General features: G+C 32.8%; 1 protein-coding gene across 1 annotated transcript; it reads left to right on the forward strand.

The window, feature by feature from the left end:
* Positions 1-56,792: 56,792 nt before the first annotated feature.
* On the forward strand, positions 56,793-111,535 carry LOC118191513 (uncharacterized). Its single transcript, XM_035362320.2, has 2 exons — positions 56,793-58,540; positions 77,121-111,535. Exons 1-2 carry the CDS (start codon positions 57,349-57,351, stop codon positions 78,734-78,736), a joined length of 2,808 nt encoding a protein of 935 aa, XP_035218211.1. The 5' UTR covers positions 56,793-57,348; the 3' UTR covers positions 78,737-111,535.
* Positions 111,536-144,179: the final 32,644 nt, after the last annotated feature.

Consider the following 144,179-nt stretch of genomic DNA (forward strand, 5'->3'; position numbering starts at 1 on the left):
AGTACGTGTTTCATTTTCTTTAAACAGAAATTACTATATAATAAAATGTTTCCTTCACAGTGTCTCTTTGGAAGATAATTATTTTCTTACTTGTATTTATCCTATGACTATCTACAAAACTGCTGCATGTCATCACAATTTAATAAGAGATTATATTTTATTGATTTACCGGGAGTGATTTCCTTCGGTAATAAATTTTTAGTCTTTGTGTTTTTTCTTCGTATTTCAACTGTTTTACTACGTATATGATGATTATTTCCTAGCTACCCTTAATGACGATTATTTTCGAATTTAATGATTGAGTGATCCTATACACTCAGAATTTTACCTTATTCCTTAAATCTTCTGTTCATAATACGAGTATCAGATATACTTTCCGTAATCTTAAATACATTACTCATTTTTATTATTAATTTTATTTTATCCAGAGTTTTTTCATACTTGTTAGCCATACTTTAAACTTAATTGTTATATTTTACGAGTGTAATTACTAAAACACGCGTTTTTGTGTGTTATATTATTCAATGTTAGATGTAATTTTTAACTTTTTTCGTTCTTTTTAACGTTAGTGATGTTCAACATAATCTGTATTTTAACTTATTTCATATATTTTCTGATCATATAGATGACCTGTATTTAATTTTAGATGTAACATTTCTTGCTTGTTTTGTACCTTTTAACCTTCCTTATATTTAATATACTCTAATTCTTAACCAATTTATATTTTCACACTATATGCATGACTTTTACTTGATTACTCTCATGCATTTTAAACTTCATAATTATACAATATAGTCTTAATTTTAACATAATTCCTATATTTTCACATCATATACCTGACTTTTATTTAATTTTAGGTGTAAATTTTAACTTCTTTTCTATATTTTAACGTTTTTACTTTCCAACATACTTTGAATTTTAACTAATTTTCTATATTTTCACACTATGTACATGACTTTAATTTAATTGATAGCTACTTTCATATGTTTTTACCTTCGTAATTTCAAATATACTTTTAATTTTAGTTTAATTCCTATATTTTCTGACCATATATATGAATTTTACTTAATTTTAGATGTAATTTTTAACTTGTTTCGTACATTTTAAACCTTCGTAATTTTTAAAGTACTCTTAATTTTCAACTTGTTATTACATTTTCCTACCATCCCCCATAACACAAGACATCCTCAAGATATCCTATTTAAGTCGAAATGTCCCGGGAAACAGTTAGGATATCCTGAGGATGTTGATTCTCAGATATCCTGAAAACTTCTTAAGTCAACATCGTGAGGATATCCTTTTCAAGTCTCAATGTTCCGGGATATACGAAGATCTCCTCAGGATGTTGATTTTCAGATATCCTGAGGACTTCGTAAATCAACATCTTAAGGATGTCCTGTTCAAGTTGTAATGTCCCGGAATATATGAAGATCTCCTGAGGATGTTGTTTCTCAGATATCTTCAGTACTTACTTTTAATGGAAGCTGATATTTGAAAATATTAAAGTAAAGTAACCTTGTACCACACGTAAGTCATATTATAAGAATCGAAATCTTACTCTATGAATTACTATTCTGCCATATGAAAATTTAATTGTTATGTTTACACTTATTTTTGTCTTGTATATGTTGGCTGTAAGTAATAATATTTTCAAATTTTTGTTGCTGTTTCACAGTGCCTAGTGATCAGAGCACTTTCTTACAAATTATAGGCACTTGTTTTCAGCCGTTTTGAGTTTTATATTGAAAGTGTGTTTAAGATTAAATTCTAATTGCTACATAATATATTTTTTAAACATTATTTTAGATATTTTGCTAATATCTTTGAACCCAAAATTATTTACATTATAGGTTCGCTCAAAAAATCTTTCACGAAGTCATTTATCCTGTGAACAGATGGACATGATATACTATGCTTTAAGTAAATAATCCTGCAGGCTGCAGAGAATGAAAACGCTAAACTCTGGTAGTTCGACAGGATTCAGATCCTGGGGAACGAACAGGCTGCATGAGATTTTTAATGTTTTTCCCATTTTTCATGTATAGCGCATAAACGAGCCAATCTCTCTTAAAAAAGCAAAGTCGTTAGTAAACACATTCCTTTCCTTTGTTAGACTGCGTCGAGTGCTTTGCCACAGATCCTTAAATCAGGCTAATAATTTTTTTTTAACTTTCCAATGGCCGTTAGAGGCAAAAAACACTACTAAGGCCGGAAGCGGTGGTCACTTTATTATGAGCGTAATAGATGGGCCATCGTTGCCTCCTATGAGGGTACAGACAATTTACATCCATGCCTTATCTGGCATTCGATACGGCCCTTCTATACGGCAATCAGTCATTAACCACTTACCCGTCTCTGCGGCACTAATCGGAAATAATGTAGCATTAAGTTGCTTGAGAATATGGCGCAAAGCGGAATATTAAGACATGGCTGAACCATGCACATACTAAATCAAGTTATAAAAGTATTCTATTAAATTCATCGAAGGTTTTAGAGTAGAACGTATTACTGAAAGGATTTAGATCCAAAAATAGTTCCATTAGCTAGTTCTTAGCATAGAAATAACTATACTAAAAAATACTTTTTGATCTCTTACACTATTATATTAATAATGAATGATGTTTAGTGCTGTGAAGTAATAAGTAACAATAATTTTTTTAACAAACGAAATTTTAGTTTACAGACGCAGTTAAAAACTACTCTGTACGAGGTTTACCTTGCTTTAATTTGAATTTATAAATAGAAGAATAATTTTATTGGGCTAAAAAATTCATTGCAGTTTCTTCGTTCATTTTCGAGTAAGTTCTTTAATAATGAGAATTAGTCTTTCAAAGCGGCTGAGGTAAGAAATAACTTATTTTTTACCTCTCTGTAATAGGAAAATGAGGTTTAAGAAGGGGAAGAAGTAACATTAAGTTCTTTCTCTTCTCAAACCTCACTTTGTTACCTTAGAGAGCTCTTTAACCATACAAATATCCGGTCTTTGCTAAACCAAGGCCAACTTATACTCAAGGCCTGCCAGTGTGAAAATATTCTTTTGTGTTTTCGGTTGCCTGAGTGATATTCCTACTGATCGCAAGATGGCGCTGCAATTCTGCTACACTTTGCGATGTTTACAAAGATCGGAAAAGTACCAAAAACGAATTCTGTCTTGTTATATGCAAAGTTTAAAAACGATTAATCCATACTAGTCAGAAATTGTTGATTTCTTATTAGTAAAAATATTTTAATTAGAAGGAAAGCATGGAATTTTAAGCTATCTCACCTTTTTTTTTTTTCACACATAAACACCAGCTATTTGATCTCGATTTTAATTCCTGCTTTGATCTAGACATGCGCTATTCTGAATTGTACGCATTACAACTACTTATTCTAATTTAAAGGTAATTCAGAGTATATACCTTTTTTTTAATTATGTATATAGTAAGAAGTTAACAGATAGCTTCAGATCATGTACTATTTCAGTGAAAAATTTTCAAAATATTTCTATCGGCTGTACTGGGCCAAAAAATAATTTAGTATCCCCTATCAAAGATGTAATTAACATATTAATACACCGTGATCTAAAATTTGTATATCTGTTTCCACAACATTGGAGTAAAAATATTACTTAAAGAGATTAAAGTAAGAATATTACTTAAAGAGATTAAATTTTACATACTGAAGAATTTTTTTTTAATTATTAAATACCTGTTTTTAGGAAATCTTAAACAATAAAAGTTTAAATAATGCAGATTTTGTTCTCTGTACAGTATTTGCATTGCAGATATTCAAAGACATTATAAAATTATTAGTCAAAAAAAAAAAAAAGGGGGGGGGTCTTACTGTGGCATAGATTTTGAATGAAACTCAAACTCAAAGTTGCTTTTTTGACTAATTTTAATATTACACAGGTGTGTTTCTCTTCACTTTCATTTGTATTCTAAATTTCATTGATGTTAACATTAAGAAACTAGTAACTGAATTAAGTGCACTGCATCAATTTACATTTTCAGTGTTAGAGAAACTTCAATTTTTCAAATGAAAATAATGACATTTTTGATAAAGCTATTTATCAAATCAATCTGTTTATTATAAATAAAAGAGACACAGGCATTATAAAATATATTTTAACAGCACATAAAAAAATAATAACTCTCATAATCACAATATATACTTAAGAAAAGTTCAGTTCTGTATATCAAGGATAAAATTTGAAAACTTGCAATGGCTGAATATAAATAATATATCCATCACACATGCCCACAATGCTAAGTAGAATGAGGTATATACACAATTTTAGATATATATGCATTTAAAGTTAGGCAGAAAAACAAGCTTATTAAATGCATCACTTAAATATACAGCAGGTAGACATTTTTACACACATACAACATTTATCAGAATGACATGTGTACAAAATTTTATTTACAAAATTTATTTATTTACACGCTGGCAGCGTGAGATACTGATATAGTTCATTATCAAGAATAATGTATACATGAAATAAAATTACTGAATTTCACAAAACAATATTATCACTATTAAGCACACATACACATGAGTGCCATCTTGATACATTACCTACATGACATAAATCCATGTGTAGCATTCCCATTCCAGATTAATCAGAAGATGATTAATAGTATAATAATAAGTTCCACACAAAGTTTTGAAAATAACAGCATTAGATGCAGAAAGATTTCAGAATTAAATAAGCAGAATAAGGAATTTCAGAACTGAGTTCGATGAGGTATATACACAATTTTAAACCTATATGCATATAAAGTTAGGCAAAAAAACAAGCTTATTAAGTATAGCCCTTAAATATACAGCAGCTAGACATTTTTTACACATATACAACATTAATCAGAATGACATGTGTACAATGTCATGTGTACAATGACATGTGTATTTTATGGCTGGCAGCGTGAGATACTGATATAGTTCATTATCAAGAATAATGTATACATGAAATAAAATGACAGGTATATACAAAATTTTAAACCTATATGCATATAAAGTTAAGCAAAATAAACAAGCATATTAAGTATAGCCCTTACATATACAGCAACTAGACATTTTTACACACATATAACATTAATCAGAATGACATGTGTACAAAATTTTATGGCTGGCAGCATGAGATACTGATATAGTTCATTATCAAGAAAAATGTATACATGAAATAAAATTACTGAATTTCACAAAACAATATTATCACTATTAAGCACACATATACATGAGTGCCATCTTGATACATTACCTACATGTAACTAGCTGACATAAATCCATGTGTATTATTCCCATTCCAGATTAATCAGAAGAAAGTTACAAACAAAGTTTTGAAAATAACAGCATTAGATGCACAAAGATTTCAGAATTAAATAAGCAGAATGAGGAATTTCAGAACTGAGTTCAATGATGTATATACACAATTTTAAACCTATATGCATATAAAGTTACGCAAAAAACCCAAGCTTGTTAAGTATAGCGATTAAATATACAGCAGCTAGCCATAAAATACATTTTTTGTTAATAACGAACCACGTTACAAATAGTGAGCGTATAGAAAAATTGTAGCAGAATACGAGCGCCACCTAGTGATTAATTTTGCGAAAGCCACTGAAAACTGGGAACCGGAATTTCGTTCAGTCTGGCAGGCCTTGAGTATAAGTTGGCCTTGGCTAAACAAAGCGCGAAAAAAATATATCCAGCGCTCTCCAATCTTATACGTTATGCCGGCAATGCTACATGACTCCTCATAATTTAACAATAATTACTGCTTTATTAATTTTTTGTAACATCCAGAAAATGCAGTAAATACGTTTCTTCAAGGTATATAACACAAAGTTAAATGTTGTTATAAAAACTAAAAATTAGATAACGGATTAAATAGATGTTCAAACTTTAAGTTAAAATGATTTAATTTTTAAATTAAACGCGTTCTTTAAACTCAGTTTTATTACTTTATTTGATACTATAAATAACAACTGAAGTTGAAAATCTTAAATCTTTGTTTCCATTATTATCATTGACGTAAAATTGCTTCTCAACTTTTCTTTGCTTTTAAGAAACCGAGCTCCGCTCAGAATGTAGCACCTCTAAGCACTTTTTCCGTAGCCGATGCCCCTAAGATTTCTCTTTTGTTAACGTGTCAGATTTATGTGGCAGATTTCTCTGCTTTGTATCCTCCTACAAGGAAAACATCCCTTCACAACAAGGGACGCAGAATGCCCCCAACGGTTTTAATTGCTCCGTAATACACTGTAAAAAAATCTGCAAGGTTACTAAGAAAACTCATGGAAAGTGGGATGCCATGGGTTATTTGAGTAGCAGTAACAGGTGTATTCTTTGTAACTTTACAAAAATTTTGCCTGTAATGGTTACAGATCTTTTTCTTGTAATATCACAGCATATAGTTATGTAGTAGAACATATTTTTCTCATGTAAAATCCCAAACGATATATCTGTAATGGTTACAGATTATTTGCGTGTAATATTACAGAAAATAATTATGTAAAAAGAACATGTTTTTCTCATGTAAACTCTCAACAGATATATCTGTAACCGTTACAGATTGTTTGCTTGTATTGCTATAGTTATTATGTGAGTAGAAGATACTTTTCTTACGTAAAATTCGAATGGTTGTATCTGTAAAGGTTTCAGATTATTTCCTTCTAATATCCCATTAAGTAATTATGTATGTAGAATGTATTTTTCATAGGTGAAATGCTAAAGTATATGTCTATAAAAGTAATACATGTTTTGTCTGAAATGATGCTTCTTATAATAAAATATATTGAAATCAATATATTTTGAGTAAAACATTGATATCTGTATATATATATATATACATACAGATATATGCAAATGAATCATAATAGTTTGGCTTTTTAAATTAGCCAATATGACCTCAGAATAGCATTAATTTAAAAGATGTGCTTTCAACAGCATTCAATGTTCTTTTTCAAAAGGTATATCATTATTCTGTTTCAGAGTATTTTTGTTTTATGAAGAGAAACTTATGTCTGATAATATTGAAAGACCTTTCATATTATCATTTTGATTAATTTAAAAGTTCAAATTGATATGCTACTCCTTACATTAAATCACATGTTATAACATACATAAAATAATACCTTTACATAAAATAATGGAAAGGCATCTGGAATTTTTATTTGCCCTGTAAAATAGCTGAAAACAAAAACAGTATGTTTTATTTGCATGTTTTAATGTAAATTAATAAGATATGTTCTAGAACTTCCTTTTTAGTAATTTTAGCTAAAATAGAAACATGTTAAGACACAATAACACGCCGAATAAATACTAATTCAGAAGTCAAACAACAAAAATCAGCGTTAATTTACAAAATTTTCACAGGACTAGTTTCGATGGTTTTACCGAACCATCATCTTCAGCTGCAAAACCGCAAATGAACAAGATAGGAAATAATGTTTAGATAAGATAAGAAAGCCTGGACAAGAATAAGCAAGTGGCGCCATCTGTTGGCGAAACCAGAACTAAAACATAATTTCTCTAAAAGCCGAAGACAAATTTGAATTGGAATTAGGATCGTTAACTAGAACAGAAAGATTTTTATGAATGTGAAATGCCTCTAGAAAATCCAGTTCTCCAATGGAAGATGTTTTTTTGAATAATTTTGGCAGCAGAAAAATTGAAAGTGTGATTTTCGGACCAACAATGTTGAGCAACAGAAGACTTCTGTGTTTCCTTTTTTCTAACATATGCCTCATGTTCTTTGACGCGAAATTTTAAGGCTCTCTTAGTTTGGCCAATGTAAATTAAACCGCACTGGCAAGGAATCCTATAAATACCCCAGGAATTCATATCCGGAATGGGGTCCTTGAGTATAGAAGTTGGAATTTTATTGATGGGAGAGTAAACAACCCGAAAGTTAAATTTCTGCAAAATATGTGCAACTTTATAGCTAATTGATGGAAAGAAGGGAATGACAACAGAATTTTTATAATCTCCTAAAATAAGAGTGTGGCTTTTAGTGTGTTGAGATGAGAATTTTTTAACTGCTTGATTAATAATGTTGGGTGAAAAGCCCCTGTCAATAGCTATTGCTTTTAAATAATTTAGTTCTTCATCAAGGGCTAGTTTGGAGGAGCAAACTTGAAGAGCACGGAAAACATAGGAATAAAATGAAGCTAACTTTTGTTTAGTCGGATGACATGATTTAAAGTGTGGTGGAAGGCAAACCGATGAAGGGTTACGGTAAACTGTAGTACTGAAGGTGGATGTGTTACGTGTGACCAGAATGTCGAGAAACGGAAGAGAATTGCAAGTCTCAAGTTCAAAAGTGAACTGAATAGCAGGATCAATAGAATTCATTGTTGAAAGAACTCTATTTAAATCATCTTTATTACCTTCAAACAGGGTAAAAGTATCGTCTACGTAGCGGAACCATGTCGGGAAGTTTAAAGTTTCAAACAATTTTGATTCATAATAATGCATGTAGATATCAGCCAGGATGGGACTGAGGGGGCTTCCCATGGCTAATCCCTCAGTTTGCTTGTAATATTTATTTTGGAAAACAAAATGTGTTTGTTTCAAACAGAGTTGAGTGAGAGAAATTAGCTCATCAATTTCGATGCAAGAGAAATGAAATTCGCGAATTCTGGTTTCTAGACATCTTAATGCACCCTCCACTGGGACATTGGTGAATAATGATTTTACATCAAAAGAAACCATGAGTAAATTACGAGGAGAAATGTTTTTAACCTTTTTTACAAACTCTATTGAATTTTTTATGGTCCTGTGAAAATTTTGTAAATTAACGCTGATTTTTGTTGTTTGACTTCTGAATTAGTATTTATTCGGCGTGTTATTGTGTCTTAATTATAGAAGCCCCAAACAGGCTTACATTTTGCTTTCTTTTTTGCACGTGGTGTGGCCGCCATTTTGTGATTGTAGGAGTTTCTGTGAGTACATTTTTGCAATTTTCAAGTTATGTTTATGTTTTGTACATTTGGATATTGTGCTTTGCTTGTCTGATTTCATGCATTTTGCTTACAAACATTTTGTTTTCTATTCATTTCAGTGAGGGATTTTTCTGCTATTTTGTGTGTACTTTATTATTGCTCAGTTAATTTAGTTTGATTTTCTGCATTGTTTATCATGCCTTCATCCGTTAATCGTTTCACTAAATTACGCCTGAAACGGCAAAAATTCCTGAATCATCTTGACTTTTTACTTAAATGTAAATGTAAAAAATTGATCCCCAATTTTATTCAAATCAAATCTAATCAAAACCTTCGAGTCGCGTTTCAAGAATTCTGTTAAATTGCAAACTTGCCTTACTTCGGTCCGTGATAAGGGATACACGTCAACAATTGTCCAAAATTGAACACGAACTCTATAAGCTTCATCTGGAACTCGCTAAAACATATCCAAAATTCACTGCCCTTGAACAAAAGTCTTGGTCTAGAACGGAGAATGCAGTTAACCGTCATAAAAACACCCTTGCAGTTAAATTCGAAAAACTTCTTTTACAGTCTTCCAGTTCAAGTAGTTCAAAAAATCTTCCCATTGTAAACATCAAGCCAATAGTTAATATTTCTAATGTTAGTCTTTCAGAAGAACAAGAGAGAATTCTAAAATATAATTTTAACTTCTCACAAACCTGTAAACCCTCGATTCCAAAGATTTTGGCTCCTATCGAAAAAGCTTTCAAGTTCAGTAAAGTTTCAGATTCACAGAAAGAAATGATTAGGCATCTTATCGCTCATAATGTGAAATTCAATAATAAACCTTTGAAACCAAATCTAACTGCGAGAGAAAGAGCTACAATGCGCGAGATTCATTCTAACCCGGATATTGTCATTTCAAAGGCCGACAAAGGTGGCCAGATAGTCGTCATGGATAAGAACACTTACATCGATGGTGTCACTAAACTCTTAAGCGAAGGACCATATAATCCGATCCCTAAAGATCCTTCACCTTCGGACTTATTCAAAATAAAAACTGCGATCAAATCTTCGCAAATCATTTCAAGCAACTTAAAACATTCGCTTATCCCATCTGTTGCGAATTGTGCCAGATTATATGCTCTTCCCAAAATTCATAAAAGTGGTATTCCTTTCCGCCCTATTGTATCAAATTTAGGTACTGCCTCGTATCCATTAGCTAAATATTTAGTTTCTAGATTTTCCACTCTATTAGACAATAACATTTACACCATAAAAAATTCAATAGAGTTTGTAAAAAAGGTTAAAAACATTTCTCCTCGTAATTTACTCATGGTTTCTTTTGATGTAAAATCATTATTCACCAATGTCCCAGTGGAGGGTGCATTAAGATGTCTAGAAACCAGACTTCGCGAATTTCATTTCTCTTGCATCGAAATTGATGAGCTAATTTCTCTCACTCAACTCTGTTTGAAACAAACACATTTTGTTTTCCAAAATAAATATTACAAGCAAACTGAGGGATTAGCCATGGGAAGCCCCCTCAATCCCATCCTGGCTGATATCTACATGCATTATTATGAATCAAAATTGTTTGAAACTTTAAACTTCCCGACATGGTTCCGCTACGTAGAAGATACTTTTACCCTGTTTGAAGGTAATAAAGATGATTTAAATAGAGTTCTTTCAACAATGAATTCTATTGATCCTGCTATTCAGTTCACTTTTGAACTTGAGACTTGCAATTCTCTTCCGTTTCTCGATATTCTGGTCACACGTAACACATCCAACTTCAGTACTACAGTTTACCGTAACCCTTCATCGGTTTGCCTTCCACCACGCTTTAAATCATGTCATCCGACTAAACAAAAGTTAGCTTCATTTTATTCCTATGTTTTCCGTGCTCTTCAAGTTTTTTCCTCCAAACTAGCCCTTGATGAAGAACTAAATTATTTAAAAGCAATAGCTATTGACAGGGGCTTTTCACCCAACATTATTAATCAAGCAGTTAAAAAATTCTCATCTCAACACACTAAAAGCCACACTCTTATTTTAGGAGATTATAAAAATTCTGTTGTCATTCCCTTCTTTCCATCAATTAGCTATAAAGTTGCACATATTTTGCAGAAATTTAACTTTCGGGTTGTTTACTCTCCCATCAATAAAATTCCAACTTCTATACTCAAGGACCCCATTCCGGATATGAATTCCTGGGGTATTTATAGGATTCCTTGCCAGTGCGGTTTAATTTACATAATTAATATTCTCACCTTCTAAAAAATGACATTTTCAGTAAATTAAAGAATTCAACATAGCAATGAACTCCTTTTGTTACTACAAGGAATTCAAAATTTTGTTCATACGCTTGAATTACAACGTCCAACTAATCTTTTTATTCTTATCTGCACTCAGTGTTTGTCAACAGTCTGCTATTGTTTGAAATAATAGATGGTAAGTGTATAACTTTTTCACCTTACCTTCAAATAATTTCCTTTGAATTAATAGATAGAAGTCTTTCATTAAAAACCTAATGTCATGCTTTTTGAATAAGCATAAAACTTCACCATCTAACCTTAATTTGTGAAGACTTGCTTCCATTAAAATTCTTAATACTTAATACAATTATGCCTTTAACAGATTTGTTTAAAAAATTAATACTTCAGTTTAGCATAAAATTTGATGCATTTTAATTTTACCTATATTTTTTTACAAACATGATATGTAATAAATGTAAGCTTAATATTGACCATTTAGTATAAAGTAAAAAAGTATTCCTAGTTTTTATAAATTTAGAGATTTGCATACAAAATTGTGAAATATACATGTGACAACAGAAAACAAACTTTATGCCCTATATATAAATTACAGCATGTTACTTAAGAAGGTTTATTGAATTCATAATTTTATTGTGAAACACTATGATGCAAATAATATGCTAATTAAAATACAGAAGTAAAAATAATTTATTACTTAATTCATAAACTTTACATAAAAACCTGAAAAAAGAATTATTTAAAAAATAACACAATATAACATTTCATAAAAATTCGTTTCGACTACTTGTTAAAAATGAATGGTTTTTTCCTCTTTGCACATGTAAACCATGTCTCCTAAATAAAGAAAAAACGTTTGTTTTAAAATCATAATCATGCTCTTAAAAAAGCTTATAAAAATAATACTAATAGATGTTTTAAACATGTACTTATAATCATATTTCTTTATAATATCTTAAGTAATTAAGAACAGCTTAAATTCTTTAAAAAATTGGATTACAATGATTACAATGATACATTACGACAAGCTACCTCAGTCAATCACTGTTTAAATTTAACCAGCATTCTTCATAAAATAACTAATTAGTAAACATAACATCTCTATGATGCCCACTATTATTGAAGATCAAAATCTTCAGGAATCACGTATAGCAAGCTTAGTTCATTGTACAAAAACAGCGAATATGCAAATCTTTTCATAAATGAAGCCATCATAGATATTAAATATAATATACAGTATACTTATATTCAGAATTCATAACTTGAATAAATTTTTCGAACTGTTCTAGCATTCGAAAAATATTATATTTATTACCTTAAATTTCTAAAACAATATTACATATTGGTCCAAATGAATCACTGGGACTCAGACAACATTATCCCTTAGCTTTCTTTTAGCATAGGATTCTGAAATTATTTTAATGATTTAGGTAATGTTTGTCTTCCTTAAGGCGCTCATAAAACGAGTTACCCTAAATTTTTCGTCCGCGTAGTGGTCGTTTTCATCTTACTAACTGATTTGCTAGTGGATTTTGGGTGTATGGCCTATCATTGATGAAACACTAATAGTCAACAGCTTCAAGAAAATGGGGATATCTAATGCTCTTGATGGCATATTCCCACTTATTTTTACTAATTTTATCTTCCGATAATTGAGAGGGATAATTGAAAAATTAGGCGAATAATTTAATTTCCAAAGGACACAGTCACAGTAAGAATATAACAAATGAAAAGTAATCATGAATAAACTACTACTATCACAATATTATTTCTTTAAAAGAAACCTATATTTCAAAAATAATACACATAATTGCAATATCTAATAAGTTATCTCTTTTCTACTTCTCTGTAATTTGAAATTCTCTCATTCTCATTGTTGTTCTTGCAACTCCTTAGGCCTCAAATCATACATAAATAATTAGAGAAGGTGAATATGCAGCTGATGTAGCAAAAATTGCACAGTGAATGGCAGTTGGTATTTGCTATCACTATCATAGATCATTTTTTGTATTAGGCTGACATAATATTCAACAATTAGAAGAGAAAGGTTCAACGAGGCCTTTAGTGTGCAAAAGTTTGCCTTTGTTAGTATGTCGAAAACAATCATTATGTCGATAAAATCTTGGGATTTTTAAATCTTGGGATGTTCCTTTTCTGAATGCATTAAAAAGGGGAAAATTATGCAAATATTTTTAAAATTTTCAGAATCTGGTTCTAAAGCTGGGTGGGGTGGAATATGCAACGCAATACGGTAATTATGAAGATCATTGCTCGTGGTAGTACAAACGGAACGGTTATAACTTGCATGCTGTATAAAACGACACAAATTGCAGTTCTAGATGCATTAAATGCTTTGAAGTCTAGGGAGTAGCAGTGGACAATAATAAGAGTGAAATTCAAGGTATAAAGAAGTAGGAATGAAAATTATTATTATCAGATACTGAAATGTTAATTATTACTAAGCATTCTTATTGGAATGTAGGTTTATGTCAAATAATAATATTATGATAGTCGCGAGTAGTTCATTCATAAATATTTTTGATTGGTTATGATTTTACTGTAATCATATCTCTCAAATTTAAATTGTGCTTAATTCCCCCCTCGATTTTCATACTATAATATTACTAAAAAGGAAGAAAAAAGTGTGCAAGTAAACATAACTCCTCTTTCTCCCTCTATATATAGGCATGCATCTTCGTGTGCAACAACTAAACAAAACAAATGTGACTTTTTCTTTCTTAAAAAAATTGTTTTAATAAATAGGATGAGAATTAAGTTCATTTTTAAAGACTTATGACGCATGAAATATACATGATCAAAATAAATTAGAAAATTAAGTTCAAATAAATTTTAAGCTAAATTACGTGTTTAAGTTGCAGTAATTCAGTTGTAATAATAATTACTAACATAATCAAACATCATATTCCCATTCTGCAAAGTATAAAAATTCTTGGTACTTTTCCGTTTTGCTGGCGCAAGCGATAAAATCGCCAATAGTACTACCGATGCCAAACGGAATATCCTCGCTGGTAACCTTTTACACCTCATTTTCAAAACAAGTCGCAGCTTTTTCTTATCAGATTGATTGTTTCTTTCAATACTGGCATATAATTACATAGAATTTTTATCAGATAGTTCAGTTTTATGTCTAAGGCCATTTTCGGTAATTAAGTCAATTAGGATGCAATCACAGCGCTTACCGGAAGCCGAAAATATAGAAAAGGTAAAGTCAAGGGTTAAATTCATCAATTCTAATGAGAATGCATTAGCGAAGTAAAGTACTGCAGTTTTACATAATTTCTGAGTAAGCTATTCGTACGAATTGAAATATTTCTTGCATTTAAACTTGTGTTCCAAATTAAGATTTAACTTGAAATTAATGTAGATAATTACTGAGAGCATTAGATTTTTGTAGAGTAGTTTACGTGAGATGAGATCGCTTGGGGTCACGTGATATGAACCGGCGAATCAGGATGTTGAACCATGAAAGCATAGTAAATTCTTAAATTAATGTTCTTTTTACAAATTTATTGTCTTTATTTATTGGACTTTTTATAAAATTTTAAGCGATATTAAAATGTTTCTGCCTGCAAAATAAAAAATTCTTAGAACTAACATTTTTTAAATATTTTTTATGGGTATACTGTATGTTGTCGCCAATAAAGTCTGCATGGCGAGATTTGCGCCGGCGAAACGGAAAAGTACCAAATTCTTCTGCAAAACTGCAAAAATTACCAACACTTTGGCTTATAACTTTCAAATTCACTCCTTTGTTTGCATTTAGAATTCATAACTTTAATTTTCCACAGAAATTTGTTTTTGATTTTAAAAAATTTCACTGGCATAATTTCATTCACTTCTGCATCTATTAATAGATGCAGAAGGTTTTTGTACCTTACATAATTTTAAACCTTACGTAATTAATAACAAAATCAAAACATAGATCAGAAACTGCATAAAATTTAATTAATAATTACTACTAGTGTCACACGAAATGCTATGAAATTAATCAATAAAATAAGAATGAGATAAAATATATAGAATTAATATTCCACACGTGTGAAGTTTGGAAATTTTACGTTAAGTACTTTTTTTTTATTAAATTAAGTATTTTTAAAAATGGCCCCTTAGAGCATGGGACCTTTCGTAATTAGAACTTGCAAATCCACTTCGCTAGTCTTTCATAACATTGCTTTTCTTTTATTAACAAGAAATATTGCATTCAGTTATTGAATTTAAAATTTCTAAAAATAATGCTACTGAAAGGCATGAATACTTACTTAAATTTGAAATTAATTTGGGTACTATTCCGTTTTGAGGACCGTAAAAAAATTGCAGCAAAAATGTATGGACAAAAGCGCCAAATCTAGGAAACGCGCCCATTTAACAGCGTGCCAAATCTAGCGTACGCCCTGATTTCAGGTTGCGTAAGTTTATATAGTTCTATATTTCTTATATATATTAAGATATTAAGTCTTTATTATATATTAAGACGCCATTGAAATACTAGTTTAATTTTTAAATCCTTTTTTGATATCCTATGGATTTAACAACTTGGGAATTGCCCATGACGAAAAGTCTGCAAGAGAATTTTGGGTAAAGTGTAGAATCATCCACTGCTTGACGCGTTTTTAAGATTTGCACATACTCGGTATCCATGTACACATCGACCTATTTTCACTTTAAAAAAAAAAAAAAAATCCCAGCTCCAAAAATGGCACTTAGCACACCCTTGACTTTATCTATGTACACATCGACCTATTTTCACTTAAAAAGTAAAAGAAAATTGACAAAAATCCAATTGTATTTACCCTTGTAAAAAGCGGCAAACAAATAAGTGGGCATTCTGCACTTTACCGAGAATTTTTTCAAAGAAAAGGCATCATTCATTATAGAAAATTATGTTTGAACAACCAACGAGATGAAATTATGCTTTAGCGATAACTCGGTAGCGAAACAGCGATGCAGGCATCCATTCAGTTATGTTTAGCAATTTTTATATAAATTATAATAATGATCTGAAATAGTTATTTACTCTTATGCTTTCATTCAGTCATGTTTAGCCTTTTTTTATATAAACTATAATAATAAAAATGTATGATATGAAATTAACCTTTCATCTAAATTAAAACATCAATCTTAAATAGTTATTTACTACTATACTTCCTTTCTTGCATTAGGGTTGCCGCAATTATTTTTGGCAGCACTGGCATCAACAATAGTTTGGCGATTTTTTACGGCCCTCAAAACCAAAAAGTATCTTAATTTGGTTAACTTAAAATAATATTAAAAAATAAATCTTCATATATATGTCTAAAAATAAGACCTTCATAAATTTCTTTTATTTGAAAGATATCTGAATTCTGCATTAGTTTGGAAGAGTAAATCATTTGGGCAATTTAAATGCCAAGCTATAAGTGAACTAATGTAGTTTACAAATGCACTGAATTTTATTTCCTGCATTAACTTTCAAAGAAAGTAAAATTTTTCGCATATTTGCATCATTTAGATTGATAGAATATGGCAAAGCATGCAAAGGCTATCAACCTAAAGGGAAGTATATATTCATGGACGGCATTGTAAGGAAAAGTAGCTTGCACTTCTTACGTTGTTAATGAGCCCACCAGCGGCTGAGAGGTAAAGGCGCTGAACACTGGTAGTTCGGTCCGAGGTTCGAATCTCGCGAACGGGCTGGCTGCATGGGTGTTTTCGTGGCTTTCCCCATGTGTAACGTGTATACGAGACAGTTTCCCTTAGAAAGTCCTCGACGAAGGCATCGCTCCCTTAGGCAGATAGCCCTAGTGAGCTTTGCCATAATTAAATACACACACACACACTACATTGTTAATGCTAAAATTAATGATTCATTAAAATTTATTATTATTCTATTTTTAATACTAACATACAGAACTGTTTTAAATTCCAACAAACAATCATAATTTATTTTTAAGAAAATTTATTTTATGATTTATATATTATGCTACATGAATAAGAGAAACATTTGTCAAGAAATGTATTAAACTTGTATTAGCAGATTTATGCTATCCTAGTAACAAGACTATCATACTTCAAAACTGTATTAAAACTGGGCAAAATAAAATAAATATAAATTCACATTAAAATGTATAAAAACTTATAAGTATGCAATGGTAGTTGTATATACAATATAATAAATTTTGTCATTTAATAAAATATTAATGAAATGATATTTTTGGAAATAATGTATAAAATTTTAGTTTTCATTTATAACTAGCTTAACAAATTTTTAGAACACTATTTTAGGTCATTTCCATCTTTCCCTGTTGATATTGGTATATTAAAATATATGAAATAATTATATAAGTTGCATCTAATTAGTAAAACAAAACACTACGAAAAGTATGATGCGACATATTTTTAATTAATATAATTACTTCATTTTGGAATTATAACATTATCGTAAGAAATTAATACCACTGAAAACATATTATTACACTAAAGAATAAACGAGATTCTCTCAAGACCGTGTTGTTAAGTTTTTGTAATTTTAATTCATAACACATCTCCTACATAAACATATCAGACTGAATTATAAACCAAGTATAATTAATCAGGTAATCCTAGAAAAAGAATAAACTAAACCTAGTAAGCACAAAATATATACATTACATTCAAAATTCTAAATGTTTACATAAACTTTTCTCGCAAAGCCTGCTGGGAAAAAGATGTCAAACGTTCTGTGGTCAGAGGATTGCAAACGAAGGCTAACATGATTAATTTTGTTTTCAACAACCACATTATTGTTTCAATTAAATACCACAATAGTGATTAAATTTTGGAATAATTGGTTATAAATAATACGGTCAATTTAAGGCGTAATTTATCGGATACACAATGACAAAATAATAGTATTAGATCTGCATTTGGAATAAATATTTTGTACTCTTTCAACTCATTAGACATTACGAACACTGATATTACTTAATAGCAAAGCTTAAACGTAAAAATACTTACTCAATACATACAACAGTGCAAAGTGCATAATAATCTGCATAAAATGAACAAAAAATATTTCAAACAGTAATTGTAACTTACTTACCTCCGTTATACAACCAACAGGCATTCAGCCATGTTTTTTTCTGCAACTAGCTTTCAAACACCTTTCTCCTGATTGGCTGATCTCCAGTCAGTCACGCGATTCTTCCGCGCGGCTTCTGAAACATTATCTGTAATGCTACACGCAAATCATCTGTACTCGCCACAGATCGCTTTCCAACTGTTCACATTACAGGAAATTCTTGTGTAACTTTTTGATTTCTGTAACTTTACAAAACTTTTGCCTGTAAAGAACGACCTTTTTTTTTTTTTTTTTTTTTTTTTTTTTTTTTTTTTTTACAGTGTAGTGATATCCTTGAAGAACCGCACAAAGTGAAAAGTACACGTACTTACTTTCTGATTTCCAGAATTCAGCTATTCTGCTAAACGTTAATTGCCTGTCGTTCCAAATTCTGTTTCAGTTAGGAACTGACTTGCTGACGCTTGCAAGCGTTACATTGAGTGAGTGTGAAGAGTAAGTTTCAAAATTTTTCCTTTATTCTACAAAAATGATCAGAACCAAAAAAAAAAAAAAAAAATCTCAGGTAGCTAAAAAACGGATTTATAGGAGAATAAATCAACGTATATTATCGGATTCGTCAGAAGATGAAGTAAGTAGCATTTAATTATAAAAAAAAACCTGTGCCGAATTTTCGAGCTAGCAAATATTAAGTTCCATTTCAAACTGTGATGCGAAATATGAATTTTTATGTCTCAAGAAGAACTAACTGATGACAATTACCACAAAGATTATCCTATTTTAAGGAATATTCCAAATATAGGACTAATAAATATTCCGTTAGACTTTATGCGCCTTAGTGCTTAGTGCTTTATGTGCTTAGGAGTAGTACGAAAAATTATTACTATTAGGATAGGCGGAGGCACCTTACAAGCACGATTACCACATAAAAATGTTGAACTAATTTTTAAAAAAAATTGACCGGTTTTTAAAGCCTTATGTATCAATTGAATTTGTAAGAAAACCAAGGACTCTAAAAGAACTGAAACACTAGCTACAGAATACCGTCAATTTTTACTGTACACTAGCCCACTTATTTTATTTATTTTTTTTTTTTTTTAATTTTAACAAAAAGCTATGTGATCATTTTTTACTACTTCATATTTCAATTAGACTCTTATGCAAAATACAGAATCAGACGGCAATTGATGAATACGCCTAGTCTCTATTGAATGAATCTCTTCGTAGTAAACTTTGGGCTTTATTATGGAAAACAATATATTTCTAATAATGTTCACGGCCTACTGCATATTTGCGAAAATGTAAAAGTGCTTGGGCCGTTAGATAATTACAGTGCATTTAAATTTGAAAGCTATATATCTTCTATAAAAAAAAATTGATTAGAAAATTTTTCCTCTCCATTACAGCAAATAGAAAGAGGAACTCATGAACTGTTCAATCATATTGTAGCTATCACTAATGATTCAATCAACGTAACCGACTTAAGTTCAGAATTTCGAAATTTACACACATCTGGTCCACTACTTAAAGGTTATTAAATGCTAAATTTTATTATTGAATTTTGATTACAAATTAAATGAAGTCAGAACTGAATTTGTAGAATATTTGGATCGTGAATATATTGAAGAATTCAGTTTTGGGTTATTGAATGGTTAAAAATGATCGAAAGATTTTTAATATTTTAAAGCAAAATTTACTCTTATAATATTTTGTATTAATAATTCATTTCAGTTTGCTTAGTTTTAGATATATTTACAAATTATTAAATAAATTGAAATTCAAATTAGAAAAATATATTGTATAAATATTCTTAACATTTATTATTTTTCCTTAGTAACCACAGATGGACCTGAGACTATCTGTGGAAAATAAGCAAGTTTTAGGTTACCCCAACACCTTCATACACTTTCACTGGAATATAAAGAAGATTCCTGGGGATATACTGGAATGTAACATTAAGCAGTTGAGAGTATGTATTTAAGAGGTTAAAGGGATATTGTAACTAGTATTTCAAATCCTGATAAGATCCCATATGCTGTCGGTGGGACCTAGATAGGATGTCCAAAGGATATACTGGGATGTGGCATTAAGCGCTCATGAGGATGAGTTTAGGAGGAAACTGGGATATTACGGGATGTCCTGAGGATGTAGTAAGTAGGACTTTAAATCCTAATAACATCCCACACGCTGTCGTTGGGACATAGATAGGATGTCCTTAGGATATAATGGGATGTGTTTAAGAGGTTAGTGGGATATCTCGGGATGTCTTGAGGATGTAGTGAGTAGGAGTTCAGATCCTAATAACATCCCGTACGCTGTCGATGGGATTTTGTTAGGATGTCCTGAGGATATACTGGGATGTGACATTAAGCACTTAAGAGGATGTGTTTAGGAGGTTCGCGGGATATCCCAAGGATGTTTTTGTGCTATGTGTGGGATATATCTGATTTATTTAATCTTATATGTAATTTTTAACCTGTTTCGTACATTTCAAACCTTCATATTTCTTAAAGTACCCTGATTTTGAACTTGTTTATTACATTTTCCTACCACATGCATGAACTTTAATTAATTTTAGATGTAATTTTTTATACTTTTTTGACGCCTTGTTTCTTTCTAGTTTCCAACATACTGTAAATTTTAACTCTTTTTTTTTATACTTTTCGATTGTAATCACGCTTTTGATTTTACTATTTCAACTAAATTTACATATTTAAATTTCTTAAACATAGAGATAGTCTTTAATTAAGCATTTTATTTTACAACCTTTAATTGTTGTTCACATCCAATTCGTTGAATAGCCCTTATAGTACTATTTTAATTTGCCAATTCTACAATTTATTATTCTGTAGTACTCTTACCAAGACTGAACTTACTATTTTACTCCATTCTTAACTTCATTCGCATTTTCAAACTTTAACATTTCCTGCATATTCTGGTATTTTCTTTTAATTCTTAATACCGTTTATATCTGAATATACGTTTTTATACTCTTCAATGTTACCAATGTTCAGTTTTGAATCTTGATTCTCATTAAGCTAGTTTGATAGATTCCGAATATTTAGAATGAAAGCTCAACTTTCATCCATAATTTTAGAACCATATTCATTATTTCATGTACTCATACAAAATTCATTCGTATTATTTTGAACGCTCAGTACCTTTTAATTCAGTAATTTGTACTAATTGAATGCATCCTACATCACTTTAAATGTCCCGACTATGCAAATTTTCATTTTATTACCTTTCCCTACACTTAAGTACGGATATTGCCCCCTTCACGAACAACTTTCATGTGAGACTGACGATTATTTACGTTACATGTACTAAGATAAACATTTCCAGTATTGAATCAGAGATAAACGACCATCGATTTTACCCATTGGTTACCATTTCATCTCTTGAAATTTTGTTTTATTGATATACGTTTATTTCTAACGCGTAATGTTAACACATTTTTTTTAACTTAGTCCAGTTCCAACGTAATTCACTAGACAGTTTCGCATATAGAACTATTTTTAATTTCTTAGATTAGGATGTTCTTTCACAAATGTCAGTTTGCATTAATTTGTTTACCAATTTATTTTCGTATGAACGAAATCTTGTGAAGCTCTGCCATACCTTTACGCACCATATATCATTACCAATATACCTATATTTACAGAAGGAACCAAAGAAAGGAAGAGTAAGAGAAAATTTACCCAATCCTCCTCTATAATTTCGAGTATTTTAACCTTCTTCATCACGAATACAGAAATTTCTTCGTAAAATACTCATCATATCAGTTAAATATTTCTTACTAATGCGGAGTCGGTTTCTAGTATATTCCTGTACAAATTGAGCTGTGTCCAAGAAAAAATGATGTCTTTTTAAATTTTTTTACAGCCAAATTTGTATTGGGATATACTGAAAACGGGCGTTAGAGTCGGTTTCTAGTATATTTCTATACAAATTCCACCGTATAAAAATGACGTCATTTTTTGTCATAGTCAACCCCGGACAATCTTTACAACCGAATTTGTATAGAAATATACTGAAAATGGGCTTGGGTGCCGGTTTCTAGTACATTCTTATACAAATTCAGCCGCATCCAGAAAAAAAATAATGTCTTTTTTGTTGACATGATATAGAAAGAGGATAAAGTTCTTTTTTTTCCCCCAAGATTGGAGGAGAGAGTGGCCCAAAAAAAAGGTCTCGGAAGCAATCGAATGCATCTTAAAATGCACTCATTCCTTCCAAGACCCATTTTTTGGTCTCCCGATTCAACTCTCCAGCCTATTGAATAGAGAAAGCGGAGAACCTTTCCCCTTCACCAATCGACTGGAGACCATAGCGCATCATCATTATCATCATCATACTTATCACCTAATGCTTGTTGCTTCCGGATGATTTCGGGGAGGTGATGGACTCCGAATTGAGTGAGGAAGAAGAGGGGGACTATTTTTTCTTTTTCGTTCGTCTTTCACAGTGTCTCTGAGGGTGATACAAGTTTCACCCTCCTCCACGATTTTCGTCAGAGGTCTCATAAAAATGTTACACATCCAAGGGAAGAGTTACTTTTTATGCAGGGATTTGGAGGGGACGTAGGCAGCTTCATTCGAAGTCAGGAGAATCTGGTTCGGATGACCCCATTCTTTGGAGTAGTTGTCCAAATCTCCTAGTCAAAGAAACTTGTCTCGATAGGGGGAAAAGACTTGAAGAACACTCGTTGTATGATGGACTTTCGTAGGCAAGAGGGTCAAGATATCTTTTGCATTCCAGTACAAGAATCCAAGATCCACATACACATGCACATAATAGTCATCATTATACTCCAGTTTGAGCAGCATGGTTTTCGTTCTCAAAGTGAAATCGTGTGATATGAACAAGAGCTCGCTGGTGATCCGTTTATATATACTCCTCAGAAATAGGGAGGAGAGTGGAATAGGGAAGGGAAGAACAAGGTTGATGAATCCTAGAATAATAATAAAAAATTAGCCTTTGTGAAGGTCGTAGGGAGGTGAATATAAAGTTGTTTTTATTTTTTTCTAAAAAAACAAAATGGTCATATTCCATACGACATAGCCTTTGAGAAGGTTACGAGGGTCATGTGTCTACAAAGTTGATAAAATCTAGAACAAAAACAGTCATCACGTAGCTTTCGAGAAGGTTACAGGGGTCACCTCTAGAACTCAGTAGTTATCACATGGCCTTTGAGAAGTTGACGGGGTTCTTTCAAAAAATAGAAGGTCATAGATAGAGATAGACAAGGTTGATAAAGTTTTTTCTAGAATCAAAGGGTCACGTCCCACATCACGTGGTCTTCTCGTATATATAGAGGCGAGTGGAAGGCAGAGCTTCATACTCTTTTCCCAGAGAGACTGCTGTGCGCATTACTCCATCCGTATTTCTATTATTATTCGAGAGGATGATCCGTATTTTATATAACGAGTTTGTGTCCGTTCGATGCTATGTGGATGACGGAAGACTGTTTTGGAGCGCTACGGACATTCTGCCTCTGATTTACACCTCCAGAAGAGAACGTGGGATATTCTGTCGTTGTTTTTCGACGAACGCCACGTCTTCAGGAAAGTGAAAGATCTTCAGAGTGTCGGGAGTTGTCATGAGGGGTATGTCCTCTCGAGGCAAGAAATGTTACATCTGGCCGAAAATAATCCCAAAAATAATCAGCTTCTGGCCTGGGTGTACAGTATTCTGACTCAGCCGCTGGTCCGTGTAGTACCCAACCAGCCTGTATATCGACTGCTCTATCCGGGGGGGAGAGGTTTCCATTCATCACCCTGTTTAATCTGGGAGTTCGCTATCATGGACTGTTCTTCTTACCCTAAACAATATGCAACCGTTCACTGCCAAACAGACCTCCGTGAAGAAAGGGTCGTTGACAACCAAACGGATCCCCTGGTGCTGTCTTTGAATTTCACGAAAGTCGTCACCTTCTAAAACAAAAAAATTTGTTCCTCCTCCAAATTTTTTTTCGGAAAACTTCAACCTCTTTCTTCGACCCCTCTTAAGAGAGAGAGGGGAGAAAAGAAAGAGAGTTCTGCGGAGGCAAAAAAAATGGGTCTGGAAGGAAACGGCTGCATCGAGAAAAAGATTGTCTTTTTCCAAATGCCTCTTTTTCTTCCAGACCATTTTTTTATCACTTTTTCAAGCAAATCTTGAAAGGTGGACACAATAAATTTTGCCTAAAGTCCATTACTATCAAGACTGGATTTAAGAAAAAATCATTGTATAACCGAATCTTAAAGAGACAAAATTTCCTACATAGAATCCTTTGGATGGACCCCATGGAGAGCGAAATGGTGGGGAAACTATTTGAGAAATGGATAACTTACCGACTTCTTCCACAACACAGAGTGATCTGAAGCGAAACTTAAATGGTTTAAATGGATAAGCGAAAGTCCATTCTAGAAGGAAGTGAATAATGTCTTGTCTTGTGAATCGAGTTTGCTGGGAAAAATTTCTGAGAGCTGAGAAGAAAATTCTCTAGCTCAAAAGAAATTTGTTAGACATTATAAAAATTAACTACCCCCTCCATTTTTGTTCGAATCATGTCTCAACATGTTTCAACATGTTTCTAAAAATAAATTTCCAAGAAAGGCATGACTCATTCTTTTTTTAGTAATCTATTTTTAGAAAGGGTGAGACATCATTCACAGAGTAAAAGGGTGGGTAGATAATTTTTATAATGTCTTTAGATATTATAAAAATTAACAAAAAGTGTTTTTTTTTTTTTTGTTGTTGTTGTTTTTTTATCTGAGCCAAAGAAATTTTTTTCCCGGCTCTCAGAAATTTTTCCCAGCCGACTCTTTGGACAAGACATCACCATTTTTTAAGAATTGGCTCACAGTTATCTATTTAAGCATTCCGCATTTCGCGTCAGATGACTGCGAGCTGGTCAAGAATGCAAATCCATATACTAGATTCTCTTCAGACAGGCTTGAATTGTTTAGAGTGGATGACTTTTTCAAATCTTTTTTCCCACGATTTTGGACCGTCAAGAGATGAGTTATCTTTTTAAAATTTATTTATATTTCTATGGATATAGAGAAAAAATATGGCAAAGTTCTTTTACAAGATTGGATGAGAGAGTGACCCCCAAAAAATGGGTTTCGGAAGGAATTGAAAGCATTTGCACTCATTCCTTCCAAGAGAATTTTTTTTGTCCTCCTGATTCTTCTCTCTAGTCCATTCCATAAATAGGGAAAGCAGAGAACCTTTCCCTACTTATTTTAAAATTTTCTCTGAGTTTATGAATTCAAATATTTTTTAGAACGGTCATCCTAATTCTCCGTCGTCTTTTCGGTTTCATCATCCCAACACTGACAGACTCTCAGTGGATGTCGGACCTTTGGGCTTGGTAGACAGTTCATCATCCCAACACTCTGACATAGTCTCAGTGGATATCGGAGCATTGGTAGACAGTTCATCATCCCAACACTCTGACATATTCTCAGTGGATATCGGAGCATTCGTAGACAGTTCGTCATCCCAACACTCTGACGTAATCTCATTGGATGTCGGACCCTTGGCTTTGGTAGAACATTCTATCTTTGGATCCTCTGAAGATATTTTGAGGGTCTCAGAAGATTCTTTTGGTGGTTCGTCATCCCAACAGGCTGCTGGATCGTAATGGGGTATATTTTCAGGTAGGTCACCCCCAACCCTCCGTTTTGGCAGAGCTACTGGAAGAAGAAGAACACGAACTGCATAAATGAGAGCCCATCAAGTGAAAAGGCGTATGCTCATCCGGATTTTCGATCCCTTGGAAGCACGTCAGATTTCTGGAGGATCTCGTCGTACGTTTTCGGAGACGGATCCTTCTCTAATTGATTGTAGGCCTTATCGAAAGCTTGCAGAGCATTTTTGTCCTCTGGCTCCTCTATCTCTTCCGTTCCGTCTGGATAGATCTTATGGGTATAAAAGTCCTCTTCCATAATGTGCCACCGATAGTTTCGCACTTTGGTTTCGGTACAATGGAACGATTTCCTCATTTGATGATGTCAGGCACATTTTCCCCGATACCTCCGAATGACTCCACCTGGCACATAAATTTCCGTCACGGGTTGTTGATAGTCCAAGACTTTAGCGAAGAATTTGGCTTTCTCGCATCCCACCACATAAATCGTGGAGAAGTTGTGAGTTAACGATTTGAGAATCGGCGCTAAATGGTTGTAGGGAATATGGCCCTCGTTCCAACAAAGACCGTGTCGGTTTCTCGTCAGCCAGGCATTCGTCTTTTGGTTTTTGGCACTCTGTTGGCTGAAGGGTTGAGGAGGTCCAAACGTCAACGATCCCACTGTCAGAAGATCTCTAGTCGCATAACCCAATTCTTTTAAAAGGTAGGTATATTCACCCTTCTTGCGGTTGTAGGATTGGAAACCCTCTAGATCGAGCACTATAAAGTTATCTGGACACTCCATGGCGATGGAATAATACGGTTATTTCTCCCACAAGCAGGAAAAGAATTGAAAATAACAGGGAAGATCTAGAAAGAAAAAAAAAATTTTTTTTTAATCCGATTTTTTTTAATCATATTCTTGAAAGAGACATTTTCTTTTCAAAGAATAAAATGTCTAAGAAGAGAGTTCCTTAAATGAATTTATATTATATTATTCAAAAATAGAATTGATTTTATACATATTCATATGACAAAAGGGACTTACCAGCTCAGTTCACGTCTTCTTCTGTTCTGAAGAAATCTCGCGCAGGATACACTCTTTTATACTCGCGCGACATCTATCCTTATCACGACCGCATGTCAAATGTCAGGGTCATTCCAACCTTTTTTAAAAGGATCGTGATGAACGAAACACTTTCATAAAGATATGTTTATATGAAATGATATGAGAGAGTCGTGAGAACGTTTTGCTTTACCCCCTCCCTCATGACCCCCTATTCAAAAAAAATCTTTCTTCGATCGCGTCAAGGTCAAAAAACAACTTATGCGACTTGTTTATCCTGATCTCGTCAAGATCACCGTTTCACATAAGAGCACTTGTTGACCCTGAAGGGAGTGTCCTGTAAACGTCACCTCGAAAAAGCTAATCTTGTTGGACTTTTCGAAAAGAGAACTGGTCGGCTTGGAACGCTTCCAAAATGAGAGAGATATAGAAAAGGACTATTTCGTTTCCCCCTTTTTTATATACTTATTCGAAATTCTTTCTAGCAGAGCTATGCATTACTATATAGCTTTTTGGGATGGTCATGGATTTGAAGTCACCCTTTCCAATTTCCATATTTTTTTACTTTAATACTTTCTCTCTCTGGCCATCCTGACAAGAAATGACGGGCAGTGCCTTTACGCCGAAAAATTTCTAACCAATCTTGGACTCTCATCTATATTGTACTTTCATCCTGTAGCCTAAAAACGAAATAATGATTAGAAGAGGTGGCATCACGCGGTCTACAAAAGGGATGGTATTTTAAACGATATCTATACGGGATCTCCTCCTATTGGGTTTTCTCCATTTTTTTATCCCGTCTGTCAGGGAGGAGGCGAAAAAAAACGGGTTGAGTGAAGGAAATAGTGCATCGGAAAAGAAAAAAATGGTGTTATCCAATGTGCGTTTTCCTTTACACAACCCAGTTTTTTTCGATAACTTCTTGAATCCAATCTTGGCTATGGAAGGGTGGTCATTGGAAGCAAATGTATACATATTTTTTATGAAGAGCGAAAGAGAAATTGGAAGGATGAAACAGTGTGATCTGCAGCGAAAACTTGAAAAGCTTCAATAATTAATAGAAAATCCATTCTTAAAAAATAGGGGTTGATCGACTGAATCTGTTTCCATGCACAATATAGTAGCTTGTATTCTGGCTACAGCATAGACTGAACTGAAGCGAAACTCGGAATACTTAAACAGAGAAAGGAAAGTCCATTCTTAAAAAAAAACTGGTGATGTCTCGTCCATCGAGTCGGCAGGAAAAAATTTCTGAGAGCTGACAAAAAAATTCTGTCAGCTCTCAGAAATAACAAGATGAAGAATCGAGAATTCTTCATCTTGTTCTCGGCACAATGTATAAGGTGCTGTTTGCGGAAAAATTGGTGTCGTGTGCATTTCGTCTTGTATCGCCACTCGGTTTTCCCCGGTACATAAAACTCATAAACGGGCCGCTGACAGAGCTTGCTGAAGAATGCGGCTTTATCGTATCCATTCACGTAGATCGTCTCCACATTTTCCGTCAGCATTTTCAGGATCGTAAGAAGACGCTCGTAGGAAAGACGATCCTCGGTCCAATGCAGGCCGTGTCGGTTACGAATGGTCTGGTTGACCGACGCTCGATTGCGGGACGATAAGTCATCGTAATCGACAGGAGGGAGAAAAATCTTGTTCTTTCAAGATGAAACACATTTCACCATTCTTCTGATCATGGCAGACAAAGGACTCCATGTCCAGAAAAATGTAGAAACCTTTGAGAGTCTTGGAACTTATGATGTCAACGTTCATTGAAAAATTCTCTCTCTCTCTGTGTGTGTGTCCTGAGGGAAAAAAAAGGATAGGGCTCTCTCTGCGATCTCCTCTTTTATATAGTGGATAGGCAGGGAAGCACGTGACAGGTTGTTTGAATCTTGGGGGAAAGTCACATTCTTTTTTGATATCGCGCGCATCTAAATAAATAAATAAATAATAAAGGTCACCTTGGAAAGAAAGAAAGCATGGACTTCTAAACGTGCTCGACTTTGAAGGTTTCTACGATTCTCAAGGATCCATTATTGTGAAAGAATTGGCTTACGTCACGTTTAGTGATGAGTCGGTATTACCGAACCGGGTATTTTGTAACGGGTACTGAAAATCGGTACATCCAAGTACCCGTTACTTCAGTACCGAAATCGGTACTTTTCGGTATTCGTTACTTCTCTACCGAAACGGGTACTTTTCGGTTTTCGTTACTTCTGTACCGAAACGGGCACTTTTCGGTATTCGTTACTTCTGTACCGAAACGGGTACTTTTCGGTATTCGTTACTTCTGTACCAAAACGGGTACTTTTCGGTATTCGTTACTTCTGTACCGAAACGGGAGCTTTTCAGTATTCGCTACTTTGTAACAAAAATATGCATCTCTTCTCGGTATTCGTTACTGGAGGATCGATGAGGGTTCAGTTCACTTCGGGTTTGGTACGAGGACAGTAGTATCTGGTTGTATTTGCGAAATGGTGATATTCGCTCCTTGTGTCCATGAATGACCTTGAAATAGGGCATGGAATGGCAAACGTGAAAGGGGGGAACTTCCGTTCCGTTCGTCACGGAGACTAGAGTTTGAGGTAGTATAATTAATTGCCCTTGTGTGCGCGGGAGAACGAGTGTGAAATAGTGGAAATTTTTCGAAAGGCCGTTCGTTGTGTGGTTGGGGGGGGGAATAGTGGCAGCTGGAGTCACTGTCGCCGGCATTGCTCGCTTGTGATTGGAGTCGGGGAACTACTCTGATATGCGCCCTGAAGGCGCCAAATTCCTCGCCAAACATTTTTGGCAAGAAACTCCACGCTGCCATATTACTATCTAAATTTTTTGTCTACATTTCGAACTTTAAGCCTAAAATGTCTCCAAAAACATGGTTTTCGCGAATGCAAAAACCACGTTTTGAACACACAATTTAAGCCAAAAATCCGAAACAAAAACAAAAAAAATTAGACAGCAAAACCGTGAAGTTTCTAACCAAAATTATTTGACAAGAGTCCATGTACACAGCGATATGTTTTAACTTAAAAAAAATCTACGAATGGCACCATCTAGGCAACGAACGAATTTACGAACTACGCACACCTTGCTTTAAAAAATTAACATAACAACAATAAATTTCAAAGAATACCATGTACACAGCGTTCTGTTTCAACTTTAAAAAACATCTACGAATTGCACAATTTAGACGGTACGCACTAATCAACAAAATAACTAAAATAAATTTCAAATAATTCAAAAAAACAACAATAACGACAGAAATTCAGACAAAAAAAAAACAATGAACATAACATTCTACAAAATAAGAACAAGAATAAAATAAAATGCACTTACCATTCATGCTTTTTCGAACAGCAGAAATACCAATTTCATACCGCCTTTAACATGCCGCCACGTAATCACTATCGTATTTATAGGACAGCCAGACACACTATTCAGAAAATTCATACTATGGTTCACAAATAAATAAAATAACAAATAATCACAAATCCCTACTTCTATCACGCACAGCCACTAAAATAATCTTTCATACCTTCTTTCCACACATCCAAATACCCATTGGCCCTCAACAGGATGGCCACGACGATATTTCCTTATGCCGAACTTCAATTCAACAACTTTCACCATTAAATCTTTTCCCCCTAGCTTCTCAGGTACAAAGCATGGCGGGAAGCGTATTTCCAAACCCTACCCCACTTTTCGAATTTTTGACGTCATGAACAAATCGACTAGTTTCGCCTGGATGGTAATTCTTGAGCATGCGCTGAAGGGCGAGAAGTAACATAAACAGAACTTTGGCTTGCACTTGTAAACAGTATTAAATATATTGTCTGAAAGTGTATTCGTTTCTGTAATTGCATAATTTTACTGTTTCTGTAATAAGAAAACTTCATTCAGATAAAATTTATTTTAATATTATTATTATTGTTATCTGGTTATAGGATTATACGAAATGCTGAATACTCTAGGTACTGTCGTAATCTTCGCATAACCTTTCACATTGGATTTTGCCTTATCATTTTAAAATATATTGTATTATAAAGATTAAATCAAAGCAAATTACTTTGTTAGAGATGTGAATGTTCTAACTGCATTTTCTTTTTATCACTTATTATTTAGTTCCTCTTTGAAAACACATTAATATTTGACACATAATTATCTCCGCTGAAAATTTTTTGATTGTTTAAAAACTATATTTGTCAATAATGTAATAAAAACTCACTAATCTAGTGCTTCATAGATCAATATGACAACGAATTCAAAATGTTTTAAAAACAGTTCTTTAATTTTTATTTTGTAGTAGATGCAACTAATGTCACAGAGAAAAAATATTTCAATAAAAAAGTTCTCCATGTTAATTCAATAGCAAAATTATTTCTATTTCAGTGAGATATCCACTTTCAATGCTTATATAACAGAAAAATGTAACATAAGCATGTTAGAAGTTTTAAATAGAAGCTAAAGGTTTACTGTGCAATTTTATGTAAGAAACGTAATAATTTACTTTCATTCCTTTTAAATCGGCATATTAGTTTCCAATCAACTAAAATTTTTGGCAAGTTAGAGACTTAACACACAGTATTCCGTCACTTAAAATATCAATTAATTGTTCTTTTTCATTTAGAGATACATTGGAATTGAAAATACCAAAGGCAAAATGAGTCATAGATCCAACCTAATTCCGTTATTTGGAAATTTTTCAAAAAAATTTCTGTCAATTTTATCATATGTCGTTTTAAACAAGAAATCTGTATTATTTTCTTTAGTAAATTGTGAAAAAGCATGTTTCTGGTTTTTTTTTTTTTTTTTTTTTTTTTTTTTTTTTTTTTGATTCAATTCTCCTTTCCAAAGTATTGGCTTAGTTTTAAAAGCTTACATTAGTACAAACTGTGACACAGTGTGTCTAGGTAAGATTGTTTCAAAATGTCTGATAATAATTTCAAATATTTTCTCTCCAGTTGCTTTTCCTTCCCAAATATTACAACATAAAAAATATTCTACTGCGTCGTTTTCAAAAACATATCTCACATAAACGATAAATTGAAACATTTTAGTACTGTCGGTAGTTTCATCAAGTTTTATAGTAAAGACTGGATTTTGTATTCTATAGTGTCTGATATGACAAAAATTTGGTGAGAAACAGTATCTTTTTTTAATGCTATTGTTTTTAAATCGTTACTATATTTTTCTGCATGCATAAATGATGTCATTTTAATTGCTGAAGGAAGAATGAGCGATTCTCCAATTGTATGAGGTTTTAAATTTTTTGCAATTAAATATGAAACTTTTAAGGATGCCTGTAAATCCTTCTCAGGAACTGTTGTATATTTTTCAAAAACACATTTTAATTTTAAATGCTCTCAGCTCATTCTTTAAAAAATTTCTTCAGATTTATTTACTTAATCTTTATGTTTAGTTTCTGAGGTACTTTTCAGTTTCACTGGCGCAAATCTCGCCAAGCAGACTTTGTTGACGACAACATACAATATACAAATAAAAAATGTTAACAGACGTTAGTTCTAAGAATTTTTTATTTTGAAGGCACAAACATTTTAATATCTTTTAAAATTTTGTAAAAAGCCAATAAATAGAGATAATAAATTTGTTAAAAGACATTAAGAATTTACTATGTTTTCATGGTTCAACATCCTGATTCGCCGGTTCGTATCACGTAACACCACGCGATCTCCTCTCGCATAAACTACGCTACAAAAATCTAATTCTCTCAGTAATTATCTACATTAATTTCAAGTTAAATCTTAATTTGGAATACAAGTTTAAATGCAAGAATTATTTCAATTTGTACAAATAGCTTACTCAGAAATTATGTAAAACCGCAGTGCTTTACTTCGCTACTGCATTCTCATTAGAATTGATGAATTTAACCCTTGATTTTGCCTTCGGGTGGGTGGAGGGATTTCAGTCTAATTGTCTTAATTACCGCGAATGGTCTTGGGGCATAAATTTTAATTATCTTGTAAAAATTCTATGTAGTTGTATTCCAGTATTAAAAGAAACAATCTGATAAGAAATGGCTGCGACTTGTTTCGAAAGTGAGGTTGTTTTCGAAAAAAAATTACAATACCCTTGTATAATACTTACAAGGAATGAGTTAGGTTATTTAACTAAAGTGCAGTCAATTTTATTTCTTATTTACATGAATGATGTACCACACAATGCTGTGTAGGCTAGTGACCTAGCGATGATGACTCAAAATGCATCTTTGCATTCAGGCATACACTCTTTATAAGAATATAACCATGCACTGGAGTCCTAGCTTCAGCAGGTACATTTTGTTATGCTATGCAATCTCTGTGAGTCCTAAATTCTAAAAACTTTTCCACTCCTAAATTCCAAAAATTTTGCTACTTGATATTACTGTAAATTCCAAAATTTGCACACCTGCCATAACTGCACTGGCTGTGGCCTCAGTTATCGAATGTTCCAACAAAATCAAATATTGTAACGTTATTTTAGACCAGACTTTCTTAAACTGTAGATCGCAACCCCCATCTACAACTGGGGGTCGCAAAAAATTTTATAGTTTTGGTATTTCTTAAACTTAATATAATAATTTTACAATTACCCAATATTTTTACACAATGTATCTGAAAATAGATAAAGGTAAGACAATACAGACAAAGAGAAAAACAAAAATGTTTCAACGCATTCTGTTTATAATATAAATGTTCACTTTACTTGCTTTGCACATAACGCTGTCATTTCATCTGTTAATTAATTAAAATTTTAACATTGTTTTGTGTCTTAAAATGAGAAATTAATGATATGACCTAAAACTGCAATACTATCTTACAATACAAGTGAAAAAATTGACAGTTTCACTCGCGCGTGTGTCAGATTTTCGCAATGCTTATGGGGTCCCACAAAATTTTCATAAATATTTTGGGGTCGTGAAAAAAATCTATGATAAAAAAGGTTCACGAGTGAAAAAAAGTTTAAGAAGCACTGTTTTAGAACAATCAGTTTCCTGACACCAACCCATTTTTTTTTGCCTGTTTTGTTTCTAAGCCGAATTATGTTTCTGTGGGAATTTTTCTATATTTTTACTGTTTCAGCTGAATGGAAAAACACGCTAAAATGTTTCAAATGACTATTAGGGGAAGAAAATCGAATATCCCACATTATTATTATCTCTATTTATCTCCTGTTTTGATTTTGAGTTATGTTTTTTGATAGAATTTTTCCATATTACATATTTCAGTTCAACAAAAAATCAACTTTGAAAATATTGAGGAAAAGCATGTACTAAAATGTTTCAAAATGAAAATTTGGGATAAATAAATATATAAATTAGTTTTTTCTAGGAGTGTAGGGGTTCTTATACATAGTATATAAAGAAATTTAGAAACAACTTTTCACAAAGACTAAAAAATTGAAGTTCAAATGATCTTCATAAAATCCTATAAATGTGGAACAAGAATAATTTAAAATGTAAAAATTAACACGTTGACTGCCGCGTGCATTTTACGTGATTTGCGCAGGACGGCAACTTGAAATTTTTATTGTGCGATATATATTATGTTGAAATATTATCTACAGAACATAATGTTATATAATTGTGCTTCATGCTGGGGGTCGCCAGCGACCTCCAAACATCTGTAGACCATTTTTGTGATTTATAATTTAAATTCTTGCGATTTATTATTCTTCAAACCATTATAGTAACAATGGTACTATTTAAAAATTTATTAGTATCAATATTTATTCTAATTATGTATTTTACTATTGGTCGCGTTGCCAGTGGCACCCACGGCGCTGTAGCCAAGTCGAGTGCAGGTCACTGGTGACCCCCACGGCAGTCAACATGTTAAAATAAACCATCACAAGAAAAACCAAAAAAGTAGTATAAAAGAACAAGAAAGGTGAGGAATAAAACCAATTTTAACATAATATCGTCAAGAGGAGGTATGTCGAATTTAATTACATTTCCCCTTCTAAAACAAAATCCTTGCTTCTCTGTATCCAGAATCAGCTGATGAACCATTTCAATATATTTTTTATCTTAATAGTTCACCAAAAAATTCTAGTCCTCCTCAAAGCGAAGGAAAATCATTGAAAATATCTTCCGATTTAAAAATATTTTTCTAATCTAAAAAAAAAAAAAAAAAGAAAAAAAGAAAGAAAGAAAACATGCCCTCCTGCATTGGAAAATCTTTGAAAGTTCAAAATACTTTTAACACAAAACTTTACTAGAACCTCTTATCAAACAGCAGTAGCAAAGGAAAATGGGGGGAGGGAAGTAAAATCATTTAAAATATCTTCCAATTTAAAAAGATTTTACAGTCAAAAGTCTTTAATCCGGACTCGTCGGGACTTCGGTGATTCCGGATTATAGATCATCAGTTTAAATCTGGTAAGATGGCATGCAGTAATTATAAAATTAAAAATATGAAACCGTTATATATAAAATAATGAGTAATTATGATCTAAAGGGTATCAAAATTTACAAAAAAAAAGCTTAATATTTATTTATTATTTATTTATTTACTTTATTAAACATTTCTTTCAACGCGCGCATGCGTAAAGAATACATTATGCATAGCCGAAATTAGAAAATTGCAACCAGAAAACTATTTGATTTGTATTCGTGATATTTATAATGACAAGGAATTTGATTTAAATCATATCAAAGACGAAGTACATCGAGATGAAATACTACATTTAATAAGGAATTATAAGCCGAATAAAATAAAAACATCTGCCCTGAAGATAACGATAGTGTTGACAGATCAACTTCCAGTTCATTGCGCGCCGCCACGTTCCCCCCTCCCCGCGCAGAGCAGCGTGAAATTGATAAACAGATTTCGGAACGGTTAGATAAACAAAGGATATGCCTTTATCCATTTTTTTAGCAATTCCACTTTTTGTTTGTTGGACATCGAACATACTTTCGTTTTCGTAGATCCTTTGGGAGCTCCAGCATCGGAAATTCTATTTGACGTAATCGAAAGTTCAAGCTTACTTTTATAAAATTGCTCTTACAGTTTGCAAAAAATAATAAGCCGGATCCAATTCGAAGATTAAGGAACAACGCAATCATCAACATTAACTGAAATAGACAATTAGATAATTTTAGCTTATACCGTCCGTTATACATTAAACGTGCAGCGAAAACGTATTCTGCGCTTGTGCGCACGCAAATGCGCAGTCGTAAAGGTCTTACGCGCACGCTTAAACGCCTATGCGCATGCGTCAAAGCGGCGCATGCGCAGAAAGTTTTTAGCTTTGAGGTCCGGATTATAGATCATTCCGGATTATGGGTGTCCGAATTAACGACTTTTGACTGTACTAGTCTAAACAGGATTTTATCAAGTTAATTTGAATTTCAATTTTTATTCTTTCTGAAAAATTGGTTCTAAATTTCTTTCTTTATATATTTACTGATCCATTTTTAGCAGCATAATGCACAAAATTTTTGGAAAGATTCTAAATTTTCCTTTTAAAAAATTATTTGTATATACATAGTCCAAACACATCTGTATACAGTGGAATACGTTTAACGCGAAATATCGGTTAACACGAAATAATGCAACGGTCCCGACAAACTACAGTCAAAAGTCGTTAATCCGGACTCGTCGGGACTTCGGCGATTTTGGATATTAGATCAACAGTTTAAATCTCGTAAGATGGCATGCAAAAATTCTAAAATTAAAAATATGGAACCGTAATTTATGAAATAAAGAACAATTATGATCTAAAGGGTATCAAAATTTACAAAAAAAAAGCTTAATATTTATTTGTTTACTTTATTAAACATTTCTTTCAATGTAAGTTGTTTAAGTTGCTTCGTTTTATGTGATAATACTTTCTCTTTAATTCTATAAACAGACATAATTTCTTGTTCAGTTACAAAGTTACAAGTCCTATAATTGCTGTGCCGAGAATACCGACTAATTTGTCAATCAAAATTTTTTCGTTTTCACTAACCTCTCTGTCACCTTCATGTCTTTATCCATATTTTGCAGCAATTCCACTTTTTGTTTGATGGACATCGAAACATACTTTCGTTTTGTACGATCCTTTGGGAGCTCCAGAATCGGAAATTCTATTTGACATAATCGAAAGTTCAAGTTTACTTTTATAAAATTGCTCTTACAGTCTGCAAAAAATAATAAGCCGGATCCAATTCGAAGATTAAGGAACAACGCAATCATCACCATTAACTGAAATAGATAATTAGATAGTTTTAGCTTATACCGTCCGTTATACGTAAAACGCGCACGCGAAAATGTATTCTGCGCTTGCGCAGTCATAAAAGGTCTTACGCGCATGTGTCAATGCGGCGCATGCGCAGAAAGTTTTTAGCGTTGAGGTTCGGATTATAGATCATTCCGGATTATGGGTGTCCGAATTAACGACTTTTGACAGTACTATGTAATTTCATGCATTTTGTTTCTCTTAACACGAAACAAAAATCGCTTAACACGAAAAGATATCCTTTCTGGAAATGAACAAAATACAGAAAACACTGGCATCGCTGGCGAGATTTAAGCGGGGTGTGAAATGAAAGAGAGGTGGTTTCACATGTTTCGTAGAAAAGAGGCTAATATGACTTTGAAATACCCTCGGAATAGCCTGTGACACGAGCCTGTTTTGTTTATCTACGGACTTTCGCCTTCCACGTCTACAAACGCCACACAAATATCTCATCTCTCATCAGTTAGCTTTGGAATTCAGTGATGAGTGTATGGCAGTGTGAGTAAAAATTAGTGAGTTTGGCTCATATGTTGCACTGCATAGAATTCAGCAACTCCAAGGTTGAATGAAAATTATTTTCATTACACACGATTCTCAAAAGTATCAGATTCTTTGGCTCCGAAAGAAATGGAGAAGTAGGATATTGAAACTGAGCTGACACTTAATGAAATGTTTGAGAAAGTTTCTGTATTAATGAACTGTCTTACTGTACTATCGAAGAATTCGTTGCAGTAGTTTATGATAATGTGTGTACAGCCCCAATTTTGGCAGACAAAGTTATTTTGGAGTTTGTTCAAAGCTAAAAAGATATCATTGATGCAGAGACGAAAATAAAATGAATGCAGTTCCTGTTCCCATGTCATCCGAAATGAGGAATATCATAAAAAGTATGGACAGTTATTTAGACGCACATTTCCAATGGTAAAATGAATAACAAAATGTTTGACATTGAACAATTTGATGCTAAAAAAGACAATGCAAAGAAAAATATCAGATTATTTTCCCAAAACTCAATAAATGTTTTGTTTTTCAAAAACTTAAAAATTTTGTATTAAATTCCATTAAGTTCTTGTGGATGTTTTTGTTTCATTGGTTTTTATTAAATACATGCATATATACATATCTATGTAAATAAAATGTACTCTAGTAAGCTTAATTTTGTTGAATATATGCTTTTTTTTTTCTTTTAAATATTCTTTAACACGAAAAAATATTTCAGTCCCCTCAGTTTTGTGTTAAATGATTTTCACTGTATATCTGTTGCACATAAATCCCTTTCTTACAAAAAATATAAATGTATGTATAGAATAACTAAATAAATTGTAAAGGAAGTTTAATTAGCAACTATGAAATCTTAAAAAAGTACATAGTATGAAATTTATAATGGCAAACATTAAAAATAGATGAAAGTAAATAAAATTTAAATTAAAGAATGTACTTTATAAAATTAATAATAAGTGGTTAAAAATATATTTTTTAATTACTTAAAACATGGAAGTTATTTGGCAGAGATTGTTGGATATAAAATTACTACTTCAAATTTTCAGATTACTATTGTTCATATTTAAAGTCTCAACTTGCAATCTTAATCCACATAACAACCATTGTAAAAATCACCCATTATCATATTCCAAAGATCAGCAGCATACATTTTTTTTTTCAAAATCGTGCATAATATTAAATATTGGCTTTTGATAGTCACGTTGATACAAATAAGATGAACTGTTTTTATGATTTTAGACTAGTAGTTTATTCTTCCATTCACTTATTACAATATTTCATTTTTTATATGCTCGGCTATCCAAAATTTCAAGAGCTTTCTGGATATTTTTTTTTGTCGAGTTTTTACTATACATACATTTCAGCATTTACATTGTCAAAATTGCATATACACATACTTGAAGTGAATTTACTTTTACAGCTAAACACAGGAACTGGAAAACAAAAAAGTACTTATTCGGAGATTGTATTCCTTTTTCGTTCATGAAACTCAAAGTTCAATACACAAACATGCATTCACACTGCACAAGCATGTATGGAAATTCTTAATACATTTAGTAAATAAGTCAGAAAATATTTTAATGTATAACAAATGAATAGTAAGTAGCTAAGCTTTTAGTTAGTAGTTAGCTTTTAGAAGTAGTTAAGCTTTTATAAAACAGAGCATAATAACACAGTTACAAAGATATTTAATGTTATAAAGTTAGGTAATTTAGTAAATTTCAGTTGTTCAACAAAGCAATGAATTATGAAGTTCCTTGTATATCTTTATAAATGAACTTTATTGCTGTTTTAAGCAATTAAACAATTATTTTAATAATTTTGAAATATATACACTAAAAGAAACAATAAAATGTATTAATCTATTTGTCAAACTTGATTTTGGCACGAAAGTCTGCAGAATGCTTCGTAGTTTTTAAGCACATAGAGGCACTGCAATTCTTATTCCTTGATCTGAAGTTTTCTGCGATTTTTTTTTTTTTAATTTAAATTGCTGTATAGGCACACATAAAATTTTTGTATAGTGGCTTCAGATGTGGATAAGTTTTTCGAACACTTTCGTTTATTTTACTGGCGTCGCTGAATTTTGCGATGAAATGCAGCACATTTATTGCCGAGTATCACCTTCCAGATTTTTCATACTGTTAATGTATACATCAGCAGTGAATTCTTCTCCTCTTTCCTCAAATACACTACGGCGTTAAACAATAACCATTCACTAAAGATTTTGCGTAAATTCCCACTCATAATAATTTAAATTGCGAAAATCTCACAATTAGCACCTAAACACATTATTCAGCAGCACATTACTAATCAATGTCTTACAGTATTGTAATGATTCGCAGGATTTTTCATAATGTGATGTTGCATATATGTTTTGATCTTCTTTTTTATCAAATAAATATAAAGAATGTATTCCTAATGAGATATTTCTTCTTACGTAAGACTATTATTTATCATGATGTGATGCTTAGGATTTGTTTTTAGAAGCCAAAACATTATTTTTTGAGATGCTAATAAAAGCAATGTATTTTATTTATTTACTTACTGCTTTAAAACAGGTTTTGAATTAAGGCTTTCCCCCTCCTTACAGTATGCACATAAAACTCACTTAAGCTATATTTTTAACATATTAATGAGATATAAGTAAATAAAATATGTCTCTTAGGGTAGCTCCTTTAATAGGGGGCGGGGACTGAACTAAAATGGTATACCTTAAAAACTTTTTATTAAAAACAAAAATACTATCATAACAGTGTTGGCTAAGATTTATTCAGATGTTTTTTTTATGCATTTATTCTGCCATTTCCCCATAAATTCATATAAATAAAAATTCAGGTAAAGTAGGTCTAGCATTATATCATTCTATATAAACCTGTTGACTTTATATATATATTCTATATAAAGCTGTTGACTTTAATGGAAAAAAATCCAGTTACTGTGTTTTAATAAAATTTGAATATAATGGAATGACTTGCACTGTGTTAGAAAAAAAGAATGAAAAATAACAATTTTTGTTTTATTTTCAACATAAGTACAAGTATTTTGCATATGTTTGTTATCAAAAGATGTAGATCTAAAGCTAAATAATACTTTTGTTTTTACTTATGCAAATTAATTAATAAGGACATTAACTAATTATAGTATTATTGGTACTCTTCTGTTATCGGGACCGGATTCAGAAATCTCTATATGGATGTATATTGAATGTATGTATATATGAACCATGCATATGTATGTGTGTGTATACATACATTTTTGATTCCCATCCCGATAACAGAAGAGTACTGAATTATTAAATATTCAGATATGTATAATAATATATTAACATTGTTTCACGAGAAAATAGTAAAATTAAATTAAATTTTAATAATTTTCTTGCGCCATTGCTTCAAGGAATGAAATTTGAATTTAACAAATATTCTCTATTTGTATAAAGCAAATATAAAATTCTCTACTCGTATAAAGCAAATATAAAATTAAAATTTAAAATTTTATGTATGTTTTTTCCCTTGTTTAATTCATAAATTTACCAGTTTTTCTATGTATTGTATAAAGTATTTTCTCAATAATAAATGTATCGGTAAATAGTGTCTGTAAATTTTGTGTGGAAAGGTATTCTTTTTATTTTTTATTTATTTATGTGTGTATTTATTAATTTTTAAAATTTTCTTTTTAGCTGAATAAAGAACAAAAATAGTATTTTTGATATGGAATTTTTACATTGCTAAATTTATATAAAAATATTTTTTTTAAATATAGATTCCCACAGCCATTAGAGCATTGAAATAGTTTTTATAGCATTCTGCTAAAACATCAAAATTTAAAGGTGTATATCTCAAATCAGTATTTAAAATCATAAAGCTTTTAGCTACCTTTTTCTGGATATGCACACAAAATAACATTTTTAACCAAATTGTTGGAATAATAGACATTCGATTCCATGTGAGCAAACTTCAAACTGAAGTTGACAAGAAAGTTTTTGTAACTTATATATGAATTTGAAATATATGTGAAAATGTTTTAAAAACGTATCATGAATCATATGAGAAATTCGTCATTTTAAAAAACTACGAGTCACACATCTTTATATGAATGCGAAAAATCGGAACTTAAAAGATTCTCTAAAAGGTCCTCTAAAATGTTAAATAATTAAAGTTTTAACTAATACCGCTAAAGAGCCAAAGATTGGCCCCCCAACCGAAATTGCTACCCTAAAGCGTCGCAACAACATGGCTGACGACTTCCCCATATCAGTCGTCACGCATCGTGACGTATCATGGCTTCATTTTCATTGCATGGGAACATACGGGGAAGGCCTACTCCATCTATTCTAACCTCCTTGGCGGGAACCAATGAACTCCAGCCAAAGATATTTCAACGTCAACAGGGTTGTCATACAACACGCAATCGCGCCAAAAACCAGCGCAGAACACATATCGCTACATTTGGTGGAGTTGTACCGAAGTCGGTATAGTCAGGAGGGAAAGGGAGGGGAGCGCTAGATGATTTGCAATCCGATTTGTGCATGTTTAAATTTTTCATCGTTTGTAGGAGAAAAAGTGCGTGGATCTGAAATGATTGATTTGGTAAGTTGCTGTTGTTGGATTCGTGAATGGAATCAACTACCAACTAGATTACTTCCTTTTCCTCATTATATTTTTAGCATAAATCATGAAAAATATTTTTCGTTTCCTTGCTTAATAGGGCAACGTAAATAATATTATCCTTTTTAAATGAATATGATCCTTTTTTATCCCTCTGTACCTACTTCAGAAAATATCACAGCATCTAGTGGATCACTAAGCCAATCAACATAAATTACAGACGCAATTTTTAAACTTTTCTAATGAAAGAACAAAGAAAATTGACCCACTTATGATAATTCTTCCCCCTTCTAAAAACAGATTTTCATCTCGCCAAAAATTAAACCCAGGTCACGTGCCTAACGCAGGATTGTCAACGCCTGCTTTACCCCCTGGGAAGTGACGACGCTCCTCCGATAGGAAGAGAGGTGAACTTTGACCTGGCAGTCCGAATCTTTTTTTTTTTTACTCCCTCTGTAGCTTATTTGAGGAGGGGGAAAAACTATTGAATGGAACACCGGAAATTATTGATAAAATTAAACCTGACAAGGCCCCCGGCATAGATTCAATTTCGAATCGCATGATCAAAAACTTCCCCGTAATGTTTATTGTCTGGATTACGGTCCTTATTAATTTAATGCTCAGGAGAAGCTATTTTCCCGACTGTTGGAAAACTGCAGCCGTCGTGCCCATTCCAAAACCGGGACAAAATTTAAACTTACCCGTCAATTACAGACCAATTAGTCTGCTCTCGTCTCTCTCAAAAATCTACGAGTATGTCTTGCTTAATCGCCTGAATGAATTCTGTCGAGATCAAAATTTGATCATCCCGGAACAATTCGGCTTCCGACCTAAACACTCCACTGTACACCAGTTATTACGTGTAGTGGAATTCATTCATGAAGGCTTTCGCAAGCGAGAGAAAACTGGTATCGTCTATCTTGACGTAGCCAAAGCCTTTGATAGGGTTTGGCATGACGGACTTATCTACAAGCTCATGCGGCTTTGTTTCTCGGCTCATTTCATTAAAATTATTAACTCGTACTTGACCGGACGAAGTTTCCGTTAGCGAGTTAACCACGAATTCTCCACTCCCCGCCCAACCTATGCCGGCTGTCCACAGGGCAGTCTCGTCGCGCCTTCAGTTTTCAACCTCTACGTAAATGACATTCCTAAGGCCCCCTAGTATCGATCTTGCTTTATATGCGGACGATACAGCCATCATCGCACAACATTCCAACACCTTCACGGTAATCTCTACACTACAGAGTTACCTTTCAGCCTTAGAACTCTGGCTCGGTTTGTATAAAATCAAAATCAATGTCGCAAAATGTGCTGCTACTCTATTCATCCGAAGAAATATCCCCCGTTTAGATAACTTAATTCTCTTCGGTGAACCTATTCCCTGGGTTTCTTCATATAAATATCTTGGTGTATTACTTGATTCAAAATTAACTTGGCAACCTCACATTCAAAAAATCATTGCGAATGCGACGGCTGTCAAATCCAATCTGCGCCCCTTCTTCGCTTTAAATAGCGACCTGTCAATTGACAACAAGATTTTGCTCTACAGGTCTATCATAAGGCCTGTTCTGACTTATGCATGCCCCATTTGGGGCCCATCAGCACTGACTAACAGAAAACATGTCCAAACTTTTCAATCTAAATTGCTTCGGCAAATACTCAAAGCTCCGTGGTATATAAGGAACGAAGAGATTCATAACGATCTCAAAATTATGCCCATTAATCGCTTTATACAACGACTTTCGGAAAACTTTTTCAAAAATATTCAACATGTTGCAAATCCTGTGCTGCATATGCTACCTGTATATGATCCTGCAGTCGCCTCATCTAGGAAGAGACCGAGATCGGTTCTCAACCCGGACTATGCTGCAAACCCATTTAAACGGGCAAGGTATGCTCACACTGACATGCGTGTGAATAATTACTTCTCGTTCCTTCCCCTTCCCGCCTCTCGAGTCTTGAATGCTTAAGTCATTGACCGGAGGAACCCCTCCTGCTTCTTTAAGAAGAAGCTTTACAGTCGCAGGCGACTGAACCTAATTTTTAAATCTAAAGTCAATTGACTATTTCTCTACTTCAAAATAGCTCTTTCAGCCCTTCTAAAAGGGTTTTTACTTGCTTTTAGCACCCCTTAAGAGGTGTCAATCATTTGGCCTTAAAGACCGCACTGAATAGCGGGCGGAAACGAAACTGCTCCCTCCGTCAGCTGACCAACTGACACAGCAACTTTTTTCGACGCGTAAGAGCGTTCCCCCCCGTCCTTTCCCCTCCGCGAAGTTGACGTTCGCAAAGAAAGATCAAGTATCAAGGAAACACCTGCTTTTATTTTCTAGTCTTTAGCAAAAATTTTGTTTAAGATGACTGCTCCTATCTAATTTATTCTGGCTCTTATTTTGGCGCAAAATTAGACCTTCTGAGTTTTATATTTGTTTTCAGTGTGAAGGCACTTATTCTTAAAAGCTTTTTTCGGCTTAACAAAATTTTTACCTTATTAGAAAATTCCCTCTTTTGATGATGACATTTTATTCTTCAGATGATGTGGAGGTAAAGGCGTTTATGCCTAAGAACTCCGTAACACGAACTTCCTTGATCCTTGATCCTTGACCGGAAATTATCCAGACATGTTTATGTAAACATACATGTCCCTCCCTTTTTTTCCTTTGCATTTTTTGCTCTTTTATGCCTGATTAATAGAATCATTAGGCGATATTGCACTTACCCTTTTCACAGCGTAGTGCTGATTTTAGAATTTGCAGCTAGAGTGAACAGCGGAAGTCGTTAATAGAATTTTTTTATGCTTATCTGACGATGCTGATGACCATCTCCCAACTTCGTCACTTTTCCCATAAGATTCATTCTTGTCTCGTACTGTTGAGTATCGGTACATTATAGAATTGCTTAGTCTCTAACAGTTTCTTACGTCTAAAAAAATCGAATTACAAAATGTCTAGTAAGAAAAGGAAATTCAACTTGGTTTGGCTGCACTTTTCCTATACTAATGAAGACGAAAAATTTATGTGTGACATTTGTAAAGACCTTTTATCCATCAAAGGTGGTTCAACAGGAAATTTTAAAAAACGTTTGCAAAGGAAGCATCCTTGTGTAAATCTGCACGAGAAACGCGCTTTGCCGAATCAAGATGTTGATGATATTGATGCCGCTCCAACCCGTTTTGTCGTCACTAGCCCTGCAGATGGTGGGCAACCATGCACATCCCAGCAGACTACACAACTTACGGTAGACAACAGTGCTTGTGATGTTGTTGGTGTATTTTCACAAAAATCCCAGTCCAGCATAATGCAGTTTGTCCAGAGAAATACGATGGATGTACATAAAAAAAAGTAATCGATCGCGTACTGATCAAAATGGTATATAAGGATTTACAACCAATAAGTATCGTAGAAAATGAGGGATTCCTAGAATATTCAAAGGCTTTGAATCCAACCTATTCCTTACCTTCACGGAAAACGGTTTCTAAATCCTTGCTTCCTGCTGCTTATGAAGAAAAAAAGAATGGTTTAAAAAACGTTCTTAGTGCTGTACAAAATATCTGTTTGACTGTAGACTGTTGGAGCAACCAAAAGGCTGAAAGTTACATGGCCGTGACAGGCCATTTTATTGACGAACACATGCAAAGGAAAACGGTACTGATTGACTGCTCAATTTTGATGAACGTCATTCAGCCAAAAATATTGCAGAAAATATCATACACATTTGCCAACCATGTTTTCCGATGGAAAAAGTGTCTTTAATAGTGACTGACAATGCCAAAAATATGATTAACGCTGTCGACAGCCAACTAAAGTTAAAACATTTAGGATGCATTGCACACACTCTCGATTTGGCTGTCACAAATTCTCTGAACGAAGTTAACGACCTTCTAACGAAAATTAGGGATATTGTGATAGTTTACAGGAGAAGTAATATCACTGCAAAAAATCTGCGAAAATATCTGTGCTCTAGCGAGGAGAGAAAAGACTTAAAAGTCATCTTAGATGTCAAGACTTGTTGGAACAACACGTTTTATATGGTAAAACGTTTCCTTGAACTAAAGACACTATTCGTTCTACAATGGGTTTGATGAACGACCCTCCAGAGGCTCTTGATGTGCCAGAATGGGAAAGTGTCCAACATCTTTGTGACGTTTTGAAACCTTTTGAAAAGGTGACTTACGAGCTGAGTTCGGAAAAATACTTGTCAGCATCTATGGCGCCTGTGTTAATCGGCGGACTTCAAAAAATCTGTGAAAATCTGCTTAGTAAAAGTGTTAATGAACAAGTAAAAAATGTGGTACTAGTACTACAACGTGAATTAGGTAATAAATTTACAACTATTGATTCAAGAGAAGACATTGCTCAAGCCGCTTTCCTTGACCCCCGAATAAAAAAATTGGGGCTCAAATGTGATGTCGCCAAAAAAATTGAAAATGATATTATCTGTGAGTTATCGGTAGTTGCACAAACTACCCATAATCTTGTTGAGGATGTGGAAGGGGATGATGAAGAGATAGACGAATCATCAGTTTGGTTCGAGTTTGAGAGTAAAGTTAAAGACTCTCGAACTTCATCAGCTCCCGCAGCAGACGCGGCGATCGACAAAGCTGCGGCAGAAGTGAAAAGATACGTGCAAGAGCCCATTCTTTTCAGAAAATCTGATCTACTGGAGTGGTGGTAAAAGAATAAAAATGTATTTCCTAATTTGTATGAATTATCACGGAAAAAATTAGGCCTTGTGGCTACTTCAGTGTCATGCGAAAGGGTGTTCTCTAAAGCTGGATTAATACTGAATGATCGGCGACACCGTTTGAGTGGACAAAAGTTGAAACAACTAATTTTCTTACATTACAATTATAATATTTAATCATTTGTTGACCTTCTTAAAATTCCAACCTAAGTTCAGCTTAAAATGTTTATTTCTATGTTTATCTTCGCTGCATTATTTTCAAAACTGTTTCTCGGAGTCAATTTTGTTATGCTTAATTTTTCGTTACATATTTTAAGTGTTCTTTATAAAGAAAATAGAAGGAATTAAATGCCTAAAATTTCCATAAAGTTAAAAAAATTTGATACTTTTATAACGTTTTGCACAGCCTATCAAAGTTTTATTTGTTTTAATTAAATGAAATATTACTTCATTCAAATGTCATTTTCTTAAAAAAAATATTATTTTGAAATTGTATTTAGATTATTAATATAATATAAAGTTCTACAGTTCTATTATTTACTTAACTGTATTCACTTACGTTAAGTTCTCATATAGTTGAAAGCATGCTATCTTATTTTCTAGTGTTTAAATCATCTTTAATTTAAATTTTTATATCGAATGTACTTATTGAATTCATATAATGCGATTTTACAAATATTTTTGTTGCTTTTTGCTGTTACAGCATCCAGATATTACATTTTCGTAGTTTTAAAGACATGCTGCCTTATTTCCTAGTGTTATTAATAATCTTTCACTCAAAATTCTTATGTCGAATGCGCTTTGGCTGTAATTTGAGTTTTAAAAATATTTTTTACCATTCTGTTGCATTTTTGTGTTTACAGCAGTTACTGCATCCAGGTATTGCGCTCTCACAGTTTTAAACCCTTTGCTATCTTATTTTCTAGTGTTTTTTGATAATCTTCAATTCAAAATTGTTATATTGAATGTGCCTTTTAAAATCATATTGTGCGTTTTTAAAAATATTTTTAACCATTTTGCTGAAATTTACTTATTACTGTAGTACATCTAAATATATTACATTATCTCATTTTTCAAAACATACCTTATTTTCTAGTGCTTTTGGTAATTCAAAATGTTTAAATGAAATATATATGTTTATGAATTTTTTAAAATCATATTTTTTGTTTTTAAAAAAATTTCTAATCATTTTGTTGTTTATTGTAGGGTGCCAAATCCCCAAAAGTACAAATTTAACTCAAAATAAACCTAAATGTAATTTAAAAAGGAACAGTATAAACTTTTTTGTGGAAAACTCTTCAACCATGTGTATATGAATAAATGTGTAAATTTTATTTTATGCCAGTTTTGTACAATTAAACACACAGGCAGTAGCGTAGCTACGATTCCAGCGCCCGGGGACAACTGAAGAATTTGCGCCCATTTCTGTGTGCCAAGAATGGAAAACATTTCATTAAAATATTTCGTAGCATCAATTTGGCGCAGTCTGGACGCTGCGCCCGGGGACACATGTCCCCCCTTGCCCTACCCTAGCTATGCCACTGCACACAGGGTCATTTATGTTATATTTAATGTTTAAATTATCTTACTTTTTTATTCAGAATTTTTAATATATATAGGGGAGAGTAGAGAATAAGAGATTTATCTTTTTTAAAATTTGGTAGCTTGAATAAGTTTTATTTCGCAGTGGTACTGAAGGTCATTATCTTATCTATAAGTGGCATAAAGGTTTGTGATTATTTTAATTTCTAGACCCTACGCACCCCTATGCCCTTTACTACCGAATTGAAGGTATTAAACGACTTCTGTGGTATGTTATTTATCCGTATAAATAAAAAATATCATGTTAAAACAGACTGATCATTAAATTTCTGATATTTACTTAGGAAACTGCATCCTATCGGATTGCTACACAGCTAGTTATAGTTAATTTTCTATTTTAAAATTTATTGCGACATTTTTACTCATAGTATAGTGTTGCATCAAAATTTCTATTTTCCGATTTCTTTTCCTTTGTTTCCCTCCAACAACACAACACAACACAGCCGAAAAAAACATAGTGTACTCTCCCTTCCTTCAATATCATACAAAGAAAATCTTCCGACGTTTTTCAAGTACGCAACTATGCTCATTTGGGGCTGTCCATAAATGATGTCACACTTTTCTGCAACATTTTGGACCCCCTCCCCCTCTTTGTCACAAAGTGTCACAATTCAACATACCCCCCTTTTGTCACATGTCTCGCAATATTACGTAAACTTATACTTGCAGTTCAAAAACGTAGCACTACGTTATAGATCATATTTCAGATTTTATTTTTAAATTTAAACTATATATTTTAATGACGTCTGTAAATATAACAATAATAATGATTCGTGCACTTATTTTGTATGAAATAAGAGAAACGTTTACAGCAAAAAACATAATTAATACACAATAGCAATAAAATTACAATTTCTGCCGCTACCCTATTTTCAAAACCTACTCTGAATGCTTTTTTTTTTTTTTTTGAAAGAAAGGAATGTAGTAAAAAAAATCACATGAAAGTTGCTTTTGCCCCAATTTAGGAAATACCTTCAAATTTTGGTAATTTTACAAAATTCAATCTGCTGATTTTAAACATTTTTATTTTAATCAAAATATGATGTCACACTTCTTGTTACCCACTCTCCCGCCTTGTCACAATTTCACTGACCCCCCTCCAAGCGTGACATCATTTATGGACGACCCCTTTCACGAAATTGATAGAGCACCCATCGATTTTGCTGCACCTGCACACAAGACACAACCGAAAGCGAAAATGTTTTCATCCATCCACTTCCCGCGCCAATCCTCCCAACCCCCACTGGCCATCAAAGACAATCTACACAAACCCAACACCAGAAACAACCCGCCGCGCTCTCCTGCTCCTCAACACTTCCGTAGTTGACATGTTTTCTGATATTCAAAATCTTACTTCGTACAGATAAAATCAAACACGTGGTAACGTGGCAGAGTTCCTTCAGTGCGCAAAATTGTTAGCTGCGTATTTCGGTACTCCAAATCGTTACTAGGGTACTTCGGTACTCCAAATCGTTACTAGGGTACTCCGGTACAGCAAACCGTTACTCCGGTATTTCGTTACTTTGGTACTCCAAATCGTTACTTGGGTACTCGGTACTTGAAATCGGTTTTCGGTACTTTTCAAAGTAACGGTTACTTGAGTAACGGGTATTTTGTACCGGGTACTTATCTGTACCCGTTACTCTCGTACCGGGTACAAGAAAGTACCGAAGTTGCCCATCACTACACACAAGACACAACCGAAAGCGAAAATGTTTCCATCCATCCACTTCCCGCGCCAATCCTCCCAACCCCCACTGGCCATCAAAGACAATCTACACAAACCCAACACCAGAAACAACCCGCCGCGCTCTCCTGCTCCTCAGACACTTCCGTAGTTGACATGCTTTCTGATTATCAAAATGTTACTCCGTACAGATAAAATCAAACACGTGGTGACGTGGCAGAGTTCCTGCAGTGCGCAAAATCGTTAGCTGCGTATTTCGGTACTCCAAATCGTTGCTAGGGCACTTCGGTACTCCAAATCGTTACTAGGGTACTTCGCTACTCCAAATCGTTACTGGGGTACTCCGGTACAGCAAACCGTTACTAGGGTACTTCATTACTCCAAACCGTTACTAGGGTACACCGGTACAGCAAACCGTTACTCCGGTATTTCGTTACTTTGGTACTCGGTACTTGAAATCGGTTTTCGGTACTTTTCAAAGTAACGGTTACTTGAGTAACGGGTATTTTGTACCTGGTACTTGTCTGTACCCGTTACTCTCGTACCGGGTACAAGAAAGTACCGAAGTTGCCCATCACTAGTCACGTTGGATGACACTTCTCAAGGGGTATTTGTTTTCAAACCCCCTTTTCCATGGAAAATGCTCACCGAAAAAGAAAAACGAACAGCTGTGCGGGCGAGTGATTATTATCACGGCTGGTCGTGGTACGAAGGAGAAATTCCGTACAGTTATTTTCCATGGGTGTTAACTGTGTTGACGGAACCTTTTTCCGTGGTTTGGGTGCGAGGAGAAACGAAACGGCGGTTTTTAGAGAAATGGTTGCAAAGATCCATGGGTCGCATTTCGGGATCTACGCAAGACATTCTCAAATACCATGGGCCGTGGGATTGAACGAATGAATTGTCCTGATTATGCAAAAGGTTTTTCCGTTGTGCTCTACAAAAAGTGGTTCGGTATCGTTATTATTTAAAGACACAGAGAAGATATTCGCAAGATCGATAACATAAAATTCAATCTTGACAGAACTAATAAAAAATATAACGTTACCTCTTCAACAGCACGGACTGTTCTGAAACGGAACTTCGAATTCTTAAATAGATAAGGAAGAGTTCATTTTTTAAAAAATGGTGATGTCTTGTCGATCGAGTCGGCTGCGAAAAATTCCTGAGAGCCGAGAAAAAAAATTATCTAGCTTAATAATAATAATAATAATAATAATAAAAACTTTTTGTTATTTTTTATAATGTCTTTAGACATTATAAAAATGAACTATCCCACCCTTTCTAAAAATAGAACATGACCCACCATTTCTAAACATAAAATTCCAAAAAAAGAATGAGTCATGTTTCTAAAAATAGAACACGACTCACCCTTTTTAAAAATAGAATTCCAAGAAAAGAATGAATTTTTAGAAAGGGTGAGACATCATTCAAGATAAAAAGGGTGGGATAGTTAATTTTTATAATCTCTAAAGTTGTCTAAAGACATTATAAAAATTAACAATTTTTATTTTATTTTCTATTTTTTAAAGCCAGAGAATTTTTTTCTCGGCTCTCAGAAATTTTTCCCAGCCGACTCGATCAACGAAACATCATCATTTTTTAAGAATGATCTTTCGGTTATTTATTTTTTTTTATTCTAAGCCAGGGATACCCATTTGCTTTTACAAGTTTTTACCCCCCGTTCCTTTTCCCTAAAATGTAATAGAAACATTCCGGGGTCTCATTTTTCGAGGCACGGGTTTTCCAATCAAAAGGGTTACTATAAAGGGGTCTGTTTGAATGCATTTATCTGCAAATTTTATAGGATTCTGTTGAGAGGGGGTGGGTATATTGTAGACTCGTTTTTTGAATGGAAGCTTAGTCTCATTAGAGGGGCTTTTTTGAGTATCGTTGATAGATTGTTTTTCAATAGGAATGGTTTCTCTCTGATCCTCGAGAGATATATGGGGGTTCTGTCTTGAGAGATTGAGAGGTCCCTCATCCTCGAGGGGTCTTGACAAATCGAGAGGTTCCTCATTCTCGAGGGGTTATGACAAATGGAGAGGTCCCTCATTCTCGAGGGGTTTTGACAAATGGAGAGGTCTTTCATCCTCGAGAGGTCTTGACAAATGGAGAGGAATCTGAACAGGCTCCTTCGCCTCCTCATTCTCATCGATGATGATAGGCTTTTGAAAAGGGCTCCTCATCACCATCCTCATCCTAATCATCGGTGAGAGAGATGGGGTAGCCTTTCAACCATTCAATCTTTTCTTGCTCGGTAATTTTTTGAAAAGTCGTGGACTCGTTAAGATGATTTTCCTCGAGCATATAATATGGATTCTTCCCAGTCCTCACAAACGAGAGAGTTTCGCGCAGAAATTTGTGCAACCAGTCGCTAAAATGAATGAGGATCCTTTTTTTCTTCTCAAGACGATTCATAATACTGTTCATTTGCGGGAGAGTTAGAAAGGTGGCAGTGTAATGATATTTGGTTCGTTTCATCGGTAAAATTTGTGTATCCAAAGTAGAAATTTCACGAGCCATCAAAACTGTTTCATTGGCCAGAAATTGTTCCCGCATCTTGTGATAGCTACCCACTATATTATAACCCGCACACTTTGAAAAATCGGAGGGTTTCAAGTAAACGACTCCTTGGATGATAAAAAAGGAAAGCTCAAAATTTTTATATTAGAAAGGAATGCACGTTGTGAGCTGTGGATTCCTCATCACGATCGACTTTCCAAACAAATATGACTTTTTGGCTCTCCCATTCTATTTATGTAGAGAGGGAGACCTCCCCCCCTCCTTTGCGTTCTTCCTCTATCTCTGGACGTCCTTGGGATAGAAAGGGTGACTGGAAAAAAAAAGATCATGGTTGGTTAGTTTTTTTTTAACTTAAAAAGGTCGTCATGGAGATAAGATTTCTTGGAAATGATATATATAAACGAAAAAAAAACAAAACTGACGTCATAGAGACTCTATGTGTATATAAAAAGGCGAGATCATTTTCATTTGGAGCCATGTCGCTGTTAGATGTCTTCCCGACTCAATTTATTTCGGATGTAGAGGATTTGAAGACGCTGACGCAAATCCCCAACCTGAAAATCTTTTTGTCGAGTCATTGTGCTAAATTTATTCCGCATTTAGGAGCCGATCAAGGGATCGTCTCTTTCAAGCATATAGTCGAATCATCCGACCTGCTCGTTCAGAATATGTATAGGAATCTATTTGACTCTCAACAAACGAAAGATGAATTATCCTTCTCTTGGAACCGGGTGGTTCGAGCTTTGAAACGTCCTATTCAAACAGACCGGAGATATACGGATTCGCGCATGAGTTTTCGGTGAAAGAAAATTTTTCTCACGAAAAGATACTTTACGTTTGGAGTGAGAATGACGGCCGAAGATGAAGTTCATATTTATCAGACCACAGTCTCTCCCCTCGTCTACTACGAATTACCGTCCCTCGATATCCAAGAAAGAGGTTTCAAAGCCACCGACAGGATGAAATTTAAGCAATATACTTTAAGACCTCTCAAAAACTATGTCGTCCTTCCGAAGACGCGTTATCTCATCATCACGACACAGAAGAGCCTGTTTCTCGTCGATCGGTGCCCGTGGACTCTTTGGAAACAATTGAAAAAGGAGATTCCTTTCCAAACTCCGATTGCGTTTCAAGATGACAAACAGCCTACTTCTGCCATCCCTTCTTTAGACGATGAGAGGAGATGAAAAAAACAGTCATGGCCCGAAACGAGATGGGCGGGTATAAGGAAAGAAATTGAAGTGATCACGATCGAGGATGATGATGAAGAGGAGGAGGAAGAAGAAGAGAAAAAGTTACCTATTAAGAAACGGTTGACTTACCGCAACATGTCTGGCGTGGAACTGGGAGTTACGTTCATGAACCTAGAATCCTCTTCTCAAACTTGTTCAGACAGGCAGCCTCTTTCGGACTCTCAGACTTATCCAGAACCTCTTCCAGAATCCTCTTCTTCTCAAACGTGTCCAGAAATCATGCAGGCAAAATCTCAGCCTGGTCCAGAATCTCAAACGTGTCCAGAAATCATGGAGGCAGAACCTCAGCCTGGTCCAGGAATCATGGATCCCCAAACTCGTCCCAAAGAGGCTCAAATATATTCAAAACAACTTTTTGAGGATCCAACGCTTCCTGTACTTGATGATTTTATGGACTTACAAAGTTTAATGGATCTTGAGGAGAATAATAGTGGATTTGTGGGTAAAAGATTGTTTAGATAAGTTATTCTCGAATGAAACTGAACTGTTATGGAATTGCGACTCTAAAATAAAATCGGAAATGTCATAAAATGTTTTTTAACAAATTGTATGATGGTCATAATAACAATAATATATATATATATATATATATACCAATTTTGGTGGCTTCCGAATTCAAAGAGTGTAGAGCGTTCACTTTAGTTTTCAACATTAGGAGATCCCAAAATGGTTACCCAATTCAAAGAGAGATTGTGTTCATTTCAGTTTTCCAAGATGAGGTAGACCGCTTTTCTCAAATTGGCTACCCAATTCAAAGAGAGAGGGTGTAGAGCGTTCATTTCTGTTCTCCAAGGTTAGAGGGTCCCAAAATGGCTACCCATTTAAAGAGAGATCGTGTAGAGCGTTTATTTCAGTCTTCCAAGGTTAGGGAGTCCCAAAATGGCTACTCAATTCAAAGAAAGATCGTGTAGAGAGTTCATTTTAGTTTTCCAAGGTTAGATGGTCCCAAAATGACTACCCAATTCAAAGAGAGATTGTGTAGAGCGTTCATTTCAGTTCTCCAAGGTTATGTAGTCCCAAAATGGCTACCCATTTTAAAGAGAGAGGGTGTAGAGCGTTCATTTCAATTCTCCAAGATGAGATGGTCCGCTTTTCCCCAAATACCTTCCGAATTCAAAAAGGGGCGGGGTCGATTTCAGTTCTCCAATATCAGGTGATCCAAAATGGCTACCCAATTCAAAGAGAGATCGTGTAGAGTGTTTATTTCAGTTCTCCAAGATGAGAAGGTCCGCTTTTCCCAAAATGCCTTCCGAATTCAGATAGAGAAGGGGGAGGTGTAGACTTCAGTTTCCCAAGAATAGGTTGTCCCAAAATGGCTTCCCATTTCAAAGAGAATGGGTGTAGAACATTCATTTTAGTTCTCCAACATGATGTGGTCCGCTTTTCCCAAAATGGCTTCCAAATTCAAAGAGAGGTGGTGTAGAGCGTTCATTTCCGTTCTCCAAGATGGGGTAGTCCGCTCTTCCCAAAATGGCTTCCGAATTCAAAGAGAGATGGTGTAGATTTTCAGTTTTCCAAGATGGGGAAGGAAAAAAACCCTATGATGGAATAACACGAGAGAAAAAAGGCCATCTGGTCATTTTCTGGTAGGGTACCGGTGTTCGAGTACTTTGTGACCGACTGTGCATTCATTGCACTTGATTAGGCTAACATTCATGTCACTTTATGGCGTTATATTAAAGCCGTATTGTGTCGTTACGTGAACGTCGCAGTGTGAGTTCACAACAATATTGCAGTGAAACTTCACAACAATGTCGCAGCATGACATCAGTGTCATAGTTTGCCTTCACAACAATGTCATAATATGACTTCACATCAAAGTCCCAATTTGACTTCACATCAACGTCACAAAAACCGGATATTAAGCCATGCCCACAACGTTACTGCGACATTGAGATTGTCACAGTGTGACACGTTTGCAATGTCATAGCGACGTCGCCGTGCTATTGGGGACAGTACACACAGGATATAAATATAAATATAATAAATAAAAACAAAAAATAGTATAACATGACAAAGTAAATATAGAAATCAGACTTCCATGATTACATTTGGTTTGACAATGGGCAGTAGCGGTTTTTTTTTAAATTATTATTTATTATCATTCTTATACTCGTAATTATAAATTCTATGTTCAGAGTTTCTTATAGTACGTAAACGTATGTGAAACTGTTTGGCCAAGAGGTAGTAAAAACTTCTCAGTGGAATTATGCCTAGTTCCGCATGAATCGCATTGTTTCTAATATAGTGCGGTGCTTTTGTAATTTACAACAGAACAGTTTGCAGTTTTTTACGTAGAGTTTTAGATGAACCTGACGTTGTTTGATGAGAAGAATTTTTTTTTTTTTTTTTTTTTTGATTCAGTGTTATAGATTCAATTTATTGACGTCCAAGAAAAGCACCACGATTCATCTTTGTCTGACAGATTCGGCCCAAGATACTAGATAGAAACTTAAATTCTGCTATATCTTATTGATTTACACAACATAATCTATTTCTTAAAATTAGTAAATTGATCAAATTAAGTCCCTAATTCCCAAGGTCACGTCCAAAGCGTGGGAAAGATTCAGAGCAATTTGTCGTATTTTTAATAACTGCTTTGTGCCCAATTTGCTGATTTTGAATGACCGATAATCCATATTAACTGTGAAATATCGAACCACAGTTAAGAACAAAAAAACAATGCATTTACTGAAGACGTGCATCTTTTATTTTATTCTTTTAATACTTATAGTGTGTATCTTACTATTTTATACACTACATGTGGCAGCAACAACGTAAAATTATCCCTTTTGAAATTGGGCATCCATTGTCTGAATATGTGATTGGTTTTCCGTTAGGTGTGAGATTGGGTTTGGTTGTGTAGGTGTAAACATATTCTTTGGAAATTTGTACACTTTTGCATGACGTACAAATACATGCTTTCTGGTTCTCATATGAGTCATTGTGAGTCGCTAAATTTAAATTTCACAATTGCTCTTCAAGCAACGGAAAATTATCTTGTGGATTGCCCCTAAGTTTAGGCTTAGCATCTCCCTCTTCTCCATTATTAGCTGGTCCACCGTTAACTCGCTGCCAAAAACTCGCGTTGTGAATAGTTTTATTTGTATGCTGTTGAGATGCAAGTGTTTTCCAGTCCATTTTGTATGGTTGTATGTGTTAATTTAGAGGTAAGTTGACAGCATTATATTCCGTAAAAATTGTAATTATTGTTCTCAAAATGTTTATTTTGTAATTTTAATGTAATGTGTCGTTTTACTATCATAGCATTAAGTAAAATGTTCAGTACTACATTTCACTGTAACGTTTCTTGATCATCAGCTTTTAAAAGAGGACTACATTAATATGGCAGTTAGTACGTTAATACCAGCTAGTGCTATGAATTTTACAGAAAACCAGCAAGCATGTATTGTACTAGAAAAATTGTGGAGCCAGCGAGAGGCTGGCCGGTTTTGTGATGTTGTTCTGCACGTCCAGGGACAAAAATTCCAAGCTCATCGCAATGTTTTGGCTGCATGCAGTCCATATTTTGACTCTGTTCTAAAAACTCACAAAGTAATTAAAGAGCAGCTTACCGTAACCTGTCAGAATCTTGATGCATTCCAGTTGCTTTTAAATTATATGTACACGGGTGCTGTTGTGATTGATAAAAATAATGTTGGGGAGTTATTAAGATTAGCAAATCATTTTCTTGTGATCAAACTGAAAAATTATTGTGCAGAATATTTGGATAGGTATTTAGATCCATCTAATTGTTTAACAGTTAAGGAAATGGCAGAGAAGTATAATTTACCTGTACTTCAGAAAAATGCATCTGCATTTATTCATAATCATATTGTTGAAGTCTTTGAGCAAAGCGAAATATTAGAATTCACTTTTAGTAAGCTAGAGGCATTTTTCAAAGAGAAGCAGTGTCTTATACCACAGCATGTTTTGTTGAATTTTATCTGTAAATGGGTTGAGCATGATGTAAGCAAACGAGAAAATGATTTGAGAACTTTGCTTACTTTTATTAATTGGGATTCTATTGAACGGCAGTATTTAGAGGACCATTTAAGAAATTGCTCTTTATTTCGTAATAATCCGAAATGTACATACCTTGTGTTAGTTTGTTTAGAAGAGAATAAAATAGATTTACCTGAATTTCAGGCTTTATATGCTTCATTGAAAAGTCAGTATGGACCTGGTGGTTCTAATGTAGATAATGATAGTTTTATGAATATAGCCATATCTGCTGCTATCCATGGGCTTCAGAAATATCCATTAAACACAGATGCTGAAGAAAACACTCCAATTACTGTTGCTCCTTTAGAAAAAGAGCAATCTAAAGAAAAAATTGCCTCAGTGCCTCCCGCAGAGGAACATAAAGCATACTCTGATAATGAATCAAGTAATAGTAGTTTTGAAGATGCAGCACCAGATTGTGCTCGTGAACTGGATTATGACAGTCCGAGTTCAGAGGAGAAACCACTTGCATTAGTTCCAGCAACACCTAATCGTAGGAAAGTTCCTCCAAGGAAATTGAAACCTAAATCTCGTAAGTAAATATTTTTAGGAATGTTGTTAATTAATGCACAATTGTTAATCAGTGTTGATAATTAATATAAGAAACTTTTTGTATTAGTTCAGCATCTGATTAAGCAGATGCCTATCTGCATAAAAACTAATCAAAAGCAAATATTTGTGAGAAAAATCTGAAAAGTTTTTTATACGACCATTTTTGTCTCTCGAAAAAGACATGCTAGATTAGTTAATGAAAAGAAAGACAAAACAGCAAGAATTGGCTCAAGTCTTTAAAGCTGCAAATTTGTGCTAATTTTTAAATGACTTTTTTTTTTTTTTTTGTCTGTCTTAAAAGATGCTAATTGAAGTTAATCTGAAAAATGAACAGTTAGAATTGGGTTAAGCCTGCAAAGCTGCAAATTTATGTGGTATCGATTTTGACCATAACTTTTTGTTTATTGAGCTGTTAGTTATTTGTTTATTAGTTGCTCTAATTAATGCCCTGTTCACCAGTTGTCTTTTTGGGAATATTTCCGAATTACATTTTATCTTTGTTGATATTTGTCCATGTTGAACCTTTGCAAGTTTTTCAATGATCTGTTTGAGGCTGCGAAAATCTTCAGATGATCATTTCTGTTAATTAAAGTTAACATATATTCGTATTTCTCCAAATTGAGCAACTTGTGAGGGGAAAGTGCAGAATCACCCACTGCTTGGCACGTTTTTAAAAATTGCACATACTCGGTAGCCATGTACACATCGACCTATTGTCACTTAAAAAAAATCCCAGAATTGCACAAAAATGGCATTGTGCACTCCCTTTATCAATGTGTACATCGACCTATTTTCACTTAAAAAGTCAAAGAAAATTGACAAAAATCCAACTCTTCTTACTCTTGTAAAAGGCAATAAGTGGGCGATTCTGCACTTTACCCACTTGTGATTAAGAATCATTGTTGCAAGACCTGCAGAGATATGAGAGGTCTACTCATATCTGCTAGATAAAACAATGGCTGTCTGAGCTACTACTGCCTTAGCTTATTAGCTAAAGCTTCCTGTCTACTGATAGGCTTGGGTTCAAATCTCTTGTAATTATTCATTCATCCATTAATTAAAAAGGGTTTTCATTCGCAGAGAACCCGTTGGCGCCGTTGCATTTTTACTCGCCAAGCTCGCGGTTTATCGACAATGAGCTGAGCCGTAAACGTGATTTTTAGTGCATGTAAATTCAAGTTAGCAGACAAAACAATATATTAAGCATATAGTAGTAAAAATTCACAGATAATAAGCATGTAGATTGAAAACCAACCGGTTAAACGTGATATACAAAAATTAATTTGTATTAAATTCAAGTTAGCACAGAAAAGAATATATTAACCATAGGATAATATATAAGAATTTATAACGGAAATAAAAATTCATTTAAAAAATATAAATTAGTATTAATATACTGAAATTAACCCGTTAAACGTGATATACGAGAAAAATTTGTCTTAAATTCCAGTTAGCACAGAAAATAATATATTCCTTACACCAGCAGTGGTTTGCTAATTTTGATGGCCATGGTGATGCATCAAACTATTCCGTCATCTTGGATAATCAATAATATTTTTTATTTCAATTTAATCATCTATTTATGTCATATCTGCCATTCTCTGAAAGGTTATTGTTAGAAAAGCATTAACAATATATTGTTAAAATTTTACGCCATAAAAATTGATTTATTCTCATAATTTTAGAGGACAATAACCAATAATAAAAATAAAAGCATTACTTAATTATTTAAAATGCACATGCACATTTTTGTGGCCTACGAAAACAAATTGTTTTAGAGGTTAGAAACCTCATTGTTCTTAAAGCTGTTAATAATTAAGAACACAACGTGAACAGCCGTGTTACAAATTAGCATTCACCCCTCCCGCCGTATTTTCTTCCTTTCACCCCGAACCGAGAACTGGCATCTATCTACGAAAATATTTCTATCTGTTCGTTGTTAAAAAATTCAGAAAAAATAATAATAAATAAGAGAAGAATAATATAAATCTGCAAAGGCGAATAATGACAGTGATAATTCAACAAAATGAATGCAAGAGGAATGGTTGGAAACTTCGGACAAGCGAATAGGATAAATCCACTGGGTTACCAGGTTTGAACTATTATCGACAAAGTTGGCGATGTTTACATTTACCGGGTTCTCTGCGGAAGTGCTTCCATAAAAAAGGCCTGGGCATTTGTAACTGTGAAATGGGAGGACTTGCAAGCATAGTAAAAGGATATTCGATTAGTGGTCTAGCTTATTTTTTATTTCGGTACTGTTCTGTTATCGGGACCGGATTCAGAAATGTATGCATATATCAAATGTTTATGATCTTAAATTCACTTAGTTTGAAAACAAGTTTTTCTAATACTTAGCTGCAAAGTAAGCTAATAATAACTTATTTATGGAACTACACTGATATGCGCCCTCAAGTTGCCAAATTTCTTGCCAAACACACCTGCCACATTACTATCTAAATTTTTTTGTCTACGTTTCGAACTTTAAGCCTAAAATGTCTTTAAAAACATGGTTTTCGCATGTGCGAAAACCATGTTTTGAACACACAATTTAAGCTAAAAATCCGAAACAAACACCAAAAATTTAGATAGCAAAAACGTAAAGTTTCTAACCAAAAATATTTGACAAGAACCCATGTACACAGCGACATGGTTTAACTTAAAAAACATCTACGAATTGCACAATTTAGGCGACGAACGAATCTGCAAACTACGCATGCCTCGCTTTAATAAATTAACAACAATAAATTTCAAAGAATACCATGTACACAGCATTCTGTTTCAACTTTAAAAAACATCTACAAATTGCACAATCTAGACACTATGTACTAATCAACAAAATAAACTAAAATAAATAAATTTCAAACAGTTAAAAAAAAACAATAACTACAGAAATTCATACTAAAAAACAATGAACATAACGTTCTACAAAATAAGAACAAAAATAAAATGCACTTACCATGAATTAATGCTTTTTCGAACAGCAGAAATACTAATTTCATACCGCCTTTGACATGCCGCCACATAATCACTATCGTATTTATATGACAGCCAGACACACTATCAGGAAATTCATACTATGGTTCACAAATATATAAAATCACAAATCCCTTTTCTATCATGCACAGCCACTAAAAATAATCTCCGAGACCCTCTTTCCACACCTCCAAATACCCACTGCCACTCAACAGGATGGCCACAATATTTCCTTTTGTTGAACTTCAACAACTTCCACAATTTTATCTTTTCCCCCTATCTTCTGAGACACAGACACGAACCAACGAGCTCCAGCGAAATATTTTTCAACGTCAACACACAGTTGTGCCAAAAACCAGCGCAAAACACATATCGCCACATTTGGTGAAATTAGGGCGTATATCAGAGTTAAACCTTATTTACTTAAGAAATATTGATTATATTATCTAATATAAATTTAGTAGAACTATCTAAAAAGAGTGAACCCATATGTATAAAGTGACCACACGTCCCGATTTTGGCGGGACTGTCCCGCATCCCGACGATTTTTTAAAATATCCCGCTTTTTAGAAAACATCTGCATTTCTTATTTTAAATGTACTGTAAAAATATATTACCTATTATTTATTAATTATTATAGTGAATATAAAGAAATAAAAAAAAACGCATAAAATGCATGCAGAGTAAACTGAATTAGGCGATGTAACGAGTTAGATTGAATTAGGCGATGTAACGAGTTAGATTGGTGTTCGATCAATGTTGTTACGTCTCGTCAAGGAATATGTATTGTTAACGGAGGAACAGCTAGCATTAGCTGAAGGGCTATTTGTTTCTACACCATAAACCACAATCAAAGTTTCAGATCAATTGATTGTACGTCGCAGGTGATCAAGACATTGTATTACAAAAACCGAAGCAATTGTTTGTAATTTTTTTTAATTATATTCGTTTTCACAATTGCAGAAAGAATTAAATAAATGCACATTTATGTCCATATATTATGATGCTTCCAACCACAAAGATTTAAAATTATTTTCCACAATTTCTAGACTTTTTGATCCAGAAACAGGAATTAAAATTAGAATATTACATTTTTTTTCATTGCCGGGTGAAACTTTTTTTTTCCCAATGGCAGATTGTGAACAATTACAGTTTTGTAACAGAGTACATTAATGTATACTAAGGCCAGATGTGGCGGTCTTTTTATTATGGAGGCATCTAATAGGTGGGCCACCATTGCCTCCTTTTGCCACTGCCTAACAAACAGTTACAACCATGCCTTCTCCGGGATTCGAACCCAGTCCCTTCGGTATTGCAGTCAGGCTCTCCTACGCCAGATGAAACTTCATAAATAATTTTTGAATCAATAAGTACTATTTTAAAAAAGAATAATTTGAACAGTAAAATTATTGCTGAATGTCAGGTAATAATTTTATTGTCGACACTGACGCAAATTTTGGTAAAAAAGCTAGAAGAGGCATCAATAACGTTTTTACGAAACTTAACAAACGTTTGAACCAAAAAATTATTTGAGTAGGTTGCGCAGCTCACGTTTTACACAATACTATTCAAACAGTATCTGACAAACTTCCAGTGGATGTTGAAAATATTTCAAAAATTTATTCGTATTTTTATACATATATTGTGCGTGTTAAGTTTGAAGGATTTTTCGCAGAAATCGAATATAAAAGAATTTTGGTTACAGCAAAACACGATGCTCTTTTACCAGCTGTAGAAAATATTTTTTAAATATACGAACCATTAAAAGCATACTTTTTATCACAAGGTAAATGTCCAAGAATATTGCAGCTGTTTTTTGAAAATGATACATCACAAATTTGTCTTCAGTTCATGCACAACCAAGCTACATTATTTCACAATGCTGTGAAAATTATTGAAGGAGACAAAATTTCAATTACGGAAGTGCCGAATCAAATCAATAATTTAAAAACAAAATTGTGAGAAAGAATTGATAACAATTACGGAATGTACAAGAAGATATAAAAGGCCAGAAAATGCATTAATTAACTTACGTTCTTTCTAGTGGGATGTGAATAAAGTGTTGTCTTTGGTGTCTTACTAAGAAGGGATATGTGTCTGAAACTCCTTCTCTGCAACGGGGTGCTTTAGAGTTATTTCAGGTGGCAAAGCTTGCGAGAAGTAATTTATGGGACATGGGAGGGACTAGGAATACTTGAGCGACGTTTGTTGCGGAGTTCTTACGTGAGTGAAAACGTCTGTTAAAATTTTGAATATACTAACTAGTGAATGGAAATTAATTAATTTCTAATTGTCATGTCGGAATGAGGAAGAAATTAAGAAAAGCAAAAAAGTAATTTTCACTGTCAAAGAGCTATTTGACAGACTAAAGCTTATGAAATAGGCTCACTTTTTTTAGTATAAGAAAAGTCTGCAAACAATTAGCTTTTTACATTATATACAACTTTGTAATTACACTATGTACAAATCCTCCAACTGATACTCATCCAACTTATACCGCCTTTTCAGGTTTAGGAACAAAATATCATATATTTATCAGTTAAATGATTTAGAGTGAGTATTTAACACCTGCTCTTTTAAGACAATGGTTAATAAATTGATTAGGTATTAGATTCTTTCTGAGAATTTTAATTAGGAGCAAAATTTTGTGCTGTAGATCTATCTGTGCAAATATTTTTAATACATTGTATTTGATTTATTATTGTATTACTAATAACTTCCAACATCTCCAAAAAATAACTTTTTTTAACTTACTAATAACTTCCAACATTTCCAGAAAAGTTATTAGTAATACAATAATAAATCAAATACAACGTATTAAAAAATATTTTCACAGATACGATAGATCTACAATGCGAAATTTTGCTCCTAATTAAAATTCTCAAAAAGAATCTAATACCTAATCAATTTATTCTTACTCTGATATCCATTACCCTAATATCCAATGGTTGATCTACCTAATCAACCATTGTCTTAAAAGAGCAGGTGTTAAGTACTCACTCTAAGTCATTTAACTGATAGGGATACGGTAATTTGTTCTTAAACCTGATAAAGCGGTATAAGTTGGATGACTATCAGTTGGAGAATTTGTACATAATGTAATTACAAAGTTGTATATGATGTAAAAACCTAATTGTTTTCAGACTTTTCTTATACTGTTACTAAAAAAATGAGCCTATTTCATAATCTTTAGTCTGTCAAATAGCTGTTTGATAGTGAAAATTACTTTTTTCCTTTTCTTAATTTCTTCTTCATTCCGACATGACAATTAGCCAGAAATTAATTAATTTCCATTCACTAGTTAACATATTCAAAATTTTAACAGCCGTTTTTCACTTGCATAAGAACTTTGCAACAAACATCCCTCAAGCATTCCTAGTCCCTCCCGTGTCCCATAAATTACTTCTCGCAAGTTTTGTCGCCGAGCCTACTGCTGCCAAGAAGGAATTTCGGACACACACCTCTTCTGAGTAAGACACCGAAGAGAACACTTTACCCACATCCCACTAGAAAGAATGTAAGTTAATCAATGCATTTTCTGGCCTTTTATATCTTCATGTACATTCCCTTTTTTCTTATTATATATATGTTACGGTGAAACACCGAAATCTGGTGAATGTCAACATTCACATAGTCGCTTAGTGTATGTACGAAATATCTTCCAAATACTCTTATTTCTGACTTACACCGGTGAATGTCGACATTCACCATGTACTAATGGTGAATGTTGAACACATACGAATATTATATTTCCTTCTCCACAATTCATTCGCGAAAAAATGCACTTGAGACTTGGAATAAGACTAAAAAGAACTTATAACACACAGTGCATTCAAAATGAGAAAGGAAAATAATAGAAGTTATAAACTTACCAAATTATGTGATTCAAATGTTATTTATTGCAACAACTTAAACTATTATGACACTTTGAATTGCACAAGAGGCCCTTGCTTTTACAGCTGCATTTATTTGTGGAACACTTCCTTTTGGAATAGCAGCGTGTACATGTACTCTTCTCTTTTCGACCTACACCAGAGCATATCTGTAATTGTCGACATACACCGGCGAGGGTCCGAATTTAAAGAAATATTCGATCTATCATCGACATATTTGGTAAATGTTGACATTGTCCGGTGAAAGTCGACATTCTCCAATTTCGGTCTTTCACGGTAACATATACATTAATTTCAATTTTTATTATTTGATTTGTTTTTGCAAAGATAGCGTTATGTTTCGTAATTTTCTAATGTTTATTTCAATTACTTTGAGTTCTGTTTCATAATTCCAATTAAGATTACCAATGTTTAATTTTTATACAAATAGTTTTGAATTAATATGCATAAAAGTGAAGGTGTCAGGGGATATTTACTCAAGTATTTTATCAATTTTACTACATAAATTGCTTTTCACTCAAAATTTGTATTAGCGAAAATGCTTAATTCAGAATGAGTTCTTTGGTTCTAATTCCCATCAATTCACGAAACTATTTGGCCTAACTTAATTTGCCAGTTTGGCATAACAATTATTACTTGAGTAAAAGACGAAACACCTTCGTATTTATTGATTATTGTTCATTGAACGGGAGTTGGTTTGTTCTCCTTGAAAAGTCGACTAATTTCCGATCAATAGCGATAATTACTTGCTTTTAATTTAATTTCTTTTTCAAAGTTTGAAATTTTGTTATTCATGATTTAATTCAAGTCCCCGTAAAACATTTTTAACAATTTACATTCAAGTTACTTTAAAACACAATTTTCGGAATTGAACTTCCTACATATGGGTTCACTCTTTTTAGATACTTCTACTAAATTTATATTAGAAGATAATATGCACACACATGCATTCAGGCTTACATAAATACATGAAAACGTATGTCCATTCGTACATAAATGCATACACAGATACATTTCTGAATCCGGTCCTGATAACAGAACAGCACCTTTATTTCTCATCAATAATTTATTAATATTATTTTAGTTTCCTGTGCTTAAGAATATTTTATCGTTTAACAGTTCTGTATTAAACATTAATCACATTTTCCTCTACAATAATTTTATTTGATTATTTTACATGTGTGTTATATTTTTCAGTGTATAATGACATTTCTAATGTTGCTTCATTAAAAAAAAAAAAAAAAAAAAATTGAAGAATTTTATAAAGTGGATTATTTGATTTGGCAAAACTCGAGAATTTGATGATCAAGGACACAGTTAACATTCTGCAATTCTCATTATGTATACTATTTTACTACAAAAAGGTATATACAATGACAGTTTTCCCCTCTTATTCTCTCTAGAAAAACAAAGGAAATTTGATGAATAATATGATGTTGAGAAGGCCAATTTTCCAATTTGGAGACAAGTTCATGCTATGCGAAAATTCGCAATGCACAAAATTATGAAATTTTATTGTAAAAATTGGAGGAACGTGGTATTATTCATTGAAGGAAATCTTCCATCATTACTAGATCATGGATATCCACAGAATGACAGGTAAAATACTAGCCGCCCAGACTAGGAGGCTAGTCTGCAGAAACTAGCTACCTAGGGAAGGGCTTGGGTTCGAATCCCGAATAAGGCATGGATGTTTGTGATTGTCTCTAAAATGGGTAACAAAATAAGCCAATGACTCGTCTGCCAATCCCTGCGAGAAAAGCAGATGGTGTGTATGTGGTTTGTCTTGTTCAAATTAGGTAACTGACCATTTTATGAGAATTTAAAAATTCGGTTTTAGTTTGCATGAGACTGTAGCCGATGCAGATATATTGATATCAAGCTATCTATTTAAATTGCACTATTTAAACCAGCCCTCAAGCCACCGAATTGGCAATATAATAAGCCACTTGTGGTTAGCCTTTACATACCGCAGTTGTGTAATTATGCTAGTTTGTTCTTTAGCACTGAAGTTGAAAATTTTTCACATTGCTTTCTCTCATAATTTGCTGATGAGCTGTATAAGGTTTTTCCTCAGTTATATGTGTCTTTGTGCTTGTAAAACAAGCACACATGCCCACGAGTTAAAAATAATCTCTTTCATCCTGCATTTAAAATTTTATTGATTTATTCTACTTCTCAAAATTGCTAGCGAGATATTATTTTGAAAATTACTTTTGGACTTGGTCCGACACTTTGGTTAGAAAGCCAAAATTCACCAAAGTATAAAATGCAGAAGACCGATTTTCAAATTTGGAGACAAGTTCATGCAATGCAAAAAGGCACAGTGAATGAAATGAAAACATTTTATTTTTTAAATTGGGGGATCATGGAATTATTCATTCAAGGAAATTTTCGGTAATTACTAGATCATGCATATCCACTGAATGACAGGTAAAACATTAGCCATCCAGACTGGAAGGCTAGTAACCAAAAGCTGCCTATCTAGATATAGGCTTGGCAGGGTTGCCACGCTATCTGGAAAAAGTCGGGGAATTCGAAAATTGACCAATAAAGTCGGGGAATTTAAATATTTTAGTCAAAATTTGGAAAAGTTGTACGTCATATGGTGATCCCCAAAAAAGCGAGTGTTGCACCAATGTTGGAAGCAATCACTTTGTTGGCGAATTATGTGTCGGATAAGCGTCATTCGGGCAGCTGGCGTAGAGCCAGTTTTTGCAGCTCCAATCAGATTGTCTTTTAGAAGGGCAAAGCAAGTTTGGTTTCCAGTAACCTCGAGAATCCTAAGACTCGCATTGTTGAACTAAAGAAAATACCTTCCCATTCTCATATACAACAAAATCAGTTTAATCCTAATATACGGTACCATGGAGGCTATTATGTACTCTGTTCTAATGTAAGAATGTCTATGTAAAGAAAGAAAGGTTTCAGAGACGTAATGTAAATCGATTTGCTATAGTGTGCCTAGAAAGTGAAGGGAAAAATTCACCAAGGGATTTGCCGACGGAACCTGATGGTGAGAATTTCCCCCTTTGCGATGTGTACATGAAATTGTGGAGCATGTGTTAAGAAGAAACGTTCTTTGACTTTTGTGATAATGTATACTTTGATTTTCGTACTTTTTTTGCTCAAAGTAACTAATCTATTAATTTATTCACACGAAAAAATATTTTCTTTTCCTTTAAAGTTTAAAGAAATTAAAAATGATATTCATTTTATGTACTCTTGATAAACTTGACCTTTGAACTTCGCAAGCTTCGGCGACAGATATTTTCTGCATACGCAGCTGTTTCCCTTTATGTTGGGACGGAGCCATTCCTGTTGCAGAGAAGTTTTTTATCTTAATAATCCATATTTTTTTATTCTAACCTCCATGAACGGTACACACAGGATTTGGCGACATTATGATAAGCAGTAACAACGGTTACCTCTGTCTCTTAGTCTCTGTTTAAGAAGGTGTTGGGCAGTAAACTGGTCATTTTGGTATTGGCGGCAGTTTTCAAAATTGTACCAAGGCCATAGTGGAGACTAGGATTTTACTGCAAAATCTTTTAAACTTTTTATTTTGCAGTAAAATAAAAAAATAGTTATCAGTCATCTAGGCTAACGTTTAATATGACTATATTTGCCAAAATATCATTGATTATTGTAATTCAATTTTTAAGTAATTAACTTCATTTTAATGTTATTTATATCATTGAATATTCTTCTTTCCTCTAAATTTATTTATAATTAGTTATAGTTAATAATTGCTTATGTATGCTGCTAAATAAATATAAAATGCCTGCTATTTTAAAATAGATTTCTTTCATTTAGCTGTAAAATGTCTGCAGAAAACTCATTTTTTTAATCCAGATTGGGCAGATTCTAATCTCAATGTTCAGTGGAGAAAACAACTCCTATTATAGCTATAATAGTAATGCTTTCGGGATTATATATAATAAGTCATATGCAATTGGCAAATTTTTGTGTTTTCAAGTGATACCGTAATTAATTTACCTCTCGGTGCAGCCAATGCGCGCTATGCGGATAGACTGGAATTTTCTCGAAACACACCTGGAAAAGTCGGAATTTCATTCTCATCTTTGAATGGCGACCCTGGCTTGGGTTTGAATCCCAAATAAGGCATGGGTGTTTGTGATTGTCTCTATAATGGGGGCAGTTAAAATGTGTATATATGACAAAGCTGAAATTCACCGAAGTATAAAACAGACACGACCAGTTTTCCTATTTTGAGACTTCATGCAGTGCAAAAAGTCACAATGGATAAGATGCTAAAATTTTATTTAAAAAATTGGAGGAACATGATATTATTCATTAAGGGAAATCTTCCATCGTTAATAGATCATGCATATCTACAGAGCGACAGGTAAAATATTAACTACCCAGACTAAAAGGCTAGTCAGCAGAAACTAGCTAGCTGGAGATGGGCTTGGTTTTGAATCCCAAATAAGGCATGGGGGTTTGTGATTGTCTCTAAAATGAGGGCATTTAAAATGTATGTATCTGACAGTCTCAAAGTAAAGCAGACTCATGTCTGCCAATCTCTGAGTGAAAAGCAGATAGTCTGTATGTGTTTTCTGTTGTTTAAATTAGATAACCATTTTATGAGAATTTAAAAATTGCTTTAATTTGTATGGCACAATAGGCTGATGCAGGTATGTAAAGCAGCCACCAAGATAGTAATAACATGCCGAATGTAGTTAGCCTTACTTAGTACTGATGTATAATAATCAGCATGTCTGTTCTTTAGCACTGAACTCAAAATTTTTTTTGTGTTGCTTTCTCTCATAATTTTCTAATGAGCTTTAACTTTGAAGTTTTTCTTCAGTTCCATATGTCTTTATGCTTGTGAAACAAGGAGTTAGTTAAGGGGTAATTCTCATTAACAATTACAAAGGCAGTTTTCATTAACAATTTACAAATTTGGTAAGGTAAATCATTATTTGAAAACTCAGATTCTTTTAAAAGAAAGTTACATTCTGTAATATGAAAAAAAAAAAAAAAAAAAAGGAGACATTTTCTATAATGGAAATATACATTCTGTTCCACATGTTACTGATTAGTTTGGAATTAACTGCACTTCTCCCCTTAAGGAAAAGTATCAAACAGTTCAGTTAATAATCTGCATATATTTCTCTTCTTTTTGTAAAGTAAATGTACTTGTTTAAGAATAAATTAAAGTATTTCTAAAGGGGCCATTGTTGCTAACAGCAAGGGATGTCTTGAAAGGGGAGAAATCATAAGGTACAAGAAACCATATTTTCAAGGATCTTAGGTCCATATCGCGTGGCGTTTGTTTCACATGAACAACTGTTTCGGACAATTTTTTTGCCTGGTTTACTTTTGAAAGAAAGACGTGCGACTTTTTTCTTCCTTTCCAAAAAAATTGCAAGTTGTTCGTTTTCAACTAATCAGCTATCAGCTTCAAATGCTTTAAGCTTGCTTGTAATGGGGAACCATTTTCCCCTGTGTTAATCTCAAAGTGATCTATATTGATTGGCTGTTGTGACAAACCGACGTGTGATAGCAGACTTAGAGGTCTCAGATGCCAGACTGTGAGCTAGTTCCCAAGTGCCATTTTCTTCTAACTGGCTAATTTTTGAACTGCTTTCAACCATTTTCTTTCACAATTTCTTATCTTTCCAGTTATTAGGTGCAGGACTAACTAGTTAATTTTCATGGTATGCATAGTGAACAGGAAGTTTACCTTTGATCTCCCGAGTGTAAAGATTCTTCATCAGATTCTGATATTTCTTCTTTTTCAGAAACTTCAAATTTTATATCTTGTTTCATGCTTTCTTGCAGAGGATTTTCTTTAGTTGGTTAAAAAAAAAGAGATTCATTCGTTCATTAGGTGCATGGTCTTCAATAAATCTCAGAGAATGACTTAGGATAATTTCTGTAGCTGAGATGATAAAATTCTGTAGCTGTATTCCTTTTATAGCTTCTATTTCTTCTTTATTGCTTCAATAGCTGTATCATCAAGCTTACCTCTTTTCGATTTTTATGGATGTAAGGAAAAGCTTTGCGCCCAAATGTTCCCAGATGAAAGAAATAAGGTTTATTGTTATTCATAATTTATGGTCTTTGGAGGCATACAGTTTTGTGGGTAATTTGCAGTCAGCTGTGCTTCCAACCAGTATTTGTGACGTTGAACTGAATCAACCACTGATAGGAGATGTTAGCATTTGCCCTATAATATTTTTTTTTAAAGAATTCTGCTAGTGTGTGTGCTTGAAATGTGTATTATCTTTTTAGATAAGGAAAATCGTTTTACATTTTATGAACTCTCAATGCAAGTAAATACTTGCCCAGTTCAATTACTTATTGTGAACCCTTCAGCTAGTTACTTAATCATGTCATCTTTTTTTTTTTTTTTTTTTTTTTTTTTTCTGTAACCAAACATCTATGTCAGAGTTTAATGCAGCTTCAGCTTTTGCATTGAAGTGCTACATGAACTGAAAGCTCATTGGTTTAATTTGGTTAAGACTATTAATTGCATTGCATTCTAGAATAATATGGTTTTCTTTTGCAGTTGCACATTTATTTTCTTGTTCCGTTATTTTAGTTGAGGTTTTATTTGTCTCTAATTCAGGAATGTATAAAACTGCTCCAGTTATTTTTTATTTATTTATTTTTTTTTTTTTAAGTTTATTATTTAGAAGTGAATAATTTCTGTTCCTGTAGATTTTAAACTCTGCTTATTTGCAGTTATGATATTGGAAGAATTATAGATTAAAATTCCATGAAAGAACTCTTGCTATTTATTAAATGTTTATTTGTATTATAGCAGGTGGCCGCTGGTGATGTTACATTCAAATGAGGTGCATTTCTCCTTAACTGGGAACATGAAACTCCCAAGAACTGCATTCACAACAAATCTTTTTGATGTGGCAACAACACCTTTATGCAAAACTAAAGTGACTGTGTGGCAAAGTATTGCAAGCACATTTATTCTTGGTCCCTTCCATAAGTATAAAAATGTGTTTGATTTATAACGTTGCAGAATTGCAGCAGCGGCACCCTGAACAGCCAATCATTCAAAATCCTACAAGTTAAAAACAAGTGCTATAGAACAAGGAAAGGATTTACATAGTCTCAGTAACTTGTGAGGTGGGCTACTAGAGTGATTTTTAAATGGCACAGCATGTCTTTAGTCGTTAATCTCGTGATACAGGGTGTGGTACGTATAACTGGCTCATCCCTTCACGAGACATCAGATGATGAACATAATCAGTCATTTAATAAAGTTAACACCTAAAATGAAATGTAATGTAACAGAAGTATTTCATTACGATGACAGTGCCTCAGTAATCAGTTAATTAAAGGATGGTGAAATTTGTTGTATGATTCCAAATCCTAAAAGCTTTGTTACTGATAGGGAAGAAAGTAACAGGGAGGTTGTTGAAAATGAAATAACTTTGAGTGATAATTTAGTGTGAATTCTCAGCACATTAGTTATAAGTATTGAATGTTGTAACTGAACAAGTAATTATGCGAGCCTATAAAATTAAAGAGAAAGTATTAGCACAAAAAACAAAATAACTTGCATTGAAAGAGATGTTTTAATAAAACAAGCAAATAAGTATTGACTGCCACCCAGTGGGACAGTGGGTAGAGGTTCTGACTACTGTACCGAAGGGCCTGGGTTTAAATCCTGGAGAAGGCATGGACTTTGCGGCATGGTTGCACTCTTATATGCAGAAAGGGCTTCTCGAGAGGTTGGTGGTAGGGGAAGAGGAGTGAGAGACCCATTTCCTAGGGTGCTGTCTCTAAATTGGGACAAGAAATGAGCAGCAGATGTGTTATCATCTATGTGGTGTTCAAGGCTCACGTGAAACAACAGGCTGAAAATTTGTAGTTCTTACCATGATAATATTCATTGGTTTGTTCTGAATGTCAGACAAATGAGATACGATAGCAAACAAACGTTGACCTTTTTTGTAAATTTTGATTCCCTTAATGGCATAAATGCTTCATTATTTCATTGATTTTATAATTTCTTCGTGCCATTTTACTAGGCATCCAAAATCCAAAAAATTCTCAAATCAGCGAAGTCCCAACAAGTCTTGGTCTTGGACTTTGTACTGTATTTTTTTATTTCTTGAATTTTATGTACTTTTTGTTTATAAAGAAATGAGGAGAAGTATGTGTGTATTATTTTTAAAATCATTTTTCTCTTTTTTAATTTTACTAGAAACTAAGAATTATCAGTTTCAAAAATGCAGTCAACTTACTCAGGAACAGTTTTGCTTGAAACAGGTTTTTGCTTCTGGCTAAAGTTGCTTTCACATATGCTTCCGTTACACAAGACTGAATGTCTAAGGGACATTTCTTAGAACCAACACATTTCCATGAAACCTACATAGGTGGGTTACCATTTTCACTTACTAAACAGACTTGAATGCCAAACAGTAATTGATTATCGCTGAGATTGGTATCGCATGATCCTTCAGAAGCAGGACTTTCGTCTAATCGGTTAATCTCTACCCAGAACAAAGCTGCAGACAGAACATTTTCAGCAAAATTTCAAAATATTCTGCGTAGCCGGGACTTCACTTCCAGCGGAGGTTTTTTTTTCGTAGGAATCCTCCAGTTTAAACCACTGCTACCAGAATCTTCTTTCTCAGCAAAGTCCTGTTTAGTGGAGACCCTTGCTAGATGTGATAACCCCTTAAGTTTCAGGGCTTACGGTAATAGTTATATCCTTAATTTTTGAATTGTAGTAGAGCACTGTTTGTACTGCATAAGTTTCGCAAAGGATATTAAAAAGGACATGTGAATTTGGAAGTTGTATAATAATTTTTATATAAGTTGTAATAAAGCATATTTTAACTAGAACTTCCATACTGCTGTTATACATATTTATTTTACTTTTAATCTGTGAAATAAATTATTTAATTGCCAGTTAATTAATTTTTGAACAAATTGTTAAACAGTTAAGATTAAAATATTTAACTTTTTAAATTGTAAGAATTGAGACTGTGTAACATTTTGCATGAAAATGGGAGCAATCGTATTTTCCCCTTTTGAAGACTAACATAAAGATAGATTTTTAATACATTTTTGAAAGAAAAAGCATCTTGTTAATTTTTTAGCCTCAAACAAAGCAGTACAAATTAAATGCATTTCTTGAAGGTTTTTCTCATTAGCATCGTTACAAAGAAATTTCTGAATGTATTAAAGTGAGGTATCAATTCTTCAGCTGTGCATAGTTTTAATGTCATTATAAATGTTTCCTTGCAGGAGATTCCAGTCTTTTCATAGTAATATTTGTTTGCATTGAATTTCCTCATTTTGTATATGAAAAATTGTCTTCTCGGCATAAAAGTTTTAACATTTTCTGAAAGAATAGTAAGTAAAATATTAACTAACTTTTTTGAAGTATGGAATGGCATAATATTACGATATATCTTCTGTGTGCTTTTTTTTTTTTTTTTTTTTTTTTATCTTCCTAGTTAGTTTAACCTTTCTTCTCAGAAATGATATACACTACTTAATTTTCCCCTCACTGGTGTCACAGTTTTGTGGGGGAATAAAGCGGTTTTTAAACATACATAATAAAGTCTATACAGGAAAAATTTTAACAATTATGTCATACCATAATGTCTATGATTTTCCTAAAGTTGTAGGTAACATTATTTTCATTTCATAAGGATTTGCACAGGTAGCATAGCAAACTAATATTTACTTTTCTAGACATTTGGTACATTGATTACCATTAAAAGCTAGTGATCTTGCAGGAAGGAGATGAAAGAAGGGAATTGCATTAAAAGTACTTGCATGTTATCAGAATCATCTTAGTAGAAGTCTTAGTAGAAATCGTAGCCAAACTCTGGGCAAAGGTTCACAACATTCCTTGAGTCAAGCAATGTTGCCATTTTCGTATACATTCTTTTTGTTGCGTTCTAAGTTCCAGTGTTTTTTTTTATGCAAATCTTGATAATTTTTGCCTTGATGTTAAAATATACTTTTGTGGAATTTGTCAGTAATGTAAGAAACTGCACTAAAATTTCTGCAGAAATACAGAATTTTGACACAAAATTTATAAAAGGAACATTGAGAAGATATGTTTGATAGATAGCCAGTGATGCTGAGTCTTCAGAGTTCTCAGATTTTTTTTTTTTTTTTTTTAAGTGAAAACAGATTACTGTACAAAACAATTATGGAAAGATTTGGGGGAGAATGTGATTTTTAAAAAATTATTATCGCTATTTAATAATTGAAATTTGATTGCTAAAGCATTTTCTTTTCATATAATAATACCTGCTGACTTACAATAAAAAATTAATAGTTTGAGAATCTTTCAAAAAAAAATTTACAAAACCACCAACTTGCAGCCAGTAAACAGCTTTTACATTTTCATCTGTAAAAAATTGTGCCAATTCACAAAACCACCAACTGTCACCCAGTAAACAACTTTTACTTTTTATCCATGAAAAATTGTGCGTTGTGGTTATGTGAGTACCATATTGAAATTGTTGCTTAATTATTATTTGAAATGAATGAAAAAATTCTTAATTTTCAGCTGGTATATCTCCAGGTACTCCATTTAAAATGTGTCACAAGATTCTGTGATCTTCATTGAGTTGCAGTGTTATTTAATTTCACTTCTTCGTTAGCCTTCACTGGGATGTTTATTGCAAATTGTTCAGCAAAGGTCTTTGGCAAAACATACTCAGCTTTTAGAAATTTTGTCCTTGCAGCTTCTTTGAAGCGGAACTGTCCATTTTTATATATCAAAAATTATTATTTTTAGTCTTGAGATAAAAATGCCTGATTTCTCATCCTCTGTTTTTTATCTTTTAATGAAAATATGTTTTTTTATCTACTCTTTATTGCAGCAAGAGTAATTAAAAGAACTATCTCAAGGAGCCCGGTCCCCCCAAAAAATAATTGGCCATTGAGAAATTAATGTTGCATGCTATATTTGTGTGAGGTGCTAGCACCCTGTGGGTATAATTGGCATGGATTTTTAATAAAATTCAATTTATTCAAAATATATACCAAAACTGAAGTTGCTTTTTTTAAATTTTTTGGCTCCAGTGATTGAATAACTAACACCTGATTAAAAAAACCTCATGTTAAGATTAATTGCCTGAAACTGAATACACAGGCTACGACAGCAAAAGTAATTTGTACTCCTCTAGGAAGCATGAAAACTGCATGTGAACAGAGGGAATTCTTATTAGCTTTGACACAGCCGTCATGAGATTAAAAACAAAAGGGCTGTCTCTCGCCATTCCAGGATTAAAAGAGTTCATTTCAGCACTTATCGTCCGTGCATGTTTACACATGTTTCCTTAAAAGTTTTTCATTCTCTTGTTTTAGTCATACTTTAACAAGTACAGGTACTTACATGTACCTTGTCAGTTAAAAGTGCCCTCAGCTATGTAATTTATTTGCTACTGAAAAGAGTTTATTTCTGAGTTGCTTCTTAAAATGTATTGATTCTTCACAGACAGGTCAAATTAGTCTAAATATTAATGTTCGAGTTTTTAATTACGTTTGTTTCCTTTTCAAAAAGTACTCCTCATGAAGGCAGGCTTTTGTTGATTAATAATAACTGATTATTATTTTTAAAATTAATTTGGCTTTTTCTTGAAAAATAATGCTATTTTTTTCCAAACATATGTTTTAAATTTTGTTTTATAGTTGTGTATTTCAAATTACTATTCCACTCTGTAGCCCCCCGGAAGATTACTATGACAACAAGAAGATCAACCCAAGTGCAGAAAACGGTACCACCAATAAAAATAACACGAAAATCTTCAGGGAGTATTTCAGCAAAACCAGCCATGAAGCATACTTCCAAATCATCTAAACAAAATATGAAACAGCCAAAGCAGGCTCAGTTGTCTCCTACTCGAAACAAAAAGCCTGTTGGTAAACCTACCAAAAAACGCTACGTTTCAGAAACTGACTCTGAAGATGATGACGATGATGATGAAGGTAGCTCTAGTGCTACTGATTCTAGTATTGAGGAGTCGGTAAATGGCCATGGAAATAAATCAAAATGGAAAGATGGTGTAAAATGTCCTAACTGTTCTTATATAGCTCACAGTTCTGTCAGATTAGAGCAACATGTTTCTCGCATTCACGCGAAGGATGTTACGTATAAGTGCAAAGTTTGTGATTTTACTTGCAAATGGAATCGAGAATATTACCTTCACATGAAAACACACTTTCAGGGTCCACCATTTCGTTGTGAAACTTGTGAATATACCTGTGACAGAATACAATTTTTATTGTCTCATCGCATGAGGCATACTGATGAACGTCCATTTAAATGCGATGAATGTGATCATCGATGTAGAACAAAAGCAAATTTGGACTGTCACATGAGGTGTCATACTGGGGAGAAGCCTTATCAGTGTGAACACTGTGAAAGACGCTTTGCAATCAAAGCAAGTCTTGATCAACATCTTGCATCTCATCGTGAAGATCGACCATTCTTATGCGACACTTGCGGCTTTAGTACAAAATATCAATCACATCTCTTTTCTCATAAAAGAATTCATACAGGTGATGTCTTTCGTTGCCATTTCCCAAATTGTAAATATAGTACACCTAAAAAAAGTCAATTAGGATCTCATCATAGAACTCATACTGCTGTTCGTTCTCATATATGCTCCATTTGTGGTAGAGCTTTCATTGAAAAGAGTCATTTAGTAAGACATGAGCGTATTCACCTAAATGAAAAGCCATTCAAGTGTGAGCATTGTGATTATTGTAGTTCTCGTAGGGATAAATTAAAAGAACATTTTCGCAAACATCATGGTGAAAATGCTACTGCTAAAGGTCCTTATAGACCTAGGAAGCAGAGAAGACAAGGTTATGAAGTAAGTGTTTATTCTCCTCCAAATAAAAATCAACCAACTGAATCTGAGAATAATCAGCTTCAACCTCAGCAGCATATTGAGTTACAAACAGCTGTATCTGTAATTGGAACTAATAATCCTCCACCAGCGCCAGTTGTATATAGTTATGAATCATCTCATCAGGAAACACTTCATAGCCATGCAGCTGTTGCTTTACAGCAGCTAGGTGCTGCTGCTCATAATTATCAAGTGACGTTTATGGAACAAAGACATCACCAACCTCATCATCACCATCACCATCACCATCAGCACACACATCAACATCCTCATGCACATCCACATGTTGGACCAACTCCACCATCTGCTGTTCCTGCTATGATGACTGATCAGAATAGAGTAAATGTTGTTGCTGTCAGTTCGCACGATGGAACAAATGTTGTCGGTCAGGCATCAGAGTTTAGCCCATTCATGTCATTTATGTAATTTTTATTTTTATTTTAATTTTTTATTTTATTTTATTTTATTTTTTATTTTAGAATGGGTACTGTAGATGAAAATAATAGCATTAACAGTTGAAGGGCTGAAGTTACAAATCAGGTTTTGAATCATATATTACGTTTATAGTATTATTAAATGTAATTTAGGCTATTTTTAAGGAGACAGTTGTAAAGTATTTATATTATGGTGGTGTGGGCTTCTGTGAAGCATTCTAAAATTGATGTGAGAACAAACACACTTGTGTTTTACTTTGTGTCTGATCAATTATGCTGTGCATATTGCTTAATTATTAGTTTGGTTATCTATTTTTGTATTTCATAAACCGTTCTTTTTATTGACTATCATTTGTGCTTGGCTAAGGATTATTGTATCATTGAACATATATAAGGGTTTAAAAATATTATATATATTTCAAAGAGAATATTTTTATTAATGTTATTGATGAATTACAAAGTGCATGTTGCGTTTGTGTGATCAACTTTCTGTAAATTGGGAAATTTTTCAGAATTATGTGTGTTGCTCTATGTATTATTTATTGCTTTTATTTTATAAGCTTATAATGAATTTTAGAAAGGTAAATCAAAATTCTGATTAATCTAAACTTTCAGCCCTTCATCTCCCTAATTATGTGTTCAGCTTGTTTTCTAATCAAATTTTTTTGCCTTCTGAAGGCTTGTAATAATTTATTGTATGAAGTGATTGCATACAAAAACTACTTTATTAAATGCCTTTAAATGTATTGTGTACTTTTTCTGCTACGTGCATTGTCAAAAATCTGTTGAAGATTATGAGGCATTTTTCACAAAATACTCCCAGATCTATTTATAATTGTTTCATATTTTGTCTCATATTGTGCCAAGAATGATTGTTAATGGCACATACTTTGTGTAATATTAATGTAAAATCCTTATACTTATTTATAAGTAAAACTGCATGAGAGCATTTAATTTATTGGTTATTCAATGTATTGCCAAAAAGAAAAGTTTGTAATCTATAAAGGTGCTGAACTATGGGTGCTGTCATGGTGAATTATGAAGATTTTACACTTAGCAGCAGTTCATAATGCATAAATTATGTTTTTATTTTCCTCACAATTAGTGTAACTGTAGCTGCAATTTTATATTAATGTTGCTTATTTAAATTGTTACCGTATTTTCTCTCGTTGCTGTTAATTTGTATGTTATGTTAATGTTATTAATTAGTTATGTTATAGTAACTTTTTTGGAAATATGTTTTGTCATTAGAAATACCTGTGCAACCTGATTAGTTGAAAAAACTGATGCTTATTCTCTCTCTCTTTTTTTTATTTATTTAAGTGCAAAACTAAATTAACTGTACATTTTTACCTAAGTTTTATTTTGGTAATTAGAAAACTGCTAAGTGCATAATAACAGGAAATGCAGATGGAATTAGAAGGAACCCCCCAGGGAAAGTTTATTATTTGTATGAAACCAATTTATAAAGTAAATGTCTACGGTTGTACTGAAAATTCAACTTTGTAAACTCTTGTGGGTTAACTGGAAATGTAAAAGAAGAAATAGTATCATTAGCTTCAAGGTTATAATTAACCATTTAATTAATTTGTGTTATCTTTTTGAATGAAATAAACAACATATAATTTTACAAAGGTTGATAAAATTACTAATATAAACATACCAGGATTATTTTTCTAATGTATAGCTTATTTAATGTCTTATTCTATTTTGGAATGTCAGAATTAAATAGATTGTCCACCCCCCCCAAAAAAAAACAGTTGGATCATGAGAGATGCAGGCCTGAGCAAATACACATGTGCACCATTTGGTGGGATGTATTTCTGAAATAAGGTAGATGTATTAATATGTATGGGAAAGCTACCATATTCTGAGTAACCTTATATCTGATATATGAAAAGATGAGATTTTTTTTGCTTGAAAATTTGATGTTGATGGGGAGAAGGGAGGTCAACCTTCGTTTTTGTTATAAAAGGTCCCCAAAACTAAATATGCAAATGTACCCACTAATTATAAACGAAAAAGGAATATGACATTACAGAGAACTTCTGATGTGGCATGATAAAAGAATGAGCTTATTTGACTGTGGCAAAGTACTCAAGAGCTACCTGCTTAAGTAGAGGGATGTTTCATGAAGGACTACCTAAGGAAAGCTGTGTTGCATTCACATTACATATTGGGGAAACCAACACTACAGTCATCTTGTACGCCTCGGATTGAACCTGAGCCGAACTTCCAATATTCAGCAGCCTTAACCACTCAGCCTCTAGTAGATTGATCAGAGAATAAAGTTGCAAACGATTGCATAATATAAGCAAGTATACCTACCAATAACCAAACAGGATGGTTTCAGTGTAAATGTATAATTAGAATCTGTTGGAGTAATACAAATTAAAAGAGACATATGGGGAATAATAAAGATCTTTACAGTGATTTGTTGCACATGGTTATTATTTTAGATTTTGTTGGAATTGGTAATTGCAGAAAAAAGCTTTGGAAAGCAAAGTTTCCAGGACAGGATTTTAAGTGCAACTTTCTGGAGAACTCTGACAAAAACATACAATAACCAAGTGCATTTCAGGCTCTCTTCGATATGTTTCTAGTGGGGAATAAAAATTAAAATTTTCTTGTGTAATGTCAAATTAGAAAATACAATAAAAAGGAAACTGCATATATATGATGATGATGATGATTTATTTTGTTGTAGATAACTAAATATCAGATGACAGCTTAATTGGGAAAGGCACCAGTTCACTTTGTAGTCATCGCCAAGAAAGCTTCTGCATAGATGGCTGGAAATTGCAGTGTAGTGGATGATGAGATGGAATTTTGGAAGCATGACCACTTTGGTAGTTAAACATCATTTGTTTTTTTTATGACGAATTTCGTAGCACACATTTTCTTCAATCTTAGACCAATAGGAATGTGCCACAATTTTAGATATGGAATTACATTTTATGTAAGGGAAAAGAGCTAGCAGTGGCTTAGCAACAGGTTGTCAGCAGGAGGCCAAAGTAGCGAAAGAGGATGCATAGTTAGTTGTGGTACTATTTAGAAAGTCTTTGTTTTAATCCTGCGTGGTGATTGGGCTGAAGATTTAGCAGTGCAGGGAAAGAGTGCCTTAATGGGCTTCCCAGTGATGCAAAATGGTGCAAAGCGTATCTTTCAAGCAGAGTTGTGTTTAATTAAAATTTATGAGTTTAAACATCTGCTGCCAGTTGCTTCCAATTAAGTTTAATAATTTTGTTTTATATTTTATATATTCTCCTGCCCCTTCAAAGAGAAAAATGTTTGGTGAGAGAAAAGCCTTTGAGAAGAAAATATTAGCAAAGGAAGAGAAATTTTGAAGAATATTTACAATTGCAATGAGAAAGCAAATAAAGCGCATTTAAGTTTGACTGTACCCTGTCATTTGTTTCATGAACTTACTCATATTTGAATACAGAAATATAATATCAAAATATTATACAATTTGGGTATGGAATGCAGATGTGGAACTAAAGTTCTTGAAATATTATTGAATTTTCTCCAGATTCAAGGAACAGGCCTTTTCAAGTAACTGCAAGAGCGACCATGAGCCGCTGGTGCAGAACGAACACTAGTTAGCTCACATGAAAATGAAGTGTTAATGGAAATGTATTTTTAGAAGTACTATGGAGCCTTCCAGTTTGCCAGAATAAGGAATTACAAATGAAAGATAATAACAGTGAAATCATTATTAGGCCTACTATATTTATGATGTTAAAATATTAATCAGTGTGAAAATTAGTCAAATTTTTATGTGTAACAATTAGAATACGTACTTGTTATGTGAAAGTTTTTATTTGTGATAAGAGAAAAAACAGATGTTGATATCAAATACTGAAAAATTTAATAAGACTAAGAATTACTGTTTTAAAATCTTGCACTTAAAAATTATACAATTGTTTAATTATGTTGGTTAAAATGTTATGATTTATATTCCTCTTCACTTGCTACTGCTTTAATGCTCATCTAAAAAAGCTTCTATGTCACTAAGCCTTTTTCTCCCTTAAGGGGAAGGTATGCAAGAACGGTAACAAATATGCAAAATATAATTTAAATTAGCAATAGTCATTTAATGCTTAAATTTAATTACTTATTTGCCCTCTATTCTAAGAATAATTTTCTGCACTGAATCATTTTGAGACTAATCCATGTTTCATATCTTGCATAATGCTGGTGATAAAATGGAACTAAAACTCACACAGCCAATATTATTTTTAGTGTATTACACTGGTCTTCAAAATTAACCATTTGACTATTACGCGCTGCATTCATTTGTCTCGAAAACCGCAACACAGTTAGTTATTTTAGAATGCACTAGTGTTACAAAGTACGCGTAAGGTCAGACTACGTACGTTCACACCCACAGACCAACAAAGACACACTGAAACTTGCAGCGCAAGGGCGGGCTCTGTGTCGCAGTTTTCGAGACAAATGAATGGTTAAAGGATAATGAGATTTTTTTTTTTTTCCTCAATAAGTTAATGTTTCAAATAATCATGAATAGAGTGATCAGTATTTATGGCTCAAATGCATGATTTAAGTGAATTTAAAAGTGGCAAATAATTGGAGGTTGTCCAAGAGTTGAATATCCCTCTAAGTGTCATTATGAAGAAGTGCTTTTTAAACACTCCATCAGTTAATAACCTGGTTAAGGATGACCAAGAGCAACAACTGCACCAGAAAACTTTTTTTCTGCCGTCACCTCAAGAAAATCTAGAAGTGACTACTAGAGATTTGGTTTTAGACCTTCAGACTGCTGTATGAAATTGAATTAGCCAATCTACTACTGCATGAAGGCTTAACGAGGTTGGAGGATACGTAAGAAAATCAATGGTTTGTGTCCAACTCGTTCCAGAGCACTGCGTTTGGAATTGCTGTGATATTAATCCATATGGGCGCATAATAAATAAATTTACCCAAGCGGCCAACATTAACCTGGCATTCCCAATCAAACCAACACACTGTGGTATTAGTAGACCGTCTATTATGGATTTCTTTATCTTAAAAAATATTAATTCTTCAAGCTACATAGAAAGTCTGTGTGAAATGTCATCAGATCATAACCTAGTTATGATAGAAATGAACACCAGACAGAAAAGCCCTTGTCACTAACGGGGCAGGTTATGCCAAAGCTCTAAAACAACACCCAGTACACATTCAATACAATACACACAAGAAATGTGTTAGGCACATTTAATGAGGAATTACACTGGGCACTTGCACAAAAAAGCAAAGAAATTAAGGAAGAAAAAAAGATATAAAAATGCTGCCATTCGTGAACTGATCAGACATTGAAATTATGCTTGGAAACAGTTGCAAAAGTCCAGATGTCCGACAAATAAAAATGCTATGAATCAAGTAAATCAAGAAGTCAGGACTAATTAAATAACATGCACAACTCGACTGGACCAGACTCTTAGAATCGCTTTCAGCAGATGATAACTCTGAAATGCAATTTCTAGGTCTAAGTGATACAATATCAAGGTTCTGCCGCATTAACAGCCCAAACAGGATTGCTTACATTGATTTTCAAAAGTTAAGTCAGTTGCAGATAATTATGCATCTCAATTTCACACACACAAACAGAAAACTTAATTTCTTCCTTCGTTGCACAATTTCAGTCAAAACATACAAAAGTAACACCCTTTTAATCATGTCTTCGGAAGTTAGTAGTTATATCGAGAAGGAAAAAAAATCGCAAAGGCCCAAGATCTAGCCAATTGGAAGACAGCAATCATTTCGCCTGTTTTGAAGCTGGGTAAAGATCCAAACTTCGCATCATCATACTGACCGATAATAATTTTATCAACACTAAGTAAAATTGCAGAAGCTATCATCAAAATGCATCCAAGACCTCATCAATGAAAACATTATTATGATTACTCAACGATACAGATTCCATCAAGCATTCAGCAATGCACCAACTATATTGTGTAACCAAATTTATAGCTGATTGTATAAAGAAAAAACTTGTCAGGCAAGTTGATCACTCTGGATTTCCCGGAATACATCATAAATTCCTACAGTAGATATTTTGTGGTTCTTCATAACAGTACTCACTCCACGTATTGTGAAACCCTTGCTGATTGTTCTCGCAGATCCTTTTTTCACTTTATACGAATGAGATTCCACATAACCCCTTCACTACACTAGCATCATATAATATTTTGATCCTTCACCAGACTACGTCTATGCTCTCAGTTGTTCACACATCCAAGCACTAAGAGTCTTGGATGCAATAAAAGATAGACAGATGTTGAAAAATCGGAAGCTGTATTCAACAAAACAGTGGATTTAAATATCACCCTTGGTATTTATAATACTAGTATCTCCTGAGTGAAATAAGTACCTTAACTTCATTTTAGACCAAAGACACATGGGCCTCACACGCTACCTATATTCTAAATAATTTTCTAAGTACTAAAACTTTACTCAGCCCCTTAATTTTCTGAAACTCCTTTGTATAGAAAACAGGGTATTCGTGTATAAGACCGTGTTGCATGCCCAGTCTGGGGGTTTTGTTTGTAATTCAAAAATGAAAAAAATCAAATTCAAAACGTTTACGTCGAGACAAATGGCTAATTGCTAGTGTTATATTTACAAACAATGCAATCCACAATGACCTAGATATTAACAAAAACTGTATTGTAAAAATAGCAAAAAAGTTGTTTAAAAATATCAGCAAAACAAATAATACTTCAATTCCTATCAAGAATTATAACTATGCTGATCAAAGCAACCAAAAATGACCGGGTGCAGCCTTATTGCATTTAAATTAATTCTCTGCACTTAATAAGTATACTGCAATCCCTTAATACCTCAAATTCCTAAATTTTGTTATGTATTTCACTCCATGTTTTCATTACTTCTGTTAATTTTATAATTTTTCACATTGAAATTAAGTATGCTAACTAAGCCTCACCTCCTTTCCAATACCTGACTTATTCGGAAGTGCACTCTTTCCAGCTATGCCATTGGCTGTTCGACGATCTGACCAGTTAGCTCCACCTACACGCCTAGCCTTCTCAGACTTCGACGATCTCTCTCATTTCGGACTCTGAATGCCTGATGAAAATTGTTATGATGCACTGACTAATATTTGCCATGCAATTGCCAGATTTCCTTTATCTCAAACAGTAGCTAATCTGTGCTTTTACACTGACTCAATTTCTACAGAATAACTATATATCTGAAGACACAAACACGCATCAATGATAATGAGTCCACTCAGGATGTGGCTTTTTCCCAGGAGCCTGATTCAAATGTTTCTAGCTTTGAGAGAGACTCGTTTAAACTGGTGTTGTCATTATGTTCTATGGAGTCAAGATTATTGAATCGGAGTATTGTTTACTGATGAGTGCAGCTATAGTCTGAACAGTGATTCTAGACATATTTGTATTCAGGGAGATGAAGGAACACTAAATTTGCCTTCCCTTGTCCATGGAATATCCCGTTTCTGCAACTGCAGTTTAAGGATTTTAGGAGGTATGACAAATGGTTGCATATCTGTAGGTTCTGTAATCACTCAGTGATATGTGGACAAGTTATTGGAATCCCAAGTTAGATTGTTTAGGGGTGCTGTTGGCTAAGAGTTTTTGCTAATAGATGACGATGCTTGACCTCATACTTGCAAACAAGGTCTTGAGCCAGATTGAGCATGCATCGGATGCCTTAGGGTGTCACATTTCTCACTGGACCTTCCATAAGTTCAAAAGTGGCATGCAGTTTTACAAGACTTGATCAACACTTTGGTTTACAAACAATGCAATCCACAATGACCTAGATATTAACAAAAACTGTATTGTAAAAATAGCAAAAAAGTTGTTTAAAAATATCAGCAAAACAAATAATACTTCAATTCCTATCAAGAATTATAACTATGCTGATCAAAGCAACCAAAAATGACCGGGTGCAGCCTTATTGCATTTAAATTAATTCTCTGCACTTAATAAGTATACTGCAATCCCTTAATACCTCAAATTCCTAAATTGTACAAATTTCTAATAATAATTTTGCATTAAGTATTTGTTATATCTTATTTCTGTCATTATCCTTTAATTTTGATGACCAGTGTAATTATCCTATCAAATGCATTCAGAGCTGAAACTACCTCACTTTGAGTTAGAATTTCATCCTGAACAGAACTTTCTTCCTTTCTGTACCTTGGTCTAGCTAAACTGTTGCTTGCAGCTTCTGTTCTTACCACAAATGTGTAGAAAATTTAAACATTTTGAAATAGGTATAAATTAGAGTGCCAAGCTGTTTTGGGCTGCAACGTGTTTTTAAAGTAAAGATGAAAATTTAATCTGCCTTGGCTGCTAGTTTGCTCTTCATTATGGATCAATGCCCACCAGCGGCCGAGCGGTAAACTTGCTGAACACTGGTAGTTCAGTCCGAGGTTCGAATCCTGCGAACGGGCTGGCTGCATGGGCGTTTTCATGGTTTTCCACATGTGTAACGTGTATACAAGCCAGTTTCCCTTAGAAAGTCCTCAACAAATGCATACCTTCCCTTAAACAGGTAGCCCTAGTGTGCTTTGCCGTAATTAAATAAACCAAACCATTATGGATCAGTATTCTACATATTTGTGCAGTCAATATTTCTACAATGCTATTATGATCTAGTCGGCAAGATAAAAATTGCTGTGCTGTCTCTAGTGTATAAAGTGTCTACAAAATTCAAATAAATGTGCCTGTTTATATGCAAGTCTTAAAGTTCTAATTTCCAATGAAACGCAATGTGAAATTACTACTGCACTTCATACCAAGTCAGTTTCAAATTTATTTTGGCCACCTCTTCAATATTTATAGTGAAAGAAAAAGTACGGATCTGCTGCAAGTGCTTAAAAATGCAACCTAGTACCAGCTGTCCAAAATTAATCAAACGTCTGTGTATGATAAAATTATTTAATGAGTGTTTTCAGAAATTTAGTGTGTCAAGCATTCCCACAGCTTTTGATGGCCATTAATAGCTGTTTAAAGAATGTGCTTCAAGATTGCAATAAATTTATTTTCACTTCCTCACTTCATCATTAATATATTTTTGTCAATCAAAGAATTCAGATAGTGCTATGGATTTTGAAATTTTATGTTAGTGCTTTCATTAATAAAGATTGTAATTAGTGCAGCAAGAAATGTTTTAGTACGATCATATAAAAAGTAGTAACAATTAATCTTTTTAAGAATTTAGCACTATTTTATGAAAGTGTCTAAAATTTTAAATCAAAGGATTTAATGTTTCATAATTAAGTTATGAATTTAAATATTTGTAATTATTGTTTAAAAAAACTTTGAATTCTTTAAAGAATTTAATAATTATTTTAAGAATGAGTGTAATATGAGAAATGTTAAGTAATTTTCAATACTTGTACGGAAAATGGATATAAAATTGTGTTTTGAATATAATGTAGGAAATGTGAAATGTTTTGGTATTAAATATAATAAATATAGAAATGCCAACAATTGAAGAAACTGAATAATTGTAATAGTTTGTGACTAATGTAATTAAAAGTAAAATTATTTTGAAATTATGGTAAATGAATTAATAATTGTATAATTGATAAATAATTTTATGCAAAGCTAGAGTATGTTGAGGGAGTACGGGTTCAAAAACAGAGACCTATTTTTACCTCTGTATAATTGTTTCTTTTACTCTCTCCATGCAATATAAACTTTAAGGCCTTCTACCTTGTGAAAAAATGCACTTTTTTACATAGAAATACTTTTATTTTTCATATAATAACATGTTTTTTTTTTTTTTTTTTTTTTTTTTTTAATGAAATGTTTTGATACAGTTCAAAAAGGCCAGTTACCTTATATAAGGAATGGAGACCTTTTTAAGTAATTGCCTGAGCATCCACTGGTGGAGAATACACCAGTCAGCTATAGTGGATATGCTCAGATAGATTGCTGTGTTTGTGTTTGAAGAGGCAGTGGAGGTCTTCCAATTCTATGTAAAATAAGAAAACTGGAAATGTAATAATAGCAGTAAAAACTGTAATTTCAATAATACCATTATAAAATATTTGATGTTATAAGTTCTAACAATGAAAATGAGTTATGAATTTTGTTGTGATTATTCAAAATAAGTAATTGGTGTATGAAATTTTTATAATTATGATATCGTGTGAAACTTTTTGAAAAGCCTTTCCCTGAAAATATGTGACTGTGTGGGCTCCAAAGTACAAAGGACTGATAATTTTCATAAAAACATTATCAAAATGTATATTTTTTCAGTTATTTCGAACAAAATTTGATTATTTTTATTTTTAAAATTATTTCTCTTTTGCTAATGCTTTAGTGCTTTTTATCTCTTAAAAAGGCTTCTCTGTTGCCAAGCATTTTTCTCTTTGAAAGGGGTGGGACCATGTAACATAAAGATATGTAAATCAAGATTATAATTTAAATTAGCAGTAGCTCCTTAATTCCTCATTTTAATTTGAGCAATTTTTTAAATCCCTTCTTTATTCTAAAAGTACAGTACAAAGTTCGTAATCGGGACTTCGGCGATTCTGGATTAGGGTTTTTTTCCGGATTATAGATCATCAATTTAAATCTGGTAAGATGGCATGCAGAAATGATGCAATTAAAAATATGAAATAAAGAACAATTATGATCTAAAGGATATCAAAATTTACCAAAAAAAAAAGCTTAATATTTATTGTTTACTTTATTAAACATTTCTTTCAATGTAAATTGTTTAAGATGCTTCCAGAAAAAATTCAAAAAGTTCCTTTTTCTTGTGTCATCTATAGTGAACTTTCCAATGCCATACTTCTCCCATGATTTTGAGACGGATAGACCTTTATCCATTTTTTGCAGTAATTCCGCTTTTTGTTTAATGGACATTAAACATTCTTGCGCTTTGTAGATCCTTTGGCAGCTCCAGAATTGGAAACTTTTTTTGACATAATCGAAAGTTCAAGATTAATTTTTATAAAATTGTTCTAACAGTCTGCAAAAAATAATAAGCCGGATCCAATTAGAAGATTAAGGAACAGTGCAATCTGCAACATTAACTGAAATGCCTTAGATAATTTTAGCCTAGCTTATACCATCCGTTATACATTAAACACGCATGCGTATGTGTTTATGCATGCGCATAAAGTTTGTAGCTTTCAGGTCCAGATTACAGACTTTGTACTGTAGTAATGACTTTTCTAAACTGTCATTTCTAGATCAATCCATATTATATGACTTCTACATGATGATGATATAATTAACTCAGAACTTAAAGTTTCTAGAACCAAATCCTTTCTATTAAGCTGGCATAATGGGTAACTGTGCACTTTGCTATTGCCTTGCTGCTCTCTTCATCTTCTAACAGTATCAAAAATGTAAATGTTTTTGAATAGGCACAATTAAGAGTGCCAAGTGAATTGTGGCCTCAAATGCCAATTGAAATAAAGATTAACATTGAATCTTTCCGGGCTGCCAAATTTGCCATTCATTATGGATCAACATTTCAGTATGATCTGCCATCAATATTTTTACAACATAATTACTTCTAAGTTTGCTTGTTTCCATATATATATTAAATATGCTAGAATTCATTTGGTGGCAAAGCATAATTTATACTGCCTATAGTATGTGAAAAGGAAAATATCCCTTAAATGAATATGATCAGTGAAAAGGGAAAGTTGAATGTATCTTGTATCAGCACTGTACAGTTTGTATGTACTTTGTTTCAAATTAGTATAATGTACACATTTTATTTTGTCTATATAATTTATAGGATCATAAAATATATCTCATTGTGTAATGCTTTAATGTATGTTGGTGATAAATAATTTTAAATATTGAACCATTGTTTATAAAGAAGTATGTTAAATATTTTACATTCTGGGTTTTAATCATCAAAATGACAGCTTTTTAGTAAGGGAAAATTTCTATCTTTCTAGTATTTTAACAGCCTTTTCAAAGTAGTTCAGTTCATTAATTCCAAAATATTAGGGAAATAACCATCAGCATAAAACAAAACTACTGGGAGAAAAGCCAAAATGGTGTATGGAGAACAGCAGTTATATCAAATGATAAGTAATTTAGTTCTGCGTAATCTACAATAGATAAACACTATTTAAGTGGTGGTTAAAAGTAAATTTGTTAAATAAATGTATTCTCCAAAAATAAACTGTTTAAAAATATAGATAAATTATTAAAAGTATTTTCCTGTTGTTTATAATATGGTTCATTCATCTTTTCTTTGTATTCATAGTAACCATGATTCTGAATTAACTATAGACGTCTTCTGGTAAACTGGGAGTTGACTGTACTTTCAATGTGCAGATCCTTTGATGTTTTTTTTTTTTTTTTTTTTTTTTCCCAGATGCAATAATTTTTGCATTTGAAGTGTAAAAATATCAGTTCCAAGGAAATAAAGAAATCATTCCAAATTAAGAAAGAAAATTCATTTTGCTGTACATACATCAATAATTTTGAGTAAAACTGTATCATTTTTAAAAATTAACAGCTTGATGCATTTCATGTTCATTTTAGAGATATACTGTAATTTTATGATGTATTCATAATATGCAATATTATATTATTTATTTCATGAGAATATAAATAAACTGTAAATAGTCCATTTTTAAACATCTTCCACTATTGGATCTGAAAGAACCAGCTAATACAGAGCTTCAAGTCGCCGTGGAGGCTTATCATTACCTTTGAAAATCACAAATATGTTAAGCGAAATAGAATATAAATTTAGAGTACTATATTTATATTTCTTATTTTATAGTTAATTGCACCTATATCATTCTTGGACTAAGTACATGGCATCATGTGCAGCGTCTTCAATAGCATGTCTTGTTACAATATCCTTGGTTTGTTTTTTATATTTGGAATATAGCATTAACTTGTTTGGAAGTATAATATCTGGCAACATACAAGGTTTAAAATATTTTTTATTGTACAGATCTTAAAATGTGGAAAATAAAGATTGGTTATTTGAAGGTTACATACTAGTCAGTGGACTTCCTGGTGTGATATGCAGAAAATGAAATGTTGCAGTGTTTCTTTATAGTAAAGAGTTGACCTTGTTAATGTGTGTTTTTGTGCTTTTTTAAAAATCTGTATGAAGAAAAATCAGAAGTATTTAAATAACAGTTCTATCGAGGTCAATGCATATGGAGGAATATATTTATTAGATGAGAAACTTGTGGAACATTGTTGGTATTTTGTTAGTGAGTGTTATCTTTTTTATTAGCATAATTTATGAATTCTTTAGTTTAAAAATTATGCACTGCTTGAAGCTCCAATACATTTGTGAATTGCTGCTGCTTGAGACATAAATTTTTCAGTCGTTTCTGTTAGATCAAAAGAAAAAGGGAGTCCATTCATCCAAAAGTAAAATTAAATTAAAAAGGATTGACTGTATTACTAAAACTGTTACTGAGTTTGCTGGTCCTTAAGTTTGCTTATATTGAAAAAAATCTGATAATGCATGTGATAATTTGTTGTCAGTTTTATAAATGTAAAATTCTTTAAGAAGCTACACATGGATAAGTCTTGCTGCAGTTCTTATTTCATCTTAGTTAAAATTGTATGAAAACAAGGAATTCGAAATTGATTCAGTGTTTTTATTAATGTAATGTAACTCAGATCTGAAAAGTATAAAACCATGGGAAAACTAGATATGTGTTGAAGTTTTGGGTACCTGCAGTTATTTAAATCATACATGCACACTGAACATAAGCTTGCTGAATAGAGTGAAAAAGAAGTGGACATTTAAACTGAGAAAGGATTCAGAAAGGCAGCCATTTTTAAATTGAGATTATTAATAAAGTTAAAAAATACTGTAAAAACCTCTTTAATTCTGATGGGAAAAGTCAAAAATTTCCTCCTGCAGCTTTTGATGTTCATTATGTATTCCATTCTGTGCTGATTCAGATGCTTTCAGAATATTGCTGAGTATTTTAAGTGTCTAGGTAAATTTATGAAGCTCTGTGTTAAATCTTTATAGTTAAGATGCAAAAGAATAGTATATTTCTGGAGGTATTTTTTTAACCAGATCTCCAAAATAATATATTTAGATGTGGTTCCAGTATCCAAACTAATGGTAACCTTTATTGAATAATGAAACTGTGTTGTGAATGTGTTTAACTCAATAAATATACAGTTACCTACTTAAGGAAATAAAAAAAGTTCTTGAAGTATTTTCATGATGTTCTGAATGCTGTAAAGCAGTGGTCATCAAACTGTTTCACAAGTCAAATCCTGGCGTTCTGTGGGTTGAAATAAAAATTCGACATATGATATATGTCGGAGAGAATGGCGAGCAATATGTTACAAAACTAACCAATTTTCTATTAGAAAATGAATTAAACAGTGTTAAAAGTTATATAGTGGAGCACCTTTTTCAGTTGAAGAAAACTAAGTGTGATGATGAAAAATCCATTCGAGTACTATAGTAAATCAAGGCTTACCAGTGAAAGATGGGAATAACTTATTGACATGTTAACAGATTCAACTTTAAAATCTAAATTTAAGAAAGGGCAGCTTTTAAATTTTTGGTTGCAGATTCATGCAGTGTATCTAGAAGTTTCTCATACAGTTGTAAGCATTTTAATGTCATCTGGAGCAAGGTATGTAAGTAAAAAATATTTCTCAACTTATGTAGCACAATATGAATGTGACTTCAGACAATAGAGACTTCAGCAGTTTTTGTCAAAAATTTCGACCACACTCCAGTCACTATGTATAATGCAAGGGTGGGTAATGCATGATTTAATGACATTAATGTATAACTTACATAAATTTATATAGAAATTTTTTTAATAAAAAGTATAATACCTTTCTTCAATTGTCTTTATAAAAGGTACCTATAACATATTGATCTACTTGAAATATTATTTTAAGATATAGTTTTCTAAGGGTAAGATGTGGTTCCCGAAAAGAACCTCATGGCTCTAAGAGTTAGGTGAGTTGACAAAGTTTGAAGACCACTGCTGTGAAGCAACAGGAATCATTTTGTAACCAGAGTAAGATGAGAAACATTGATATGATGATTGCAGTTGTGAAGGTTTATAAGGAGTTAGCAGTAGCAAATTTTGTTCTCTGTGTAAACTGAATGGTCTTGCATAAATTGTAGCAAGAACAGATCATCAGAGTTCAAATGTGTTTACTCTGGAGTCAAAATGAATGTCAGCCAACTCACTGTTTGAACTAGTTATAAAATTTCTGGAGAAAATAAGTATAATAGTCTGAGTGCCATGTGCTTCATGTCTAGTAATGCAAAACCTAGGTATTTTAAATTTTGCTGAAGACATTCATAAGATTCTAAGATACTCACTGTAGAGATGAACCATAAATAGTTTTTAAGTATATTTTTTATGTAACCAACCACAAAATTATCAATTACATTTAGGATAATTTATCACTGAGTGAAAATGCTAAAATTGGTGGGTTAATTTCATGGCCATTTTTGCTTAAAAGTGTTGTAAGTTATGCTGCAATCATTGCAGATAGCTAGGATTATATTGGGCATCTTTAAATGTTATATTTATAAGCAGGCTTATTTATCTTTGGCAGTTCTGATAATGATATCAAAATTTTCATTTAAGTACGGGGTAATTTTAAACAAGAAAGCTTTTTCACAACTAATCGCAAAGTGTCTCCTGAACACTGTTTGACAACCACTGCTTTATTTTGTATGAAAACGCATTTTCTTGAATCCAATAGTTGTTTTCTAGGAAAAAATCATTAATCATCAAGACTGGTTATAGACACTGACAATTATGTTTTTAAATGAAAAAGTTAAAACTAATATATGTGTTAACCATAGATAGATCGATTTTGAGTGTTTTGGAGTAAACATTTGTCATGAATGAGGAAAGGCCTATTTATAAAATCTTTGTTGATCCAATAAATAATGTATATGCATTTAATTTCTTTACTTATTTCAGTAAATTATTGTAGTTAATTGAATACGTATAGTAATTTTTTTCTTCTAATAACAGGCATGAGGCCAAAAGTGGTGGTCACTTTATTATTGAAGCACCTAATATGTGGGCCACCGTTGCCTCCTATGAAGGGACAGACAATTTACATCCAATGTCTTGTCCCAGATTCGAATCCAGGCCCTTCGGTACAGCAATCACTAACCACTTTCCCATCTGGATGACAAATATGCATAGTACAAGTTTAGTAGATTTATTATTGGACTCTTGAATGCTCAAGTTAGATAACATTGGCATCAACTCGCTGACATCACTTGAATTATAAGAGCAGTTAAAATGGAGAAACTGTTATGTTTAGTTGGCAAAGTGAACTATGATGAGTGATAGCACTGTTTAATATTAAATTAAAATTCATTAACATTGCTATCTCATGAATGTACTACAGCTATATGTAATAATGCAAGGAATAAATTAGCATAGTTTAAGAAATATGAATAAATTGTGATGCGTTGGGTAACTACGTGCAGATGAGTTTAAAACTGGAAATGGAACTATTTGGTTAGTACATTTTGAAGATGGTGATTGCCAAAGGAATTTGGAATAAAAATATCCCTTTGCAAAATTTGAAAACAAGTTGCTACATTCTTAATGAATTTTTCAAATGCTCAAAAAAGAAATGCATCAAAATGACAAGGAAAATGGAAATGAAGTCTCTCTTAGAAACATCCCCATCCAGGGTTGTTTTAACGTGGGTTTGCTCGGCATTTGCCCCGGGGGTTCAGTGCATTTACATTTCCTTTCTGTGAGTTTAAACTGTTCCACTAGCCAAATTCTGGGGTTCTGTGGGTCTAAATAAAAATTTGGCATATGTCATGGTGTGTCGTTATGGGCCCCAGCATACTGGCTGGCTTAGCAGCCCATAAGGCTATTATGATGGTGCTGTCCCCATCATTTATTAATGATGATGATAATGACAGTGGACAAGGAGGATTCAGTGTTGTTAGAAAACAACAAAATATATTGCCAGTGAAATAACAGAAAGATGAAAGTAGCTTACAAAATAATAACTGTCTTGAAATAAAGCCACTAGTTAGAAGCTTAGATTAGAATAAATTGACAGAAAGGAAATGTGCATATGAAACAAAGTGCCAATTATGCCATACTTTCAAAAAATTTTATTCTTAGCTAAATAAGGGTATTATTGGACTCTGAGCAAGTTGCATAGAATTCAAAAGATACATTCATTGCAATTGGTATAAGGTCTGTAATTTAAAAGCCTTGAAGGACATTCGATGTGCAGTTTTTGCTAGGGTATGAGATTTAAGTTCTACAGACATGATGGAAGGACTTAAATATTTTCATCAAAATCCATTCATTCCTTAGCCTTAGTTGCAACTGTATAAATATTTATATTTTAGCCTTTTGCCTCACCTGATCAAGTTATGCAATCATGTACCTGATAATAATTTACAGTTAATAGGCATTTTTTAAATTATGAGTAAGCAAAGTTATTTTTCAACAATTATCATCTATACCATCATTGATTATTAAAAATTATTATGTAAATTAGCATGAGTATCTTGAGGTTAAAAGATGTGGAAAGGAAACAGTTAAATGGTGGAATTATTCTCAAAAAAGTTTGCAACGTCATCAAGTATTTATTTTGAGAATATTCATTTATAGAAGAAAGTATTTTAATCAGCCAGTTTTTTAATGTTATGAACTTCTGTGTGTTCTTTGGTAATGAAATATATCATTGTGTGCTAAATATACATTGTACAGAGAAGTTTGATATTTCCTGAAAGATGTTTTTCTGAAATGAAAAGTGAAATGTTGCCTTATCAACAATGTTTATTAGTATCTTGTCAACCAGAGCATTATATTTCTATCTCCAAAATAATTTCGAAATTATTTGTCTTTTAACTTATAGATTTAATCAAGGTAATCTAGAAAGCTTCTTCAGTGAAGTTTGCTGCATTAGTTGTCCTGTTGATCATCTAGCTCTTTTAGAATTACTGATAGATTAAATATATTTGTGACTGAAAAATTATTATATTTGCTGGTCTCCTAATTTGCCACATTCTACCAAATGTCCTCTAGATGCATCAAAAAGGTAACTTGAGTATCATAATATTATGCTTTTTAACAGTTATAACAGCTGTTCTAAATTAATTTTGACCTAAATGCAGGAACCAAAGGATTCAGTCTCTTGCTTTTATCAGTGAATGTTGTCTCTATAGTCACTCTGGTGAGTACTAGTACATACAGCATTACCAGCTGTGGATGAATTACCACCACTTCTGAATACTGATAAGTTAAGTATGGACTCTGCTACTAAACTGCTTGTACTACAAATAGTGCTAATAATATTAGATTTGATTCTTCAACTACAGCATCTAATATTTTGGAATTTCTTTGGGAATTATGGAACAAATGTGATGCACTGATTAAGTCTTTTACCAGGTATAAAAGAAGACATTTTTCTAGTGACCACTTGGATAACTACAAAAACTCTTCAGCTAGAACTTTATCAATGGATCCAGTTTCTTGAAGGTAAGTGTGAAATTTTGGCATGCTGTTTTGTTACCGAATAGTTCAATATTAACATTAGTGTTACTGTTAAGGCTAAGCCCTGTACTGTTAATAAGAGGAAATGAATTATTTCTAATTCTGATTTACTAAAACAGTAGTTCCACACTGTAAGCGTTAAGCTGTAAGCATTCTTAAATTGCATTGTGATATTTCTGGTAATAGTAATGTTACTGGTACAGTTGCTATAGAATTCAGAATCCAGGCAGGCAGCATTTTCAGCACCAGCATAATACTATTAATTCTTCAATCCCAGCAATGATTGTTAGACCAAAGGATAAAATTATTTTCTGTGATGTTTTAAATTGGCTGCCTGCACAGTTATCAAGTGCAAAATTCCTTCACTGCCTAAGCAGCAAATTACTCAAAATTTTGCTTGTAGGCACAGATGACCACAGACAACTCGATTGAACAGTTTGTCATCAACCCTTGGTGCCAGAAGTCAGTTAAAATCTTAATTGAAAGTTTACTTTCAAGTGTCAACAAGGGTAAGGTTTATTCTGCTCTAGTTTGACTATGGATATAAAGTACATAGTATGTTTACTTGACAAAAAATAAAACCAAAGCACAGTGCCACTTTTCCAGATCCCTTTTATATAAAAAAAAAAAAAAAAAAAAAAGTATGACAGGTTTGAAGAGATTACCAGATGACAGACTTACTTCAGTTTTCTATCCATTTGGAGAACTAGGTTTTTAAATATGAAGGGCTTTAACCTTCAGAAAAGGCACCACTCATCCTAGAGCTACAACACTGCTATACAGCTATATAAGTATGTTAGGGGGGGACAAATTAGTTGATGGCTACCAAAAAGGACAAACAAAATCAAAAATATACAAACTGTTGTAGAAGTCGTGCTACCAATTTCTGTGGTTGCCTCCATTTTCCTTCTGGAAAGAAAACTCAAAACTTCTAAAACTCAGCTTGGATTCAGATATGTTCAGGTGATCAACCCTACATCCTCCAATTCATAACGCTGAGGAAATGTCCCAACCAGGGCAGCTACTGTTATTCCACAGTCTAATAATGTTGTTAATAATACAGTATTGAATTCAAATGTACAATATCCAGAATAATCTAATATTTGGTCCACCAGTAAAAGTATTTTTTCTTCACAAATTCTAGGAATGGAAAATATCAAGGTGTGCCATGAAAGTAATTTTTCTCGGTTAAGTGAGCTGCGTGCTTGTTACTTTCTAAAACCTGCTGGAAATCACACCTTGGCCAATGACAATATATTGATTGATATTGTATTAATGGCAACGGCCATGTTTTCAACCCCTGGAGTGGGTTAGCATTTTAATATTTGACAAGACATATTTGGAATGGCATGTTACTCATACTGCTTGTGCTGGCATAGCAACTTATAAGGGGAAAAGGAACTACTGTAGACATAGCAGATTGTGCTTTTTCTTAACTTTTGAATCTGATCCTGATTGTTATTTTTTCTTTTGAGGTTATTATTGCTACAACTGTCTTAACAAAATTAAAATTTGAATTTTTGTTTCTGTTGGAAATAATTTCTAGCTCTGGAGTTGTAGCAGGATTTGCAGAAGGAAAGCATGTTTCAGTGTTAGTCAAACAAAAAGTGAAATTGCTGCCCAAAATACATAAAGGCATATCTGTCACAAAATCATGTGAGGAGTTTGGCATTGGAAAGTCAAGGGTACGTTACTGTGAAAGACCAAAATCTGGAGAATGTCGACATTTCCAATGAGTGTCAACATTCACAGAGTTGCTTGATGTATGTCTAAAATATTTGCTAAATATCCTTATTTCTTACTTACGCCAAGAAGTATAAACATTTGCCATGCACTGATGGTGAATTTAGAATAAAAATATTTATTTTTACATTTTTAAATCATACTTTATTATTAAAACATGATGTATGTCAAAATAGGAAAAAGCTTAAGTAACAGCACTTGTAAACAAACTGTTGAATGTAAAATGAAAAGTACATTCTGAATGAGAAAAGAAAATAACACCAATAATAAACTTTTATATGATTGATATATTATATACTCTTGTTTATTGCAACAACAAATAGTAATGGTCTGAATGTATAAGAATATAACCAAATATTCGGTCCTTCACCAACGACATTTTCCAATTTTTGACTTTCATGGTAGCAAATATATGATATAAAAATAGGAGCTTGTTGATTTTTTCATGGCTTCTGACATCCATTTTAATAAATAACAGAAAAATCATCACTATTACATTATCCACCCAACCCCAATAAGAATCAACCAGAAAAGCAAGCAGTATGTCACCAAAGTAAGCAACCTACTAATGGTTGTGAAGACATTATGCCAATGCTTAATACTTAATTTATCTCGGCAGCATGTGGTTTTGAAATTCAGGGGTCATGCTTGTGTTTGTTCCAATAAGTGTATGGTGTTTCTTCTTGTAATGCCACTGTAGAGTTTGCCTGGTAACGGAAAGAAAGTGTTGCAGTTTTTGAGAAATGCAGTCCTTTGCTAGTAGCAGAGAGTATAGGGATGCACATTCAATGAACTTACTTTATACAACTCTCTGATGTTTTTAGAAGTTAAAACAGGTTAAGTGCGTGCATAGAGAAACAGTTTGCTCTGCTGTGCTGAGAATTGTGTAGTTCTTTGGATACTTTTCTCGGTTAAAAGTGATTGCTGCGCATGGAGACTGAAGATCAAAGGGGGGGAGAGTTAAGTGATTTAAGCGAGTTACTATAATGATTGTTGCATTTTTAATTTAGTTAATTTGTTGCTGTTTTATGTTGTTTTGAATGTTTCATTATAGATGTTTCTTGTGTTTCTAATTTTGTTAGTTCGTGGCTGTTTTATGTAATTTTCAGCATGCCACCATTTTTTAAAACACCTACTGTTTTTTACATGTTAGGTGAGTGAGAAATTAATCGGCTGTGAACGTTATGAGAGAATTGAGCAGCGCATAATGCGAGAGTAATGAAAAATCATTCGTTGGAAAGGTTTTAAACAAAATAAAAAATCGCTATGGTTTTGAGATACTTAAAATTTCTGCTGAAATAGCCTCATATAAACAATCGAACTTGCTAATAATAAAAAATTACCTTGAAGAAGGTATCCATCTTATTATTTCCTTCAAATTATACATCCAGCATTCAGACAATAGATATCAGAGTGCTATTATACTAAAATGCTGATATATTATTTAAATTTTCTGAGTAGTTGCAAGTCCATTCAAGGATTTTTGAAATACTTCAGCATAACATCTCCCTGCATTGCAAGGTCCTGGGAGGATGTGTTTGCAGATATTTTTAAAAATGCTTGACATAATATGTGGTGAATTATCATATTTTACTGTGGTAGTTTGTATTGATGCCGATGGCCATGAATTTTGAGATTTTTGGACATTAAACAAAAGGTGAAAATTTTCTAGTTAATGGAATTTGTGAGGAAAAGTAGTAACAAATACAGATGATATAACAGAAATTTTCAATTATGATAATAAGGCAGTAGTCATCAATCAAATAACTGACACCGAAAGCTGAAGTATGGTTTTAAATCCAGAGAATATCGCTACAGATGCTGAAAAAAGTGACGATGAGACTGTTGGAAATGATTTTAAATGGGAGTTTAGTGGTAATTCTCAGCATACAAATACAGGGTTTGAACAGCAGAACTTTGAAACTTAAAAAGAGATTATGTTTATCTGTAAAACTAAGGAGAAAGTATTAGCACCAAAAAATGGAACAACTTAAACGATGTATATTGAAAGAAATGTTTATTAAACAAACATTGCCCTTTTTTTCGCGGGGAAGGGCAAATTTTGATTTTCCTTAAGGTTATAAATGCTCCTTCCCCCCTCCCATATTTTTAATTTTATAACTTCTGCATATGTTACTAGATTTTAAACTGATGATCTAAAACCTGGAAATTTTCAAAATCTTGAATCACCAAAGTCCTGGCGATTCCAGATCTCGGCATTGTATTGCACCAATAAATGTGTGTGATTTAATTGTAATAGCTTTGTGAATCTCCTTCAGCTACTAATTATAGAATCTCGGAAAGCCTTTGGCTCTGAATTATGTAAAGTCACTCAAATGTGTAAAAGCAAATTAAATTATGCATAGAGCTGTAATGATATTGTCCAGAAAATTAAATTTGACATAGCATAAGTCAAACGAGTAGGTAAAAATGCATTCGTGTGCTGGAGTCCTGGATACAAGGTTAGAAAATTTAACATTGAGAAATCCAATGCTGTTTCATTTACCTAGAAATAGAACACTGATGATGATTATTAAATTATTATGTACTGTACCCCAATTTCCTGAACCAAGTAAGTTTAATATCTAAGTATTATTTTAGAATGTACATTTTCCCCATTAATTGCTCAGAAGAGTATTCTTTTTTATCAAGATGAAATTACTCATTTAAAAGGCGATGGTAACATCCCATTATTACCTATGCTTGTTTTATCTGGTATTATACTTGTGATTTATCAATTAAGAGAATTTTAAGTAGTTCAAAATCACTAGCTTGGGCAAACCATGCATGGTTCACGAGGAACGAGGCTTGGTGCTTACCTGTTATCTCATTGATCATGAAAGTTGTCCGACCATCCAACCATGAAATTTGGACCAGTCATTCCTGTGGAATTCTAAAGGAACTGTTGCTTCTGCATGTAACAAACAATCAGTATTTGGCAGGCTTCATTTTCATGCTTTGTAAAAAAAGGCTTTCCTCAGTTTCTGCTATTTTAGTAAGTCTTTCAATTTTACTGAAAGCTCTGTTTAGAATGCTGTGATTGCTAACTTCCTGTAGATAATTGTTTCAATCTATTACTGTTTTGTCAGCCGTATCCGGTTCTTCTTTTTCAAAAAAATGGTTAAGATTGACTAAGCAGAAAAGTGACGGATCTGGGACAATCTACTGGCACTAAAAAATTGAAAAGAAAAGAAAAATTGTTCATAGAAAATGTAATGAAAGTTACTTCTCATCTAAGTTTACTTGGAATGGAGATGAAATGGACCTTCAGTTTCAATATGTTGTTTGCTGTGAACTGTTTTCGAATCAAAGTATGAAACCATTGTTTCTTAGAAGACATCTTGAATCTAAGCATGCCAATATAAAAATAAATCTGAAGAATATTTTGAGAGGAAATTATTGGAGTTCAAAAATAGTAAACAAGTAATGAAAGGTTTTTGTTACTTCAAGTGAAAAAGGTTTGGAAGCTAGTTACCTAGTAACCCTAAGAATTGCCAAGACTGGGCAGGCTCTCACTATTGGAGAAAACATTATATTACCAGTAGCTAAAGATATCGTTTTAACATTATTCAATGAGAAAGTGACTAATGAACTTAATAATATTCCGGTATCAAATGATACAGTAAATGGGCAAATTACATAGTGACACTTATTCAAAAAATAATGCACAGTGAGTATTTCACCTTGAAATTAGATGAAAGTACTGATATAACGAACTTTGTTAATTATTAGTTTACATACGTTGCAAAGAAGATAAACGAATTGCTGAAGAGTATTTATTTTATGAATCTCTTCATTATAAAGCTACTGCAAATGAAATTTTCAAAGTAATTGACAATTTTATATCTGAGAATGATATTCCTTGGAATAAATGTATTGCTGTATGCAGTGACGGAGCTTGGGCTTTAACAGGAAAATATTCCAATGTTTTTTTTTTTTTTTTTTTTTTTGAATAAAAAAAAAAATGCAGCTAAAACTAAATTTACTCACTGGTCCATTCATCGAGAACTATATTAGCCAAAACAATCCCCCAAAACCTAAAAATCATTTTGAATCAAGCTGTTAAAGCCCAGCTTTAAATTCAAGAATATTTATGATTTTATGCCAACAGATGAGTACTAAACATGAAATGCTTTTATTATATTCTGAAGTAAGCTGGTTATCCAGAGGCAAAGTTTTAAACCATCTTCTTGAACTTCGATCAGAAATTCAACATTTAAATAGCAGAAGTGTTTATTTAGAGAATTATAGTTGGTGCTTTTAGCATATTTAGCTGATATTTTTGGAAAGTTAAGTGAATTAGGTTTAGGATTACAAGGACAAAGTGTTAATTTGTTTAGCATTAGGAACAAAATAAATGCAATGATAAAAAAACTTGAGATAATTATCAAAGAATTGGATACTAATACTTTAAGCTTTTTATCACTTTTAGAAAGTTTTCTAACCAAAAATGATTTGAAAATAAAAGCAGCAGCAGCAGCCAACATTAAAAATCATTTTTTGATTGATAAATAATTTCACCCTGTATTTTCTTGAGAATTGTGAAAAAAAAATTGTATTAGAAACCCATTTTGTGCAAAGGTACCTGAAGTTTTATCTCGTGAATAAAAATAGCAAGTGATAAAAATTTCCTGTGATCGAACTATAATTGAAGATTTTAAAAATAACACACTTGCTAACTTTTTACTGAACTGAAAAAAATGAATTTAAAGGCATTTCAAATAAAGCTATTAAATTTTTACTGCCATTTTACACAATCTATTAGTATGAAGAAAAATGTTCTCCCTTGTCATGTTTGAAAACTAAATACAGAACAAAATTAAAAGAGGATCCTAATTTATGATTGTGATCATAAATCAAGTGAAGCATGACTAGATATAGAGAAACATCTCTCTTAAACAGACCAAAATTTCACACTAAATTTTAGAATGAAAGTATTATAACTGAAATTTTGATAATTAAAATGATAACCAATTTATGTGTGCATGTTTTATACAGATAGTCATTAGGTTTTTCAAATGGCAAAATATATATATATATATTTTTAATATTTCTTTTGAGAAATTGAAAAATAATCATTGTAAAATGTAGTAGTGGTATTAAAGTTTTTCATTAGATGGTATGCTTTAGTCAAAAGGTTGAGAACTACTGATTTAGTTCAGTTATCTGGGAAACTTATTATAATACAGTCACATCAGCTTTAATTTTTTCATGAATTTTACTAAAAATCATTAAATTCATTTGATTTGAAACTTGGACAATAAAAATAGCATGCGTGATTTATTTTAAGCTCATAACTCTAGATTTTCTTCAGATGTAGTCATCTTTTTTACTGATAATAATTAATACTTTTGTGTATTTGTTTGTTTGTTTAATTTGATTAGTGTGTCAGCTAGATTTTTGTGTAGGAAAAGTTTCAAATCTCTTATTGCCTCTTTTGATATACAAATTTTATAGCAGAGGAAATAAAATATCAATTAGTAAAATTGGATTATGATATGTAAAACTATTTTAGCTAGGGAGTTAAAAGTCAGTTTTCATATATAGACATTTCAGTGACTGCTGGTGCTCCATTCTTTCAAAGAAATTATATAGAATAACAGTAAACACACAAAAGTTTATGTTTTCAAGTGCAGCAAGTCTTGACAAGTTTTTACATAAGTTTAACAACTGCCCAAACAGCCCATGTTCATGTATTTTTAGTGCAACGAATTTTAGTAATTAAAGTGACTATGTACTATAGTGACTGAGTATGAGTAAAATTGTCAGTTACCATTGCCCAAGTAGCATTCTTTTTATGAGCACTAACGGGTTAATAACCATTTTTTACTGGTGACCATATAATTATATATGTGTATGATCTGATCTTTATTGTGTAAGTAGGCTATTGATTATGTGATTTTATTCTCTGAATGAGTGAATAAAATAATATACTAAAATGTACTTCCATTATATGCAAGTCATTTTTTACTTCAGAAGTACAAATAGGTTAAAATGTAAGAGATTTCCTTAGCAGTTTGTTTATAAATAAAGCTTTTGTCATCATCATAAGGCATATTTTAAAATGTATTATTAAATTGTGTATTCAACTTATCTGGCATTGTAAATGTATCTAGCATTATTTAATATTGATTTTTTTCAAGTGAAAAGTAATCCTGGCAACTAAACAGAATTGCAAGTAATTTCTCTAGAACCATAAAAATTGCCACTTATTATAGTGAAAATTAGGAGCAAAAATTCTGCATCTCGAGTATGCTAATCTAATAAAATGTTAAGTACTATAACTCCATACAGATAGATGTAAGTTTGAAAAGCATTACACAATAACTAATGTATGTGATTATATAATTTTTATAGTTTTTGTAGTAAGAGGATTAAAAAACAGCATTTTTTTAGCTTTATTTTTTAAAATGAGAAATGTTTGTGAATCCATATAGTATACAGCACACCATTCAATGTTTTATATTAAAATATGTATGTATGTGAATATGTGTATATATATATATATATATATATATATATACATATACTATCTAGAGCAGTAGTGGCCGAGTGGTAGCTCTCAGGCCATGCTCTTGACATTAATGCAGCCTGCCACATGATTAAAAATCTCTTCATAATCAGATATCTTCTGATGCTTGTATATTTTTTCACATTTAATAGCAGAAAGTATGCTGTACAGATTTTTGATAGCATATAGTTCACTTTGAACTTGCTACTTTGCATGAGCAATCCATAATATTCTTAGTAATTTTTTTATATTTGATGTTTTTCTGTCAACAGAACTGCTTACAACTAATAATTTTAATATTTTGAAATAGCTGTTATTGTTAGATTTGTTCCAAAAATATTGTCCAAAGAAATAGTATTGTAAAGTTGTTGGCAGTAGGTACAAATTTTAAATTTCTCTACCTTTGTACAGAAATCAGTCAGTACTGATCTATATGATTATTCTTCAGCACATGTAGTACAAATATCAAAACTCAAAGAAACATTGATACATACTCAATTCTGTGAGAGCTTTTGCAGTCAGCCCTCTTACCAAGTCTGCTGGAACTCAAATATGTCCTGTTTCACTCTGTTTTAATGTGGTTTCATCATAATTTCTCCTGCAACCCCCTCCCTAGTAATTTAGACTTTTCTCTTTAGTGGGTGCTGATGATTTAACATAGAGTATACTGCAGCCCCATTTGAGTAGAGGTGAGAGGAATCTGAATGCAGTAGCATATGAAAATTACTGAGCACCATAATTCTGTTTGTTATTTAGAAGGTTAATAGATAAAATGACGAAGCACCAGAATGACATTCAGAGATTTACTGGCACTAATATTATTAATGAGAATATTTAAATATCTAATGCATCATTTTCTTCCAAAAATGGAGTAGGTTGAAGTTAAAATTATTAAATCAATAGAAATTATGACTAGGCTACATTTCTATACTATATTATATACCATATATTTGGACTGCTATCATAAAAAATAAAACAAGTCTTGCAGGGGCTGATAAAGCCAACATAAAGAGAAAAGATGTATGAAATAAGGACAATATCTGAATTCTAGGTGGCAAGGTAGGAGTTATGCACTGGCATAATTTTAAACCTCTGGAATTTAATTTTATTTGTATGTATCAGTTATTAATATGGAAAATCTCTGCTTTAAGTGAAATGTCAAATGTTTCTAAAGGGAAAAGAATTTGTTTGGTATTTAATGTGAATTTTTAATCTTGGGCTTTTTAGATATTAATTTATGAAACTCATTTAAAAATACTGAAAGAGATATTAAAATTTTTTATTAATGTTTATTTGAAATTTTACCATATAATTGAATTATGCATTGGCAGGAAGGTTTAAGCTTGTGTGTTGCATTAAACATATGTATAAACTGTTTCATTATGATGGTTGTTCTGAATTTGAAATTTTTCTAGTACTATTTTTATAAGTTGCTTGCATAAAAACACCTAAACCAAATCAAAGTAGTTTTATTTAGCAATAAAGCTTTTTTTTGGAGGGGGGGTAATTGATACTTGAAGAATTGAATGATTGTGGTGTTGACTATAGAATTTTATGTTAACTTTTTGAAAGAATATTAATATTATGCTCCTTTTGGGTTGGATTATATTTGTTTAGTTTTAGTAAAGTTTCTCTTTGAGAGGAGAATGTAAACCAGGTGGCGGATTGAGCTATCAGAAATTTGAGAAATTTTGTAAAGTGCTGATGCCCTTATGTCCACCTTAATGATGGTTTAAAAATGCGTGAAACGCTAATCATAATTACAGGATTTATGCAATAAAAAGCAGTAAACTAGTTGAAAGAAAAAATTTAATGACATGAAAAATAAATAAATTAAAAAAGTAAACAATGGAACTCATCATCTTAACCCCCATTATCGTTAGCTTATCGCGAATTCACTTCTGATTAATTTACTCTTATTAGATTACTTATTAGAAGTGGGAAATTTTTATGTTCCTCCACCCTGTCAATTTCAAAATGATGTCAACACCTTTATTTAAGTTAGTGACTATTCATTTAGATAATTCATTTGTGCATCCCGGCTCCTTGATGAAGGTTGCATTTCTTATGCTATAATCTGAACTTCATAGGGGTGCCGTGCAACTCTTGTGTCTTGGTAAACAATAGTCAATTTGTGAAAAGTTACTGGTATCTTTATGGTGTCATTCAGACCAGTTCCATCCGCCCCTGATGCATACATGCTTTATGGATTTTTTAGATGTATATTATTTTCATTGAAATTGTTTTGTTAAATAAATATTCAATTAGGAATATCAATAATAGATGTTATTTGAGTTTTTTTACCTTACAAATATTATCACTTTAGGATAATGTTTTTCAGTTTTAATTTTATGATTGGCAGTTAAAATACTTGGATTTTCTATTTTTAAATATAAATTAAAAACTTTGAATTTTGAAAAAATCTTAAGTAAATTTTAGTTGTATCATTTGCTTAAAATGTCAGAAAAAAAATTATATAATCTAAACAAAAATTTCTTGTAATATTTTAGGAAAAAAATTGGTATAATTGAAATTTTAAAGAAAAAACAAAATTCACTTTTGTTTTCATAGATTGCTTTAGGAATTTTATTTAACATCCAAAATGTAATTTGTATATCAGAAATGGTATCAGTCAATTTGTATACTTGATTTATGTTGATGTGTATGAATAAAATTCTCTTTTACTTAAATAAAATGGTAAAGCTATTTATCCTCTTTCTGTGCAAATCAGTATATATATTAAATATGTTCAACAATTTTATATGCAATTTTTTAAATTGATATTTTATATGCAATTTTTTAAATTGATATTTTCTTGTTGACAGTAAACATTTAAATGCAACAAGTTTTGAGATCCAGGAATTACTGTAATCTGATGGTTTTTGTAAATAGCTTTTTTTTAACTTTGAACATGACTTGTTATTTTTTGTGAACTTTAAAGATCATAGTCACAATGTTATTCTTATGTTTCAGAGATTCTTAAATAAGTGGTTGTCTCTTTTTCAGTAGAGTAATATCATTCTGTATCTTTCTGCCAAAGGCCGTAACTTATTTAAATGAAATGAAAATGGATAAGTAAAATTAATCAATTTTAATGCATCTAACTAAGGAAAAAGTTGTGAGATAAAGTCAGGATTATTTGTAATAACCAATGTATTTTGATGAATGTGGAGGGTTTCAATGAAATTAATTTAACTAAATACATTTTTTGGGTAATTGCTGCAAAGGAAAAGTTCAGAAAATGGTTAAGGGACCAACACTCATTAGGAATAAGTATTTTTTTAGTTCCTTGTTTTCTGACGTGAAATTCGTGTTCTGTAATATGAAATTTCAAATCTTCTAGTATCATTGGTGTGTGTCTAAGGTACATTGACACAAACTTTAATTGAAATAGGAATTTAAGACAAGGACCATTATCAATTCTCATTTGAATAGACATCTGTATATATTCTGCAGTCCTTTGGTCAAACAATAATCTGAAAATAAATATGATTAACCCTTTGACTACTAACAAGACGTATGTGTTCCACTAAAAGTTTTAAAATGCTGGGTCGAAGATTGCAAGGAATCTCCTGAATTTTGGGGATTTTCTTCCAATATTTAAAAAATCAAGACGCCGCTGGGCTCGTTGTACACAAATGAACATAGAGAAAAGAACAAATGAGAGTTCCCAATGTGTAATGTTGGGTTATGCAAAGAATGCTTTACCCTGTACCATACCCATAAAAATCTGTTTCATATAATGAAGTTTTCCAGAATAATAGTTATAGTAAGTCAATTGCTACGTGTGGGACATAAGTATACCACCATTAACTATGGCTGGGACACACATGTCCCAGCCTTTGTCTTGAAAACCATTTGTCAAAGAAAGTCCCAAATGCTAAATTTACTTTATTTATGACATTTTAATCACTTGGATAGAAAACAGGGTAAAAAAATTTTTTTTTTATCTTGAAAAGTCCCAAATTGATTTGTCAAAGAAAGTCCCAAATGCTAAATTTACTTTATCTATGACATTTTAATCACTTGGATAGAAAACAGGGTAAAAAAAAAAAAAAAAAAATGTAATTCATAGTCAAAGGGTTAAAATAACCAACTTTTTTTTTTTTTTTTTTTTTCTGATCGATGGATGCATTCTTAAGTTTCCCAATATTTATAAACAACTTCATTGTGATTTAATGAATGACATTTTGTGATAATAGGCACAAAACTTTTATACTGCAACACATGTAAATTAATTATTTGTCAAGGAAAAAACAAAAGATTTTATTTCTAAAACCCAAATTTTATTAATACAAGAGAAATTTTGGAAGATGAACTTTGGTAAATGTAGGCAATTTTTTTAACTGATCAAAGAGAAAGTGAGATGACACTTTTGTTCCTTTTAATTCTGGTCTTAGGTTAAATTTTCTCAATTTCAGTTTCTGCAATTTTATATTTTTGCAATCTTTGGTCATTTAATTTCAACTTCTTTAAAAAAGTATCGTTCACATTGTTTTGTCCTGCTAAAATTCAAAAAATGAGTATTGCACAATTATGAATACATGTTGTAGAAATTAAATATTTGTAATCTTGAGGTTGTAAATTCTATAAAATTTTCGTATGATTTATTCATAAGAGCTCAGTTCTGAAAAGGACGATGAATATATGATAAACTTAAAAAATAATGCAGAAAATTTCTGCAGTAAAATATTTGTTTCTGATATGAATAGTTAAAAACAAAAAACTTAAAAGTGAGATTTTTAAAAATGAAATGGAATAATCATGGAGTTAGCCATGGTTATTCTATTTTTATTTTTCAATCTCTTAAACAGATTTTGATTTTTTTAATGTGTGTGAAATATGTGTATGTTACTCCCCACTTATGATTTATGTAATTCAATTAATGTATTAGCACTATTACATTAATTATATACATTTAAACGTTTTCAAAAGTCTTGGTTGCTGCATATTATTTTAGCAACTGAGTCTCCAGATTTGATGGCTGCACTTGGTTTCAGTGTTCATTTACTTTATTAGTACTTGGAAAAATTCTAAATATTTTCTCCCATACAAACCTAGAAGATTATTTATGTTTTCAAAGATTGTGAGTACATGTTGTTTTCAAAAAATATTAATTTGTTTTGTGCAGTGATTGTAAATGTAGTAGTGGGATTCAGACTGTTTTTATGAGTTCAGAAGAATTATTTATTTTTGGTATGTCATTTACAATTCAAATTCTGGTATGTTGAACTGGTTGTTAAAATTACACTATAATATTTAAATAATTTATCATAAAATCTTTATTTCCATAAAACTGCTAAGTTTATGATTGCTTACTGCAAACTGATAGAAAATATAGTAGAGAAATTTTATGTGACTTTCGTATGACTTATTTTTATTATAGCTATATTATATGTTTTGTCAATGTGCAGCATGGATATGTAGGAAAAAATTCTACAAGACATAGCTGCATAGAGTAATAGGTAATTTTTTTTAATGTACTTTAAATAATCGCTGTTGAAATGCATTAATCGGTTGTTGAATTATTTGAAACATACCATTTATACATCTTTAAATTTGCATTTCTGTAGCTACTATGTATAGCTTATTGTAATGAGAATAGCTTCACTGAAAAACCTGTCCAGGATCAGTGAATTGTAGAAATACAAGAAACTGTCTGACATAATTATTTTTATCACATAGTTGTAATAATTTGAAAATGATAATTGATTTACATATGCAATTATATGAGTGTAAATGAGCCTATTATTGTGATGATAAAGGTGCAATATCTCATTTTCTCCCAAGCACAGAAAAATATTAAACATATAATTCTTTCAACACTTTGCAATCAGCATTGTGAAAATTAATATGAGACATCAGTCATCAGTTGATTCTTATGTCCATTGTTTACTAAATTTTGAAGCATTGGGAGTTTGCACCTTTGTCATTGCATCATTGGTATAAACTCTGGTTTTCTGCCTGATGAAATACTTTTCTAAACTTCATTCAAACATTGTATAGATATTTTGTATGTTTTTATTAAAGAAAATATGAATATATGTCTTTGAGTTTTGTATTTTTATCCGGTAGTGGACTAGAATATTACATAGGATGTGTTTTTAGCCGGAAATTAACCTTATGATAATCTCATGAATTACTGAGGTATGGTATTTCCAATCTCAGCATTATGTTGTAATGATACATAATTTGTATATTAAGTATAAAACAGGTTAAGCAATATATATTCCTTTGAGCATATGAATATTATTTTTTTTTCATTTATTGTAGTAATACATTATGATTTTATTTTATACAGGTTAAATTAAGAAATGAAAATGATAATAAACAAAAAGTAATAATATAACTCCCCTCTGTGATTGCAACAAACATTTTAAACAATATTTTACATTTGTTTCAAACTTTTCCCTTGCTGGTAGTACATGTTTTACAAGCTTCTCGATTATGACCATTAAGCAAAATAAGCACGTGCTTAAGGTATCAAGGCTATGGGACAGCACTAAAAGGTCCTTGTAATTCTTTGAAGAGAGCATCACAAAAAATTTATCGTTGTTGATTTTATCATGGAATGTATGGTGTTGCGAAAGCACGATCAAGAGAGAAGAAATTTGGGGAAAAAATAGATATACTGTAAATATATTATGTGGGGGATGCCAAAATCTTTTAATTGCATTAGACCTCTAAAAGTCTTAATTTGAACCTGGTTATGACCAACCTCAAATCCTGCGACAGTGTTGGCTGTCAGAAACACTGTAATTTCATCTGGATTTACTGTATTTGCCACCTTGCCACTTACTTTGCAACTAATAAAATTAAAGCAAATAAGTTGTGTGTTTCAAACAATTAGCATAATTGAGTACAAGCTAATTTTAAACTAAACTGAAATGAATGTAATTTAAAATGTATAATAGGAATGATAAGTAATGTAAGTGGAAAAAAGTGCATTCAAGTGCCGTAAATTTTCAAGAATTTTATTTTAAAGACACACAGAAGTAGCATATAAAAATGAAATAATAGTAAAATAAAATATTTCAAGAAAAAATGCATGTATTAAAATAAAATACCAAAATAAAACATCAGTTATCCAAAATTATTAGGATAAAACCAATTCATATACCACAGTTTTATGGATGCAATTATGGTTAATCTTATTTTCATTAAAAACATGAATTTTTTCAACACATTGTTTTTGTTTTGAATTTACAAATGTTTTTAATTCATGTTTCATGAACTACATTTAAAAATTTATTTCAATCATTATTTTTTAAACTAAACAAATCAAAGAGAAGATAAACATGCAAAACAATCAAAAAGAAGAGAACCATGCAAAAGTCGAACATAAAATTGACAAAGCAACAATTTTCTGTTTGGCGTAGATTTAGTTGAGATTTCGATCAATTTCAAGGGCAAACAGTTGCAGGTTCCTCTTCATTAGGAGCAAAGAAATATCTAAGACTATAAAGCAGTGAGCACAGCAGTCGTATTTATACCCTATTGCAGTAAAGCAAATGTGAAGGTAGCGCCATCTGTTGGCAAAATGTTAACAAAATTGAAAAATTAAGTTATCAGAATTTTGAAAGTGTTAGGAAGACCTAGATTGAAAATCATTAACCAAACAAGATAAATCTTAGTGAATGTGAAAAGCTGAAGCTTCCAGTTCAACAATTGAAGAAGCCTTTTTAATAATTTTTGAAGATTCACAGTCAAAATTATGAATAAATTTCCAACTAGTGTTAGCTATCAAAGACTTGTTAGTTTCGCCTTTTCAGACATACGATTCGTGTTTCTTAGCACGAAACTTTAATGCTGCTTTAATTTGGCCAATATATCTTGAACTACACTGACACATATGCTATAAGTTCCCAAAGAATTAAAGCCAGAAATGGGATCATTAAGAATCAAACCATAGATTTTATTGATAGGCAAGAAAATGACTTGAAAATTGAACATTTGGAGAATCCGTGAAATTTTATAACTGACAGAAAGATTAAATGGAAGTATGACAAGGCTATGAATGTTATTTCTAATAGTGGAATGTCTTGATGATAAGCTGAAAATTTTTTTTAAAAGCTTTTTCAATGACCACAGGAGGAAATCCTCAGTCAGTGTTAACTGATTTCAAATAATTGAGTTCATTAGCAAGCAAAGGTTCTGAAAAACAAACTTTAGAGTGCAAAATACATGATATTTAAAAAAAGCCTTTTTTTTTTTTTTTTTTTTTTTTTTTTTTAAGCCAGGTGTCATGACTTACCATGGGGTGGTAAACAAACAGAAAATTGTTTAGGGTAAACTGTAGTGTTGAAATCAGATCCATTGTGGATTTTTAAAATGTCAAGGAAGGGAATGGTATTGTCAGATTCAGTTTCAAAGGTGAACTGGATGACTGAATCAGTTATAATATATATAATCTGGGATTCTTTATTACCACCAAAAGGTGTCTAGCGAATCCAGAGAAGAAAAGGATTCTCAAATAATTTGACCCCAGAATAGTGCTGTAAATGTCAACAAGAACAGGACTGAGGGGATTACACATAGCTAATTCTTCAATTTGCGATAACGTTTATTTTGGAAAATGAAGTGCATTCTGCTCAGAGATTTTAGTAAGAAACCATAATGGAACGTAAAGTTTATTGACAACTTCAAGAGAATTTTTTACAGCATGAATGGCATTAGAAAGTAAAGGAGAAAATCAGGAAAATAATTGACTAAAGGATATGATACCATTTCTAAGTTGGAAACTGAAGATCAGAACATAATTCCATTTTTGTAGAATTTGGGGACAGCAGGAACCTTTCACAATTAGTAATACAGTACAGAGTCCCAGATCCGGACTCGTCGGGACTTCCTCGATTCCGGATTTTTGATTTTTCTGGATATTAGATCATCAGTTTAAATCTAGTAAGATGACACATAGAAATAATAAAATGAAAAATATGAAATAATGAAGCATTTATGATCTAAAGGATATCAAAATTTACAAAAAAAAAAAAAAAGCTTAATATTTATTTAGTTTATTAAACATTTCTTTTAAGATGTTTAAGTTGCTTTGTTTTTTGTGCTAATACTTTCTTTCTCTTTAATTCTATAGACTGACATAATTTCTTATTTAGTTATAAAGTTGCATTGTTGAAGTCCCATAATTGCTGTGTCTGTAATTCCGACTAACTTATCAATCGAAATTTTTTCTCTCTCTCTCTGTAGCAGTGTTCTCTGAATCTAGAATCCATACTGCAGATTTTGCCATCCGGTAATTGATTGATGATTGAGGAGCATTGCTATCACAGTGAAAAACTTCTTTAATATCCCCTTTATTTATTACCGCTTCTCCACATTTCTTTAAAAAGTCCGCTAATTGGAAAATTTTACCATTGTTTGCAATATCCGAAAACCTTCAGATTCGCGGTCTCATTATAAAATTTAGCTATCGTTCACTATACATATTTGGCTATGTATTACGAGATTGGCAACTAAAGATGAGTTGTTCCTGACGCTAAAGCAAAGTTTAAAGAAATTAAACATTTAGTAGTGGTAGCAATGAAAGCTCCATGAGTTATGTTGTGCAGACATTGAAGACAATAAAAGATTTTGAACTTAACAAATTTATTAACAATATAATAAAAAAATAAAAACACATAAAATAAATGTCAACAATATTAGAGTATTAGGAAAAACACAACATAATCATCATTCAAATATTTTTACCTGTACTCCAAAACACTGGCATTCTATACAAACAAAAACAAAAAAAAATGAAGATGTCCTAAATAGCGACTATGCAGCCTAAAAATAAAGCAGGCTACCCATTCAATAAGTCCATAAACAATGGTCAAGAAAACACCTGAAAAATTTAAATGTGAAACCACTTAAATTGGCCCAACTTCGTTTGCACAAGGAGTCGTCGCCGCTCACGTATTTTTAATTCCTCCCTCATTGAAGAAATATGGACGCCGCCCACGGCATTTACTCACAGGACAGCCTCGAAGAATTTTAATCTGGAACCATCAAACCGGAATCAAGGCATTCTTTCACCGGACTGCATGCATCCTTGAAGGGGCTGGAACCGCTTACTCACTAGCCGGGAAACCAGGAACTAGAAAGGTTGAGCCAGAGCGATGCGAGATACTTATAGCAGAAGTAGGAATGACGTCATCTCACGGCAACCAATCAGCTATCGGCACGAATCGGCTTTTCAGATGACGTAAATCATGTTTCGTTTTTGCATCTCAATTAGGTTGAAACAGTCCGTTCTCAATGCAAACAGTGGCAGCAAGAAAAGAAGTAGAAGTAACTACTATATTATATTAAAATAAGGACTAAACTAAATAAACATTTCAAGGAGGAGAGATGATGCATAAAAAGGTTTAAAAATAAGCTATATTTTCCAACAGTTCCACTAACTTTTATCTTGCTTTTATCGCACACTGAGACAATTAAGTCTGAATTGTATTAGTTTAGTTATATTTATTATACTTACACCTATTTCCAGCACATGCGTAAAGCTTATCTGTGTCCTGAATAAATAAATTCTCACATATACTTAAGGCTTATTGAGGACCGGCGCCTGATGCAGTCTCTGGCTCCTAAATTTTGCTACTAAGCGCCTCCCTTTGTCTTCCTTAAATTCAGCCACCCGGTGCAGCCATAAGAACTGGTGCTGGTCTGGGTTTATGTGAATAAACAAATCGGTTATTCTTAATTCAAATACAGTCAAAAGTCATTAATTCGGACACCCATAATCTGGAATGATCTATAATCCGGACCTCAAAGCTACAAACTGACGCATGCGCGTAAGGCCTTTACGGCTGCGAATATGCGCGTGCGCAAAGTACGTTTACGAATGCGCGTTTAATGTATAATGGACAGTATAAGCTAAGCTAAAATTATCTAATTCAGTTAATGTTGCATATTGCGTTGTTCTTTAATCTTCGAATTGGATTCTGCTTATTATTTTTTGCAGACTGTTAGAGCAATTTTATAAAAGTAAGCTTGAACTTTCGATTATGTCAAATAGAATTTCTGATATATATTTACTAATATGTAAAGGATCTACAAAGCAAAAGTATGTTTCGAAGTCCATTAAACAAAAAGTGGAATTGCTGCAAAAAATGGATAAAGGCATATCCTTTGTTTATCTTTAACGCCGCGGCGCGCAATGAATTGGAAGTTGATCTGTCAGCACTATCCTTATCTTCAGAGCAGATTTTTTATTTTATTTGGCTTATAATTTCTTACTAAATGTAGTATTTCATCTCGATGTACTCCGTCATTGATATGATTTAAATCATATTCCTCGTCATTATAATTCGCTTCCGATAGCGAAGAAAGTGACAGAGGTTATTGAAAACGAAAAAATTCCGATTGACAAATTAGTCGGTATTCTCGACACAGCAATTATAGGACTTAAACAGCGGAACTTTGTAACTGAACAAGAAATTATGTCTGTTTATAGAATTAAAGAGAAGGTATTATCACATAAAAAACGAAGCAACTTAAACAACTTTGTAACTGAATAAGAAATTATGTCTGTTTATAGAATTAAAGAGAATGTATTATCACATAAAAAACGAAGCAACTTAAACAACTTACATTGAAAGAAATGTTTAATAAAGTAAACAAATAAATATTAAGTTTTTTTTTTTTTTTTTCTTTTTTTTGTAAATTTGGTACCCTTTAGATCATAATTGTTCTTTATTTCATAAATTACGGTTTCATATTTTTAAATTTATAATTTCTGCATGCCATCTTACCAGATTTAAACTGATGATCTATAATCCGGAATCGCTGAAGTCCCGACGAGCCCGGATTAATGATTTTTGATTGTAGCACTAAATATAATCTTTTGGCCTATGAGTATCATTAACAAAATCTACTTTTAGCATATGGAAAGAAATTTTTGTTAAATTGTTTCTGCCAACATTTCTTGGCACATTTAACTTAAATCTGTAATCATCGCCAAGCATAATGTCAACATAAAAGGTTACCATGCTGTTTCTCAATTACTAATATAAAAAAAAATTGTTTTGGTATCGCTCCGTGATTCATTACTCGAGTTGTCATGTGTTGATAAACATACGGTGATGAAAGGAAAATATAATAAATACTGATTCGCCAGGTTGGCGTCAGGGGTATAAAATATGAGTAGATGTAATGTACACTGCTCAAAAAAAAAAAATGGGACAGTGCTATATCTCCCGTTCTACTGGGGCGATTGACAAAATTCAAACTACGTTTTTCATGTCTCGAAAGCGCGACTTAGGATATATATTAGATTTATATATAGTACTATTCTAACATAGGTATTTTGACACAAAATCGGACTTTTTCTGAAATAACATACCAATTTTTTTACATATTTCGATTCTACGACTCAAATTATGCCAGAATACCAAGTTTTGTAAAAATCGTACGATTAGTTTTTAAAATATTAGCTCTCAAAATTTTAGCTCCTCAATGTTAATTGAATTTGGCAAATATTTATTAATATCTCTTTTTTTATTAAACTTTTTTGATTTTTTCTCTCACATTTCGAAATTTTGGTTCATTCCAAATAAAATTTACCCATTTTTTACCTTTTATTTTTTAAATTTTTATTTTTAAATAATTTCTATAGTTTTTTCGAAAAAAATTTTGAATTATAACCTATAAAATTTTTACCATCATCTTAAAGTAGGTGTATTTTTAAGCATATCTGCAAAAAATTAGACTTTTTTACTCAAAATTTTCTAAGATATACACGAATTTACATAATTTCGCGATTTGAAATTTGGCACCTTTTTTTTGAGCGATAATAACACCAAATGTGGTCTATGGATTTTTGTTACACTGAATTGCCACAGCTATTTTTAACCTTAAACTTCAAGTAAAATTTTACGGAGAATTAATTATATGACATTTTTTCCCTCAATGATGCGTAATAAATATTTATTAATACTATATGAAAGGCTATTTTTTTAAATTATAGATGATATTATTCAAATTTTTAACTATTTTTTTTTTTTTAAATTTCTCTCGTATCTTTTCTTTTTTTAAAAAATTTAAGAGTAAGTTTTTGTAAGAGTAAATTTTTACCTTCGGCGTTTTATCGTCTGCTACTTTACTTCGTTTAAATCGAATTGTCTAAAACTGAGAATTTTCGTTTGATATTTATTTGAATTTTATGACATTAACTGCATAATTTATTTCTAAACAAACTGTTGCTTTTGAAGTGGCTGAAAGAGCGGCTGATACTATTATCCATATTTTTAAAGCACAATATATTTTTATAGAAGCATAATATTTAGAATAATCATTTTTTATAAAAGTCAAGTTATGATATAAACATACAACCCTCTAGAGACTGAATTAATGGAAGTTCAATGGTTATGTAGAAATGATCTGCAGCTACTTAATGGCTGGATAAGTCAGCAGATTCTGTGGACAAGTAAGAATAATTATATAAACGACACCAACATTCTGGATTCAATAAACAACGAGGATACGATGTTTACTAAATGAATTAAGAAGTTTTAAAACATAAAAAATCAACTCATTTTTTTCATAAAATGTATTTTTGTGCGTAGCGTATTTTCATTATATCCTTAAAATTCTAATTTAGAATGTAATTGTCAAGAACTGAATCCTAATCATCAGTAATATAATAAGTAATTATTGCTGTTATTAATAAATCCTTCTTATAAAGTAATTGCAAATATTTCAAAAACCTTTCTGTCTGAATGCAAACATTTTTCTATGCAAATATTTTTAATTTTATATTAATCAAGATTGCACACCATATTACTTATTTCCACTTCAATTCTTACCGTCAGTTCTAGTAGAATTTACAAATCAATTATATTTAATTAAGGATTGAATTGGATTATTTAATTATGGCAAAGCACACGAGGGCTATCTGCCTAAAGGGAGGGATGCCTTCGTGGAGGACTTTCTAAGGGAAACTGGCTCGTATACACGTAACACATGGGGAAAACCACGAAACCGCCCATGCGGCCAGCCTGTTCGCGGGATTCGAACCTCGGACTGAACTACCAGAGTTCAGCGTCTCTACCGCTCGGCCGTTGGTGGGCTATTTAATTAAGGAATGACCATCTAAGTTAAGAAACAGCGTACCGTAACAACATTCCAATTATTGGCGCCGTATCTTTCATGTTACTCCCGATTGGCTAGCTACATGATTTTTAATGAGTATTCGGATTTTACTAGTAACTTCACTTGGAAATCGCGCTTAAACTAGGTTAGTTGGTTATTTGAACATAGAAAAAACATGGGAGCTATTTGATTAAGATGCTTTCATAGAGAATCTTTGTAAAGAGAACCTAAAAAACTACGAAAACCAACCATGCAGCCTGGGTTAGACTGAGCAGCAAACAATTAGTATTTAACAATATTTTCTTTTTCAAATGCTAGGCAACTGATGAGGCTCCAATTAAATTTCCAATTTAATATTTTATTTGTAAATATTTAAAATATTGTTGTATTCTTTGACACAAAAAGCAGAATTTAAGTTTTGTTAACTCGTTAGTAAACTACCAAGCCGTAGTGCAAATGAATATTCAATTTCTTTGGCAATAATTGTATTCACTTAATATTCTTGGAATATGAGCTAAAGAAGGAACGTTCTCGGAAGATTAAAGAAGTGTTTAAATCCAGTGATATTAGGTTTGTCTTACAAGCTCAGGATCAAAACGATTCTGCAATTGCCCGAGTAGTTGACTTGTAAATGGATGTGAATTAAGCAGATGACTTTTAATCTTACGTTATTCAGCCAGAAAACGTATTCCAAATGTTTTGTATTGCATGACAATGCATCTTTTCATTATTCAATAACCAGTCGGAGAACCGCTTGTGTTCGGAAAATAAGTATGTATATTCAATCGTCCTGCATGTTCTTCAAATTTGTCTTCTTGTGATTTTTTTTCTTTCTCAAAAACTAAAGTTGCCTCTCAAAGGAAAGTTTTTTGCATTGAAGAGACGAAATTAATATGACATCTACTTTTAGAGGCATGTGAAAAACAGATCTCTACAAACCTTCTCTTCCATTACATGTTGTGCAGTCAGACAAAAAGTTACATCAGCGTAAATTCTATAATCTATTTTTATTACACTCTGATTACTTTATTAACATACAGTGAATAAATACTAAATCTTTTACTTTAGCTTAAGTAATTCGGAATTGTTGTCGGAACTAGGACTTAGAAGATAAGTCAAATTAAATATTTCGATAACCCAGTAAATTCAAGTTCGAAATTTCAATATTTTATTTTCGGAGGGAGGGGAAATGTTTTCAGTTTTGGTCCATTATACTAAGTATATTTGCTTCGATTTTTTATTTTTCCATAAAAGAGAAAATTTTACGCATGGTATACATATAACGCATAGCTTCAAATTAAAATTTAATAATATACAGAGTGGTTATAATTAAAGTTCCACATTGAAATGGTCATAAAAGGAAAACTACTGGATCAAATGTTATCAAACTTGGAAATCGTGTAAAGGAGGTCATGGGAATTTATTTTCCGCGAAAAAAAGGAAGTTCGAAACCTCACCACCAGGGAGGGAAATGGCGCTGTATGCAATATTGTTAAACGAAATATGGGTCGGAATCTAACTTAACCTTTTGTTAAACGTGTTTAATATGTTGTATACCCTTAAGAAACTTCGAAGTAGGCAAATTATTATTTAAAGACGTTAAATTCGATAAATGTCGAGTGCGCCATCCCTGTAAGTGAGAATTTCGTCCGTGAAAACCACGAATTAGCGATTAGAAAATGTGAGATCGCAAATCACTCTCACAAGTGCGTACAGTCTGGAAATCGTTTTCTTACAGATCGCTAATTTGTAATTTTTTAAGCCTGAATTCGGCACTAAAACATGAAGATACTGATTCAAAACGCTTTTAATCGATTTGGGCCAAAGAAATCTCTCATGTTATCTATCTAGTTCCATTGCATTCTCCTACTGCATTCGATTGCATAACAGTCATTTCACACCGTTTACTGTTGAATGACAGCTAGTTTTATAACTGAACCATTTTTTTTCTGAAGAGCAGTCGACAGCTGGACCACTGCGATTGCAGTTCCTTAGAGCCAATATTAAAATGTTTCGTGATACATGAACTGCAGTAACGTGGCATTTTAGATACTACGATTTTTATGCAGGGCTGTGCACCACCTCAAGAGTGTCGCATAGTTACTTAGGCAACATTTCACAAATGAACGTCTTATAGGCCAACACTTTCCCTCTTCCCACCAGACCTCAACCTCTGTGACTTTTGTCTATGAGGTTATCTCAAAAGCACTGTTTATGGTGATAATCTAAACAATTTGGCAGAAATGAAAAATGTGATACACTGATAACATTCCTCCTGATATGCTATGTGTAACGTGTATACGAGCCAGTTTCCCTTAAAAAGTCCTCCACGAAGGCATCCCTCCCTTAAGGCAGATAGCCCTCGAGTGCTTTGCCGTAATCTAATAATCCAAACCAAAACCAAACCTGATATGCTAAGAGCTGCTGTTGAGAATGCAGTAACATGATTTAACTTGCTTTCGGAAAATGCTGGACGCTACATTGAACATGCTTTGTAACATGTTTCGGAAAATATTAAACACATTTTAAACAGATGTTTTGGTGTCTTATTTCATTTAACAGTATTGTATACAGCGCCATTTTTCCACTGGTGGTGAGTTTTTGAACTCTTTTTTTTTTTTCCGCCGAAAATAAATTCTCATAACCTCCTTTACACGATTCCCAAGTTTGATAACATTTGGTCCGGTAGTTTTCCTTTTATGACCATTTCAAAGTGGAACTTTAATAATAACCACCATGTAAAATAAGCTTTAAAAGTCTGACAGTTTGGTTCAAGTCCCAACTTTAAAAAATATATATATAAATATAAATTTTTATATTAATTCTCTTAGAAAGCATGTTTTAAGAAGCTAATTTTTTCTCTCGCGTTATAGATTGTATAAAAAAAACATGATCTTTAATATGATTTAGATTGTTTCAGCCGATATAAGAATCGGGTTACTCTGTGGTACAGAATAAACCCTGCTGGACTGTTTTATTTCTTTGTCATTTAGCAAAAAACTTTTAATTAAATTATGTATCCTTTGGACTTCGCTTTAAACTTTATTTATAGCTAAAATGACTAGAAAATGAAAAGCTGTCTTTAGCTGAAACGCAATTCATATAATTGATATTTTAAAAAATTGACAAGAATGCAAAATGTATGGAAGTCTAGCAGTCGAAAAATCTTAATTTTCTTGTGTGAGCACTGAAAATAACTGTAGAAGGAAAGAAGAAAATTAGGGAGAAAAGTAAGCAAACATTTGCAGGGAAATTTGGCTGTCAGACGTACCAAGATGTTCAAAAAGTTGGACGCTTTCGAATATACTTTCAGGATACTTCAAAGAATTTAGGTGTTCAAAGAGAAAACACTTGGACGAGTACACCAGCAAATACCATCAATTGAGCTTGTGTTAACAGAAAAGACAAAACGATATCATTGCAGATTAAAGTGAAGAGCGACTGGTTTTAAACTATATGATTATGTAAATTACGTTATAGAACATCATATCGTATCATAAATGGTGAATCTCATGATTTCCTCAGTCGAATTATTTGAAGATTCAGGAGTTTATCCAGTGATGTATGTGGATGTCACTTAAAGATGTTTTTTTCCCTTCCTGATGAACTAGCGGCAGAGCGGTAAAGTCGCTGAACACTGGTAGTTCGGTCCGAGGTTCGAATCCCGCGAACGGGTTGGCTGCATGGGCGTTTTCGTGGTTTTCCCCGTGTGTAACGTGTATGCGAGCCAGTTTCCCTTAGAAAGTCCTCCAGGAAGGCATCCCCCCTAGGCAGATAGCCGTAGTGTGCTTTGTCATAATAAAATAAACCAAAACCTTTTGATGAAACCAGTCTTTCCTTTCATCTCATAGCTTCAAAATGTTTAGCCTCTAAAGACTGATAAAGGCTCTGACGAAATACTTCGTGAAGAACTTTCTAAGGGAAACCAGCTGTCATACGCGGTACACATGAGAAAATCCACGAAAACGCCCATGCAACCAGCCCGTTTACCGGGGTTCGAACCCCGGAGTGAACTACCAGTGTTCAGCAACTTTACCGCTCGGCCGTTTGTGGGCCTTTATGAAATGGAAGGCGATAACTTTATTTAAAATGATTGTCAGAAATACCAAAATGTTTCGAAAAGTTGGATACTTTTCAATATACGTTTAGAATGCTTAAAGAAACAGAGAAGAAAAATAAATTTTTTCGTAAAATTTAGTTTTCGTATTTTTTTTAATTTAAAACTTTTCAATCTTATGATATTTGATTCTTGCGATTTCAAAAATAAAATATTTGACTAAAATATGAATAACATTTTAAGAAACCAAATGTAGGATAAAATTGTGTAAAGCAATGGGCACAATGATAAAACTGTTTAAAGCAGTGTATGCAAGTCATCCTAAGTTAAAATATCGGTTATACATCTCTCTTATTTATATATATTTTTTCTGAACGGAACATTGAAAGGCGTGTAAAACTGTGCTTTATTGTATTTTCTCTTTTAATATAGTATGCAGTTTTCAAACGCATCGTAGTCTGGGTTACAAAGTATTCTTTCGAAAAAAACGCAGTTCAAATAAATAAAATCAAATTCTGGAAAATTGATATTATAAATATATTTAAAATGCTCAGTTCGAAGGAATAAATAGAAAATTTTAAAACAATTATCTGAAGAGACAATGCAACACAAACAATTAAAATAAAAGTATAAAAATTTAAAAATGACCTAAAATAATAGCTATGACGAAAAATATATATAAAGAAAACTATTTGAAAAAAATAATAAACTCTGCGCCTTTATTTACGCAGTTCGAATAGGTAAATAGAAATTTTTAAAACAGTTATTCGAAAAAAAAAAAAAAAAAACGTGGAACTTAAACAATTAAAATGAAATTCGAAAAGAAAAAATTACTTAAAATAATAAGTTATAATTAAAAATATAATATAAAGAATATTATTTGGAAAAAAGGAACGATGGTGACTTTTTTTCCTAAGGAAACTAGGTTGCCATATATTAAGAAGTTCGCCAAGTGAAGTATTCTTGGCGCAAACTGACAAAAAAGTGCCAACATAAATTTGTGAATTTCTCCGTAAATTTCGCTCCAAATTTTACAAAATTTCATATTTAGGCGTAATTTGAGTCGTAGAATCGAAATATGTAAAAAAGTTGGTATGTTATTTCAGAAAAAGTCCGATTTTGTGTCAAAATACCTATGTTAGAATAGTGTTATATATAAATCTAATATATATCCTAAGTCGCGCTTTCGAGACATGAAGAACGCAATTTGAATTTTGTCAATCGGCCCAGTAGATCGGGAGATATAGGACTGTCCCATTTTTTTTTTTTTTTTTTTTTTTGAGCAGTGTACCTGTAGAATGTTTCAGTTTGAGATGTATGATCAGCAGCTATGGAGCCAAATTATTGATCATACAAATTTATGCTAAAGTGCTTGTTTCTTCAATAATGAGGTATTGTATTTAGTGCTGAATTAAGAATCGGGATTCTCCACATGTTTTATTATGCGCGGGAGGGTGGGAATCAAATGTGCATGTGTAGAGCACACACACACAAAAAAAAGTATAATAAAATAAGTTGGTAGTGGCCTTTGAGGTCCAGATTTTAGATCATTCTGGATATTGGACGTCCGCATCTCGAACTTTGCACTGTAGTTGGAATAAGCGATTTTTTTTTTAAACTGAGTTGGGATTATAAGCCTTCATTTATCAGTTTCGAGACTCCATCAATGTATGTGTGTTTGTCCATAATAATAATCTGTCTGCCCTTATGAGCTTTAGAAATTATAATTTTAGTATAAGAACAGTGGGAAAATTAACAAGATGGATGGGACTAGACAACTGGGATGTGAGCTTTTTGAATTTAGAAACAAGGACACTTTTATGGCATTGACGAACGGTGTTGGTTCTAAATGAAGATTTATGATGAAAAGAAAAAGCATTTGAAGTAGAATTTTTAAATGAAGGTAATATAATTCATGTTCAGTTTTAGACAAATGTTTGTGCATGTGCCTAATAATGTTGCAAAGAAGTGACAGTTTGAATTTACGCATAATTTTTTAAACATGAACCGAAGATTTAAGGCTATATTTCACTTTTATAAATTTGGAAATGACTAAATCTATGCCAAACACAAGATTGTTGCTTTGCTAATTTTATGTGAAACAAATGTTATCTAGATAAAGATGAAAATATTGTAATCATCATTGCTGCAAATAAAATGCATGAATGCTTAAAAAAAGTGCATTTTATAAAGATGTGAATATTGTAATATGTAATTATTTGAGTTTCGTGAAATACAAATACAATGGTTATTTATCATGAAAATTTGTTATTCTCGTTAATAATGACTAATTTTAGAAATCCTCTTCTGGAGTATGTTAGCCAATATACAATGATACCTTAATATATGTCTACCTTAAAATAAATTCAACTTGATATACATCCTATTTGGAAACAAAATGTTTGTTTGGCATACCTTCTTTTTTATGACTATGATTCAAGTTTGATGATTCAGGACTATATGCACTTCGAGACAGGTACCACCACCCATGAATTTCATTATGCCTTTTCCTATTATTTAATAAACAGCATGCTTTATAACACTGAATTTTCACAGGATTTTTCCCTCGTGGTTCTTTCTTTCTTTCTTTTTTTTTTTTTTTTGTAAATTTGTAAACCCTAAACAATGAGTCTGTAAGGAAGCTAATGATAAAAGTTAAGCAATGAAGAAAATTATTAAGATCAGCATGGAATTGAAAAAGGGGATTGTTGAAAAATTTGATGATGACATCTATATCCAGAGCTTAGCTATTATGTATGGACAACAGTATCTATGATCATATTAAAAAAAAAAAAAAAAAAAAGTTGCTTTTAAATATTCTTAAGATCTAGTGATCCTCATCTAGGCCCAAGTAGAAACCTGACAGATAAATTTGGTAAATTTTCATTTATGTACAGTATATATGGTATGCAGCAAAGGGACTTGCTGCTTGTGGTCCAGGATCAAAATCAAAGAAATTGACAATATTGGTGATTACACCATGCGAAAAGCAGTAGTATGTCAGTAAATAAATAAATTATATGTACTGACTTTTAATTACCAGATTATTATATTAAATTATACAATTTACCAGAACTGATGCTTCAGGACTAATTACAGTTCCTATTTAGATCCATATATGTGAATAAACTGATTTGTCTCCTCGCATGACTGGTATGTTTGGCATGGCTTTTGCATTTCAAGTTCATGTAATCTTTATACTGCCCATTGGTATAAAGTTTTTGCCTCATAACTTCCATCATTTCACCACCAAAGTTACTACATACTGGTAGATTATTTATCTCTTTGGTATTTGACCTTGAGTATGAAGATAATGTCTTGCACATTTCTCAGTTCCAGTCATGCAGCAGAATTCAGTCACTCTCATTTTGATGGCATTATTGACAATTGGCAATTTAACAGATCACGCTTTCACATTTCTTTTGCTGAAAGGACAGGGCACCCTGATATAAGTAAGGCCATATCACATAATTCATGCTCATAACCAAAGGCAAATCCAAAGTAGATCAACTTTTGTGAGAATATTGTATATATTTCATCCATTGTGCGTCCAATTTAGTATTAGACAGGTTATAATAATAACAATAGGATTTTTTTTATATGAACAGATTAATTATTTTCCTCTATTTCTTATTTCAAAAGTTAAGTGCAAGTCCAAGGATCTAGAATGGATCAGTGATGTACACCTAGGTACCACTGTGTATATTCTTCTGAAGCATGATAACCAGGTACCTATAGAAGCTTGCAAAGTTGACTTTTTTTTTATACTTTTGCAAAGCATAAATAGCAGTTTTCTTTTAATGCATTTTAACAGTTCAGTATGGTTTATCAACTTACTAACTGGTATAATTGTTGAATAAACAAGGCTTTTCTTTTTCATATCATTATATGTAACAGAAAGAGTAATGTATTTTTTATCACCAACATAGTATTTTTTATCAACTTTCCGAGTGTTGTGACAAATAAAGCTTCACCAACACATTAAATTTAGAAAGTCCTCCACGAAGGCACCCCTCCTCTTAGGTAGATAGCCCTCGAGGCTTTGCCGTAATTAAATAACCTAACCCAACCAACACATTAAATAATTTCTTAGCCAATTAAATTAATATTTCACATACTAGGTGGCTAATATAACTTAATTCTTACACTATTGCACTGTCATTATCTCCAGAATGAAAAAGAAACAAAACTTGTGTAATTTAACAATCTGTAGTCATGTTTAATAGCTTGTACACTTTGTTTCTAAGCTTGATAATCCTGAATCCAAATTAAAACATTTAATAGCCAGTTTAAAAATATTCGGGAACTAATTTGTTTTAAGATTCCTTATTATCCAACTTAAGAAATCTTCAGAAATTAGGTGTAATTGAACTTAATCATGTTTTAGCAGTAAATAAACTATTGCACGGTGAATCATCATTACCACTTATGTTTTAGCATTAAATAAACTATTGCACAGTGAATCATCATTACCACAAATTCTAGCTTGACAAATATAATTTTGAATTTTATTTTATAAAATAAGTTTTAATCAGTCTGAGTTTGCATGTTGCTAGAATAGTAATTATGATACATGAAATTGAGTTTTTAGATCCTTTTCCTATGCTTCTGTTTCAAGAAATTTGCTGCCAGATATAAGGTTAGGAATTTATCTTGCATTACTAAAATTTTACATTTATACCATCTGGTGGTACTTCTTAGGAAACACTTTTCAGTAGGTATCTTCAAATGACTTCCTTTCTTGATGCTACTGTCTACTGAATTCTATCCACAGTACTGGAAATAAACATTAAATTCTCCTTTCCAAAAAATACTTACTTGTCCTTGTATAATGAAGTAGATGAGGATATATTAATATGGTATGCGTTGTTTGATAAATTTTATTATCACACATGTTTTAAGGGAAAGAAAGTAGTTTGAGTGTTCACTCATTAATTCATGTTTGAGTTCTGAGTAAATGAGTTTAGATATGCAAAGCATGATGTAATGCTGATTATATTCCTTATACAGTCAAAAGTCTTTAATCCGGACTCGTCGGGACTTCGGCGTTCCGGATTATAGATCATCAGTTTAAATCTGGTAAGATGGCATGCAGAAATTATAAAATTAAAAATATGAAACCGTAATTTATGAAATAAAGAACAATTATGATCTAAAGGATATCAAAATTTACAAAAAAAAAGCTTAATATTTATTTGTTTACTTTATTAAACATTTCTTTCAATGTAAGTTGTTTAAGTTGCTTCGTTTCATGTGATAATACTTTCTCTTTAATTCTATTAAACAGACATAATTTCTTGTTTAGTTACAAAGTTCCGCTGTTGAAGTTCTATAATTGCTGTGTTGAGAATACCGACTAATTTGTCAATAGAAATTTTTTCCCTTTCAATAACCTCTGTGTCACTTTCTTCACTATCGGAAGCGAATTATAATGACGAGGAACTTGATTTAAATCATATCAAATACGGAGTACATCGAGATGAAATACTACATTTAGTAAGGAATTATAAGCCAAATAAAATAAAAACATCTGCCCTGATAATCAACTTCCAATTCATTGCGCGCCGCGGCGTGAAAATGATAAACAGATTTCGGATTTCGAAACATACTTTCGCTTTGGATATCAAATATATATCGGAAATTCTATTTGACATAATCGAAAGTTCAAGCTTACTTTTATAAAATTGCTCTAACAGTCTGCAAAAAATAATAAGCCGGATCCAATTCGAAGATTAAGGAACAACGCAATCTGCAACATTAACTGAATTAGATAATTTTAGCTTAGCTTATACCGTCCGTTACACATTAAACGCGCATGCGCACACACATATTCGCAGCCGTAAAGGTGTTACGCGCACGCGTAAACGCCTATGCGCATGCGTGAACGCGATGCATGCGCAGAAAGTTTGTGGCTTTGAGGTCCGGATTATAGATCATTCCGGATTATGGGTGTCCGAATTAACGACTTTTGACTGTATTATATTTATCATTGTCAGACTCTGTAAGCAGAAGGATGGGATTTTTTTATATAATTTTAATTTTTGACTGAGAGGCTGGACATTAGCAGTCTGGATTTCGGACTCTGCATGGTATTATAAAAATTTAAGATTTGATCAAATTTATAAATCGTAAAAAATAAAAGATAAGTCTAATTAGTATTATCCAATCAAAAATTATGCATTCTTGATATGCAGATCAAGGCATTACATCATCTGATGGTGAATAAAGCGGATAAAGGAATAATTACTGTTCCTCTTTTGAAAAATAAGTCATTTGCCATTGTCAACTCATCTGTATAGTCCCAAAATACATTAACTTGAGGTTCTACCTGATGTTTCCTTTCTGGCCAACCTCTCAGAATATATTTTTTTAACCACTGTAGTTTAGCATCACATTCACTTTCTTTCTTCAGTTCATAAATTTTGTCATTAAATGCTGGAATCAGCATACAGATTTTCTGTATCTTCATCATTATCTTCTTCTGCTGTATTCAAATATGCTCTACTCAAAGTGTCTGCTATTAATAAGTCTTTCCCCTTTTGTATCCTACATCTAGATCATATTTTTGTAAATTTAATTCTTTTAAATTATCTATCTATTATTTTATCTATTATTTTTAATTTATAGTCTATCTATTATTTTTAAATTGTTTATCTATTATTCTTTTGAATTGTCTTCTAAAATTTAAATTCTTTAAATTGTGCTTTTAAAAACAACGTTTAAATGAGAATATGTCAGTAGTGCCATTTGCAGTCATTATTTACAATTTTTCAACTCAACTATCGAACGTTGCATAGTTCCACACAATTTGATTTACGCTTCTTGTAAAAGTCAGTATCTCGCGAACTCTAGTTTGTGGACCCCTGTCTTATTTGATTATCCTATTCATGGTGGTAGATTCACTGGCCTTGATTGTTTCCTTGATTTACTGCTTGTTTTCTTAGGTAATAGTCTGGTGGATTGATCTCTTCTGCATAAAAGTCTTATTTTCATGTTTCTTAGAATGTAGGTTTGAAAGAAAGTGAAGATCTCTGGGGTGGCCCTTACAATTGACTTACATCATTTCTTCCTTCGAGATTACCTAAAAGAGCAAGTTTACTCAGTGAAGTCAACTAGAATGCTGGAGTGTCACATCTTTAGAAAAATGTGATCTAATTTCACTTAACAGTTTTTCAAAGGTGCCTCTCTTGTCAGATAGTCCTCATGAGTTGTGTCTTTATTAAGCCAGATTTGCTTAATTCCTTTCTCAATCATTCTGTGAAATTTGTATGAGTAAAATTTTTAAAGTGCATAATACAAATACATGTATGAATATATTAGCTGTAGGGTAACATGCTTGATTTGGAAAAGGGAGAATAATTGCTAAAACAAGCTTATTTTCATTGTTGTGATCACTACAAAAGGATAACGAACATAAACTCAATTTAATATATATAAAAAGTTCATAACTACAAAATATTTATATTGCCTACCAGCGGCCGAGTGGTAAAGTCGCTGAACACTGGTAGTTCGGTCCGAGGTTCGAATCCCGCGAACGGGCTAGCTGCATGGGCGTTTTTGTGGTTTTCCCCATGTGTAACGTGTATACGAGACAGTTTCCCTTAGAAAGTCCTCCACGAAGGCATCCCTCCCATTAGGCAGATAGCCCTTGTGTGCTTTGCCATAATTAAATACACCAACTAAATATTTATATAAAAAGAATTACTGTGAATAACTAGCCCACTGGTGGCCAAACAATAAAATCATCGAACAGTGATAGTTTGTCCCTGGTTTAAATTTACTGAATGGTTTAGCTGCGTGAGTGTTTTCATAGTATTCCTCATATGTAATGTGAATATGAGCCAGTTTCCTCTAACAGGTCCTCTTTATGAAGGCATCCCTTCCCTTTTATAGATAGTCATTGAGTGTTTTACCATAATTTTAAAGTATTCATTGGTTTTTTTCCTATTATATTGCAAATTTATGTTCCCCCCAAATAGTCTGCTTTGCAGTAGTGAAAGAATAAAGTGTAGAGCAATCTTGCTGCAGTGAATATTATTAACATGTTTGCAACCTTGAAATGACCTTACAATTCACAAGCAAAAATATATAACTGAAATAGCTTTAAGTTTAAATTATTTCTCAGCTATATATAAATTTTAATTTTGTTCGTCATAATTATTTGTCATGTATAACAAATCATGTGAAACATGTGATGTGGAACATGAATATATTATGTAGAATATGGTGCTTATTTACAATACAGAATCAGCTAATAGAGTAAAACTTGTAAACATTAAACAATGTACTAAACAATAATAAAGAAAGTATATATTTCTGTCATGGAAGATTTTGTAAGCTGGAGATTTTCCTAATGAATCTTATTTAGCTATTTCTCATGCAGAGTTCGGTCATTTGTGAAATGAAACACAAACACTTCTGGTTGCCTCTCATAATTTCTTTTTCATCTGTGTATTTTGCGTGCATTATGATATACAACCAGCTGCAGGGCTAAATATGAAAGGAAGCATGAAGAACGAAACAGTGCTAATTTGTGATGAAAAAGTAATATACAGTCAAAAGTCGTTAATCCGGACTCGTCGGGACTTCGGCGATTCCGGATTATCGATTTTTCCGGATTCTAGATCATCAGTTTAAATCTCGTAAGATGGCATGCAGAAATTCTAAAATTAAAAATATGAAACTGTAATTTATGAATAAAGAATAATTATGATCTAAAGGGTATCAAAATTTACAAAAAAAAAAAAAAAAAAAAAAAAAGAGCATAATATTTATTTGTTTACTTTATTAAACATTTCTTTCAATATAAGTTGTTTAAGTTGCTTCGTTTTATGTGATAATACTTTCTCTTTAATTCCATAAACAGACATAATTTCTTGTTCAGTTACAAAGTTTCGCTGTTCAAGTCCCGTTAATTACTGTGCCGAGAATACCGACTAATTTGTCAATCGAAATTTTTTCGTTTTCACTAACCTCTTTGTCACATTCTTCATGTCTTTATCCATTTTTTGCAGCAATTCCACTTTTTGTTTGACGGACATCGAAACATACTTTCGTTTTGTAGATCCTTTGGGAGCTCCAGCATCGGAAATTCTATTTGACATAATCGAAAGTTCAAGTTTACTTTTATAAAATTGCTCTTACAGTCTGCAAAAAAATAATAGGCCGCATCCAATTCAAAGATTAAGGAACAACGCAATCATCAACAGTAACTGAAATAGATAATTAGATAATTTTAGCTTATACCGTCCGTTAAACATTAAATGCGCACGCGAAAACGTATTCTGCGCTTGCGCAGTCGTAAATGTCTTGCGCGCACGCGTAAAACGCCTATGAGCATGCGTCAACGCGGCGCATGCGCAGAAAGATTTTAGCTTTGAGGTCCGGATTATAGATCATTCCGGATTATGGGTGTCCGAATTAGCGACTTTTGACTGTACAAACAATGCATAGCTATTTAAGCAGTTACACAGATACACATTAAAATAAATGCTTCCTTTTTTATTAAATAATTCTTTACTGCTATTCTTAATATATAGTAAATAAAATAGTACATTCTAAGTTAATTTTTAATACCTTTAGGTGTTTTTTCACCAAAATATTTCATGCAGATTTAAAAAATCTCACACGCTATTCAACATTTTCTAAACCTGGCATGGCCAGCCCTTGAATTTGAGGGGGTACTCATTTCTTGAAAGAGAATTTCTTCAGAACGTTGCAAAAAAAAAAAAAAAAAAAAAAAAAGCTTTTTTTTCTTTAATTTTTAAATTAAAATTGATTTAATTTCATTAAAAGTGTTTTATATTATAATGCCTTGCAATATGTCAGAATTAATCACTTTTCACATAAGTGTTTTCAAAATAATGTGCATCCTTCAAAATAATCCCCTGATGTTCATATTCTAAAGGCAGGTTATAAGCTTTGCACATGTAAACAGATTTTACTACCATGCAACGGTTATTTGTGCTAATAAATTTAGGAATACTATGTAACTTTTACTTGAGCTTAATAATACTAGCAATCTATAGAAATTAAACGTTTAATTAAAAAAAAAAATCTATACTTCTCAGAAATATTTAACTAATTTTTTAGCTTACAGCATACTTGCTGGTTGCCGTGTGAAGCGGTCAGCACACAGCGGTATCTGAAGCTTACTACTGAACAGCCAGCTTACAGCATACTATTAATTTCTGTTATTTTATTACATTTCTTGTATTTCTCTTTAAAACTGAGCTTTTATTACTAGTTTGCTAAGAGCTTTCCTTCTGTTAACATACAAATCAATTCATATTGTTTGCAGTTTTCATTTTTTTAATATTTATGACCTTCTTTAAATAGTTTTTATAATCTGTACTAGAAATGTGAAAAATAAGTATTGGTAATGTGAGGCACATAAATGTGAAAAGTAGTAGTAGTTTTTTTTTTTTTTTTTAAATTGTTTTCTGATTTGGTAATTTTTTAAAAGAATGAGGGCCCTTTTCTTCTCGATATGAATTTATGGTATTCAACATTTATTGCAGATTAAAGTGTTCTGGTTAAAAACGAAAAATCAAAGTAAAATTCCAAGTACACTGTTTGGAGTTGTTAAGGTAATTCTGTGTTTTGTTTTTATAAGTTTAAAAAACAAATTGCTTCACATTTACTACGCTGTGCAACTTGAGGCAAACGTTTTTATAAATCGATCTGCAGCCATTACAGTCACTATTATGTCTAAATTAACCATATTCATTAAAAAGTCAGCAATTAAACAAATTTTGGTTTTTTGACTTAGTCAATAAGCTGTGTTCTATAATGATTAGCACTGTAATGCATGGATGTAGGAAGTAAGAAGAAAGGCTCTAACTGTTTTTCCCTATTCACTGCTTTGCAGCTATGGCGATCCCTTTGTGGAGATAAAAACATTTAGTGAAAAAATTATTCTTTTATTATTATTATTATTATTATTATTTAAAACTTGTAACTGAGTTATTATAAAATGTAAGGAAATAATTCTTTTAATACTTATCGGATATTTTTTAACCTTAATTTCAACTTTACATATTCTAAAAACTCTTCTTTACTACGGTCTTAAGTGTGCATCTCATAGAATTTGCTTTTACAGTACTTAGATTCCTTTCCAGTATGAACAATTTTTGCTTAAATAGTGTTATAAACATATTTGTCAACAGAATTTCAAGTTATGTTTATAAATTAATGTTAAGTTTATTATATATTTAGATAATATTTATAATCATTATAAATTTAGATATATTTAATAACTATGTTTCTTCACAGTAATTTCCACAGGAGTTTATGAATGAATAAATCCTTCATTTCCAAATACATTTATGAATAATTTAATAAATATTGACTAAATTTGTTAAAGGCAGATACATGTCTTTTGCAAGCATATGGCATAAATATCCATCTATATTTAATATTTTTCATTTTTGTGGTGTGCAAATCTGTTAATTTCTGTGTATTTACTATCTTTTTCAAGTAAAGTAATTGATAATAATTTAGCCTATACCACATTTTTTTACATAAGAAATATAAGACTATAATTTAAATGAAAATTACATGCATTGTTTTTAATACCCACTCAAAGTCAGTTCTCCTTTGAAATTCTTCCACGATGGCATCTCTTCCTATAGGCAGACAGCCCCTTGCAAGCCTTACCCTGTTTAATAAAAACTTCACCTGACTATGTGCTTAATTACAAATATTTTAACCTGCATAATTTTATATTGTCATCTAGCCATCAAGTTTCAAACTTTTCACTTAACACATTTTAGGATACCATCATTATCAAATTCAAATTTTCTAATAAATATATTTTGCCAGAGCATTTAATACCTCTTTTAGCGATAGATAATATAATAAATTACTATCCATTTCACATTTAAGCATTAACCTCTCAGTCATCAGATCACAAGATTGCTTTACTCTTTATAATATTGCTTCATTTTTCAAAACAGTTAAAACAGACTAATGTGTCTAAATTCACAAGTACCTGAAATTTTCATACCGTGAGGTAATCCAGAAGGTAACAATATGCAAAGTATATTTATATATCCATTAATAACATTGATGATGCTTTGTTCATGTCTTGATACTCTTTCAAAAAATAACAGACCACTAAAGTATATGTATTGAATAACAAAGATTTTTCATTCATAATTTTGTGTTACATTTAATCATCAATTAAACATGTTGCTAAATAAAATTTTAAGAAAGAGAGACAGAACTTTATTATTTTCATTTTTTAGCTAACCCAAAGTGATTATTGTTCAGTTATATAAAAATAAAATAATATGTGGACTACAAAACATGTATTTTATTTAAGCATTTTAGTGTTTGGAACATTAAATAAAAGTAGCGAATACTCTTATCATGGGTTGTCGAAAGATATATTCAATTTTAAAGGTACCGCAGAATTGTTGTTGTAGGTTACTGAAAAATAATCAAGATGTGATTTTTGCGGAAGTTTTCCGCATTTCGATTTGTATGGAACTGTCATATGTGGAAATCACCTCTGTCATCACCAGTCCAGTCCATACCGATATTGCCGGACTATCGCTGAAGACTCGCTTATTCACAAAGCCTACAGACCGTTTCTACTGCTGTTTGCTGCGATTGGTTAAAACAGGAAACGGGTTACAGAACCTAGTGCTTGGCGACTTTGGGTTCATCGCCTTTAGAATTTGTATTTGAGCGTGGTGTCTGAGAAACCGCAGCTCAGCGGTAAAGAGCGCGGGAAAAATTCTCAGACTTCTAGATCGCCGGTTTTATCCCCGCTCGTAGCTTTCATAAACTCTGCTCTACACGGATTTGTTTTTATTTTAACTTTATTTCAATTGAATGACTTTGTCATTATTTGTCTTTTCGCCTTCGGGTGCGGTGTTAAAAATTAAACGCCTTTATTTTCTCTATTTTTGTTAATTTTTCTTATTTTTATTTACTGGTTTGTACTCTTTGTAGTAGGTACCAGTAGCAAGATTAGGATCCAAGATCCCGAAAAGCGTTTCAATAGAAATAGCGCATAATGGAATAAAATATAATTTTAGTTATACTTACTTTTCATAATTTAGGTAAAAAAGAAAAGGTATCCGACGCCCTTAAATGTTTACTGAATGTTTCCATTTGGATTATTTTTTAATTTTCCCTTATTTGTATAAATTAATGCGCTATGGAAATTTACACAATAGACTCTTTCTAACAGAAATGACAAAAAAAGTGCATATGCTATCTCCATGTAAACACCTTTTTCTTGTAAAACAATTACGTACTTTTAAAAATTTAAATTCAAATACAAATAAACTATTAAAAAGATCAGTAAGTTATTTAAAATATATTCCACACAATTCCTCCAATCTTTCATTCATAAACTAAAAAAAATATCAAAATGAAATAAACGCTGTTTCCGTTTGTTTGGCATTAATTACCACGCCTACAGGGCGATAACTCGCCATTCCAAATATGACCGCCCACCAGCGGCCGAGCGGTAAAGTCGCTGAACACTAGTAGTTCGGCCCCATGTTCGAATCCCGCGAACGGGCTGGCTGCATGGGCGTTTTCGTGGTTTTCCCCATGTGTAACGTATATACGAGCCAGTTTCCCTTAGAAAGTCCTCCACGAAGGCATCCCTCCTCTTAGGCAGATAGCCCTAGTGTGCTTTGCCATAATTAAATAAACCAAACCAAACCAACCTAATATGACCGCCAAGCAGATGTTTCATCCAATGAGAGCAGACCTCAGAGAAATGGTCTGTAGGCTTTGTGAATATGCTGAAGACTCCGCGATGTTTCCGGCTTCTGACACATATGCCCAAAGGGCGCCTGACATGGAAGAGTCCGAACCGATGAAGGAGAGGTCTAAGATGGTAAGAGAAGGGGGTGACTACTGTCCACAAGGAACAAAAAACAAATCCAAGCTTAAGCTGCAGACCAGGAGAGGTAAGTGTTGGTGTGAAGCACGTCATGACTGCTTGTGTGGTAAGCAAATGGAACATAATAAGATACGAATACAAAATACATAGTACAGACAAATACATAACACAGAGAAAATATGATAAAAAGCATGTGTACACTATATACAAGCTGCATCAATTACGTAGGGAAGTTAGAATCGCAAATGTGGGCTGCAAATGGCTTGATATTTCGATCTCCTGGGAGTATGATGTAGTTGAAAACTTTGAAATTATTCACGTGCGGGCAGTTAAAAGCCTTATTAAAGAAATTTTCATTAACTTTGTGGAGAAAGTCTTGACTCTTTTAATTTTAAGGTCACGATGAAGCGTGTCATTTGAAACATAGAAGTGTGCGTTCTTAATAAGTCTGAGGAACTTATTTTGTATTATTTGAAGCTTACGTAAAAATTGAATAGACTATAGCCGTATAAAGGTGTCTTTTACGCAGTAAATCACGTTTGGAGAATTTACCTAGTAGAGTCATGAGATTTTTCATTACTGCAATAGATTTTCTCCTGACATTTTTAATGTGCTCCGTCCAGGTGAATTTGTGATTCAAGATAACTCCAAGGTGGTTTGCTTTCTTCACAATAGGAATTTCCATGTTAAATAGCGTGAGTTTGACATCGATCGATGTTCTAGAAGTTCTTTTACTGATAATAAGAAGATTCGACTTTGAAGCAGTAATGGCAATTCTCCATTTCGTACACCAGTGTTCTATGTGCAGTATCAGTTTCTGTAATCTGTTGACAGCTATGACTGGGCTCAGTGTCTTCACAGCAATAGCCGTATCGTCGGCGTAACAACCAATATAAATATTAATACTAGTCAAAGGCGTCGGAAAATCAGCAATATAAAAGAGATAGAGCTTAAGCCCAAGAATTGAGCCTTGGGCTACTCCCGCATTCAGTCTTTTTGATCTGAGGTGTCTTGACCAATGTTCACAAAAAACTTTCTATTTTTGATAAAAGAATAAACCAGGAGGGTCATTTCTTTGCTGAAGTTTTTGCAAATGAGTTTAAAAATAAGCTTCTCATGCCAGACGCTGTCAAATGCCTTCGTCGCGTCTGACATGAGTAAGGCAACTTTCTCATTGTTATGAATTGCAGATCCGATAAATTCTGTTAATCGAACTAATTGCTTTGTAGTCGAGAGACCCTTTCTAAAACCAAATTGCTCTGGTGGCAACCTTTCAAAGTACGGCTCCATTCTTTTGAGTATAATTCGCTCATAAAGTTTCCTTAATCCAGAGAGTAGACTGATTGGCCGATAACCATCGGGCTTAGTAATGTCTTTGCCTGGCTTTGAGATGACAATGATTTTCGCCGTTTTCCATTTGGTGGGAAAATTAGAATTCTTTCTATTTTCCAACCTTTTGATTATATTTAGAACTTCTCTGGGTGAAGTGAAATCTTTGTATCTTGCGGTAAAGCCGCTGAGATAGTCCTGCACACAACACCTGACATCATAAGTAAAGGTCTTTTTTCGTTTTTTTTAAAGGTTTCGTCTTTTTAAATTTCGCACGGATTATCATTCGGCATAAATTGTTTCTCAAAATGTTGGGCTAGGAGCATAGCCTTATCTTTATTCGTAAGTGCCGTAATACTACCATTACTGATCGGCTTATTGCATTGCACCTTTCTTTTTAAGTTCCTAGCAAAAGTCCAAAATTCGTTACTGGGTTCATTGAAACTGAGAATTTTTTCCTTCCACCTCTCAGTCCTATGCTGTTTAATATTTTACCTGATACTCATATGAAGTCTGTCTGCTTCTTTTTTAATCCTCTGATCTCAGGTGAGATTCCAGCATTTTCTAAGTCGGTTTCTGTCTTTTATTTGTTCCCTTATAAATCGAGGGAGAATGTCAGAATTATTCTCAATTTGTATTTTCTTGGTAGCGTTTACATATGCATTTTTGATTCCGTCCGTGAGAGCATCAACTGCAGAGTCAGCATTAGTTTTAAGGCCATTAAAAGTAGGCGGATTATTTACGAGGAATTCACTAAAAAGATTCCAGTTAGTGTCCATTTTAAATTTCGTATCATCACTTCTTTGCGTCCCTAGGGTAGCGATGACTGGTACGTGATCTGATGGCAGATCCATTTTAACGTCCAAGTAAATTGGGATGAAGACCGTAGAAATTAAAATGTCTAGAATGTGACCTCTGCTGACATGATTTGCCCAGTAAGTAAATTCTGTCATAACCATATCAAACGTCTGTCAAGGAATCTCTGGATGTAAACAAAAATGCCCCTTCTCTGGAGATCCAAAGCCTGGGAGCAGTACTTCACACGTACTGCAGGGTTAGCCCCTCCTTTTATTCTTACCTCCATGGTATAATGATACAAAAAGTATTAATCCAAAGAAGCCGCTGGTTCATACACAATTAACAACAGCCTGCAAAGCTCCAACACAACTATTACTTACGAATAACTTAATATTTATTATTTTATAACTTCTATATTATTGCCCACAGTTAAACATTACTAAACATTTTGTTTCCATTTTCGAGCCCACCAGCGGCCGAGCGGTAAAGTCGCTGAACACTGGTAGTTCGGTTCGAGGTTCGAATCCCGCGAACGGGCTGGCTGCATGGGTGTTTTCGTGGTTTTCCCCCTGTGTAACGTGTATACGAGCCAGTTTCCCTTAGAAAGTCCTCCACGAAGGCATCCCTCCTCTTAGGCAGATAGCCGTAGTGTGCTTTGCCATAATTAAATACACCAACTTGTTTCCATTTTCATTATTTTGCTTAAAAAATAAAAAATGTGAAAGGTTTCCTATTTTAACGGTGGCCGAAAAGTGTTAAAAGAGGATTTTTATGCTCTCGCTGAGCTGGTAACCTATCAGTCTGTTCTTGTATTAACTCCTGCTAACCCCCTTTTTTTGTCTTTTTAGCTTGGTTATTAAGATCGATTTCTTCGCACTTACGCCACATATAGAATTTTGTTTTTCGTCTTTGTGGTTTTAGCTTGATTACTAAGATCGTTTTTCTTCGCACTTAATACTACATATAGTTCAATAACAAACTCACAAAAATGTTATAAGCGTCATAGCAGCGTATGTTTAGAAGTATTGGCAATACATTTTAACATTTTTTTCAGTCCTTTCTTAGTTCATCTCAGTATTCAGTTTTCTTAGTAAGACGAGTAACTTTTCTTTTTATTATGAACTTTTTATCTGTTAACTTTATTTATTAAATGTCACGTTCTTCCCACTTACGCCACATAAGATTCAATTCAACAGCAAAATCACAAAATATTTCAAAACAGCACATCTTTCGAGAATTCTAAAGTACTGTAATTTTCGGCTGTAAATTTGAACAGTTTTCCCACTGTTCGCTTTCAAATCATTGAGTTTGTTAAACAAAAATTAATTAAAGTTTTATGAAATATGAAATGAAAAATAAAAATTCGAAACTGAAAATTCGGGCTTCCACGTGCACATGTTCGGGTGGACTATGTAATTCAAAATTTGATGGCTCTTGGTACCATCGTTTTTCACAATACGAGGAACATACATACGTATTCTTCATTATTTAATTTTATAAATTTAATGGTGCTATACGTATTTTTATATTTGCTATATTATTGCTTTTAAAACCAGCTTCTTGTGTGGTCATCCGCCTAAAATAATTATCGTGAAAAAGAATATGATTTTAATGAATCCAGCTAGTGTCATTTCATAAACATGCTGAATGTTTCTGGTAATTCCATGATTTTAATACGCGTTTATTTAAATCAATCACATTAAAAAGAAAAAAAAGTATTCTTAAGAACTGCGTTTATTGCTTTTAAACTGCTCAGTTAAAATTCTAATTTATTGCTTTTAATTTGCTCATTAAGCTTCCAGATTAAATGTGAAAGAATTTTAAGCTTTATTAAATGGCAACACGCTACCGCGTGGAAGATAAAAATATTTTATTTCCGGCAGCGGCAACACATAGCTTTCACAGAGACGAGTTTATTAATTTAAACTGAAAGATAAATATTTCATTTTTCAGAATAGCAAGAGTCTCTAAATAAAAATGTTTCATTTTGAACAGTGTTGCCACTGTTCGCTTTCAAATCATTGAGTTTGTTAAACAAAAATTCATTAAAATTTTATAAATTATCAAATGAAGAATAAAACACATTCGAAATTGAAAATTCGGGCTTTCAACGTGTTCGAGTGGTCTATCTATAAGGGTTGCCCAAATGAAAAGTGGACAAGTTGAAGAAAAATAATACCTTTATTGTAAATCAAAAGAAATCGCCATGGGCGTTGAAACACAGATCCCAGCGTTGCGGCAGCAGCTCGATGCCTTTCCTGTAGAAAGATTGGGGCTGATTCTTGAGGAAGTCCTGCACGGCTTCCTTCACTCCATCGTCAGAATGGAAACGTTTCCCCTGTAAGGCTCTCTTAAGTGGCTCAAAGATGTGAAAGTCACAGGGTGGCATGTCCGGACTGTACGGGATGGGTGCTCCAAAACCTCCCAACAGAATGTGCTTAAGGTCGTCTGGGTTTCCTGGGAGACGTGTGGGCGGGCATTGTCATGCAGAAGGATCACTCCTTGTGTGAGAAGGCCCGACCGTTTGTTTTTTATTGCTTGTCGCCGTTTTGGCAGAGTACTGCAATATTGTGCGGAATTGATAGTGCTCCCTTGGGGCAAGAACTCGATTAAAAGTGGTCCACGAGAATCGAAGAAAAATGAAAGCATCCCTTTCCGTGCTGTTGTCGTTGCTTTCGATTTCCGTGGTGGAGATAAGCTGTGTTTCCATTGCATACTCTTTCTTGGATTCGGGTGTGTAGTGGTGGCACCAGGTCTCGTCGCGCGCAATGATATGATCCAGAAATGCGGGATTCTCCTCATAACGGATCAAGTGCTGGAGACAGAAGCCCATTCGTCGTTTCTGATAATCAAGGGTCAGCTGTTTTGGTACTCATGCCGCACACACCTTGCAGTATCCCAGATGTTTTTAGATAATGGTGTTAACCGTTCCTTTACTCAGGTTGAGTTCGTGACTGATTTAACGGGTCGTAATCCTTCGATTAGCTTGGATTATTTCATTAACGGAGGCAATGGAATCATTGGTGATCACTTTGTTTGCTTGGCCCGGTCTCGGCAGATCCGATGTCGTTTACCGCCTGTCACGGAAACTTGTACACCATTTGTTTACAGATGTACGACCTAAACAGTGGTCGCCATACACTGTCACCATTCTTCGATAGATGTCCGCATTACGCTCACCTTCGGAAATCAGAAACCGTACTACGCGCGTTGTTCTGATCTGGACGCATGCATGGATAGCACGACTTTCCTTTTGCACAATTTAATCTCCTACAAACAGGTTTCACGGTTAAACGCCGTCTGAGATGCATTCTTATCCGCACTCTCCGGCTCGATGATAAGCAAGGCCAAGAAGTCACATGACGTTAGAAAATGCCGGATATAGTAAAGTAGAGGTCTGAAATGGGTAAAAAGGGAGTGACCAGGAGTCAGTCCGAAAACGGCCAAAGACAGAGGAGGATACAACGAAACGGAGCAGTGAGGGCCAACCGAGAGGCTTGTCTGCGCTATGCTTGAAGACAAAGACAAGATCATGATAAATTAAGCAAACATAAATGAATACACAGCATGACAAATTAAACAATACATACAAGTTAAAAGATAAATGGAAAAAGTTACAATAAAATATTACTGAATTACAGGATACATAAAGTAAAACAATATTTACATGAATGTGTACAAAAATTAGGTAGGAAAGTTTGAGTCACGGGTGAGGTGGGCCGCGAGGGGTCTAATATCTGAGTCCATTTCGAGAATTTCATAATTGAAAACATTAAGTTGTCCCAGGTGGGAACAAGTCCGGGTCTTTTTGAAGTTACCGTTCATTCTATGGATAAATTTATCTACGGTCTCGATCTGCAGGTCTTTATGGAGTGCATTGTTGGAGACATAGCGATGAGCACGGGTAATCAGTCGTAAAAACTTATTTTGAGTAATCTGCAGTTTGCGTAGGTCAATTGTGCCAACCGCATCCCAAGCACGCGATGCGTAGGCAAAAAGGGGCCCGATGATGGCAATATAAATATTCCACTTTCTCCTGAGGTTTAACTTGCAATCTGCAGCAAGCAGGAGCGTGAGGCTCTGGATAACTCTGAGCACTTTTCCTCTCACATAGCTGATGTGCTCCTTCCACTTGAAGTCCGAGGTATACTTTACACCAAGATAAGTGGCCTTAGGGACAATCGGCACAACAGTGTCGAAAAGCTTGAGTTGAGCCGTGACCGGTGCCCAAGTGCTCTTCTTCTTAATAATTAAAAGATTTGACTTATCCGCATTGATCGCAGTTCTCCACCTCGAACACCACTGCACGATCTGAGGCATGAGTCTCTGAAGCTTTTTGATGGCATGATTCGGGCAGAAGAACTTGGCTGCAATAGCAGTATCATCTGCGTAACATCCAATGTAATAGGTAAGGTCCATGTTCATAATAGGTAGATCAGCAACAAAAAATGGATACAACACGGGCCCGATAATCGAACCCTGCAGGACGCCGGCGTTGATGCTCTTGCAATCAGAAGTGCCCTTTCCAAGCTGTACGAAAAATCTTCTT

Source organism: Stegodyphus dumicola, chromosome X1 (assembly GCF_044657685.1).
Source record: "Stegodyphus dumicola isolate Sdum_Otavi_A_Nest chromosome X1, ASM4465768v1".
Taxonomy (NCBI): Eukaryota; Metazoa; Arthropoda; class Arachnida; order Araneae; family Eresidae; genus Stegodyphus; species Stegodyphus dumicola.

Excerpts from the sequence above, each read along its gene's own strand:
- LOC118191513 (XM_035362320.2), top strand. The coding sequence starts at position 57,349 with ATGGCAGTTAGTACGTTAATACCAGCTAGTGCTATGAATTTTACAGAA. Across the intron at positions 58,541-77,120 it reads GAAATTGAAACCTAAATCTC|CCCCCCGGAAGATTACTATG; the intron begins GTAAGTAAATAT and ends TCCACTCTGTAG.